General features: G+C 39.4%; 1 protein-coding gene across 8 annotated transcripts; it reads left to right on the top strand.

Annotated features, from left to right (window-relative positions):
- Nucleotides 1-53,026: 53,026 nt before the first annotated feature.
- Nucleotides 53,027-131,140, top strand: DSE (dermatan sulfate epimerase). 8 transcript variants are annotated; one of them, XM_061427504.1, is made up of 6 exons: nucleotides 53,027-53,110; nucleotides 81,613-82,081; nucleotides 117,794-118,047; nucleotides 122,145-122,384; nucleotides 125,235-125,442; nucleotides 128,468-131,140. In XM_061427504.1, the coding sequence occupies exons 2-6, from the start codon at nucleotides 81,666-81,668 to the stop codon at nucleotides 130,227-130,229; spliced, it is 2,880 nt and encodes a 959-aa protein (XP_061283488.1). In that variant the 5' UTR covers nucleotides 53,027-53,110; nucleotides 81,613-81,665; the 3' UTR covers nucleotides 130,230-131,140. The 8 variants fall into 8 exon arrangements, with proteins under 8 accessions (XP_061283488.1, XP_061283487.1, XP_061283486.1 ...); XM_061427503.1 differs by lacking the exon at nucleotides 53,027-53,110 and adding an exon at nucleotides 53,417-53,516; XM_061427502.1 differs by lacking the exon at nucleotides 53,027-53,110 and adding an exon at nucleotides 53,533-53,942.
- The last annotated feature ends 11,238 nt before the right edge of the window (nucleotides 131,141-142,378 follow it).

Raw genomic sequence — 142,378 nt, 5'->3', positions numbered from 1 at the left:
TGTTATTCTTCAGGTACTCTTTCTCTACCCTAGATATCTTACCAGAGTTCTGTGTCTTATTTCCAACTGCATGATACCTAGATCCACTTAGCACTCAAAAGCAGAACTGGTTATCCTCCTTCAACCTAGAATCAAACAGAAGGCAAAATCTTTACTTATGATCCTATCACCATCCATTGAATGGACCAAGCTAGAAGCAAACTTTAATTTCTTTACTTTTCGCACAAAATCGGCACTGAATGCTGTTGAATTTCCCATGTGGGTGCCCTTTTCACCCTCCCACTGAATCTTTATCACCTCAAGCTGTTTATGTCTCCCAAATCACCTCTCTGCCCCTTATTTTTTCATTCATTCATCTCTTTTTCACTGACCTTAGTCATTTTTCAATAATAAGGTATTTTTAACATATCATTTTCTTTAAAAACTCTCAATGCTTTTTAAAAATGCCATTATCATGAAAAAGAAGGCTGAGGAACTTTGCAGATTAAAGGACATGAAAAAGACAAGAAAATGAAATGCAATACATGCTTCCGGATTTGATTCTACAGGGTAAAATTTTTCATAGTGTAAAAGTCATTATCAGAACAGTTGACAAAATTGGAATTATATGGATTAAAATTTCTTGAATTTGAAAATTGTAATTTGGTTATAAAAGAGAATGTCTTTATTCTTGGAAAATACACACTGAACTATTAAGAGGTAAAAGGATGAACTACTCTCAATTAGTTCAGAAAAAAATGTGTGTATATACCTGTGAGTACAAAGCAAAGGAGAAAAGGAAAGATATAAACATCTGAATGCAGAGTTCCAAAGAATAGCAAGAAGGGATAAGAAAGCCTTCTTCAGCGATCAATGCAAAGAAATAGAGGAAAACAACAGAATGGGAAAGACTAGGGATCTCTTCAAGAAAATCAGAGATACCAAAGGAACATTTCATGCAATGATGGGCTCAATAAAGGACAGAAATGGTATGGGCCTAACAGAAGCAGAAGATATTAAGAAGAGATGGCAAGAATACACAGAAGAACTGTACAAAAAAGATCTTCACCACCCAGATAATCACGATGGTATAATCACTGACCTAGAGCCAGACATCCTGGAATGTGAAGTCAAGTGGGCCTTAGAAAGCATCACTATGAACAAAGCTAGTGGAGGTGATGGAATTCCAGTTGAGCTATGCCAAATCCTGAAAGATGATGCTGTGAAAGTGCTGCACTCAATATGCGAGCAAATTTGGAAAATTCAGCAGTGGCCACAGGACTGGAAAAGGTCAGTTTTCATTCCAATCCCTAAGATAGGCAATGCCAAAGAATGCTCAAACTACCACACAATTGCACTCATCTCACATGCTAGTAAAGTAATGCTCAAAATTCTCCAAGCCAGGCTTCAGCAATATGTGAAATTCCAGTTCTTCAAGCTGATTTTAGAAAAGGCAGAGGAACCAGAGATCAAATTGCCAACATCCGCTGGATCATGGAAAAAGCAAGAGAGTTCCAGAAAAACATCTATTTCTGCTTTATTGACTATGCCAAAGCCTTTGACTGTGTGGATCACAATAAACTGTGGAAAATTTTGAAAGAGATTGGAATACCAGACCACCTCACCTGCCTCTTGAGAAACCTATATGCAGGTCAGGAAGCAACAGTTAGAACTGGACATGGAACAACAGACTGGTTCCAAATAGGAAAAGGAGTACGTCAAGGCTGTATATTGTCACCCTGCTTATTTAACTTCTATGCAGTGTACATCATGAGAAACGCTGGACTGGAAGAAGCACAAGCTGGAATCAAGATTGCCGGGAGAAATCTCAATAACCTCAGATATGCAGATGACACCACCCTTATGGCAGAAAGTGAAGAGGAACTCAAAAGCCTCTTGATGAAAGTGAAAGTGGAGAGTGAAAAAGTTGGCTTAAAGCTCAACATTCAGAAAATAAAGATCATGGCATCCGGTTCCATCACTTCATGGGAAATAGATGGGGAAACAGTGGAAACAGTGTCAGACTTTATTTTGGGGGGCTCCAAAATCACTGCAGATGGTGACTGCAGCCAAGAAAGTAAAAGACACTTACTCCTTGGAAGGAAAGTTATGACCAACCTAGATAGCATATTCAAAAGCAGAGACATTACTTTGCCAACAAAGGTCCGTCTAGTCAAGGCTATGGTTTTTCCTGTGGTCATGTATGGATGTGAGAGTTGGACTGTGAAGAAGGCTGAGCGCCGAAGAATTGATGCTTTTGAACTGTGGTGTTGGAGAAGACTCTTGAGAGTGCCTTGGACTGCAAGGAGATCCAACCAGTCCATTCTGAAGGAGATCAGCCCTGGGATTTCTTTGGAGGGAATGATGCTGAAGCTGAAACTCCAGTACTTTGGCCACCTCATGCGAAGAGTTGACTCATTGGAAAAGACTTTGATGCTGGGAGGGATTGAGGGCAGGAGGAGAAGGGTACGACAGAGGATGAGATGGCTGGATGGCATCACTGACTCTATGGACATGAGTCTCAGTGAACTCCGGGAGTTGGTGATGGACAGGGAGGCCTGGCATGCTGCAATTCATGGGGTGGCAAAGAGTCGGACACGACTGAGCGACTGATCTTATCTGATCTGATCTGATATATATTTGTGTGTGTGTATACATACCCATGCATATCTATGTGTCTATATAAGAAATATATATATGTTATATATATAACATGTTATATATATAACATATATATATATATATAGAGAGAGAGAGAGAGAGAATAATGTATATGTGGCCAAATAGTAATAACTGGTAAATCTGTGTAAAGACTATACAGGAGTTCTTTGTGTTATTGCTTTCTCAAAGTTTGATGTTATTTTATCATAAAAACTTATAAAAAATCAATTTTAAATATTAAATTTAGTTGTAGTACTTTAGTCCAAACAAACTTTGTTAATAACACACACACAATTTCATCAGCTTCCTGCTACCCATACAAAGAAATTTTAAGCTTCTCAGAGTCATGCTCAGGCCTTTCTATAATCTGGTCTCAAACTACTTTTCTGCCTCACTGTTTACTATCCTATAGTTACTCCTTATTCTATCCATGATGCAGCAATCACCTTTCATTCTTCCCCCTGTGTTTTTTTTTTCCCCTGCTATTCTTTCTACAAAGTATGCCTTCACTGTTACTTCACTGGTGACCTCTCATGCCCATTCTGAGACCTCAGGGGTCAATTCTTCTGCAATGCCCTACTCCATAATCGTAGGCAGCGTTAACACAACCCTCCTCTTAGGGACTGAATGTTGTGTTCCCTAATATTCATATGTTGAAGTTCTAACCCCCAATGTGATAGTATTTTAAGGTGGGACTTTGGAGGTAAAAAGGGTAAGATGAGGTCATGAGTATGGGGCCCTCATGATGGGATTGGGGCCCTCATGATGGGATTTGTGCCCTTGTAAAAAGAGACACCAGAGAACTTGTCTCTTACTCCATCATGTGAGGATCCAGTGAGAAGGTGGACCTCTGCAAGCCTTAATCTTCTGGCACTTTGATCTTAGCTTCTCAGGTTCTAGAAGGATGAGAAATGTGTGTATGTTTGTTAAACCATGCATTCCATTATGGCAACCCAAGCAGACTAATGTATCTCCTCTGTGTATACATAGCAATTTGCCTAGAAGTAAGCTATAGCAGTTAGGACTCTGATGTACAATGAGTTGCTGATGGATTTTTCTGTCACACAAGAAAGTGAATCCTAAGGGCAGCAGGTGTGTACCTTATTTTTCTGTCCCCGAAGCAGTGCCTGACCCACTGGAGTCCAGGCTTGCTGAATGAAAGAAGCAGAATCTAAACCTGATCACTTCAGTTATTCATTAACTCTACCGTTTGAGTATGGATTCATTGTGACTTCGCTTGAAATTGTGACAGATTGATTTTAGCGTTTTACAGAGAAAGCCACAGTTTCTAATGAAGCAGAGACATTGCCGATAGCCCTGCCTTCCTGTTTCCATATCATCAGTGATGGATTCAGTAGCCTCAAGAGGATTCTTAGTAAAGAATATTTTAATTCAAAACTTATTCTGAAAAGAAACTTTCCTTCATACACTTTATATAAACATGAACTAGATAATAAAGCATGCCTAGTAGATAATAAAGCATGCCTACACTAATTAGGAGAAGGCAATGGCACCCCACTCCAGTACTCTTGCCTGGAAAATCCCAGGGACGGGGGAGCCTGGTGGGCTGCCGTCTCAGGGGTCGCACAGAGTCGGACACGACTGAAGTGACTTAGCAGCAGCAGCACACTAATTAAGAAAGTTTTTTAAAAGTGAAGTAACATTATTAGTAAATTTCTGTGAGCAATAAATAAATTATGAACATTAGGTAGTGCAAAGTTGAACAAGGATAGAACATTAATCTCTATTTGTTTCTTTTTCTCCAGCTCATTTTTTATAAAAAGACTTTCCCTACATAGTCCCCTTCCTACTCCCTCACTCAGCAGACATTTTAGCAGATATTTTACTCAAAACAAAACTGTGCAGCCTATGCTGCATATTGGAGGACATGTGCACAAGATCACTCCAAAGGGGAAGTACATATTTCCAGTTGAAAGCTGGAGAAAGGTTGTATAAATATGAACTATTTAGTCAAATTCAAACATAATTAGGAGGAAGTATTAGAAATACTGAAAAAATTGATATATTCCTAAATTCTAAGTTATCCGGTAGTAATTGCTGTCAACTCAGAGATCACTTTTGCTTGATTTCTTTGTTTTCATTTCATTCTCTACATGGCCACGAATATTCCGTGAGATCTGTAGCAATTGTAAAATCTATCAATACACTCTTTATGTTCTTTGAAAGACCATCTAGACTTATTCTGAATGTCCTGAATCACATATAATTCCAGCTCTATGTTAGCTATGTTACCTAGTGTATTAGTCAGCTTGAGCTGCTATAACAAAATACTGTAGACTGGGTCATTTTTAATAACAGATATTTATTTATCACAGTTCTTTAGGCTAAGAAGTCTAAGATCAAGGTACCCAAATATTCAGTTCTTAGTAAAGGCCTTCTTCCTGGCCTGTAATCCTTCACTCTCTCTGTTTCCTCACCTGGCCAATCCTTGATGTGTGTGCGTGGAGGGAGTGAGAGCTCTCTCTCTCACTATTTTTATGCAGGCACTAACCCACCATGAATATACCACCCTCACGACCTGATTTAAATTGAATCATGTATAAAAGGCCCCTGCTCCTAATACCATCACATTGAGAGTTAGGGCTTCCGAATGTGAACTTTAGGGGGAACACAGACATTCAGTCCACAACAGAACAGATTCATTTCCTTTGTTGGCTGGCATACAGCCCGACTGACTCCACACTGTTTGTTTGGCTGACACTGCCTGCCCCCATATTGTACATTGATAGCATTAGAAGCAAGTTGTTCCCTGGTAAGCTTTAGACTCAGAAATACTGGAGTTTTGCTTGTTTTGATCTTGGCTTAAATTTTATAAGGGATTTGTAAATCTTGTAAGTGTGTAAAGTAACATAGAACTGGATGTATCCTTTCTTGTTCTAATATATTTTGAAATGAACTATTTAAGCAGAAAATACTTCTTTATAAATGAAAGTGAAAACATTAGGAAGGTTGAACATGAAGAATAATTATCAAAATATTATGATGATAGTACAGTATAGTGAATGCAATGAGGCCTTTTTAGAGAAAAACCAGAGTCCATGGTCTTGTTTTATGACTTATTAACTATATTTTAAAACAACTTACATAAACCCATTGGGTCTCAAGTATTGACATATCTTCTTTTATTTATTTTTAATTTTTTTCTATTTCTTGAATTTTTTCCCCATGTTGCATAGTTTATAGGATCTTAGTTCCCTGACCAGGGATTGAACCTGGACCCTCAGCAGTGAAAGGACAGAGTCCTAACCACTGGACTGCTAGGGAATTCCCTCAAGTATATCTTCTATAAAATTGTGATAATAGCACCTATCTTTCTGTGGGACTATTTTGAAAATGAAACAATACATGTAAATTATGAGCTCTAGTTCCTTGAGCATAGTAGATACTCAATAAATAGTAGCTTTTATAATTAATAATTTTTAAGTCAAGGGAAGAAAATAAATTGATAGGTAATTAGCATCTCTGATTGATTATTGCTTTTATTCAAATTTTAAATTTTTTAGAACACCCTTTAGTAAATTGAACATATTAATATTATCTCATGTTTCCTGAAGTATATGTGAACCGTGAACTTCCTGATGTTCAAGCTGGTTTTAGAAAAGGCAGAGGAACCAGAGATCAAATTGCCAACATCCGCTGGATCATCGAAAAAGCAAGAGAGTTCCAGAAAAACATCTATTTCTGCTTTATTGACTATGCCAAAGCCTTTGACTGTGTGGATCACAATAAACTGTGGAAAATTCTGAAAGAGATGGGAATACCAGACCACCTGATCTGCTCTTGAGAAATTTGTATGCAGGTCAGGAAGCAACAGTTAGAACTGGACATGGAACAACAGACTGGTTCCAAGTAGGAAAGGAGTTCATCAAGGCTGCATATTATCACCCTGTTTATTTAACTTCTATACAGAGTACATCATGAGAAACGCTGGGCTGGAAGAAACACAAGCTGGAATCAAGATTGCCGGGAGAAATCTCAATAACCTCAGATATGCAGATGACACCACCCTTATGGCAGAAAGTGAAGAGGAACTAAAAAGCCTCTTGATGAAAGTGAAAGTGGAGAGTGAAGAAGTTGGCTTAAAGCTCAGCATTCAGAAAACGAAGATCATGGCATCTGGTCCCACCACTTCATGGGAAATAGATGGGGAAACAGTGGAAACAGTGTCAGACTTTATTTTCCTGGGCTCCAAAATCACTGCAGATGGTGACTGCAGCCATGAAATTAAAAGACGCTTACTCCTTGGAAGGAAAGTTATGACCAACCTAGATAGCATATCCAAAAGCAGAGACATTACTTTGCCAACAAAGGTTCGTCTAGTCAAGGCTATGGTTTTTCCTGTGGTCATGTATGGATGTGAGAGTTGGACTGTGAAGAAGGCTGAGTGCTGAAGAATTGATGCTTTTGAACTGTGGTGTTGGAGAAGACTCTTGAGAATCCCTTGGACTGCAAGGAGATCCAACCAGTCCATTCTGAAGGAGATCAGCCCTGGGATTTCTTTGGAAGGAATGATGCTGAAGCTGAAACTCCAGTACTTTGGCCACCTCATGCAAAGAGTTGACTCATTGGAAAAGACTCTGATGCTGGGAGGGATTGGGGGCAGGAGAAGAAGGGGATGACAGAGGATGAGATGGCTGGATGGCATCACTGACTGTATGGACATGAGTCTCAGTGAACTCCGGGAGTTGGTGATGGACAGGGAGGCCTGGCGTGCTGCGATTCATGGGGTCGCAAAGAGTCGGACATGACTGAGTGACTGATCTGATCTGATCTGATGTCTATGTAAGTAAATTTGAATAATCTATTGTAGTAAATGACACGTAGTAAGCACTCATAAATACTCTTTTTATTCTGTTCTCCCTCCAACCTTCACACACAAACTCTCCTTTTAGGAAACTTCTAAGATGGTCTGGAAATTAACATATACTTAATCATGATGTCATTGAGTAAGCACACACGTGCACACACACACACATTACTCCAAAATGAACGTCAATTACCTATTGATTTTCTGTTATTTCTGTGAATCCTACTCTTGCCACTTTGTGGCTTCAGATATTCATAAATGAACACTTTCATCTTTACTTAACTCCAGTATGAAAATAGCCCAATCAGTTCAGTTCAATTCAGCCACTCAGTCGTGTCCGACTCTTTTCGACCCCATGAACCGCAGCATGCCAGGTTCCCTGTCCATCACCAACTCCCAGAATCCACCCAAACCTATATCCATCAAGTCGATGAAGCCATCAAACCATCTCATCCTCTGTCGTATTGGAGGTTCAGCTTCAACATCAGTCCTTCCAATGAACACCCAGGACTGACCTCCGTTAGGATAGACTGCTTGGATTTCCTTGCAGTCCAAGGGACTCTCAAGAGTCTTCTCCAACACCACAGTTCAAAAGCATCAATTCTTCAGCACTCAGCTTTCTTCACAGTCCAACTCTCACATCCATACATGACCACTGGAAAAACCATGGCCTTGACTAGAAAGACCTTTGTTGGCAAAGTAATGTTTCTGCTTTTCAATATGCTATCTAGGTTGGTCATAACTTTCCTTCCAAGAATTAAGCGTCTTTTAATTTCATGGCTGCAATCACCATCTGCAGTGATTTTGGAGCCCAAAAAAATAAAGTCTGACACTGTTTCCACTGTTTCCCCATCTATTTCCCATGAAGTGGTGGGACCAGATGCCATGATCTTCGTTTTCTGAATGTTGAGCTTTAAGCCAACTTATTCACTCTCCTCTTTTACCTTCATCAAGAGGCTTTTTAGTTCCTCTTCACTTTCTGCCATAAGGGTGGTGTCATCTGCATATCTGAGGTTATTGAGATTTCTCCCGGCAATCTTGATTCCAGCTTGTGTTTCTTCCAGCCCAGCGTTTCCATGATGTACTCTGCATATAAGTTAAATAAGCAGGGTGACAATATACAGCCTTGACATACTCCTTTTCTTATTTGGAACCAGTCTGTTGTTCCATGTCCAGTTCTAACTGTTGCTTCCTGACCTGCATACACATTTCTCAAGAGACAGGTCAGGTGGTCTGGTATTCCCATCTTTTGAAGAATTTTCCACAGTTTATTGTGATCTACAGTCAAAGGCTTTGGCATAGTCAATAAAGCAGAAATAGATGTTTTTCTGGAACTCTCTTGCTTTTTCCATGATCCAGCAGATGTTGGCAATTTGATCTCTGGTTCCTCTGCCTTTTCTAAAAGCAGCTTGAACATCTGGAAGTTCACGGTTCACGTATTGCTGAAGCCTGGCTTGGAGAATTTTGAGCATTACTTTACTGGCGTGTGAAATGAGTGCAATTGTGTAGTAGTTTGAGCATTCTTTGGCATTGCCTATCTTTGGGATTGGAATGAAAACTGACCTTTTCCAGTCCTGTGGCCACTGCTGAGTTTTCCACATTTGCTGGCATATTGAGTGCAACACTTTCCGTGATTACCTGGGTCATGAAGATCTTTTTGTACAGTTCTTCTGTGTATTCTTGCCACCTCTTCTTAATATCTTCTGTTTCTGTTAGATCCATGCCATTTCTGTCCTTTATTGAGCCCATCTTTGCATGAAATGTTCCCTTGGCATCTCTAATTTTCTTGAAGAGATCTCTAGTCTTTCCCAGTCATGTGTATAAACAATATTCTAAATTTTGCCAACTATTATTCTATTGAATATTTATCATGGCTAGGTTTTCTGGTAGGTACTTAACATATATAGTTTCATTCATTCCCCACAAGTTCTTATAGTTAAGTACTGTTTTACAGATGAGAAAGCCAAAGCTCAAAGCCTAGATCCTGTAATTTGTAGGTGGCTTTGGAATGCTACATTCTCCAGTTGTTGCTCTTATTTTATAGGCAGCTATTTCTTATCTTTGTTTGTCCTTCTTTTCCTCCTAGCTTCTAATTATGGGAGGGTTCCAGATTTAGCCTTTGGCCTCTTTTCTCCTCTGTATATGCTCCCTCCCTAGGTTGCTTCATGTACCAAATGGCTCCAAATATATTGATGAGTCATCTGTAGGCTGAAGAATTTTTTTTTTTAAGTCACTGTCAAGGCCCTCCTATATCCAGTCATTCCCTACAATCCTCATCTGGATGTCTAATAGGTCTCTTACTCTTCACTGTGTTCTTGTTGTGTGTGTGTGCATGCTAAGTTGTTTCAGTCACGTCTGACTCTGATGCTTCCTAAGGCCCTCTTGACTTCACATTCCAGGATGTCTGGCTCTAGGTGAGTGATCACACCATCGCGATTATCTGGGTCGTGATTTTGTACAGTTCTTCTGTGTATTCTTGCCACCTCTTCTTAATATCTTCTGCTTCTGTTAGGTCTATACGATTTCTGTCCTTTATCGAGCCCATCTTTGCATGAAATGTTTCCTTGGTATCTCTAATTTTCTTGAAGAGATCTCTGGTCTTTCCCATTCTGTTGTTTTCCTCTATTTCTTTGCACTGATCACTGAGGAAGGCTTTCTTATTTCTTCTTGCTATTCTTTGGAACTCTGCATTCAAATGGGTATATCTGTCCTTTTCTCCTTTGCTTTTTTCTTCTCTTCTTTTCACAGCTATTTTTAAGGCCTCCACAGACATCCATTTTGCTTTTTTGCATTTCTTTTTCTTGGGGATGATCTTGATCCCTGTTTCTTGTACAATGCCATGAACCTCCCTCAATAGTTCATCAGGCATTCTATCATATCTAGTCCCTTAAATCTATTTCTCACTTCCACTGTATAATTGTAAGGGATTTAGGTCATACCTGAATGGTCTAGTGGATTTCCCTACTTTCTTCAATTTAAGTCTGAATTTGGCAATAAGGAGTTCATGATCTGAGCCACAGTCAGCTCCCGGGCTTGTTTTTGCTGACTGTATAGAGCTTCTCCTTCTTTGGCTTCAAAGAATATAATCAATCTGATTTCGGTGTTGACCATCTGATAGTGTCCATATGTAGAATATTCTCTTTTGTTGATGGAAGAGGTTGTTTGCTATGATCAGTGCATTCTCTTGGCAAAATGCTATTATCCTTTGTCCTGCTTCATTCTGTACTCCAAGGCCAAGTTTGCCTGTTACTCCAGGTGTTTCTTGACTTCCTCCTTTTGCTTTCCAGTCCTCTAGAATGAAAAGGACATCTTTTTTGGGTGTTAGTTCTAGAAGGGCTTGTAGGTCTTCATAGAACCATTCAGCTTCTTCAGCGTTACTGGGGCATAGACTTGGATTACCATGATATTGAATGGTTTGCCTTGGAAACCAACAGAGATCATTCTGTCGTTTTTGAGATTGCATCCAAGTACTGCATTTCAGACTCTTTTGTTGACTATGAGGGCTACTCCATTTCTTCTAAGGGATTCTTGCCCACAGTAGTAGATATAATGGCCATCTGAGTTAAATTCACCATTCAAGTCCATTTTATTTATACTATGTCTAAAATAAAATGAAACGAGTAAGTAGCAGACCTGTGCCCTGACCATGTGCCTTCCTCCTCTGGATATTTACTCATGCTGCTGCTTCCCTCGAGGATGCTCTTCAAACCTTTTCCCTCTTTCAAATAGCACTTCCCAGAGAACATATCCCAACACGCTATTTAAAACATCTTTTACAGCTTCCTCATTCATTATTCTCTTTCCTTGCTTTACTTTTCTCCATGGTAATTATCACTATCCAAGATCATATTATTTACTCATACATTTATATTGTTTTTAGATTCTTTATCTATCCTACAAGAATGTAATCACCATGATGACAGTGACCTTAACAGTCTAATTTGCTGCTGCATTGTCAGGGCCTAGAACAGTGGCTGGAGTAAGGCGGAAATAGGAAATGAGAGGGGACTTTTCTGGTGGTTTAGTGGTTAAGACTCCACATTTCCATTGCAGGGGCATGGATTTGATCCTTGGTTGGGAAACGAAATTCCACATGCCCCATGGTGCAGCCAGAAAAAAACCTTTTTTCAGAAACAAGTATAGAAAGAGGTGGAACTGAGTTCCTAAATCAGGTTCTGTTTCATTTTAGAGTATATCAACTACCACAATGTGTTATCCCTCCTTCTTAATATCTTCTATGTTAGAGCCTTAGTGTTTTCAAATTGAAAGAGACCTTGGAGATCATCTAGTCCAAGCCTTCATTTTGTGGAATAGATGAAAGTGATGTGTGGAGGTGTAGTGAATGTGGGGTTCAGGGTTGAGTTGTTCAGTCGCTCAGTCGTGAACTGCAGCATGCCAGGCTTCCCTGTCCTTCACTGTCTCCCAAACTCATGTCCATTAAGTCAGCAATGCCATCCAACCATCTCATCCTCTGGAATTCCCTTCTCTTGCCCTCAATCTTTCCCAGCACTGAGGTCTTTTCCAGTGAGTCAGTTCTTCACATCAGGCGGCCAAAGTATTAGAACTTCAGCTTTAGCAAGAGTCCTTCCAATGAATGTTCAAGATTGACTGGTTTGATCTCCTTGCTGTCCAAAGGACTTTTCAGAGTCTTCTCTAGCACCACAGTTTGAAAGCATCAATTCTTTGGTGCTCAATCTTCTTTATGGTCCATTTCTCACAATGAGAGGACAACTTTTTTTTTTCTTTTTGCTTTTATCAACTTTGGAGAGTGTAATCTATTCCTTTTTTGTTTTAACTACATAAGTACAGTTTGAAAAATATCAGTAAGATGGTAACCAGTTCAGTAACTCAGGCACAAGACCATGAGTCAGGTTTGGAAGAATGTAAGTCACCATGTGCACAGTCACTGGTCAGGGCAGCCTTCCGGAAGGAGAACACTGCTGATCCCGAAAGTACAGAAAGGATGTGATGATGAAGAGGAAGGAGCATTTCAGGAACTCAGTGAAGGAATGAGGAGTGGTTGGTGGGGGGATCCTGGTATAGGAGGGAGAATCTGAGAAGAGAAACCTGTAAGGACTTAACAGGAAATCAATTAACACTTGTAGTATGGTTTACTCTGAAAATAGAAACTGCAATGTCAATCTATAAATCTTTAGAGCCAATAATGGGGAAACTTACTCTCACATTTTTCTGGTTTATATACTTTAAACGTTTTTTCTCCTTTTTTGTAGACAGATAACGTAAGCCAAACACTAGGTATAGATTATTATGGGTTGAATTGTGTTTTTAAAAAAATGTTGATGTCCTAACCCCTAGTATCTCCAAGTGTGACTTTACTGGGAGATGAAATGTTGCAGATGTAATTGGTTAAGATGTGGTCATATGGGGGTGGGGTACGGCCCTAGGCCAGTATGACTCATGTACTTGTAAAGAGATGGCCACGTGAAGACAGAGGCAGAGACTGGAATTATCTGCCAAGGAATATCTGGGGCTACCAGAAGTTGGAAGAGGAAAGAACAGATCCTCCCTAGAGGCTTAGAGGGAGCATCAGTTCAGTTCAGTTCATTTCAGTCGCTCAGTCATATCTGACTCTTTGCGACCCCACGAATCATAGCACACCAGGCCTCCCTTTCCATCACCAGCTCCCGGAGTTTACTCAAACTCATATCCATCGAGTCAGTGATGCCATCCAGCCATCTCATCCTCTGTCGTCCCCTTCCCCTCCTGCCCCCAATCCCTCCCAGCATCAGAGTCTTTTCCAATGAGTCAACTCTTTGCATGAGGTGGCCAAAGTACTGGAGTTTCAGCTTTAGCATCAGTCCTTCCAATGAACACCCAGGACTGATCTCCTTTGGGATGGACTGGTTGGATCTCCTTGCAGTCCAAGGGACTCTCAAGGGTCTTCTCCAACACCACAGTTCAAAAACATCAATTCTTTGGTGCACAGCTTTCTTCACAGTCCAACTCTCACATCCATACATGACCACTGGAAAAACCATAGCCTTGACTAGACAGACCTTTGTTGGCAAAGTAATATCTCTGCTTTTTAATATGCTATCTAGGTTGGTCATAACTTTTCTTCCAAGGGGTAAGCGTCTTTTAATTTCATGGCTGCAATCACCATCTGCAGTGATTTTGGAGCCCCCCAAAATAAAGTCTGACACTGTTTCCCCTGTTTCCCCATCTATTTCCCATGAAGTGATGGGACCAGATGCCATGAACATAACCCTGCCAATTCTGTGATTTCGAATTGCTAGCCTCCAGTATTGTGACAATACATCTTTTCTGTACTAAGCCACCTAGTTTATCATACTTTATGTATGGCAGCCCTGGAAAAATAATATACAATTTGCACTTTTACAAACTAATTTTTAAATTAAGCCAAGCCATAGTAAACCTATAGCATTGCTTTCTAAATGGGTTTATGCAGCACTTGGTAAATTCGACTGGAACTCTCTGTCTTTGTGTTGGTTAGTAATAATGATTGCTTACAAAACACCCATAAATACATGAGCATCTTTAAATGCTTTTTGCATGTAAATCCTTTATAAGTTAATTGCAAGCAGAGTTGGAGTAATTTAAGCCACTAAATCACCAGCAGATTCAGACATAGACCTTCAGTAAACATTTTCCAGTTTAAAAGCTAAACCTTCAGTAGGCTTTCTTTTCCTTTTTCTTACTTGAAGCATTCATTTCTGTGTATAGCTGATCAAATGATTTAATTATTGTTTTCTTATAAAGCACAAATTCCAACTTTTTGGTTTTAAGCTCATGAACAGCCTGTCCTCTAGTCATTTATTATGCCTATTCTTTTAACTATTATAACAGATTTTGGACTCACTATCCTAATAATTTTGCTAACTCATATCCTGAATCAGAAAATTCATAGAGAAATTAATTATACATAAACGTAAACCCTCTTAGGCTCAGAGTAGTTTTCTCACTGTTTATATCATTTCACTTTACTTATCTTCGGATTCAAGACTCTTAGTCACTGCCTTGATGATTGCCTTTTTTCCTTTTTTTTTTTTTTTTAGTCAGTGTAATCTCTTGTACTAAAGCACGATTTACTGTTTTGTCTTTTTTCCAGTTCATGTGCTTTCACAATAAGGATAAAAGAAAATTTTGTTGTTTTATCATAAGTCATGACTCTAATGGAACAAATTAGATTTTTAAAATTATATTCTACTACATATTGCAACATGTTTAAATTGATTGCCCCTCCTTACTTTGTGTTGTTTAGCTGCTGAGTCACATCTGACTCTCTTGCGACCCAGTGGACTGTAACCTGTCAGGCTTCTCTGTCCATGGGATTTTCTAGGCAAGAATACTGTAGTGGGTTGCCATTTCTTTCTCCAGGGGATCTTCCCAATCCAGGAATCAAACTCAAGTCTTCTGGATTGACAGGCAGATTCTTTACCACTGAGCCACCAGGGAAGCCCTTCAGGTTTTTTTTTTTTTTTTAAGACTTGAGGGAACAAGTTTGAGTTTAGTTATATCATGTGGATTTTAACCTTTATAGTTATCTTGTAATGCAAACAAATATTAGTCATTCAAATAAAGGATTAGAAGAAATGTTTGGACATCTCATAGAAGTTTGGCTCAGATAAGTCATTCCAGTACATTTTCTGGGCCTCCTGTAAGCTTTCTATGTTCCGTCTGACTATAAAAATACTTTAAAATAACACTCTGGCTTAAATATATTGGGGAAATTTTCAGGTTTGCTTTATTCACAAGATAGTGCTATTTTATTTGAGAGAGGTTTTAATAATTATTATAATTTTATATTAAATGCTATAAAAATACAGTTTACTTTTACATTTTTCATACTGTTCATGGAGTCCTCAAGGCAAGAATACTGAAGAGGTTTGCTATCCCTTCTCCAGTGGACCACGTTTTGTCAGAACTTTCCACCATGACCCGTCTGTTTTGGGTGGCCCTACACGGCATGGCTCCTAGTTTCACTGAGTTAGACAAGGCTGTGGTCCATGTGATCAGATTGGTTAGTTTTCTGTGACTGTGGTTTTCAGTCTGTCTGCCCTCTGATGGAGAAGGATAAGAGGCTTATGGAAGCTTCCTGATGGGAGAGACTGACTGGGTAGAAGCTTCCTGATGGGAGAGACTGACTAGGCAGAAACTGGGTCTTGTTCTGATGGGCAGGGCCATGCTAAGTAAATCTTTAATCCAGGTTTGCTGTTGATAGGTTGGGCTGTGTTTCTTCCCTGTTATTTACCTGGGGCCAAACTATGGTGGAGGTAATCCCCGTAGTCATGTATGGATGTGAAAGTTGGACTGTGAAGAAAGCTGAGCACCAAAGAATTGATGCTTTTGAACTGTGGTGTTGGAGAAGACTCTTGAGAGTCCCTTGGACTGCAAGGAGATCCAACCAGTCCATCCTAAGGGAGATCAGTCCTGGGTGTTCATTGGAAGGACTAATGCTGAAGCTGAAACTCCAATACTTTGGCCGCCTGATACAAAGGGCTGACTCATCTGAAAAGACCCTAGTGCTGGGAAAGACTGAGGGCAGGAGGAGAAGGGATGACAGAGGATGAGATGGCTGGATGGCATCACCGCCTCAATGGACATGAGTTTGAGTAAACTCTGGGAGTTGGTGATGGACAAGGAGACCTGGCGTGCTGCAGTCCATGGGGTCGCAGAGTCGAATATGACTGAGTGACTGAACTGAACTGACTTTACATTTTTTTCCTTAGTCATTTTTTACCTAGAGTCCCTTGGACTGCAAGGAGATCCAACCAGTCCATTCTAAAGGAGATCAGCCCTGGGTGTTCTTTGGAAGGAATGATGCTAAAACTGAAACTCCAGTACTTTGGCCACCTCGTGAGAAGAGTTGACTCATTGGAAAAGAGTCTGATGCTGGGAGGGATTGGAGACAGGAGGAAAAGGGGATGACAGAGGATGAGATGGCTGGATGGCATCACCGACTCGATGGACATGAGTTTGAGTAAACTCCGGGAGCTGGTGATGGACAGGGAGGCCTGGCGTGCTGCGATTCATGGGGTCGCAGAGTCGGACACGACTGAGCGACTGAACTGAACTGAATGTAAATGTAGAACAGTAGATAGCCCCTCATAAATGAATTGGCTGGGGAGAAGGCAATGGCATCCCACTCTAGTACTCTTGCCTGGAAAATCCCGTGGACAGAGGAGCCTGGAAGGCTGCAGTCCATGGGATCGTTGAGGGTCGGACATGACTGAGCGACTTCACTTTCACTTTCCACTTTCATGCATTGGAGAAGGAAATGGCAACCCACTCCAGTGTTCTTGCCTGGAGAATCCCAGGGACGGGGAAGCCTGGTGGGCTGCCGTCTATGGGGTCGCACAGAGTCGGACACGACTGAAGTGATTTAGCAATAGCAAGAACTGGTTGGAGCTACAAACAAGGTGAGTTCCTTTAGCTCTTTATCTTTTCTATGTTCTCAGGGATGTCAAATAAAAGTTCATTTAGCAGTGTTTGCTTCTGATATATGGCACCAGTAAGTTCTCCATTCAGGTATAGGGGTCTGTGTCAAGAGACAGTTCTAGCTGCAGTTTTAGTATCTGTCTTCCAGCCCCAGACTGAAATTCTTCTAGGAGTTAAGTTGAGAGAGGTGAGATGGGGGTAGCCTGGAGCCTGATTTGCCTCATCTCTTAGTTACTTACGGGGCTTCCCTCATGGCTCAGATGATAAAGAATCTGCCTACCATGCAGGAGACTGGGGATCGATCCCTGGATTGGGAAGAATCCCTGGAGAAGGGAATGGCTGCCTGAGTTATGTAGGCAGACTCCTTCCCCTCTGTGGATATCAGTTTCCTCATTGGTAAAATAAGGAAATGGCAGGTAGCATTTGTTGAACATTTTATACCAGGCACTGTTCCTGCTGCTGCTGCTACTGCTAAGTCGCTCCAGTCATATCTGACTGTGTGTGACCCCATAGACGGCAACCCACCAGGCTCCTCTGTCCCTGGGATTTTCCATGCAAGAATACTGGAGGGGGTTGCCATTTCCTTCTCCAATGCATACATGCATGCTAAGTCGCTTCAGTCGTGTCTGACTTTGCGACCGCATGGACAGCAGCCCACCAGGCTCCTCCGTCCACAGAATTCTCTAGGCAAGAATACTGGAGTGGGTTGCCATTTCCTTCTCCAGCACTGTTCCTAGCACCTTACATTAAAAATCGGTTTAATCTTCACATACTCTCTCAATCCCCTTCCCTTGCCAAAATGTCCCTTCTCTAGAATGTAAATGTCACAGGGTAGGGATTTCCACCTGTTTTGTTCACTGGTATCCTCTAGAACCTGGTTTCCCAGGTGGCACTAGTTATAAAGAGCCCACCTGTTAATGCAAGAGACAGAGGGGTGTGGGATCCTTGGGTTGAGAAGATGCCTGGAGGAGGAAATAGCAACCCACTCCACTGTTCTTGCCTGGGGAATCCCATGAACAGAGAAGGCTGGTGGGCTACAGTCCATAGGATCACAGAGTCAGACACGACTGAAGCAACTTAGCATGCACTTCACCCTCACATTTCAGTTTAATCATGACTTCTTCTGAGTACTATCTGACTCTCCATCAAATTTCTTGCCCCTTTCATTATTTTCCATAAAACCTAATGCACTGTGTTGCAACTGGGGGAGAGAGATGGGCTCCTGCAAGTTAAGATGTTTATACAGCTTCTGTTTTGTCACAGTGTGACCCATGCTCTGATGCATATTATATAATTTTCCTCTGCCTTGCAGGAAAGACCACTACTCTCTGTTTTATAATTCTGCCACCTCAAATGCCTGACCCCTTTATAATTTGTTGTCTGACTTTCAGCATGCATTCAGTTATTTCCCTGGCCCATCACTGTAGTAACTGCAAGAGAATCCTCATCCTGAAGAAGCTCAGAAAAGATGAAAGCAGAAGCCTTAGGAACAAGCGCTGACAGAGAATAAAGGAAAATCTGAGGTAAGGGTCCCCTTCAACTCTCTCTGTGAAAGAAAATCCTTTCTGTTTGAAATATCTTAGGAGCTGCTCGGGCCAATTGTGGTGAAATCTTTTGGAAGTTACTGTGATCTTCATACCTCTTTTGATCTTGTTGATAATATTTAAGTGATGCCAGCATAGCACTGTTTGACCGTCTGCAAATTCACTGCTGTGTACTTTCATCTAAGCGCTCTGGCAGTCTAGGTGTTTTTTGGCTGATGCTGACGTGGCCAAATCATGACTCACTATAGTCACAATCTGTCTCTCTCTTGCTTGGCCAAAGAAACTGTTACATTCTCCCTTCATTTGTCAAAAGCAAAGCTATTGGGTGTTCCCTTAAATTTACTGCAGAGCTATATGGCATGAATTAAGATGAAGACTTCATGAAAGGAAAAGTAAATATATCTAAATCTAAATGGGGAAAATAGTGTGTAAGAGCAAACTGCAGCAGAAAAATTACTAGAGAAGTGAAGAAATAAATATATTTTCCTAAATCCTCTCCAGTGGAAAAAGGGAAACCCCAAATAGAAATGTAATCCTAAATAGACTGTTCAAAATGATTACAGTCAGGCAGTTAGATGTGATGATTCACATTTACTAAACTGTAGCCTTGGGATTCATGTTTGGTGTTATTTATATGACCTTCAAATATGCAGGCCTTCTATGTAGGCCTTACAACTCCAGGGAAAATAAATTGACGGGTTCTAAAGGGGATTACAGTGCAGATAGTAAGAAGAGGACAGAACAGGGAAGAGTCAGGAAAAGGTGTCTTCAGCTGGTACAGTGCCATCCTTCTCCAGAACAGACCCTGTTCTCCTCAGTTACCTGGTTACTCAGCACATCACAAAGGGTAATATGTTGGCCCTAAGGTACTAAAAGGGGTGAGGAGACTAGGATTATCTCCTAGTAGAAAATTAAAATACATATTTCATGGGTTTCTCCTTTTTTTCGATCACAAGCTGAATGAAACAAGAAAGAGGAGGGTTAAGTTAAGGGACAGGGTTAGAATAAAATTTAAGCTTCCAAATGTGATCTGGAGAGCTTATAACTGACCCTGAATTATCTAGTATGATGTTGGGGTTCCAGAAAATTGAGCAATTGAGGATGCAGCAATTGCTACAGAATTTTAGGATGATAGATTTTTTTTATATGCATCATCAGAATCTTGGACAAATGATTTTCTGGAAGAAACACAACTGGTGTCCAAGGGATAGAAATCATTGGATTACAGGATATTTAGAGGTTAGAACTTTGAAGCATTCTCAGAATACTTGACTCTAGAATGCTCTTAGTAAGTAGTTCTGATATCCAAGGGCCCATTATTGGTGTGTGCTTCCAATCTCACTGCCTGCTTCATATATTTTTTAGAAAATGCCTTATTGGGTATTTTATCTGCCTAATTTTGAGGGTAGTTGAAATCATTATGTGTGTTACTAAGAAATTATGTTCTTACACAGGAAGCTTAAAGACATGACTGTTGAAGTCAGACTCTTGATTGGCATTTTCACTACACTTCACAAGTTCATGTCTGTTCCTCCTCCTCAGAGGCCAGAACAGTACATTTAAGCCGGAAGTACAACTTGTCATCAGAGTTCAGATTCTTTCCTGCTTCCCTGTGGAGGGGTCAAGAATACAAACATCCTCAATTGCTACAGCAGAAGGGAACATTAGTCCATTAGCAGAACCAAACAGGAAGCACCAATGGGCATTTCTGCTATTTATTTTCTGACAATAAAGAAACATGTAGTTTAGTTCTTTGAACAAAATTTGTCAATAAAGCATAGAACACGTAAAAGGTGTAGTCATTTTGGTTAAAGTCTGACTGCAAAATAATTTAATGGTGTTTTTCCAGTCATTTTACTTGCTACAACTTATGCAATACTACATTCTTCAGATGTTGAAATTTTACCGTATCTTGTTATTTTTTTCTTTTTTTAAACTGTGAATCAGCAACTTACCACTTGCTGTAGCCTATTGAGAGTCACAGTATACTTCTCAAGTCTTTAATTAAATTTGCCAGGCATTTCCTCTTTAGATTAAAAAAAAATGAGCATATATTGAGCAGAATGAGTTTACCTCCCTTCAGTTTGTAATAGGGTGCTAAAAAGAACAGATAAGGCAGGAAATACTTCAAATAGTACTTCAGAGGTTTGTTTGCCTGCCAAAATTTTTAATCTTACTTTATCAGTTGGTTATCCACCTGTATTACATCAGAGTAATTCTGCTTCTCTACTGTCAGTGACAGCAGATAAGAAATTGAGGCAGTGTAGTGATTTCAACAAGTTTAATGAAGGAGCAAAAGGAAGTATAATTTGTATATTTATTAATATTTCCAGAAATAATACATCATTTTATTATTCTCATAATTGCTTGGAATCACTTAATTCTAAAAGATATGTGGCCTGCTGGAGTTAAAATGAAATAAATGTTCCTTGTCATTTCCCTCATTATTTTTTATCATCCAGCTTGTGGTGTACCAAGGATGGGGTGGTGTACCAAGGATGGGATGGTGTACCAAGGATGGGATGGTGCAAGTGGCCCACCCCTAATATAGGTAATAAGGGACTGCTTTATGTGTAGAAAATTTTAAAGAGATAAAATAAAATGACAGTAAAAAGCCAGTCTACCTTTTATTATCACTGTGTTGTGTGCTAAGTCACTTCAGTTGTGTCCAACTCTTTGCAACCCTGTGGACTGTGGTCCACCAGGCTCCTCTGTCCATGGGATTCTCCCCGCAAGAATACTGGAGTGGGTTGCCATGCCCTCCTCCAGGGGATCTTCCCAACCCAGAGATTGAACCAGAATCTGTTAAGTCTGCTGCATTATCAGGCAGGTCCTTTACCACTAGCGCCACCTGAAGCCCTTTATTATCATTATGCACTGACAATTCTAAGCAATGCCAAAGGTCCTACCCCTCTCTAAAAAAAATTTTGTAGGTCTAAGTTCTAAATAACATTTGCCATTACTGAAATTTAATAGTATAATTATAAGCTGAAAATTATCTTTTTTATGGTTACTTGCTCTTTAACAAACAGTGTAGTCTACGTGAAAATAAAACTAACTCCTCTGGACATGTACTCAGCTACATATGTTTATTTCAAGAATAAGCAGCCAAATTCTGTTTTTACAATTTCATAATTACTGTGCTATAATTGTTTATTTTGGATCTATGTTTAAACACAGGATTACATAGTACCAAAGAGGTTAGAGATATGAACTGAGCCTGAAGCACATTCAAATAATTCGTTACCACTATATGCTTTGAAGAATTTTACTGAGTATAACATAAATTTATGATGAATTTTATGGTGAAGGTATTTTAGTGGAAATTTTTCAACTGAAGAAATGTTTTAAAGCATTAGAGCTGATCCCAAAGAGCAAAGATATGGACAGTATTGCAATTTCTGGAATTTACTATGAAATGGGATTTTTATGAATCTCTGATAAACTTATCTTTATTTTAAAGCTTTCCTAGCTACTCGTGTATCTATTATGTGCAAGAAGTATTTGAAATTAAAATACATACATGTCCTTCATTCAACTATGAGTGAGGCCATACCAATTTTATTGACTATGAATATGTAAAGATCAGTTTGACAAAGTCATTGACAAATTTGCAGAAGTGAAGGCTCACAGTCAGAAACCACAGTGGGATTATTCATCGCCATGGGGACCAATATGTAAGCATTTTTCTCCATTTTCAAAAATACATCAATGTGCTTAAAAATACTAAAATTTTACTGTTTTACATTTATTAATTTTTTACTAGAACTATTATTTATGCATTTCTTTTCTGGACATGATAACTGTTGTTTGTTTTATTTCATAATTATTAGTGAAAATATTTTTGTTATATTAAGGGAGAGGTGTTAAAAATGGTTCCTTTCAGGTGTCAAATACATTAGGTGTGCTGCTAAATTCATCTTTTCATTTTAACTCAAAAGAATATAACATGTTCTTAGTTTTTTCAGTACCACAACTTTGTTTTTAAAAATTATGTCAAAAAGAAGTTCATTTTAATAAGGCAAACTTTTAATAAGAAATAGAACTACTCTTAAATGCACCTCTCATGCACCATAAATTTTGGTAATAATTACATTTCTAATAAACGTATGCTTCGTGTCTTAACTATTTTGTATAAACTTCAGTTCAGTCACTCAGTCGTGTCTGACTCTTTGTGATCCCATGGACTACAGCACGCCAGGCTTCCCTACCCATTACCAACTCCCAGAACCTACACAAACTCACGTCCATCGAGTTGGCGATGTCACCCAACCATCTAATCCTCTGTCGTCCCCTTCTCCTCCTGCCTTCAATCTTTCCCGGCATCAGGTCTTTTCCAGTGAGTCAGTTCTTCACATCAGGTAGCCTAAGTATTGGAGTTTCAGCTTCAGCATCAGTCCTTTCAATGAATATTCAGGGTTGATTTCCTTTAGGATTGACTGGTTGGATCTCCTTGCAGTCCAAGGGACTCTCAAGAGTCTTCTCCAACACCACAGTTCAAAAACCTTAGTAGAATGAAAAAAGATACAGAAAAAATATATAGCCTGTTAAATTTGACATGACGAAATAATTATGCATATTTCATAACAACTGAAAAAAGCTGAATCCCTGATTTAAAACTCTCCAATATAGGTCCAGAATTTCACTATGTAATTCTAGCAAATGTTTATTGAGTAAACATCTTTATGCATTTCAAGAAAAAAAAATTTAGGAAACACTCTTCAGTTTAATTTATGAGGTTGGCATAACCCTGAAAACATGAACAGGAAATTATGAAGAAAAAATTGGTTTATTTCAAAGGTGCATGTCTTTCTGAACTCTCATTTGTGCCACTGATCTTTGTCTGTTCTCACCCTCAAACTGCACTATCTTAATTATTGCCCTCCTCCAGAGGATCTCCCCAACCCAGGGATTGAACCCATGTCTTCCGCATTGCTGGCAATTCTTTACCAATTGAGCCACCAGGGAAGCCCTCTTAATTATTACAGACAGACAGTAAGTATTGTCAGACAATAAGTATTAATACCTAGTAGAACAAATCCTCCTCCTTTTACCCTCCTATTCAAAGAATGCCATGAACATATACATCAAAATTCTTCATTTCAGCTAACCAAATAACATGTATAAACAATAGTATGTCACAAATAAGATGGGTTTGTTGTAATTATGCAATGTTAGTTTAATATTAGAAAACTAATCAGTAGAATTTACCACATTAAAAGAATAAAAAATATCATATGACCATCTTAATAGAAAAGCAGCTGATTAAAACCATCTTTTGGCAAACTAGGAATAGAAGCAAATTCCTTTAATAGAGGAAATCTACAAGACACCAATAGACAGACACAATGGAAATAGTGAAAGCTTTTCTTCCAAGATCAGGAATAAGACAAGTATGAGAATTATCACCACTTCTGGTCAGCCTTATACGATAGTCCTAATCAGTGTAGAAGGAAAGAAAAAGAATTCAAAGAAACAAAACTGCTATTATTTGTTATGATTATGTGCATAGAAAATCCCAAAGATTCTACCAATAGATATAGAATTAAATGACTTTAACAAGATTATCTTTGTGAAGCTCATTTAATTCTAATATCTACCTGTAGATTTTTAAAATTGCAGGACTATGACAAGTAGCAATAGAAAATAGAACTGAAAAATTTATAATAGTATCAAAAATATTTAAAATCTAGGCATAGATATTGAAAAGCTGTGAGGCAAAAGCATAAAACATTCCTGAGAGACATAAAAAACAAATTAATGCAGGCTTATGTCACATTCACATATTGAAAGACCCAGCATTTTACATTTTAATTTTTCTGAAACTGAGCTTTAGGTTCAATGAAATTCCAATAAAAATCCAAGTAAGTTTATATGTGCACTTAAGTGTGTGTATATGTATATGAGAGGGAGAGAAAGAAAGGATCTTAAAAATTTTTTTAATATATATATATATATGAAAATTGAAAGGAGCAGGTACAGGTAAGACACTCTTCAAATAGGAGGATAAAAATAGGAGGATTTGTTCTACTAGGTATTAATACTTATTGTATATCTATAGTAATTAAGATAGTTTAGTATTGGGGTGAGAATAGACAAAAAGATCAGTGGCACAAATCAAAATACAAAAAGAGATGAATCTTTGCAATAAATCTGTTGTCTCTATATTCAACTGGACATAAAAGTACCAATAAAAGGAAAAGACTGATAATTGAACCATGCTAAAATTAAGAACCTCCATTTATTAAAAGACACTTTTAATTACCTGTAGTCAAGTAATTCTGCTTCTCTACTGTCAGTGACAGCAGATAAGAAATTGAAGCAGTGTAATGATTTCAACAAGTTTAATGAAGGAGCAAAAGGAAGTATAATTTGTATATTTATTAATATTTCTAGAAATAACACATCATTTTATTATTCTCATAACTGAGAAGTTTCAATTGTGTAGTGGTCAAGTTCAAGGGTAGAGGAATATATTACACATATGAGTCTTAGATCCAGCATACATATAAAGAACATGTGCAAATCAATATTTAAGACAAACTGATGAAAAACAAGCAAGAGACCAGAAAGACATTTCACAAAAATAGGATACCACAATCGCCAACAACTATAAGAAAAGGCCTTTAATTTCTTTAGCAGTCAGGCAAATGCATATTAAATTAAATTAAATGCAAATGAAAACCACAGTGATATACTACTAGAATTCCTCTAGAAAAGCTAAAATTACTGACAATCTTAAGTATGGGTAAGGTTGTGGAGCAACAAGAATCCTTATTCACTGTTAAAAATTTTTTAAAGTTGATAAATTATCCATAAAAAGAGAATGGAATTAGCATGTATATATATATTATTCATACATTCAGGTGGCAAGCACTGACTTGTGTCTCAACTGCCTTTCAGGATATGTACAGTATCTAGTTTACAAATAGGAAAATTGAGACTCAGGAAAGCCAAAGATCTTTAGCATAAGTTTACTAAGTGGAAGAGCCAGCATCTAAACCAAGTCTTTCCAACTCTCAACTCCATATTCTTTTCACTAAGACAATGCAGTTTAGAACATAACTATGATCTGTGAAAGAAGTTCAGTTCTTTACTATGTTGATCTCTATCCTAGTTGCTTTCTTTTTAAAAACTTTTTATTGGAGTGTAATTGCTTTACAATGTTGTGTTAGTCTCTACTGTACGATGAAGAAAATCAGCTGCACGTGTACATTGTCTCCTCCTTCATGATCCTCCTCCTCACCACATCCCACCCCTCTAGGTCATCACAGAGCACCAAGCTGAGCTCCTTGTGCTATATAGCAGCTTCCCACTAGCTATCTGTTTTACACATGGTAGTGTGTATATCGGAGAAGGCAATGGCACCCCGCTCCAGTACTCTTGCCTGGAAAATCCCATGGGCAGAGGAGCCTGGTGGGCTTCAGTCCATGGGGTCGTGAAGAGTCGGACACAACTGAGCGACTTGACTTTCACTTTTCACTTTCATGCATTGGAGAAGGAAATGGCAACCCACTCCAGTGTTCTTGCCTGGCAAAGCCCAAGGACAGGGGAGCCTCGTGGGCTGCCGTCAATGGGGTCGCACAGAGTCAGACACGACTGAAGCGACTTAGCAGCAGCAGCAGCAGCAGCAGCAGCAGCGTGTATATGTCAAGCCTAATCTCCCAATTCATCCCACCTTCCCTTTCCCCGCTCTGTGTCCACATGTCACATGTGGACATGTTCTCTATGTCCATGGCTCTATTCCTGCCCTGAAAATAGGTTTATCTGTACCATTTTTCTAGATTCCACATATATGGGTTAATATACAATATTTGTTTTTCTCGTTCTGACTTACTTTACTCTGCATGACAGACTCTAGGCCCATCCATTTCTCTGAAAATGACCTGATATTATCCCTTTTATGACTGAGTGATATTCCACCATATATACGTACTACATCTTATTTATCCATTCATCTGTCATTGGACATTTAGGTTGTTTCCATGCCCTGGTGATTGTAAGTAGTGTCACAATGAACAGTGGGGTACATGTGTCATTTTGAATTATGGTTTTCTCACGATATATGCCCAGCTGTGGGATTGCTGAGTCATATGGACAGGGAGTGGGAGAAAAAGGAATCCACTTGCACTGTTGATGATGATGCCAGTTGATAACAGCCACTGTGGAGAGCAGTATGCTGCTGCTGCTGCTGCTAAGTCGCTTCAGTTGTATCCGACTCTGTGCGACCCCATAGACAGCAGCCCACCAGGCTCCCCCATCCTTGGGATTCTCCAGGCAAGAACACTGGAGTGGGTTGCCATTTCCTTCAGTGCATGAAAGTGAAAAGTGAAAGTGAAGTCGCTCAGTTGTGTCTGACCTTTAGTGACCCCATGGACTGCAGCCTTCCAGGCTCCTCCATCCATGGGATTTTCCAGGCAAGAGTACTGGAGTGGGGTGCCATTGCCTTCTCCAGGAGAGTGGTATAGAGGTTCCTTAAAAAGCTAAAAATAGAACTGTCTTCTTTTAATGTATTTTTACTTAGTGAACATTATTGTACTAATTTGTTTACATGTGTCTCTTATTACTAGATTCTAATATTATAGTGGGAAAGCTCTAATCTTTGTGTTTTTATATCCCCAGCATATCACACAAATGTCTGTTAAATGAATGGATTAAACTTTTACCCTTGACACCTTGACTCACAATGGGCAAATTCCCATTTCAACTCTTTATCATTTTAACTCGTTAAAGATTGAAATGACTCCGATCTCTTCTAGGGAAATTAAAGCCAAATCGTGTTCTCAAAGATAAACAATTCTATTTCATCTTTCCATTTGAAGTTATTTGCAAACAATTCCACTTCTTGTTGCTCTGTTCATTCACACACTATCCAGATTTCACACACTGTACCCAGAGAGTGTGCTGAAAGTTTTGTTTTCTTCTCCTCTTCTGTGTGCATTTAATCATAAACATGTCTCTCAGAATTATATTCAGCATTATAATTTGCATCCCTGCTATGCATTTGCATTCATATGTCAAATTTTTGGAATCCAGGGAGAATTTTATTTCAGCTATACTTAGTAATTAAAAATAAATATCTGTTTTATAGGAGAAAAATTTTAAAATAGATACCTTTAGTATAATATCTTTAGTAAAATAGTATACCTTTAGTATGTTAACAGAAAATACATTCCTGGGAGATGATATACAAGGTACAAGATGCTACATGATGTGATAGAATTGATTTTAGCCCAAGTCTTTCTCATTTGAATGTAACAGTTATAACTTCTAAAAGTTGTGTTAAAAATAAAGATTATTTTAATACTAATCTTAAAATGCTACCTACCTGAGTGACATGTGGTCTGCTGTATTTGCTTGCAGCAAATTCTATTGGTATAATTATATTGTGCTCAAAATATCTATGTATTTTAGGCTAAGTTCCTAGTCTTTGTTGCAAAAACAGTTAATGACTGTGATACGTATAAATATTTATGACTGTAATGAGAATAGCTATGATATACTGATAATGTCTAAGTTTAGATTTTGTCTTTATTGGGTATTCCTGGTTGCTTGGTGGGTAAAGAATCTGCTTACAATGAAGACACAGGAGATGTGGTTTCGATCCCTGGGTTGGGAAAATCCCCTGGAGAAGGAAATGGCATCCTTCTCCAGTATTCTTGCCTGGGAAATCCCATGGACAGAAGGGCCTGGCGAGCTATAGTCCAGGGGGTCACAAAGAGTCAGACATGACTGAGTGACTAAACACAACACTGTTAATGTCTAAGTTTAGATTTTGTCTTTATTAATGCAATAGCCTTCGCTATAAATACTATCATCATCTCTGTTTTACAGTAAGAAAGCTGAGGCACACAATAAATATTTGTTCAGTGTCACACAGTTAATAAATGGTAGAGATGGTGCATAAATCTAAATAATCTGACCCTGCAACCCCTGCTCCCCACTGCAGTACTATGCAGTACCTCATATATATGAGGAAAGCATATATAAGAAAAGTTGCTTTGTGCAGGTTTTACTTTGCTAAATTTTTCAATAGTATCATAATTCATCATTTAAAATCAGAAATGCTCTAATTGCTGAATTAATCTGGAAGAAAATGAAAAGCAGCATTTTTATTATTATTATAGTAATAATATTTTATTATTTTATTTTATTATTTATTTTATTTTATTATTATTATATCGATTATTATAGAGAGTCTTGAGGTCAAATAAAGATTTACAAAATTGTGCTTTGATGAAATCTGTGGTTTCAGATATATCATAGAAAATGGTTTTACCTACTTCCTAATGACTGTTTGTGAACTAAAATGTCCCATGTGATTTGCTCTTTTTAGAAGTAGCTCTGAGGACATCAAATATGTTAAGTCTGCTCTGATTTATGGAGACTTTTTACTCCTGCATTCAATAACACCCATGGCAATTTGGGAGGACATAATAAAATTTGGTATAAACACGAAGATTATCTTCAGCATTTGCAGCAGAAATTTTGCACTTACATTGATCCTGTCAGGTAAGAGAAAAAAAAAAACCACAAAGGATAAACTTCATCAATTCCTTTCTGTAACAAGAGCTTTGTTTTTCTTCACATCTCTGTTCTGTGTCCTGATTAACCTTACTTTTCTGGCTCCATTTATGTTTAATTAATATGCATCCTTTCATAGCAAAACATTTAAAATTTTGATCCTATAAATTAAGAATACATTATAATTCATAAACTGAACCAAAAACTACTTTTGGCATAAGTACAGAGAGAGTGGAAACCTTAGCTAAGAAGTTTGACCCATACCCAACCGGCATCTGCAGAGTTTTGTTACCTAATTTGCAGAATTCATGTAGCTTATTCCATTCACAAAGCCGTAGAGTGACAGAAAGCTTTTTCCATTTTCCAGCAAAATAGTGTACAGGCAGCAGCATGTTATAAAACAAAGCAGCTCTTGCCAGTTAATCAAGATTCTCCAGCTTCTCCTTGTGCCTGGACCTCTGCAGCCTTGCCCAGACATCCTTGCCTAGGTCCATCTGGAACTGTAAGTTCCTCTATGGTTCCAAATAGCAAAGCTCGATACTCCAGAAATGTTTGCTCTAATCCTGATTTGTCTCACACACCCTGTGTTAGAATCTCTGTTCATCTGTATCCATTTACTAGTAATTTGCTCCTGTTCAGTAGATGAATTAATTTTTCTTGTCTATAATTGGATGACAAAGTTCAAGATAGGATCTTCCACCTCAGTCCTGTCCATCTGTTCACCATATCCCATGGCCATGTGTCCTGAACTTTTCATCTCCCATAGCTGATGTGGCTACTTCAGGCTTCCAAGAACTTACATAATGTTAAAACTTAGAACATTTACAAGTTGTCAGGGAACATGTACCCACCCACAAATAATAATCTTTTTTCTTGTTCTTTTTTTTTTTCCAAAAAATAAACTATCCTTTTTTTTTAACTTTATGATTTATTTCAGTTGAATTGAAAAACGTCTCCAAAGTTTTTTTTCAACACTGAAATTGGGACTTGGTGAAGGGAAGTGGTACAGTTCAGAAGGGAAAGTTCTGCTAAAAAACTCATATATTTTTTTTTGAGCCATGGAAACTATCATTTTGTTGTTTTAACATGGAGTGAAATGATCTGAGCTATGGCTTAGAAATATTAATCTGACTACTGTGTTTTGGATGGCTTAAAGAGAACAGAGTCATGAAAACCAGCTGTAGGATCAATCAGAGTGAGAAAGTAATGAAATCTTCCCTTAAATAGGGAAGTAGTAGTGGAAATTAATAGGAAGAAGACAGTTGTCTGTAGAATCTGGCAGGATTTAACAACTAAGTTGGGGAGAAGGAAAGTCAAAGGTAACTGAGGTTTCAGGTTGCTCACTGCCCACTCTTAGTGCTAATGCTGTTATAGAAAATGGAACAACACAAGAATGAATCCATTCTGCAGTTAGGGAGATAGTGAAATATCCAAGAAGAGGTATTGAACCAGGCAGTGGAAATACAGAATTTATGTTATAAGATTTGAAAGTCTCTACTGATAGCTGTGAAAATGGATATAATTTCTGTGTGAGAATATATAGTACAGAAAGATGAGTTGCATGGGACTTTAAGATACATTTACTGAGGAAAAAAAGGATTGATAAAAGGAAGTATGCAAGAGGAATAGTCATGAAGTTGTGAGGGGACCCATGAAAATTTGTTTGTTCAGTCCCCAAGTCATGTCCAGCTCTTTGTGACCCTATGGATGGCAGCATACCAGGCCTTCCTGTCCCTCACTATCTCCTGGAATCTGCCTAAGTTCATGTCCATTGAGTCAGTGATGCTATCCAACCATCTCATCCTCTGCTGCCCTCTTCTCCTTTTGTCTTCAGGTTTTCCCAGCTCTTCCAATGAGTCAGCTCTTTGCAGCAGGTGGCCAAGGTATTGGAGCTTCAGCTTCAGCATCAGCTTCCAGTGAATATTCAGGTTTGATTTCCTTTAGGATTGACTGGTTTGATTTTCTTGCTGTCCAAGGGACTCTCAAGAGTCTTCTTCAGCACCACAATTCAAAAGCATCCCTTCTTTGGCACTCAGCCTTCTTTACGGTCCAACTCTCACATCCGTACGTGACTACTGGTCCCATCACTTCATGGCAAATAAAAGGGGAAAAAGTAGAAGCAGTGACAGATTTTCTCTTCTTGGGCAACAAAATCACTGTGGATGATGACTGCAGCCATGAAATTAGAAGATGCTTGCTTCTTCAAAGGAAAGCTATGACAAACCTAGACAGCGTATTACAAAGCAAAGACATCACTTTGATGACAAAAGTTTGTGTAGTCAAAGCTGTGATCTTTCCAGTAGTCATGTAAGTATCCATGAGGATACACAGTCGCAAAAAAAAAACAGTGAGGAGAGCTTCTTGCAGAAGGTTTATCTACCTGGGGTTCTTGGAGTCTCTTTGATATGCGTATTAATGCTTTTAATCAAATTTGTTATATTTTCAGTTATTGTTTTTCAAATACTTTTTATGCTGTCTTCTCTTTATCCTTTTCTTGTGGAACTCCCACTACTAGGATATTGGTACATTTGATGTTGTCCCACTGGTCTCTTCAGTTTGGATAGCTTCTACTGGTCTGTCTTCAAGTTCACTGATTCTTTCTTGTGCCATCTTGAATCTGCTCTTGTGGCCTTCTAGTGAATTATGGAGAAGGAAATGGCAACCCAAGAACTCCAGTGTTCTTGCCTGGAGAATCCCAGGGATGGGGAGCCTGGTGGGCTGCCGACTATGGGACCCCACAGAGTCGGACATGACTGAAGTGACTTAGCAGCAGCAGCAGTGAATTATTTTATTTTTCAAATCAGGAATATATGCTTTGGTACTTTTTTTCTAATTTCTGTCACCCTGCTGAAAATCTCTATTTGTCGATTCATTGCTGTCATACTTTCCTTTAACTCCAGATCATAGTTTACTTCAGTGCTTTGAACTAAATAGCTGCTTTTTATAAGAAGCGTTTTGTATTTTTTGTCTGTAAAATCCAACATTTGAGGACAGTCAGACAATGTTTTTATTAACTGCTTTATTTCCTGAATATAGGTCACACATTCTTATCTCTTTGCACGTGTCATAATCATTTTCTTGAAAACTGGATGTATTAGAAATCCAGTGCTCTATCCATTGCACCACAGAGCCTGACATAACTAGATATATTAGGCAATATATCTCAATAAGTCTGGATTCTGATTTTTGTTTTCACTTCTGAAGGTTATTTTTGCTGCTGATTTTGTTTGCTTGTTTAGGAATTTGCCTGGGTTAAATTTGTGAAAATTTTTTCCTCTGCCATTTGCTTGTGCTGATGTCTCTGCTCAGTTTAAAAAATATATAAAAGTAAAGACTTCCCTGATGGTCCTGTGGCTATGACTCTATGCTCCCAATGCAGGGGGACTGGGTTCAATCCCTAGTCAGGGAACTAGATCCCACATGCTGCAACTAAGACCTTACGTGGTCAAATAAATAAGTAAATATTTAAAATATACATATAGATATAGGTTGAAATATGTGTACATTTCATAGATAGATATACATGTACATCTATATGTATCTATACATTATATATAATATCTCTATATATGTGTATATCATTTTACACAGAATTTACAGTCTTAGAAAGTAAGTTTCATTCATTTGCTAAAAGCTATTCAAATTGGCTAATACTATTGAGACTATAGTTTGTTTTTACATTGTGGCTAGTAGAACATTTGTTGTGATTGAGTATAAATTTGGGTTTTTGCCTACTTTTCTTTTAACTTCCATATAGTCAACACCATTAATAACTTTTCTAAAACAGAGATGTGAATGTTTTCTCCTTGCTGAATTCTCAGTCTCATGAATCCAGTTTTAGAACCCTGATTTTAATGGAATAGTCATCTGATTTTTAGTTTGACGGTTCCATACTCAGACCTCCTGGCATCAAGAGAGTAACCCTTCCTAGAACCATGAGAGAAAACAGTCTGTTTTGAGTATGGTAGAAGATAAAAATAAATCTGATAACTCATGTCACATTTTAAAACGTGTATTTTTTATTTAAGAAAAGTGTTAATAAGTTGGCAAACTTATTAACATTTAAATTTCTAGGAACCATTTTTATAGCTGATTATAATATGATTAAATATATTCTTATTGGCTAAATATATCACAACTACATTCTACTGTAATTTTACTATAGTAATTTTTGTTATTTATTAAAACTTCATTATTTTTACCTCCTTATGAAATAGTTGCATGTGTACTGAAATTTTTAATAATGTTCCACAAAAAGATAAAAAGAATAAGAGTTATTGACCATCTTGGATTAATTTTTCCTGAATGCAGTGTCCTCAAGTATATTCTTTTATAACCTCAGGTTTATCAATTTAATTCAAATGATCAGTCTTTGCTGACTAGTCCTCTCTGTCATCAGGTGTCCTCCAATTCTAATTCCAGACTTTAGGAACTTTTGAGTTTGTAATCAGAAAGCTCCCTGGTAAGCATGAACGAGACGAAGGTCTTGAATGTTCGTCTCAATTCTGGTAGAACCCAGAGAGTTGTCTCGAACATTTTATCATGCGTCTTTCTACTGACCACAGTTCTCCTATCCCAGAGCGCTGCTCCTTAGTTTATGAGAACTTTAAGTCCCATCATTAAACCTTTACTAATTGCATGTAACCTCTTTGGTTATAATTAGTTTCCCCTGGACTGTAACCAAAGCCCATTCTAGTCTCTATCCATCATCTGAGAAAAGTTAGAATCTCCAGACCTCAATTTTCTGTCTATAAATATGTAAAATAAAAGGGTCAAACTATATGTCTAGCTGGAATGTTTCATAAATTTTTGTGTTTATGTATTTTTGGAATCAGTATCCACATACAGTCTTGCTTAATGTTACTTTGTGTGAATTGGCTATTATTAATATATATATATCTACACATTGTCTATCTACTCGTAGCTTCCTAGGCACCACTAATTTTTTCAGGCTTTAACTTACCCTGTTACTATGTCCAGGTATCAGTTCATCTAAAATTACCAGTTAGAACCATTTCTTCTCTCAATCATAAAGAGTCCCCAAACACAGGACCTGCCCTCAAAGAATCTCTCAATATGTACTGAATTGACATGGGTCATTGATCCTCATTTCTACACTCTGCATGGAGGTAGCTGTGCTGGGAATGGTGGTTCTGAAAAGCTAAAGGACTTTAAAAATCTACAGGATCAGTGCTAGATAGGGTAGAGGCCAGTAGCTCTGAAACTGGGTAGTAGGAAATAGAGAAACAAAAAACAGGAACTTTGGGATTCTTTGAGGAGCTTTAAACCACTTTAAAACACCACAGCCCAGATGTTTGTGCTAAAGAAATAAGAAGGCCAAGGAGAAAATATTAGTCAGATCTGGGACTTCATTCATTCCAATAACATGCCTGGCAGAGAAATCACTATCCGTTTTGCAACATAACCTAGGGCAAGTCTGGGCAGGCTTTGGGAGGGCAAAAAGTTGCCTTCCACAAACTGAGCTGGCTTGCAAAGCAACCCACACACATGCCCCACACATGGAATCCTCCTTCTTTCCTTTTTCCTATCCTCTTTTCATTCGTCCTTCATCCTTCCCTCCCTCTATTCTCTTCTTCCTCCTTCTCCTCCTTCCTCCTTCCTCCTCCTTCCTCCTCCTCCTTCCTTCCTCTCCTCTTCCTCCTTCCTCTCTTCCCTCCTCCTTCTCCGCATTCTCCCTTCCTTCTTTCTCTCTCTCTGTCCTTTTTCAGAATAATCTGTGGGATTGTGGAATGTGTTTGTCAGACAAGTGCATCAGGGAAGATTAAGAATAAGACTGAGGCATGAGTCTTATGGTCATCATAAGTGCTTGAGCTTCTATAAACCTTAATCATTTATTTTATCTAAGCAGTAAAATGTTGGTCTTTACTAATTTGTAGTTCAAGTACACATATTAATAAATGTCCTTGTGTGTATGTGTGTACATGCAAGTGTATATATCTGTGGGTTTGTCTTTATATAAACACTGATGGATATTTTTCCAAATGTACTGGTGCTGACCTTTATTTTGTGTTTAAGCAGAAGGAACTTTATGTTCTACTTTTCCTCTGGAGAGATGGAAAGACTACTAAGGATGGTGGCGAGGGGCAGATGGAAGACATCTGAAGATGAGAATATCTCAGACTGAAGGCAGCCAGTCTACAAACAAATGTTGCTGTTGTTGTTACTGTTAAGTTGCTTCAGTCGTGTCCGACTCTGTGTGACCCCACTGACGGCAGCTCACCAGGCTCCCCCATCCCTGGGATTCTCCAGCCAAGAACACTGGAGGGGGCTGCCGTTTCCTTCTCCAATGCATGAAAATGAAAAGTGAAAGTGAAGTCGCTCAGTCGTGTCCGACTCTAGCGACCCCATGGACTGCAGCCTAGCAGGCTTCTCCGTCCGTGGGATTTTCCAGGCAAAAGTACTGGAGTGGGGTGCCATTGCAAACAAATGTTGAGCGGCTCAAAAGTAGATCTATCACCACAGCTGCAGCTCCATCAAGTCACCAGTTGGCAGAGCAGAATCTGGCCTCCTTTGTTTTGCAACATCAGCTCACTGTTTTGTTTTGTTTTTTAAATACATTTTAACTTGAAATTGCCCTCCATAACTGAAAGCACCCTTTGCTGTCAGGATTAGTGTTGAAATCTTCCAGCTCACTGAGCAGACAAGATAGTCCTCTCTGGAGGGTCTCTGCGGGGGTTGCTAACCATAAATCACTGCTTCCCTTAGGCCAGCTACCTCCGAACAGCACGAGCCCTCAGTTAGGTCAGTAAAAAGGTTTTAAACACTGCTCTGTAGATTGGAATAAACTGGCTGCATCTCAGATTTATCTAGTGAGATTTTTAAAGATATGATCCATGCTCAAGGAATGAGATGCGCTCAGAAATACATTTTTTTAAAAGTTCCTCTAATAATTTTGATGAATAGCCAGGCTTTGGAACCATGACTCACAGCATCGAAGAGAAATGTAACTCCTACTCCTTCCTATTTGCAAACTCCTCTAGTGTCAATAGCAGTGGTGTCCCAAACGGGAGAGAGCCGCCACCAGCAACACACGGCGCTTGTGAGCACTTGATGTCACACGGCTATTTGAGATTTCAAAGGGGTGTTGAAATAACCATATTTCGGACATACTGGGTTAAGGAAAAATTTTATAAAACCTTATTTCACCAGTTTGTTTTGATATATTTTAATGTAGCCACTACACATTTCAGATTACCTATGTGGCCAGCATTATATTTCTTCTGGACTGTCCTTATCTAGAAGGCCACAGCTACCTCAGTTCAGAAATCCTGAGTCATCAAATTCTAAAGGTGAAGGAATCTTGTAGATGACAACAAGCTTTCATTCCATGAATGAGGTTATTGGCACCCAGTTGGGTGCAGTGACTTATTCATGTCCCTCAATTGGTGGTAGAGTCAGAAAGTACCTATCTGGCTCTCCATCAAGTGTCTACTTGACTTTTCCCTCCCATGAGGCCTGTGTTTGGCTGCAGTAGCCACACTGAATATTTCAGGACTCCTCTAACTCTGGGGCACGGAAAGGCATACTAGCCTCAGCCCCTGCTGCCATCTCTGCTCACCTGATCTGTCTTCATAGCTGGTTATTGTTGTTCAGTCGCTCAGTCGTGTCCAATTCTTTGGTGCTTCCAAGTTCATTTCTAAAAAGACATATTTGGGCCTCAAGTTAATGTCTCCCCCTTTCATCATCTCACATTAATTACTGATTTTGACATCCACAGGGAGCTGTGGTTTTAGTAAGGTCTTGGTATCTTTCCAAAGCATGGCTCGGAAAAACAAAAACCATAACCAACTGAGAAAAAGAAAAAGCAGAAACAAACCCTTTCTAGCTAATTGAGAAGTGTGAAACTTTGAAATTCATTATTATGTTCCCTCCCGACATTTACTACATGTTGGTTTTCTCTAGCATCCAGAAAACAATGTTACTTCTCCAGTTCTAGTGCACTCTTCAGAAGGATCAAGTGCTGATGGGTGGTGAGCCACTCCCTAGCTTCTGCCCTTAAGCTGTAAAAACAAATTATTTTTTACATGGCATCAACATAGCCTTGCTTATATAAGACTTTTTTTTAACCCCCAAATATTTTTCCTTCTTTCTCATCTGTTAATAAACTATTTGAGAATTTTAAGTAAATAGGTAGCATCCAAAATATTTCCAGAATCCATCACCCTGCAATAGGAATATTTGCTGCTCTGAATGGTACATTCCAGGGACCCACTTTCCCAGATGATTCCAAGCCTGTTGAAGTCTACGTACGTACATGTCCCAAAATGTATGAAAACCTGTTTGTGTATGTATGTGTGTCAAAAGTCTGAAGACACAGGGAAATACCTGGCTGAAGCCTTTGCATTTGATGTATGTTCTTCTGGATTCCTTTGGTTTAAGATGAGCTGTCAAGTGCAGAATTTATAGAGTAATTAATCCAAGTCACTGATAAATTAAAATGCCCCAGGCAAATAAGACTAGGTAAATAAATCTCATTTTAGAATTTCTTAGAACTAGGTCATAAAATGCTTTCTAGTTTCAGTTCATCACTATCTAGTTGAATCCCTGCCACTGGCAGAAGGCAAGCAAGTTAAGTTCTCTTTCCCCGGTTCCAAGGCCCTATATCCAGTGCAGTAAAAATTTCTGATCATTATGCTATTTTCCTCACAAGTTACAGATGTCTTTCAGTGTTGCTGATTCTTCCTGACCATAGAAATATTCACCCTGTGAAAAGACATAAACATAATAATCAATAGATGACTGTTTAGAGATTTTACAGTATCGACACCATCTGCAACAGCAGTCTGCAGCCTATACTTGTATGTATACTGCTGCTGCCTGCTGCTAAGTTGCTTCAGTCGTGTCCGATTCTGTGCGACCCCATAAACGGCAGCCCATCAGGCTCCACCGTCCCTGGGATTCTCCAGGCAAGAACACTGGAGTGGGTTGCCATTTCCTTCTCCAATGCATGAAAGTGAAAAGTGAAAGTGAAGTTGCTCAGTCATGTCTGACTCTTAGCGACCCCATGGACTGCAGCCCACCAGGCTCCTCCGTCCATGGGCTTTCCCAGGCAAGAGTACTGGAGTGGGTTGCCAGTGCCTTCTCTGAGTATGTATACTACCATATGATTATTTATAAATGTAGGAGGTGGAAAGAGTCTTTGGCTGTCTTAACTTTGTTGAAGGAAAGAGATATTCTTTGCTGATAAAAAACCTGAGATGACATAATGAAGAAATATGGCAAGACTGGGATGTGCAGTCCTTGGAAGCCTTCTTCCCACTGGCAGGAATTGATGACTCATGATCATTCAGGTGGACCTTCTCTTTGATGAACTGATTACTTCTAAACTGTGGGAAAACTCTGGTACCTTACAGCTCTAACAATTGCTAATTTTCTTGGTGTATTTCAAAAATGCAAAATCTTCTGTTAAAAGATCTATGTGACCCTTGGAAAAGTCTTAAATGTAGTGTATTGCTTTAAAGATTAGATTGATTAGATTAGATGTTTAACGGTTAGATTTACATAGATTAGAAAGAATGCAGATGCCACTGTTTCAGTTTTATACTTCTGAGAGGTCTATATCTTTAAACTTTGAAAGTAAACATAAGCAAGATCTCTCCCCACGTAAACAGAAACCACCAGCGCAATGTTTTTAAGCTGCAAGTTGGAATCTAGTAGTGAGTTTTGAAATCTATTTAGTCAATGAAAATCTTTCTTTTTGAATGGAACAGACTAAAATAAACTGGTTTCTGAAACTTTGTTTTATACATACCTATTTTAGTATCTTTATCATGTATTGTCTACCTTGCTATTATTGATATCTATTTTCTATCATCTCCTCTATCCATATTAGTTTTTAGTTTTAAAAAAAAAAAGGTTTGAGAAAAATCTGCTCTAAAGGAACTGTTAGATTATTAGATTTTGTAACAATTCTTATGATTTTCTAGTAGACTAAATAGGGAACACTTCCTATAAGTCTGCGTATATAATGACATTCTCTTTTTATAACATCTTCCTCCCAGAACTCCATGTTGGATATTTTGGGGGAGTTTGGAGATTTGGGGTTTTTTTGTTTTTTGGTTTTTTTTGCTTTTAAAAACTGTGTGTAGAAAGACGAAAAATACTTAATGCTGAGTCTTAAAGACACTTAGATCAATTATTAGAGGCCTTTGGATCCCGGCTCAAAGCTCTCTGGGCCAGATTCAGCTCATATTCCTCCTTACTGATGCCGTCTAACAGAAGAAACAGGTGGAATCTCAACTGCTCACAGTCCTTGCCTTGGTGGGCACTGTCTGTCAATGGTGCATCAGATGAAAGAGGTTATGGAAGATCAGGGACCTATTCAAATACTGTCCTTCATGTTCATACTTCATCCATATATCAATACTTGGAGGTCAGTAGCCAGTGAACCTTGTTTAAACTTCTGAGCAATACTGACACCAAAGTAGAAACAGAAATTTAAAGTGAAAACTTTATAGTGATATGAAAAGCAGAGCATAATTTCTAAAGGAGTTGATATCATAAGAATTATTGCTTCCCTATACAGTTCTGATACTGAAGTCTTTCACTCAGACTAAAGAATCTGACACTTCTTTCATTGTCCATCCAGAATAATCGAGCTGTGATTTGTCATCTCAAAGTCTAGGCAATAGAAGTCACCTACAGAGATAGAAACCAACAATAATTTATATTTTCTTCATTTCAATTCAGTTCAGTTCAGTTGCTCAGTCATGTCAACTCTGCGACTCTTTGCTCAGGGAGCACGCCAGGCCTCCCTGTCCATCACCAACTCCTGGAGTTTACTTAAACTCATGTCTGTTGAGGTGGTGATGCCATCTAACCATCTCATCCTCTGTCATCCCCTTCTCCTCCTGCTTTCAATCTTTCCCAGCGTCAAGGTCTTTTCAAATGAGTCAGTTCTTTGCATCAGGTGGCCAAAGTATTGGAGTTTCAACTTCAGCATCAGTCCTTCCTATGAATATTCAAGACTGATTTCCTTTAGGATGGACTGGTTGGATCTCCTTGCAGTCCAAGGGACTCTCAAGAATCTTCTCCAACACCACAATTCAAAAGCACCAATTCTCTGGCACTCAGCTTTCTTTATAGTCCAACTCTCACATCCATGCATGACTACTGGAAAAACTATAGCTTTAACTAGACAGACCTTTGCTGGCAAAGTAATGTTGCTGCTTTTTAATATGCTGTTTAGGTTGGCCATAGCTTTTCTTCCAAGAAGAAAGAGTCTTTTAATTTCATGGTTGCAGTCTCCATCTGCAGTGATTTTGTAGCCCCCCAAAATAAAGTCTGTTATTGTTTCCATTGTTTCCCCATCTATTTGCCATTAAGTGATGGGACCAGATGCCATGATCTTAGTTTTCTAAATGTTGAATTTTAAGCCAACTTTTTCACTCTCCTCTTTCACTTTCATCAAGAGACTCTTTAGTTCTTCACTTTCTGCCGTAAGTGTGGTGTCATCTACATATATGAGGTTATTGATATTTCTCCCAGCAATCTTGATTCCAGCTTGTGCTTCATCCAGACCAATGTTTCTTGTGATGTACTCTGTGTATAAGTTAAATAAGCAGGGTGACAATATGCAGCCTTGACATACTCCTTTCCTGATTTGGAACCAGTCTGTTGTTCCATGTTCAGTTCTAACTGTTGGTTCCTGACCTGTATCCAGATTTCTCAAGAGGCAGGTCAGGTGCTTTATTAAAACTATTCTCCTTATTGGGGAAAGGAAGGTACAGACAGTGGTGTCAGTTCCTCGTAAAACTGGCAAATAAAACTTCTTAATATATTTCTGAACTGAGAAAAAGAACATAATAGTTCTAACTGACAATGCTTCTTTTAATAAAAACAAAGATTATATTTAATGTGATATTTTAGCAATTTTCTCACTGAAAGTGAACAGTGTATTTTACCCAGTTTCTTAGTAATGACCTAGTTTCTTAGTAATTTAATAATGACCATTATTGTCAGAATCTTATAATTTTCAGCAGTCATTGTCAGCCATACATGATCAAATTTAAATATGTCTTTTTCTCCTATTTATAACTTCGGTTTAGCTACTATATTCATATATTTTGTCTCCTATATATATTAAGACCATAAAGAAGGCTGAGCACTGAAGAACTGATGCTTTTGAACTGTGGTGTTGTAGAAGACTCTTGACAGTCCCTTGCACTGCAGGGAGATCAAACCAGTCAATCCTAAAGGAAATCAATACTGAATATTCATTGGAAGGACTGATGCTGAAGCTAAAGCTCCAAGACTTTTGGCCACCTGATGCGAAGAGCTGACTCATTAGAAAAGAAAGATTGCTGGGAAAGACTGAAGGCAGGAGGAGAAGGGAATAACAGAGGATGAGGTGGTTGGATGGCATCACCAACTCAGTGAATATGAATTTGAGCAAACTCCAGGAGATAGTGAAGGACAGTGAAGCCTGGTGTGCTGCAGTCCATGGGGTTGCAAAGAGTTGGACGCAACTGAGAGACTGAACAACAACTATATATAGTAAACACTGTTTTAATACTTAGCAAATGCAGTTTAATACTGAATTGTGACATTAGGAAGGTTTTTGGCTTTCAGAGAATGACATCTGAAGATTAAGAACGTACAAAAGTTACTACTGTTCTTTCGCACTCATAAGTAGAAACTCTGTAATAGAGATCTTTTACTTCAATAAAATTAAGAACATACAAAAGTTACTACTGTTCTTTCGCACTCATAAGTAGAAACTCTGTAATAGAGATCTTTTATTTCAATACAGTATATACAACAGGTGATGTGGTCACGTGGAAACAGCTGGGTGTTTTTCAATATTATTACAAATCAGATTGTCTAATGCTTCCTTTTGACTGCAAGTATTTGTTAATCTCAGCTCATTTGTGGTTTTAAGTGTTGGTATAGTTTGCTTTGTTTCATAAAATCGTATCTGTTGACTTGTGAGGCAAGATCTCTTAGGTTAGCATTCTCTCTGGTTGCTAGGTCATGGTCATTCTTACTGGTATCCAATAAAAGCAAAAGCAATATGGCAGTATTGCTTTCAAACAGTTATCCACCAAATTATGTTTTGATTATAAACTTGCTTACAGAGAAAGAATATTGCCATGTATCTGCATATGAAAAGAAAGTTACATCTTGACATGTTTTCTAATATTTTATTTGTAATTTCTCTTTAATGTTTTTACTTGTTGAAACATGCAGAAAATATTTGAAAGATGGTTTTTGAAGGAGTTGTAAACAAAGGTGACACCATTATCCCACTTTGATTAGAGCATGAATTTCTGAGTGGATGTACCAATTCACTGGTAATTCTCAAGTTACTTTGTGAGTATCAGTATGGATATTGAATGTATCCATATGTTTGAAAATGTTGCCCCTTTGGCCTCATCAGAACAGAATAATAATTAAATCAAGTGCTCAAATACTGTTCTTAATAAAGAAAGGCAATGCCAAAGAATGCTCAAACTACCGCACAATTGCACTCATCTCAAACGCTAGTAATGTAACACTTAAAATTCTCCAAGCCAGGCTTCAGCAATATGTGAACCGTGAACTTCCAGATGTTCAAGCTGGTTTTAGAAAAGGCAGAGGAACCAGAGATCAAATTGCCAACATCCGCTAGATCATGGAAAAAGCAAGAGAGTTCCAGTTATTGACTATGCCAAAGCCTTTGACTGTGTGGATCACAATAAACTGTGGAAAATTCTGAAAGAGATGGGCATACCAGATCACCTGACCTGCCTCTTGAGAAACCTGTGTGCAGGTCAGGAAGCAACAGTTAGAACTGGACATGGAACAACAGACTGGTTCCAAATAGGAAAAGGAGTACGTCAAGGATATATATTGTCACCCTGTTTATTTAACTTATATGCAGAGTACATCATGAGAAATATGGGCTGGAGGAAGCACAAGCTGGAATCAAGAGACACCACCCTTATGGCAGAAAGTGAAGAAAAACTAAAGAGGCTAAAGAGCCTGTTGATGAAAGTGAAATAGAATGAAAAAGCTGGCTTAAACCTCAACAATCAGAAAACGAAGATCATGGCATCCGGTCCCATCACTTGATGGGAAATAGAAGGGGAAACAGTGGAAACAGTGTCAGACTTTATTTTTCTGGGCTCCAGAATCACTGCAGATGGTGACTGCAGCCACGAAATTAAAAGGCGCTTACTCCTTGGAAGGAAAATTATGACCAACCTAGATAGCATATTCAAAAGCAGAGACATTACTTTGCCAACAAAGGTCCGTCTAGTCAAGGCTATGGTTTTTCCTGTGGTCATGTATGGATGTGAGAGTTGGACTGTGAAGAAAGCTGAGTGCCGAAGAATTGATGCTTTTGAACTGTGGTGTTGGAGAAGACTCTTGAGAGTCCGTTGGACTGCAGGGAGATCCAACCAGTCCATCCTAAAGGAGATCAGTCCTAGGTGTTCATTGGAAGGACTTATGTTGAAGCTGAAATTGCAATACTTGAGCCACCTGATGCGAAGAGCTGACTCATTGGAAAAGACCTTGATGCTGGGAAAGATTGAGGGCAGGAGGAGAAGGGGACAACAGAGGATGAGATGGTTGGATGGCATCATCAACTCGATGGACATGGGTTTGGGTGGACTCCGGGAGTTGGTGATGGACAGGGAGGCCTGGCGTGCTGCGGTTCATGGGGTCGCAAAAAGTCGGACACGACTGGGCGAATGAACTGAACTGAACTGAATACCTCTGTGGTTAGACTCAGTATTATTAGGAAGATTGTTAGTTTTGATTCATTAGTTACTTGTCCCTCTCTGATGAATTTGAAGTTTTTAAATAGTTCATGTGCTTGAACAGAAATGACAAAATATCAGTAGTGTTTTTCTACTTTTATGTGCTAACTTTTGTGCTGACAGAATTACAATTAAATACATTGGTTAGAACTCTGGTAATCTCAGATTTTTTAAAATGTCAGCTTTCTACAACTATTGTTATAAATTTGGGGGGGAAATGGCATCTGCAGGTTTTAGCCTAGAGCCATTTATATCCTGGTATCCAAAGAGATTTTAAAATTATATAAATTAATATGTTCTAATACTAAGAAATACCCTTATTTCCTTTATTTATACAGTTGAATAAACTTTTCTGAGATTTATAAAATAATCACATTATGTTTGTTTTTTAGAATTACTCCTGGTCTCCAAATTTGTAAGATTCTTTTAAAATGTCTCATAATCATCTGGCCACTACCCAAACTCTCCTTTAGTTTTGTACTGTGGAAAGATATTTGACCATCAAATAGATCTTCTGTTTTTATGAAGCATAAAGTGAAAGTGAAGTCGCTCAGTTGTGTCTGACTCTTTGTGACCCCATGGACTGTAGCCTGCCAGGCTCCTTCATCCACGGGGTTTTCCAGGCAAGAATACTGGAATGGGTTGCCATTTCCTTCTCCAGGAGATCTTCCCAACCCAGGGATCGAATCTGGGTCTCCTGCATTGCAGGTGGATTCTTTACTGTATGAGCCACCAGGGAATCCCCTATGAAAATATATGGTTCCCTATGAGGACCATGTATCTAAGAAAATGGTACTATCAAAATAGAAATTCTCACAATAATTTCAGTTTCATGTATCATATAATGAAGTAATGAAAAGAGACTAACAAACGTGTTTGTATCTGAAACTACAAAATAGAGCTATCTGATCACCCTCCTTTTGATGTATATTATCTAGATTATTAATATTATTTTACATATATGTATGTCATTGTATTAAAATCTACACTATTTTCGAACCAAAAAGATCCTTAGAGATCTTCTACACCGGAACTTCTCAGACTGGAGTCACCTGCAGAGCTTTAAAACTTTCTTAGAGTAGGCATCCTGTAACAAATCAAAATTTCTGGGATAGGGCCCCAGGCATCAAAGGTTTAAACATTCCCCAAATGATTCAATGTGCAGCCTAGTGTAAGAATAAGTGGTCGAAGCCAGTAATTCTCAAACACACTGTGCCTAAGAACCACCTGTAGAGTTTGTTAAAACATGGACTTCTGGTCCTTACTCCCAGAATCTGGGCTTGGCGCTGACATTTTAAAAAATCCCATGGTTCCCAGAGGAGAGGGGTAAGTGGGGAGGAGAGATAAATTGGAAGATTGGGATTGACATATATACACTGTACATATAAAATAGATAACCAATAAAGACTTACTGTATAGTACAGGAACTCTACTCAATGCTCTATATAGGGCTATATAGGAAAATATGCTAAATAAGAGTGGATACCCACTCCAGTGTTCTTGCCTGGAGAATCCCAGGGACGGGAGAGCCTGGTGGGCTGCTGTCTATGGGGTCACACAGAGTCGGACACGACTGAAGTGACTTAGCAGCAGCAGCAGCAGCAGCAGACATATGTATAAGAGATTCACTTTGCTATACACCAAAACTAACACAACATTGTAAATCAACTATACCTCAATAAAATAATTAAAAAAAATTTTTTTAAGTCCCAAGTTCCATGTACTGAACTGTATCCCCCACCACCTTATATATTGAAGCCCTGACCCTATATGACTATATTTGGAGATAGGACTTTTAGGAAGTAAAGTTCCATGAAGTCGTAAGTGTGGGGTGATAATCCAGTAGGACTTGTCTTAAAAGAAGAGGAAGAGAGAGAAAGTTCTGTTTCTCTCTCTACACTTGCATGCGCCATGGAAAGGCAGTGTGAGGTTATAGCAAGAAGACAGGAAGAGAGCTCTCACCAGAAACTGAATCAGCTGGCACCTTGATCTTGGACTCGCCAGTCTTCAGAACTTTGAGAAATAAATTAATGTCATTTAAGCCACCCAGTCTCTGGTATTTTGTTGTGCAGCCCAAGCTGACTAATATACCACGTAATGCTGATGCCAGCAGTCCATGGGCCACATTTTGAGTCCTGCTAGCCTAGGCTGCATTCCCCAGAACTTGTTTTAATTTGCCTGAGGGTACTGCAGAGTGTCATTTTTTAACGTTTGCTGGGTGATTCTAGTGTATAGATAGAATTGAAAACCACAGATCAAGCCCAGTTTCTTCAACTTATAGCTAAGGACACTGAGACTCAAAGACGTTGAGTGATTTTGCCCCAAGTTTTAAATGCTGAATTTTAAATTGCTGAAGTTTTCCAAATTTATAGGGGAAAAAAAGAAAATTTATTCTGGGGTCACACTGCTGGCATCTGAAAGACAGTCCTAGAACCCAGTACTCTCAGTTTCTAGTATTAACCCATTCATTTTTCCCCAAACAACATTAACATTTGTTTAATTCAGGCAGATCCACTTTCCTTTTCCATGATAATACAATCCAAGAATGTTGTAGTCTATACTCTGAGTCTGCTTAATAACAGTTGCTGTTTGTTGCAACATGCTTAATGACTAAATAGAAGGTGAGATCATACACACACACACACACACACACACACACGCACGTGTATATGGGCTTCCCTAGTGGATCAAGCAGTAGAGAATCTGCTAGTAATGCAGGTGCCATAGGAGTTGAAGCTTCGATCCCTGGCTCAGGAAGATACCCTGGAGGAGGAAATGACATCCCACTCCAGTATTCTTGCCTAGAGAATACCATGGACACAGGATCCTGGTGGGTACAGTCCATGGGGTTGCAAAAGAATCAGACATGACTAAAGTGACTTAGCAAGCACGCATACATGTATATGAATATACATGTGGTTGACCTTCACACAAGAATATTAATTTGCTCACCGTGAACAAAAACACTGGTACTGTCCTTCTTGTATAATAGCAAGAAACTTAGAAAATTGACTTGTGCAATAGAAAGATGAAAATTTAAGACTTCTGAATGCCTTAAAAATCCCAGGTATAATGTGAATAAATTACCAAGATGAGTAAAATTTTACTGAAGATTTCACCCCAATGACAAAAGTTTGGTTTGGTAGCAATTGCAAGTATGTGGTACTGAGCTTACTTTGCCTAAATCTCAGTGGAAAATTATATCATGAGTAACCTATAGCATCAAATTTAACAATGATAAATGTGCTATTTGGAGTAGACATTTGATTTTTCCCTAAAATAAAGCTTATTTCTCCTTATACATTGACATTCTGTTAGTGGAAAAAATGAATCTTGACATTTTAAAATAAATTGCCATAGTTCATGTGAAATATGAGGACCTCGAAAAAAAGAAGTTAATTGTGCTTTTTTGGTCAATGATGCAGCATGCAGAAGTGGGAGAAATGAAGCTTGGCTAGAAACCAGGAGGACTGACATCTCTTCCCATCCCTGTCAGTAATTAGCACCAGGAACTGTAACAACGACCACTTATGTTAACCTCAGTTTCTTTGTAAGATGAAAGGGTGGGTATTATTTCAAGTTTCTTTTTACCTTCATTGTATAGATCATAAGCACCTCTAAGGAATAGTGCTTTTCTGTCAAACTTTACTTGGGTTTTTAAATTTTGTTTCCATTTGTCCACAAAGAGTAAAAATGGCCACTCAAAATTTGCACCATTCTAAAATAAAAACTAACACAGAAGAAGAAACAATCTGTATTCTTTGGAGTCAGGTTAGAAAAAGATGTTGAAAAATACCATTGGATCACATCAGTTCAGTTCAGTTCAGTTCAGTCACTCAGTCGTGTCCGACTCTTTGCGACCCCATGAATCGCAGCACACCAGGCCTCCCTGTCCATCACCAACTCCCGGAGTTCACTCAAACTCAAGTCCATCGAGTCGGTGATGCCATCCAGCCATCTCATCCTCTGTCATCCCCTTCTCCTCCTGCCCCCCAATCCCTCCCAGCATCAGAGTCTTTTCCAATGAGTCAACTCTTCGCATGAGGTGGCCAAAGTACTGGAGTTTCAGCTTTAGCATCATTCCTTCCAAAGAATACCCAGGACTGATCTCCTTTAGAATGGATCACATACTTAGCTTTAATATCAGTAAACTGTTAATTATTCCTCATCTAAAAGATGCAATACATGAAAAGCAGTCACGAATTTCATTGCTTCATACAGTTAATCTCACCAGTATAAGAAAAAGCCTGAATAGCCTGGCTATTGGAATTCAGTATTTATAATACTTGGGCAGCAGAGATGTGAAATGAACATTACAATCTGAAAGCAGTTTCACTAGTTCAACCAATATTGAAATCAAGTATCACTTCCCCAAATTGCATATCCAACAAATGTATTTAGAAATAAACATATTAGTGAACTGATATAAATGAAACTGATCTTCACAATATTTTATATAATTATTAAACCAGGAGAAGCATGACAAACAAACTTATTTTTTAAATCTAATGCTTTGTTTGATTCAAGTGCCCATTACCCCTGTAGAACAGTGGTTCTCAAGCTTTCTCTACACTGGTGTCATAGGGCTTTAAACACTGAGTTATTATGCTTTGATTGGTACAGGCTACAGTCTGGCATCACAAGTTCTAAAAGCGCCCCCAACCGGGTAGTTCTAAAGTACAGCTGAGTTGGGGAACCATTGTTGCGGAGTATTGGTTCTAACTTTGGCTGCATTCTGGAACCATCTATCATCTTAAAAAGAATATGGGATGCCTGGACTTCGTCCAAGAAAGAATTAAATCAGAATTCTGAGAGTAAGTCTGAGCATTGGTGTGTTTTAGGTCCTCCCCTAAAACAAATAATTCAGTTCAGTTCAGTCGCTCAGTCCTGTCCAACTCTTTGCAACCCCATGAATCGCAGCATACCAGACCTCCCTGTCCATCACCAACTCCCGGAGTTCACTCAAACTCACGTCCATCGAGTCAATGATGCCATCCAGCCATCTCATCCTCCATCGTCCCCTTTTCCTCCTGCCCCCAATCCCTCCCAGCATCAGAGTCTTTTCCAATGAGTCAGCTCTTCACATGAGGTGGCCAAAGTACTGGAGTTTCAGCTTTAGCATCATTCCTTCCAAAGAAATCCCAGGGCTGATCTCCTTCAGAATGGACTGGTTGGATCTCCTTGCAGTCCAAGGCACTCTCAAGAGTCTTCTCCAACACCACAGTTCAAAAGCATCAATTCTTCGGCGCTCAGCTTTCTTCACAGTCCAACTCTCACATCCATACATGACTACTGGAAAAACCATAGCCTTGACTAGACAGACCTTTGTCGGCAAAGTAATGTCTCTGCTTTTGAATATGCTATCTAGGTTGGTCATAACTTTCCTTCCAAGGAGTAAGCATCTTTTAATTTCATGGCTGCAGTCACCATCTGCAGTGATTTTGGAGCCCAGAAAAATAAAGTCTGACACTGTTTCCACTGTTTCCCCATCTATTTCCCATGAAGTGTTGGGACCAGATGCCATGATCTTTGTTTTCTGAATGCTGAGCTTTAAGCCAACTTTTTCACTGTCCTCTTTCACTTTCATCAAGAGGCTTTTGAGTTCCTCTTCACTTTCTGCCAGAAGGGTGGTGTCATCTGCATATCTGAGGTTATTGATATTTCTCCCGGCAATCTTGATTCCAGCTTGGGCTTCTTCCAGTCTGGCGTTTCTCACGATGTACTCTGCATATAAGTTAAATAAGCAGGGTGACAATATACAGCCTTGACGTACTCCTTTTCCTATTTGGAACCAGTCTGTTGTTCCATGTCCAGTTCTAACTGTTGTTCCTGACCTGCATATAGGTTTCTCAAGAGGCAGGTCAGGTGAAACAAATATTAGGTGATGTTAATATTCAGCCTTAGGGTGAGTTACTATTACAGAACACTGCCTGAATATTCCCCATGGCCTCCCAAATATGTAAGTATGAAGTCCCATAAGGTTTGTCTTCCACGTTAGTGGAAACCTGGCATAAACTCAGCTACTTTCAGCAGGGCTGTGAGGGGGTGGGTGCATGAAGACAGAAGTAAGGCTATTTCTTGAAATAACAGACCATAACAGTACACGGACATTGGGCAATCATATTCCTGGACCATGAACCTGTCCTCAGAACTTTCTTAACATAACTCTTCACTAATTGTACTTCTCTAGAAAAAGCCAGAGTTTGGTAAAAAGAGAATTAAGTACTACCTGAGCACCTGAATCGCCCAAATTAAAAAGTCTCAGTAAATATTTATTTTCTAATCTTCTTAGTGATACCCACATTGCTTTACGTTCTCAAAAGCCATGTTCAGCAGCATGCTAATGCAGTGTCAGCAGTGGCAGGCATCTGAGAATGAGAACTTGAATGTTGACATGGCATACAGACTAAATTTGCAGAACACATGAAGGTGGGAGGTAGAATTATTCAATTACCTCGATGATACCTAACATGTCAAGGTAAAAGGGCCTCACTTAACATGTGATTCTATTAAATTTTATTGTGCAAAGTGCTGAAAAAACTATAATGGGAATAGGCTGGGAAGAAGTACTTTGGAGAAGACATGAAAAAGTCTTTTCTGCTTTCGAGTTTTAGTAGGTTACAACATAGGAGTCAATAGGGTGACATTGCTCCCATAATAGTTCCTAGGATTTACTTGGGAAAATACAGTAATTAGAACAAAGCCATTAAACATTTGTGTTATTTGAATGAAACCTTGAATTTCATTTTTGGGGGTCAGATTTTGAAACGAGCAATGGCAAAGTAAACCACCTTCCAAGGGCTTTCAGAAAAGAGGAGGAAAAGCTGATGGAGTTGGTAGATATCCAGGCAAACTGAAGCACTCTCCCATGGAATTAAGGCTACAAGCATCCTGGAAGACTCCAGAGGGCAGGATTACAGATCTTTTGAGTCCTACTATATGGGGGACCGTTTGCAAGAGGTAGATGTTACTCAGATTTCCAGGTCAATTTACAGCAAAACGGGGGGCAAAGGGGAATAAATGACAGTGGGTACTGTCTCCTTTGAAGATTTCTTAATCCTGGTTGCACATTCTGATCACCAGGGAAGAGATTTTAAAATGCTGATGCTTACATGTTAGCCTTAGAGATTCTGATTTATTGGTCTAGTGTGGGGTCCCCATTAAAAACTATTTTATCACATCTCCCCCGTTGCTTTAACGTTTTGGGTTGGAGAATCACTGAGTTAGATGACTACTTATGGGAAGGTTAAATAAATCAAACCAGATGCTTTTTCTAAGGTCTCTTCCAAGTTTGGGAAGGTAAGTAGAAACAACACTTACGGGTTACATACTACAGCTAGACCCTTTCACAATTAATCTTCTCTAATAGCTGAATCAATACATGTAATTCGCTTAGCACAGCATCTGGCATGTAGCAACTCTCAAATATTTGATATTCTTCAATGGAGGTATTATACCTCTGTTACAGTTAAGAAAACCAAGGCTCCGGGGTTAGCTTTCCAAGGACCCTTGTAGTAAACTGCAAATGAGGATTATCATTATTATTTATTTTTGGCTTCGCTGAGTCTTTGCTGCTGCACCTGGGCTTTCTCGTTGCTGTGAGTAGGAGGCTACTCTTCTTTGCAGTGTGCAGGCTTCTCACTGGGGTGGTTTCTCTTGCTTGCGCAGCATGGGCTTTAGAGCACCAGCTCAATAGTCAGTTGCACTGGGTAGTTGTGAAGTTCAGTTGCCCTGTGGCATCAAGGATCTTCCTGGACCAGGGATCGAACCTGTGTACCCTGCATTGGCAGGCATATTCTTAACCACTGGACCACCAGGGAAGCCGCTCAAATGAGGAGTTAAACCAGATTAAACTAGTTTTAAGTTCTAGAGCTCCTTATCTCCTCCACCATCCGCCCCTAAAACATCTGGAAGTTTATGCAAATCAGTGGTGTACTTGATTGAACATTTAATATATTTAACAAAACCACTTCCTCTTGTCCATTTTGTAAGGAATCTCTCTGCAAATGCAATTTCTGGAAAGAAAAAAAAAACAGCAGAAAAGTCGACATCCACATTTTTTTTTCTTTTTTTCTAATGTGGCCTGAGGAAATCTGTAGGTCTTGAGAGCTTCTAAGGACCGGGAAAACGGACAGAGGTGGTCCTTTAGAAGTCATAACAGCGGAGAGGCAAGGGAGTAAAGCACTCCTCTCAGGTAAAACCTCTCTAGTGCTAACGAATGGATGAAGATCTGTCACTTCTGTACCTTGTAGCTTCGGTAGTTTAATTACATGCTAATACTGATGGAGGCGAAGTTATTAGCCCTGGGATGATGGCTCTGGTCTTATCTGACACCTTTCTGAGGTCAGATTGAACCAGGCTGTGTGCGATGGCTGCTTCAAGAAAATGTAGGAAAATTCTCTAAAGACTGTGACTACTAAGGTTGCAGATCGTCCACCTGAAAAACTCGGATGACAGTCTCTCTCTCTTGTCCCCCCAGGATAGGAGATAGGGTAAATTAAATTTCTTCCTGTCAGCTGTATATTTCGAATGTTCTGTTCCTGACCCTTGACCTTTGATTGTAATCTGTTTCATTTGTAGAGTCCCCTGCTTTTGATTTACTGTATTTTGTTCGAACGGTTAAAGCGGGAACTGCTTCTAAATAGATGATTTCCTCCTTTCTCTCTGAAGAGAGTAAAAACCGAATCCGGGAGAAACGGAGTAACAATTTTGGAAAAGGCGCGGGGAGCGGGGAACAGTCTCCGGTGTAAAGTTCTCTCCACGTTTTCCTCTCCCGGAGCTGTTGTGAAGCATCCATCAGCTCCTCCCCTCGGGCCTCCAAAAGTACCCCGCGGTTGGGGCGATTCTAGAGTCGAACCCAAAGCGTGTGGGGTCCTTAGAAACTAGAGCAAGTTGAAGCCAAAGAGGCCTGGCAGGGTAGGGGTACGTGCATTCGGGCTCGAGTGGAGGGGAAGGCCGACAGCCGCGAGTCCTCGGAGAGGAGGAGGAGGGCGAGAAAGCGGGGCGGGCCGGAGGTTGGGGTCCCGCAGCGGGAAGGGGTCCCCGTTTCCCCCTCCCATCCTCGCCGCCCGGGGCTCTGGTGACGTTGCGGTTTCCTCCTCCCTCCAGCGAGCCTCAGCGCCCGCCGCGTCCCGCCCTCCTCCCCTTTCGCCCACACCCACCCGCCCGCGCCGGCCCGGCTCGCAGTAGCGCCGCCCGAGGCTGCAGCGGCGCATCCTGTGGCGCGGCGCCCACCCGCACCCATGGCGCGGCTGGCGAGCTGAGGGTTCGGCTCCGAGGGCGCCGGGGGCCCGGGCGCCTTGGAGAGAAGGGGGCCGGGAAGGGGTTCCGGAGCCTGGGCCCAAGCTGGAGAGGCGACGCCCGAGAGGACGAAACCGCGGCGGGGAGCGGTAAGCGGAGGGGCGCGCGAGTGGTGGGCAGCGGCGCGCGGCGGACGTCGCTCTGGACCCCGCGCCGCGCAACTTTCTTCCGGAGTCTCGGGCGGGTCGTCGGCCAGACTGGCCGGGAGCCGGCGGGAGGCAAGCGCAGAGCCACGTCCCCCGCCGGGCGCCGAGCGCCGAGCGCCGCGACCTGCGCGCCCGAGCCCAGCTCAACTGGGGGGCGCGCGAGGCGTGAAGCCGGAGCCGTGAGTTTCCCCGGCGGCAGGGCAGCTTTGAGTCCCTTTCCAACCCTTGGGTGCCCAGCGCAGAGCTGGGCGCACGGTAAAAACTCGGAGATCACTTTTCTGTGCGTCGGGTCCGGCCGGCCCAGCCGCGATTTCCCGGACGGCCGGGGGCTCCGGCTTCCCTCTGCCCGGTAGGTTGGCACAGTTTCGCGCCCTCCTTTCCCTCCGTCTCCCTGTTAATTGGGGTGGTGGTGATCGGGTGTGCCGATCCTGGCGCTGGCAGCCAGCCTCTGCGACTGTGGAAGCCAGGCAAGCACGTCTCGAGCCTCCCTAGACGCCGGATTCCAAAGCCGCCAGGCTCCACCGACACTTGGAGAAATTGTTGGTAAACCTCACTCCCAGGCAGCCCCTGGTGGTGGGGTGGGGGGTGGGGCGTGCTTGACTCACAGGCTGGGAAGCTCTGTGAGCAATGCCACATGGGCTCTGTCGCGGATGGAATCTAAGCTGTTTGTGACCTCAGAATTTTCTCATTTTCATCGCTCGGCTGAGGCATCAACCTCTGCTCAGGCTGGCGGGCATTGAAGGCTGAAACCGAATCGATTGCTTATAAGTAGGAGGTGAACCTCATTTACTTGGAATTCCTTAGATCAGGAAATGACACTTTTAGTTTCTAGGGATCTCCGTGTTATAGGGTTCTTTTAAACATTTTTTCATTAGTCATGCTTTAGAGAGTCATGGTTTAGTTGACATTAAATTTGAGAACGGACGTTCTCACTGAGAAATAGTTTCAAAACAATTTTTTCCCCCAGTATTTTATGTTTCACATAATAGACCTTAACCTTTCAGGAATTTCCTTTTCTTCAGTTTTTGTTTTTTTTTAATTTCGCAATAAATGATAACTTGTATGAAATGAAATAGGATATGCAATATTTTGTAGAATATTCTGACTACTTCTAAAATGAGATCCCCAAATTGTTTGCAGGATTCATGCAAGAAATTTGTATATCATGTACTACAAGGTTACCATACAGATAGTTATGTGTCCTTTTGTAAAGTGTGCAGGTAAGATGTGTTCTATAAAAATAGAGAAGAGAAAATGTGGACAAAAGGGAAATTTGCAACAGAAAACAGTATAGACCCCTTGTCACTGAAGGACTTATTAGCACCTTCCTGGGCCTGCTGGGTAGAAGGTTTTTAAAGTTCCTCTCTCTGAGGTTTGGGGCCTGGTTATGGAAAGACTGGGTAAGAAGTTAGCCACATGAAGTCAGGACCATCATAATACCTAACATTTGTGTGTCTATCTACTTTAGTATTTATAAAGTTAGTCCACAAATTAGCTAATAACATGTTTTCAGTGAGATTTGTTGACCAGTCCAATATCCCACAATGCTGCCTTGAGGGGATCTGATGGTCATCCATGAGGTTCTTAACTTCACTGAGGTTGTACTGCCCTTCCCAAGACCTCATTATAAAGGTTTCTTTTAATCTCTGAAAAAGTATTTTAAGATCATAGATGAAAATACATTCTGCAATTAAGCACTAAGATGTTTGTTTATACATTTCTTAATATTTGTAGTTGAATATTTTGGTATTTATTTCTACTTGCGTTGGATGACACTCTGTCCCATGAAAGAAATTACATGATTTCCACTCAATATTACAATTGCAACAAATGATTGGAAAGGAATAAGGAAGATACAGCATTTAGATTGAGGTTTTACTGTATCAATAATGTTTGTTTCTCAAAGGGGTAAAGAAACTAGTAAAAAATTAGCATTCTGTAGTTGCACTGTGTATTAAATATTACTTGCATGCATGCTAAATCGCTTCAGTCATACCCAACTCTTTGCAACCACATGGACTGTATCCATCCAGGCTCCTCTGTTCATGGAATTCTCTAGGCAAGAATACTGGAGTAGATGGCCATGCCCTCCTCCAGGGATCTTCCCCATGCAGGGATTGAACCCGTGTCTCTCATGTCTTCTGCATTGGTGGGGGTTCTTTACCATTAGCGCCATGTGAGAAGCCCAGATATCATTAGCATGTTTGTATATGTTCTTATCCTTTTTTCACCTTCTTCCCCCATAAATTAAAAAACCAAAACTTTTTTTATGTTAGAATATGTTTGTGGCAGGCCTTTGAGGAGATCAAGACCCTCTTGTAGAGGGAAGGTCATCATTGTAGTGGATCCTTTTATTCCGATTACTGAGAAGGGCTGGATCTTTACTATTATGAAGGAGTGGGTAAGGTGGAGATTCCATGTCCATCAATCCTTCTGAAAGAATGGCTCCAAGTAGAGGACAGGACAGTTCTTTTGACTATATTATAAAATGCCTTAGGATTTTCTCATCTTGGAATTACATTATCTTCACCCATGGTAATTTGTGGGCTTTGCAGGTGGCCCTAGTGGTAAAGAACCTGCCTGCCATTGCAGGAGACATGAGAGACATGCGTTCAGTCCCTAGGTAGGGAAGATTCCCTGGAAGAGGGCATGTCAGTCTACTCCAGTATTCTTGCCTGGAGAATGCTGTGGACAGAGGAGCCTGGTGGGCTACAGTCCATGGGGTCGCAGAGTCAGATGTGACTGAAGTGACTTAGCACGTATGCTTGTTGATTTGTAGAAAAAAAACTTGTTGGGAGTCACCAAATTACCAGTGGGTATTTGGATGACACAGTGTAATCTAAACCAAGAGTCAGTGCCTGACATGGGAATTCGGCAAGTGTATAAGTTCAGAGTACCAAAAAGAAATTACTTCCCAGTGAAATTCATCTGATGAATTAAGGGCAGAATGGAAGTAGAGTTTAAAGTCGTAGATTTCAGTGGCACTGATCCATGCTTCTATTTGATGATGGCAGTAATTAGAAATGGATGCATTTCAAAAAGTCTTACTGATTCTAATGCCCAACTCTAATATAAATTATATATTTTAAAAGTGAAACCTTGCATTAAGTAGATAATATTTTTAATTGAAGTGATTTTTCTTTAAAGAAAATCTTTCTATATATTTTAATAAATAAATGTAGTCCCAGGTTCTTACCCATCTAACTTTAGTGTTTCACAGCTCCTACTTGCATGTAGAAGAGTGGTTTGATTAGGGCATGGTGGAGAGATATTACTGAAAAGAATCATACTAGAAAAAAAGGTAGTGTTGTGGACAGGATAAAAAGGAGCCTAATAAACTCTTGCTTATGAATTCCTGTGCATTAGACAATGGAAGGAAAACAAGAGTCCCTGGTAGATCATACAGCTATGTGAATGCTTCTATTTAAAACTGCCTAGGGCTTCCCCATGGCTCAGTGGTGAAAAACCTTCCTGCAGTGCAAGAGGCACAGGAAGGGTGGGTTTGATCCCTGGGTGGGGAAGATCCCTTGGAGGAGGAAATGGCTACCCAGTCCAGTATTCTTGCCTGGAGAATCCCATGGACAAAGGAGCCTGGTAGGCTACAGTCCATGGGGTGGCAAAGAGTCAGACATGACTGAGCGTGAGCATGAGAAAGTAATTCAATATTTTTCCAAAGAATTCTAATATTTTCATTTTTTAGCCTAGCGGAAATGAAGAGTGATATAGAGCAGGTGTCTTATCCTTATTTTAGAGCTGTAGCAATGGAAATACCATGAAAAGAAGAGATTTGTCTGTCATTTACAAGTAATGACAGGGGAGCCTGGTGGGCTGCCGTCTATGGGGTCGCACAGAGTCGGACACGACTGAAGTGACTTAGCAGCAGCAGTAGCAGTGGCCTATTTTAAATTTCAGATTAACCTAAATGGCATATTTTATTCTACTTTTCTCCTTTATGATTCCACATCCATGTTATTAAAGACTCTTACGTTTCATTTTCTTACAGATCTAATTTATTATCCCATTTACTACTCATTACTGTCCATGATTTGTCAGCTCCCTGGAATGCTTGCTTATGTGTTTTTCAAGCTTCTGTAAACTGGCTGCTTTGGGGCCCTCTTCCCATAGCACGCTCCTCTCACTCTGCTTATCTCTTATCATCCTCATCAGGGTTCCATCCTGGGGCCCCTTCTGATTCCCACAGAGCCCTATGCTCATTGCTCAGCTCTCATTTGCTGGCTTCAGGTTTTTGGGTGTTTTACCAGTTGTGTTGCTTCCGTCTGCATGTCTCAGCAAGCTCCAGCATATCAAGGGTATGGATTTCAGATCCTCTGTCAGATGCCCAGAAGAGTATAAACCTGCAGGAGGCAGTGTTTAGAGAGTCTGTTAAATACCACAGAAAAGAAAAGGGAATGATTTTACTTTGGAAAAAGAAGAAATGATGGTTGCGACCATCTGTTTATTTTTTTTTTTAATTTTTAAAAATTAATTTGTTTGGAGTACAATTGCTTTTTTTAAATTAATTTTATTGGAGAATGATTGCTTTCCCACCCCCACCCCACCCTATCATGCTGCACAGCATGTGGGATCTTAGTTCCCAGACCAGGGATGGAACCTGCACCCCTTGGCTTTGGAAGCGTGCTGTCTTAACCGCTGGACCACCAGGCAAGTTCCATCTGTTTATTTCTTGAATGGAGTTCTGTCCTTAATTCCAGATAACACTATGAATTTTAGTGTGCTTTAAGATTACCACTGGATTTCCTTCTATTTGTTCCAGCTCCCTTAGGGTAGTCCATAAACATGATCTTGGTAAGTGTTGTCATCAAATGTTAGTAAACAATTTCTGAAAGAACAGAATTTCCCTCTTTAGTAATATGTAGAAGCTATAAACATCCTGGTAATAGCATGATTTGTTTGGGCATTTTATATTTGAGAATAGTTATAACCATTAGGTAAGTGTAGTCCTGTTTTTAAAAATATAACAAAACACATGTGTGTAGTTAACTCTCAGTTATGCGTATGTTGTGTATCCATTGTAGACTGCATCCATCTGCTTTGCTCTAGACAGAGAATTTGCAACTGAGTGTATGTGTGTGTCCACATGCGAAAAATATTTTTGGTATTATTTATGGAATTAACAGGGCCTCTCTACTTAATTAGTGGAAAATATTAGGATTATCATAGTAAAATTCCCTATGTGTTTAGTGTACATGATCATTCAGTAGAAATTGAGTAGGTCCACAGTCATTTAACTCCAGGACTCTTGCCTGGAAAATCCCATGGATGGAGGAGCCTGGTAGGCTGCAGTCCATGGGGTCGCTAAGAGTCAGACATGACTGAGCAACTTCACTTTCACTTTTCACTTTCATGCATTGGAGAAGGAAACGGCAGCCCACTCCAGTGTTCTTGCCTGGAGAATCCCAGGGACAGGGGAGCCTGGTGGGCTGCCGTCTATGGGGTCACACAGAGTCGGACGCGACTGAAGTGACTTAGCAGCAGCAGCACAGTCATTTAAATCTTTCCATTTGAAATATTCATTTCATATACAGATGCCATAGGGTTGTAAATTTGTTGATTAAATTAAGGTTTTTGCATTTTTCTCATGTGTAACAAACTTAGCTACTAAGCAAAAGGGATTTAATGCGTGCAGATGTTATACCACAACAAAGCTGAGTCAGCATTTCATAACTCTTAAAAAGAATTTGTAAAGGAAATGGGCTCACCAAGCTGTGGGTCTATAATATTTTTATTGATGAAGTACACAGGCAATGTACTGGCTTTACTGTTGGAGTCTAATGACTATTGTGAGAAAAATGGGGATATTTGTTAGCAATTCTTGAAGTGGGAGTTAACAGCATTAGTGTAAAATGTAGTGCTCTGCATATTGTGTTATGAACCTAGAGATTACTAATTTAAAAAAAATAGACTGGGAGCACAGTTGGTGAACCAGGGGATGCCAGTGATGTCCTAGATGAAGCGACAGTCCTCCCTAGCAGAAAGATCAAATGGATCATGGTAATTGGCTGAGGCCCATGGGCCTCTTGAACAAGTCTGTTCTGTTCCGGAAACCAAAAGTGCCCTTTTTTATCTTTGCATACATTTTACTGTCACATCCTCTTCTTCAGACTGTGTGGTCTCTACTTCTTAGGGATTGGAAATCCATGCTGAAGTCACTTTTCATTAGAATTTGCTCATCTGCATTTGTATGAGATGGATGTAGGGATCTTTGGCAGGTTGGCAGGGGAGAGGGGATTGTCATCCCTCTAAAATACCTATTATGAAAAAAAACAGGACAGAATGCAAAGGAAACAGAGGTGGCAGGGAAAAAGGAGCAGAGAAGAGCTGTGAACAGTGCTCATTTATTTCAAATAAACATATTTTAAAAAGTGAAAAAAAAGAAATAAAAGACTACAGATTAACACCTTCATTTAGAGTAGTTCTGCACCTTGGAGTATTGAAAGGGTTATTGCATTTCTAAAGTAAGCTTATATCCAGAAAGTTGCGTTAGTGACAAAGGAACTCAAGAATTGCATGATAAAAATCATCAAGTAGTTTAAAAATGTTTCATGCCAGGGTGCACTCAACACCCTGACACCGGGCAGAGTGGTAGTGAAGTCCGCCAGGCTGCAGGATAACACTGCTTACCTTCTTTACAGTTGCAACTGTCAGCTTTTCTTCTTGACACAGTGCTATTCTTGTTGTCTTGACTATATCTGAGGACAGACTCTAAGTAAAGGATTTCTGGAATTCCACAGATTCTGGTAAAGAGCTCTTCTTGGGGCCTTGGCAGTTGGATGACAGCATCCTAGGAGGCTCGCACGGGGCCGAGCTCACCAGCCCCTTGGATAATCGGGTAGGGGCCAGCTGGATTTAGGAATCACCTGCAGTGTTTACACTTCTCCCAAGGGGGAAATGGGCCTGGCAGGAAGGAAAAAGGGGCCTGAAAGGGAATGTTGAACAGCTGTTTTCCATCTTCCCTGAAGAAAAAGAAGAGGAAATCGACTTACAGCAGGCATCAAGAGGGATTTATGCTAAATACGGGGAAGTTTTTCTGAATGTTTTAACCTTTAGAATGGATTTATGAAGGAGGCCTTTGAGTTCTTCTCTGTTTAGAAAGGTTTAAGTGAGGTTGTCCAGGAGGGATGTAAGCATTTGTCTTCTGGGGTTCTAATTTTATGACTGCTGCTCATCTGGATTTGAAAATCTTGGAAATTAAAAGTGACTTAATTATGTGAAGGTAGACGATATGGTGAGTTTTAGTGTTTGAAATACAAGTTGTGTATAGTTTCTACTTAGCACTTTTATTTGTTAGAGCAAAGTATTAATATTTGCTAACTGGTTAAGTATTGATCATGCATAAGATTGCTTCAGCGTTTCATTCAGATACACATTACAGTGTCTGAAAGCCCTTCTCCCCTATGTCTAATCTATTTTCTCCTCAAACGGATCACTTTCCTCTACATTTCTTTTTTATTTTAGAAAATCTTTTTTAAAAAGGGCTTGGCAGCAGATTGTGGTGTTGCATTTGGACTTTCAGTAATATCTTTTACATTTCTCTACCCCATTTTTATGGGAGAGTGAGACTGGCAACAGTGGTCACATGAGTGTATGGGGCATTCATTAGCCATGTGGTCAAAACATAGAGGCTGCCCATGTCAGAAAGAGCTCGGAAACTTCGCTTATACTCCAGACTTCTTAACAGCAGTATTTTTGGTTAAAAAGAATGGCATGTATAGAAACAGAACGTGAGCTTTGTTTCATTTTTGTTCAGGAAAATAGACTCTAGTAGAATTAATTTGTGGTTGCAGGCCAGTGGTCGTGTTTTTTCACAGTAATAAAATTAGGCAGGACTTAAGATGTAATCATTTTAAAAGCATGTTCATACTGATGCTGCTAAAGGTGTTAGAAAGCAGACTTAGCCAATATTGGGTCAGTGGGTTTGGGGGATGCCAAGAAGAGGAGCCCAACAATGTCAATGTCTTAGGCAGCTGAAATGGAATGTTTCCACTTACTTTTACAGCCCATAGTTTTAAAGCAATTTTGAAATGTTTTTCACAGTTACCTTTCTCAGAGGAAACTGATTTCTTAGAATCACTGAAAAGCCTGCAGAGTTAACCAGTTAAAGTGTCTTTTGCTGTCTCCCTTAGATATGAGGTTGATTTCTTCTTTTTTCCTCTAATTTGAATGTAAGTCTTTCACAAGTTAGAGCATGTTGGTTCTAATGAGAACCCAGGTGAAATAGAGAGCAGAATAATAATTGATCTATTACTTTTATGCAATAGTTCAGTTTATCATTTCTTAAACTCTAGTGTAAAAATTTAAGATCCACTTCTTTTCTCTTACGGAAACCAGTATTGTTTCCGTAAGAGATCCTGTTAATCACATGCTCTGTTAGGGTTCTAAGCTTTTCAGCATGAATAGTTTTTAGATTTACTGTGACTTGCATAGAGTTATTCTAAATAAAATTCAAATTAACAAATGGTATTTGAGTATCTGCTGCAGGAACTTGAAAAATTCAGTTTCACTTCAACTTGTTAAATGTAATCTGGCAAGTTTTAGGGTAAGTTGGGCCACTTTCAATATCTCTTTCTTGGGGAAGAAATGTGTTGGCAGTATTTATACTACTAAATTGCCATAAAATGATAAATCCTGTGCCTAAAGAAGTTGAATGGAGCTAGCAGTGTTCGGGTGGTTATGTAACAGACCCTTCTTTGTGCGCTTACACCTTTTTTTCTTGTTGGTGAAGCCACTGAAGTTTGGTTCAGTGATTGCAAGTTTTAGAAAAGATAAATCTGTGTTACCAGGAATGAATGCTTTGATATATAATTTTTTCCAGTGTACTTTTGAACCTGAGAGTCAGATGAAAGAACGTTCTACTTTAGCGATAGAAATACTGAAAGGATTTAGTCATTCAGCAAGTACTTGCCAGGTACTTCATGTTTGAGGGGACGTCTGGTTGAAGCCAAAGCAGGGCAGCATGCAAAAAAGAAAAAAAAAAGAAAAAAACATGGTTTCCAGCCTTCAGGAGCTATAAAGTCTGGTTGGAGAAGGATAACTGAGTATGAAACTTTATGAGAACAATTAAGTGTTGAACAGACAAATCCTTGCAACAGGATTGCAGGAAGAAAAATGTCTGTGAAGGTTACGTGGGCGAAGAATACTCAGCAAGGAGGGGAGAATGAACTGGGCCTCAGAGGATTTTATGCCAAAAGGGGGAGGAGAGAAAGCCTTGCACGCATAGCCACCAGCTAAGCAAAGGCGCAGGAAGAGGAGTGAGCTAAGGAGTGGGGTAGCCGCCAGGTCAAGGAGAACTTCTTAGAAAAATCATGCTAATTCCCTTATCTCCTTTCATGACAGTCTCTCTCCTATCTTCTGTACCTTCTTCATGAATTCTTTCCTTGTTTTCCACAAATATTTTTGAAGGCCTGTGTTGCACATAATCATTTGTGCATGACACCATAGGGAAGACAAAGAAGATCTAAGGGGATCTAAGATCCCCGCCTCCCAGAGGCTTATACCTGAGCAGGTGTGATCTGTCTCAGAGCCCTTTTGGATTCAGAGAGGACTGAAACAATAAATGTGAGAAAAGGAGAAAACAAGTATCTTCAAGTAACTCAGTGTGCATGTTATTAGTACTGAGTGTATTAATTAGTGGGCATAGTTAAAGATAGTTATAGATAGATAGCTATAGACATTCTTCCTGATCCCTTTTTAAGACCCAGTTCAGATGCCCCTCAGTGTATCCATCCTTCTTCAACTCAGTTGGAAGTATTGATTTCTATAAATTTCAGTAGTACTTTGTAATTCTCATATAATTCTTTTTCTTTTGGCCTGTAGGATCTTAGCTCCTCAACCAGGGATCAGACCCATGCCCCCTGCAATGGCAGCTCAGAGTCCTAACTACTGGACTGTCAGGGAATTTTCTTACTTCCTTTTTCTTTAGTGGTTTGTGTAGATATTTTCTTTGTTTTACCATTTTATAAAAGGGCAGATGCACTTTCTTGGTTGGCATCATCCCTGAATTCCCAAAGAGTATTGAGCAATGCGTGTATGGGGCCATAGGGGAGGCCACTTGTGGATAGAGTTGCTAGGGAATGCTGTTGCTAGATAGTAGTGTGCTCTTTGAGAAAGATAGGAGGTTGATGTGGATCAGGTAGAGGGAACCCTCATAGAGAGTAACAGTGGGAATTGAGGATAAAATACGAGTTGTGCTCAAGCAAGGATGAGCAGTTAAGCATGAAGGGAGAGTTTGTGTGGGGAGGAAGTGAATGCTAAAGTTGAAGAGACAGGCCAGAACTAGACTGTGGAAGCTCTTGGAGGAGAAAATTGTTATTACTGCTGTGGGAAATAGAGGCTCTTGAGTAGGGAAGTGGTTATGATGATGGTGATTTATTTAATTTGGAAGGACCTTGATAGTTTACAAAGATAGTTATTTCATGGGTAATACTGTCAGACTGCATGGGTTTATATCTTGGCCCCTTCACTTTCTGTGTGACCTTGACTGGTAAAGAATCTGCCCGCAATGTGGGAGACCTGGGTTCAATCTCTGGGTTGGGAAAATCCCTTGGAGAAGGGAAAGGCTGCCCACTCCACTATTCTAGCCTGGAAAATTCCATTGACTATACAGTCCATGGGGTTGCAAAGAGTCCGACACTACTGAATGACTTTCACTTTGCTTTTCCTTACTATTCTGCTGTGTCTCGGTTTCCTCAGCTGTGAAAAGGGGACAATATTAGTATCTGTGTTACAGCATTGTGGTGAAGATTAAATGAGTTAACCCATGTGAATTACCTAGCGTAGTTCCTAGTATTTGATAAGCACTATATGTTTATTTTTTATAGCAGCCTTTGGTGTATATATAATAAAAATTACGATCCCTACTTTAGGAATGGAATGAGGCCTGGAGTGCTGCAGTCCATGGGGTTGCAAAGAGCTGGACACGACTTAGTGAACAACAATTTTAGGAATGAGAACATTGTAGGACTAGGACTGCATATAGTTTATTAGGGCTACTATAACAAAATGCCTCCACTTGAGTGGCTCACACAACAGAAATCTATTGTCTCACAGTTCTGTGAGGCTAGAAGTCCCAAATGCAAGCATCAGCAGGATCGGTTCCTTCCAAGGCCGAGAGAACCAGCTCCATGCCTTTCTCCCGGCTTCTGGTGGTTTCCGTCAGTCTTCAGTGTTCTTTGGCTTGTGGACACTTCACCCTCATCTCACGCTGCATCTTGTCATGGCATTCTCCCTGTTTATGCATTTCTGTCATCAAATTGCCCCTTTTTATAAAGATAACCATCGTATTGGATTAGGAGCCCATCCTACTCCAGTAAGACATCATCTTAACTTAATTATAATTGTTATATCTTAATTATATCTGTGGTTTATTTGGACCCTGTTTCCAACTAAGGTCATATTTTGAGGGTATTAAAACTCCAACACAGGAATTTTTGTAGGACCTAATTCAACCCATTACTAATTTCAAGTTAGATCTTTTGAGTCTACCATACTATGCCATGACATGCCTAAAGGACTGTAGAAAAGAGGAGACCTCTGTGGTTTTACATGGGAAATAAGTAATGAGCTATCCATGGCTCTCCTGTCTCCTCTTTGTCTGGACTTGCACTGTTTCCTGAACAGCAGTGGACACATTGTGCCTGGTTGGCCGTGGATATTTGTGTGCTCCCTAAGTCCTGAAAAGATCTTTTTGCCTTTCTTCTATCTTTCCAGGATGGCACTCTCCATGACTTCTTTCCATTTAGGATTAGAGATAAAGATATTAAGATAAGTTTAGGGACATTGTACTTACACCGGATAATTTCAGTTTTCTCTGTAAATTTGGATGATGTGTCACTGTCCCCAAATATAGGTGATAAAGGAAGAACTGAATACTTTTGAGAAGAGGCAAAAATCTAATGTTTCAGAATAAGGATTTTGCTGAGGAGTTAATTGAAAATGAGTAAGTGAGTAGGTATGCAGCTGTGAGGTAAGATGGAAATTAATGCCTCTGGGCTTCCCAGGTGGTGCCAATGGTAAAGAATCTGCCAGCCAGTGCAGGAGATGTAGGAGATGTGGGTCGATCCCTGGGTTGGGAAGATCCCCTGGAGAAGGGAATGGCAACCCACAGCAGTATTCTTGCCTGGTCAATCCCATGGACAGAGGAGCCTGGGGGACTACAGTCCATTGGGTTGCAAAGAGTCGGACACGACCACACATGCATGCACACAGGTTTTTAGTAGGGTTGAGTTTCCCAAGTCACTGAGACGTTGAGAACTATTCAAAAACAATAGAAATGACCCATGAAGATTAAAAAGAGTAGAGACAAATAACATTTGCAAGAGATGAACGCGCCAGGAGAGTCACCCCTGGCGAGTCACCGAGGAAACTAAGGTGGCTCCAGGAACGGAAGAGGCTGGTTCCCATCTTGCTTGTGGGTTGGGGAGAATGGCTTTCAGCCTCCATGGAGAGCACAATACAGGATGTATCACTGAAAGAGTCAAAATTACTTCACAGAATCTTTAATTTGGAGCATCTTAGGTGTCATCTCTGCCCCCTGTCCCATTTACCTCAGGAATTGACCTGGCAGATGGTCATCTAGTCTCCACATTCATGTAGGACAGGACATGAGAAGAAGGTCTAAGAAATAAAATCAGTACAAGAGGAGTTTTCTCTGGCATAGATGAAGAGAATTCCTTCAGGTTTGACTAAAAGAAATAGCTAGGTAGAATCCGGCCATGAGCAGAGATGGGGTGAAATGAGTAGGGTGGATATGAGAGGTGTATTCCTAGTTTCGGAGAAGGCAATGGCACCCCACTCCAGTACTCTTGCCTGGAAAATCCCATGGATGGAGGAGCCTGGTAGGCTGCAGTCCATGGGGTCGCTGAAAGTCAGACACGACTGAGTGACTTCACTTTCACTTTTCACTTTCATGCATTGGAGAAGGAAATGGCAACCCACTCCAGTGTTCTTGCCTGGAGAATCCCAGGGACGGGGGAGCCTGGTGGGCTGCCATCTATGGGGTCACACAGAGTCGGACACGACTGAAGTGACTTAGCATTCCTAGTTTAAGAGATACAAAGAATGGGGCTACCACTACCAGAGTAGAATGCTAAAGTCAGGAAAAAATGCAGTAAATGCACCGATATGAGGTTATAGACACCAAGTTAAATGTTCATGACCTGGAACATACAGACACAAACATTAGATATCTGGCAGTTTCAGGCTCTGAGTTGGGCTATTTCTTACTGGAAAATGTGTTTTGGCCTGTGAATCTGTCACCATCAATTCAGAAATTATTGTCTTATTCTTCACAGCATGCATGGTCTCCACTGTCTAGTAACATATCTCCGCAAAAATTGTTTCTTGACTAGTAATGTTTTATAGACCGAACTATAAAAACTGTTACAAGAAGTTTTTAGCACAAAATAATAGGAATAATGTAGGTGTGAAAGGAAGAATAATTCATTAGAAAGCACCCTTATTCTTTTGACATCTCTGCATAAAAGAAATGTTGGCAGTACAGAGGATTTTTTTAAAAAATTTCCAGTAGCATCGACATATATACACTATCATGTGTAAAATAGATAGCCAGTGGGAAGCTGCTGTATAGCACAGGGAGCTCAGCCTGGTGCCCTGTGATGACCTAGAGGAGTGGGGTGGAAGGGAGACTCAAGAGGAAAAGAATATATATATATATATAATTAATGCTCATTCACATTGTTGTAGGGCAGAAACCAACACACATTACAGAGCAATTGTCCTCCAATTTAAAATAAAATATCCAAATAATAGCAATAATAAAGCCTTTATAACAAACCATTATGTTATGATGATAATCTTTGGGAATGTGGTTAAAAGAAGGGACATGAAGGAAATTACTTTAAATTTCAAAACAGAAGATCCTCAGTGAAAGTCTTAGCCTATGCAGTCATCGTGCATGAAGCAGGCCTGGCTGGTCTGAGCTTGAGGAGAAAGGGGAGCGGCAGAATGTCTAATCCCATGCAAAAGGGGCTGAAAGTTTTGAGGTGACATTTAGGAGAAAACTCTGAGGAAACCCATGAAAACCACTCGCGGAATGCTGGGAAACAGCAGGGAATCCTCAGGGAGTGGACTGTGGTCAGAGGCAGGCCAGGCACGTTGACCAGGACATGGTGGGCTTGGGGGTACGGGAGCCAACCACAATCAAGGGTATACGTGGGGCTTTGCCTGAGTGAGGGTTGGAAGGGCACTGGGCAGAGGGCAGCTCTCAGTCAACTCTGTCATTAATAATCACACTCAGCAGTCTTCTAAGGTTCAGGCATTGTAATACATTTTACCTCCAAAAGTTATACTCAAAAGATCATTATTTGTTCTTTTTATGTAGTTGTATTTATATAGTTATCTAACTATATGTTTAGTTATCTCTGAGTATTTAGAGCTTTGCATCTTAAACACGTTTATTAAATTCATCAATTCCGTAAATATTTTCTGTTTCTTAAGTGCTGGGCATGCTTAGGTGGTGGGGATATAGCAAAAAGCAGCAAAGTGCCCTCATGGAGCTTACATTCTAGAGGGGGAAGCCAGGCACACACAAAAAATAAGTAGGTTGTATAGTAATTAGAGAGTTATAAGTGCCATGAAGGAAAATACAACCCAGAAGGGAGTTTGGGGAGTGATGGTGGTTAAACGTGGTAAGGATATAACTTAGATGAGATGGTCACATCTGGCCTCACTGAGAAAGTGACATTTGAGCAAATACTTGAAGTGAGGAAGCAAGCCATGTAGACATCTGGGGGAGGAACAAGCACACAGGCACTGGGGACAGAGCACCCACGTGTGTATGAGGATAGCAAGGAGGCCATGTGACTGGGAGGGGAAAGAGGGGGAGAGTTGTAGGAGGTGGAGACTCCACATAAAGACTTGAGAACTATTGGTGGTACCTGGGGACTTCCCAGGTAATGCAGCGGTAGGGAATCCTCCTGCCAATGGAGGAGATCCAGGAGATGCAAGTTCAGTCCCTGGGTCGGGCAGATCCCCTGTAGGAGGAAATGACAACCCACTCCAGTATTCCTGCCTGGCAAATCCCACAGTCATAGGAGCCTGGCAGACTACAATCCACGGGTTCTTGAAGAGTCAGACATGACTTGCACGACTGAGCAAGCATGCATGTTGGTACTTTGGTGCTGACTCTGAATGAGATGGGAAACCTTTGGAGGGTTTTAAACAGAGTGGTGACATAATCTGAGTTATGGTTGAACAGGTCAGCTCTGGCTCCTGTGTCAAGAATGACCACTGTAGGTGAGGGCGAAGACGGAGATTAGTTTGGAAGCTATTGCAGTGATTTGGGCAAGACATGATGTGGCTTAGGCTGTTACGGTGGTGGCGAAAGTGGCTGGATTCTGGATGTATTTTGAGAATGGAACCAACAGAATTTGCTGATGGTTTGAATATGGAGACAAAGCGGGGAAGGGAAAAAAGGGAGTTTGGGCCTGAATTTCTGGCAGGATTGATTGCCAGTAACTGAGACTGAGATGGGGAAGTCTGAGACAGCAGTGCCTGCGTCTTTGGGTTAATTACATCTCTGTATCTTTGTTCTACAAACCAAGTCTGTGGTATTCTGAGTTTTGATTATGATTCATAGGAGGACATTTGGAAAGTACTCAGGGATTTTAATGCCAAGGAACTATGATCCGTTAGACAAAAATGAGAATGAGAACAAAAGTACACATAAAAATGTTTGAGAATGTGAAGACAGCAAAAAAAAAAAAAAAAAGTAGAAGATTAAAAAATGGAAGAATGCTTAAATATAAGTAAGAGATGAAAAGGAACTGTGTATAGTGTTAAAAGCATCACTGCATACCTGCCATCCAATAAATGACATTTTAATTTTAAACAAATGAACTGAAATTGTATGTTTAGTGCCAGCAAATTACTTCCTAGAGAAAATCTTCTAAGCTTTTCCACCTAACATTATGTATTTCATTTTTAGACAATATCTAAGGCTTTTAAGTTGTTTAATCCTAAGTCCAGTATTCTGCTGTGTCCTTTACTTCAATAGCAACATCCTTGGACACAATCATATTGAGGGGTTTAAAGTAGAACAATATCAGAAGTTAAGTAAGGAGAAAGAGTTGGTGAAAAGTATCATGACATTTTCTTATGTAATGGGACAAAGTGCTATAGCAAGACTTTCAGAATTCTAACAGAAATTTCGATCATTGAACTAAAAAGGAGGTCAGGGAGTTCCCTAGGGCCACGGTTGGGCTCAGTGATTCACTAGAAGGACTCAAAAAGCTGTTACAATTGTGGTTATAGTTTAACACAGCTGAAGGATAGAGCCTGAAATCAGCGAAGAGAAAAGGTGCACGGGGTGAAGTCTGGGAGGAACCGGGCACAGGCTTCCACTGTCCTCTGCTAATGAAGTTCCACTCCTGGCACGAATCTGTGACAACCCTCACAAAGAGTTGCCAGCCAGGGGAGCTCACTTGAGCCTTGGCGGTCAGGGATTTTTATTGGGGTTCAGTCTTGGAAGCATGTAGCGCCTGCATGACTGACTGTAGCTACTCAGATTCTGGTCCCCCAGAGCAAAGACAGTTCATTGTGAATCCCATTGTTAGTATAAACTGTCCCATCTTAATAGTACCACATGGCCCAAGGCCTCAGGCACCCCAAAATCCTCTTATCACATAGAATATAATGAGAGCTCAGAACTCATCTCCCATGAACCAGACATGGGCCAGTCCTTTCTTAGAAATGTATAGGATTTGAGTTAACCCTTTCCTGCAGTGGCACCCCAGGAGAAGGCAATGGCACCCCCACTCCAGTACTCTTGCCTGGAAAATCCCATGGACAGAAGAGCCTGGAAGGCTGCAGTCCATGGGGTCTCTGAGGGTCGGACACAACTGAGCGACTTCACTTTCACTTTTCACTTTCATGCATTGGAGAAGGAAATGGCAACCCACTCCAGTACTATTGCCTGGAAAATCCCATGGATGGAGGAGCCTGGTAGGCTGAGTCCATGGGGTAGATGAGGGTCGGACACGACTGAGCAACTTCACTTTCACTTTCACTTTCCTGCATAGCTAGGTAGGGCTTTGAACATGGTATTAGTGCTTCCTAGAGTCATTATTATTAGAGGGTAAATTTATGCTATAAGGACATATTCTAAATATGCATAGTTTTAGGTAAATAGGTAAATGAATGAACCAGAGTAGATTATGTATGAGAAGTTAAATGTATTTTGTGGTACTTTGCCTGAAAAATATATAATTGTTGTCATGACTTATTCCACAGAAGTTTGCAGATACTGGGCTAGAAAAATAGAGGCATTGACCTCCAAGTATGTGGTATTGATTGGAGTCAGGAAAGAGGTAGAAAGGAGAGAGGGTAGCCTGGAAGTTGATGTTGAGGCAGAAGAATTAACTCATGCAACTCATGCAGCTACGGAAGCTGATTGTCTGCAAGCTAGAACCCGGGAAAGGTTGATGGTACAAGTTCCAGTCTAAGGGCAGGAGGAGATGATGTCCGTGCTCATCAGTAAGGCAGAGAGAAAGGGAGGGAGTGGGAGGGAAGAGGGGATTTCTCCCTTCCTCTGCCTTTTTGTTCTATTCAGATCCTCACTGAATTGAACAAGACTCACCTACATTTGAAACAGCAATCTGCTTTACTCAGTCTACCACTTCTAATGCTAATCTCTTCAGGAAACCTTTCACAGACACAACCAGAAATAACATTTCATCAAATATCTGAGCACTGTATGGCTGCAGTCAGGTTGACGTATAAAAGTAATCATCACAGGTGCTAAGAAAAGAAGTCATATAGCTCAAAAATCAAAGGAGGAGATCTGGTTACAGAATTAAAGATACTTATGTCCACAAATTCAAAGAATTACATTGCTAACTGAAAATTAATATATAATGCCATTTATGACTTCCCTGGTGGCTCAGACAGTAAAGCGTCTGCCTACAATGTGGGAGACCTGGGTTCAATCACTGGGTTGGGAAGATCTGCTGGAGAAGGAAATGGCAGCCCACTCCAGTACTATTGCTGGAAAATCCTGTGGACGGAGGAGCCTGGTAGGCTACAGTCCATGGGGTTGCAAAGAGTCGGACACGACTGAGCAACTTCACTTTCTTTCACTTTCATGGGAAGTAGAAAATGTATTTCGATCAAACATAAGATTTAAAAATTTTAAGTTCAGAAGTAAGTTTTTCATCTTTAAACTTCAAAACTGTTGTTTCTATGCTTAGGATATTTTTCTGACTGGGTGAGCACATATACAATCAGAATGGTTATCTCTCTCTCTCTATAAAATTTGGTTGCCGAAGAAATAGTATTAAATGTAGAAACTTCTTTTCTCCTCACATGTGTTCAGTTACTTGGAATGTGTAGCCTCAAAGTTATAAATGTGCCATTGAGCAGGAAGAAAGACCAACTTCTTGGCATCAAATACTTTATATTTGTCAAAATATCTGATATTTGTAGGCTTTTGAAGACTCTACAAGGTTATGAATACATGGTGCATTGTACCTGTTTTAAAAATAACCTTCTGTGAGTGATGGTTTGTGAGCACTTCCTCCTGGTGTCATAGCACGCTTTCTCTCATGGGGACTGACCTTGGTGTTCTTATTGGCAAGATGATGACAACTGCTAGCGTTTGTGGAACACTTTCTAAATCCCAGTGACCCTTTTAGTGCTTGAAGCTAATTTAAGATCACAGAAACCCTGTGAGGAATGTATTATTTTACCCATTTTACAGAGGAGGAAACAGGAACATCGCTAAGGATGTGGTGGTGCTGGGATTCAAACTCTTTAAGTCTGGCTCCCGCTTGTGCCCTCAATCACTAATCGGGTTCTGAGGTGAATGATGAGAACTAGCATTTCGGGGGAACCCTTACCAGAAAGTGTTAATTACTTTATAGGTGTTATGTCGTTTAATCTCCCAACCAGCCTGTGAGACAAATACCATTGTCCTCTTCATTTTAAATAAGGGATTTGGTTTAGCTTGTCCACAGTCACACAGTGGTGAAAAAAGCCACTCTGACCCCTGGGCCAGCCTTCTTAACTGCCTCAGCAGTCTGCCCTTATGAATCTGTGGCAGGAAGAAAATTTTTCCTTTACTTTTCATGGACATTTCCTGGTTTAAATTAACTGTTATTTGAAACTGTATGAGGTTATATTTAGCTCTTGGCTTCATTATCTTTATTCATTTTCTTTACATGCTTTATGCTTTTAGTCCGTTATGCCAGAAAATAGTGTTTTCATGTTTAAAGCTATTGCTGAGAAAGTCACAGCTAGTTTTTGAAACTCTTCTAGAAAAATCTTTGATTACGGAAAATTTTGAAAACAAAAAAGATTGCTAATTTTCTTTGGGGCCAGGTACAATAAGTTAAATAAATTGCTTTGGACTAAGGGAGAAATTTTACCTTGTAGCCTCATGCCTAATATAGTTTCTAGGTTTATAGCTGCTCAATACATAGCTGAATTAATGAATAAATACAAGAAAGTCTTACTCCCAGTATAGGTAGGGAATTGGTATTCCAATTCTGGAAAACAATACAGTGGAAAACTTAAAATACATAAGCTACCACTTTTTAAAAGATTCAGAATGCCAAAAAAGAAATACACTTAATTATACTAAGATCTGCTGAAGAAGGGATAGGCTACCCACTTCAGTATTCTTGGGCCTCCCTGGTGACTCATCTGGTAAAGAGTCCACCTGCAATGCAGGAGACCTGGGTTCGATTCCTGAGTTGGGAAGATCCCCTGGAGAAGGGAAAGGCTACCTACTCCAGTATTCTGGCCTGGAGAATTCCATGGACTGTATAGTCCATGGAGTCACAAAGAGTTGGACATGACTGAGCGACTTTCACTTTCATACTCAGCATTAGATTGTTCTGAAAATAATGTAAGAATAAAAAATTCTGAAAATAGGATTTTGTCATCCAATGTCATCATTAAGAAAATCCATTAAAACTGTAACAAGTACCAATCAGAAGATATCCAGCTGTTACACTGCTAGATAAACTAGAATTTACTTATAGCTTGTCTTAGAAAGTATAAAACCATTTCATTTTCTCTTTGAGCATTTTTGCGGGCAAAATTCAGTACTCTAGTAGTCTCATCAGTGACGTTGTAGATACTTCTCTCCCCCTACTCTCTGTCCTGTTCTCTGTTTGCCTCCATGAAAATTTTACTTCCTCTCTGCTTTCTGTAGGACAACCACTCTCTCAAAAGAAGAATCTTAATGGTTTTTAGTTTTGTAGAAATGTGTAGCAGGCAAAACTCTCCGCCTGAATTATACCGTCAGTTTGATAGCCACTAAATTACTCAAACAAAAGTCTGTGGTGCATGCGAGATGGAGATTTCAGATTTGACACCAGAAAATATGTATGACCATTTAAAAATATAATCTAGCTTAGTTCTTCTTATATAAAGAAGTTATACAGTTACTATTGTTGATGCTGCAAAGATGTGAACTTCAGAGAAAATGTGGAATGAGAAAATGTGGAATCTTTTAAACAACTCTCCTAGAGACACATGGAAATTTTCTTTGACTGTGCAGGGCTGCACTTAACTTACAGACCTAACCTAAAGTTTCTCCAGCGTTGAGTGTGAAGGGGGTGAACACCATTATTATACACAGTGTGGTTTTGCCGTGTGGGTTCAGGGTTATGATTACTCCCTCAGTAGTTTGTGTAAATTCTTGGGGTTCTGCATGTTATAATTTCATATTGTGGACTTTTGTTTGGAAATGACTTTTTGGGGAGATATATTTCATTTCACCCTTAAGTAAGGAAACAGTAAGCCATCAGTAAAAAAAAAGAACTTTCATTTTGATTAAGAGTGCTTGGTTTTTAAATTTTTCTTTTTTGGCTGAGTCCATAGGCTTTACACATCAGGGAGTATAATTTTAGGGAATGATTGTATGGTACCAAAACCATATGTTTTCTTAGCACTTGATATATTTAAGAATAATATTAGATTTATTTCACTACAAAAGTCTACCAAGGACCTATAAGGTTTTATTTTGATATTGAGGAAAAATAATTTTTAAAATTATCCTAATGATGCATTTAATAAAATTGAAATAGAAAAGCGAGGAGAACTTTAAATATATATATATTCTACTTAAAACATATGGAAACGGTGCAGTAGTATGTGTGAGACCATGGCAAGATGTTTCTCAAATGCTTGGAAATAGGTTTCTTTGAGAGTCAAACCCTAAAATAGATCAGAGAAGGAAATATATAGCTCTGCTGGGAGATATTAGTGCTCTCAGACCATTGGTTTGCCTAAAACCTGACTGGAGGCCTAAACAGGAAGGGAACTTGGGTTTCATTGGAAGCGTGAAGAAGAAGGAGCTGTAGCTGCAGACTTCTGCAAGGTCCACGTGTTTACCAGGGCATAAGGTACAATGTCAGGGGCATTCAGTTGTCTGGTTTACTAGACTGTTTTAGTCCTTCATCAATAAGGGCACCTCCAGTTCTAGTGTGGGAGGGTCAGCTATCCTTGACATATATTTGGTTGGCCAAAAAGTTTGTTCGGCTTACAAGACAACCCAAACGAACTTTTTGGCCAACACAGTATTAACTATTGGGCCTGTCCATTGGGTTGGGCAAACTAGAATGGTTACTATTGAGCTGAGCTTAGTGTGGAGGTGGTGCAGGAGGTCTGGGGAGGGGTTGGTGGTGCACGTTTACTCTTCTTTCCTAAATAACATTCAGTTCAGTTCAGTCACTCAGTCGTGTCCAACTCTTTGCGACCCCATGAATTGCAGCACGCCAGGCCTCCCTGTCCATCACCAACTCCCGGAGTTCACTCAAACTCACATCCATCAAATGAGTGATGCCATCCAGCCATCTCATCCTCTGTTGTCCCCTTCTCTTCCTGCCCCCAATCCCTCCCAGCATCAGTCTTTTCCAATGAGTCAACTCTTCGCATGAGGTGGCCAAAGTACTGGAGTTTCAGCTTTAGCATCAGTCCTTCCAAAGAACACCCAGGACCGATCTCCTTCAGAATGGACTGGTTGGATCTCCTTGCAGTCCAAGGGACTCTCAAGAGTCTTCTCCAACACTACAGTTCAAAAGCATCAATTCTTTGGCGCTCAGCCTTCTTCACAGTCCAACTCTCACATCCATACATGACCACTGGTAAAACCATAGCCTTGACTAGATGGACATTTGTTGGCAAAGTAATGTCTCTGCTTTTGAATATGCTAACTAGGTTGGTCATAAGTTTCCTTCCAAGGAGTAAGCGTCTTTTAATTTCATGGCTGCAATCACCCTATCACAATTCATTTTTTAGCATTTATTTTTAGTGGTATCCCAGGGGCATTTGTGACAGGGGCTGACAACGCAGACTCCATTCAAGTGCAGTTGTGGTGGTATTCTTGACCGTTTGAATTGCTCCAAGCCCAGGGCCCTTCCCACTGCCTTGGTTCTGATTCCTTATACACCAGGCAATTATCTAATACTTCTGCTTCCTGTGTATTTTTCTAATGAAGCCAGAAAATATTTCCCAGTCTTCTTGATCGTTGTATTTCTGAAAAATGAATGCACTGACATTTATATATGCTGAGGGAGGAGGAATTTAGTTTTATTATCATAACATCAGCTGCCATCTCCTAGGATGATCAGCTGAGATGATAATCTGAGCCAAGACCAGACCCTGGACTGAGGTGAAATCATTAACTCTGGCAATGGCAGTAGATATCCTCCGAGTACTCATGTACTCCTTCCACGATATAAACCTGTTACTAGGAAATAGCTCCCCAACCAGAGATTGTTTTTCCCAGCACTATCCCTTTCCTTCCAAAGAATACAGTAATAAGCAGTCACTTTTTGTACACCGAGAGTAATTAACTGGCCTTGGAAAGCAATCAAACTCAGTTAATAGTTCATTTAATGTTTATGCTTTTCTTTGGGGGCAAAACCCCCCAAAAAATTTTGAAAAATGTCAAGGATTATATGCTTTCCTTTCCAATGAGCGTTGAGTTTACTATGAATGATGCCTTAAAGAATCGGGAGCCTTGAGTTGTAGTTTCAGCTAAGTCTCTTAACATGTGGCATGACCTTGCCCTAGTCAGTTGACATCTCTAGTTCTCATTCTTTTACTTATGATATTTAATTTTTTTCAAATAAAATATTTTATGGGTCAGTTCAGTTCAGTTCAGTCGCTCAGTCATGTCCGACTCTTTGCGACCCCATGAATCGCAGCACGCCAGGCCTCCCTGTCCATCACCAACTCCAGGAGTTCACTCAAACTCAAGTCCATCGAGTCGGTGATGCCATCCAGCCATCTCATCCTCTGTCGTCCCCTTCTCCTCCTGCCCCCAATCCCTCCCAGCATCAGGGTCTTTTCCAGTGAGTCAACTCTTCGCGTGAGGTGGCCAAAGTACTGGAGTTTCAGCTTTAGTATCATTAGGTTAATATAATTTTGCATGTCTGAAACGTCTTCCTTTTTGTTAAAAATAACAAATATTTATGGAGCTCTTTATTTCATGTCAGGTTTTATGCTAAGTGCATTATATGACATTTATTTGCCTCAGGAAGTTGGGACCATTTTATGAATGAGAGAATGGGGGTTCTGAGAGCCGAAGTCAGTTGATCAAAACCAGTAGACAACAGAGCTGGAACTTATACACAAGTCTGCCCAACTCCACGCCCATAATGTTAATTAGTGCTGTGCTCCTTAGACTTGGCACATATTTTAAGGGGTTTTTAAATCCATCTTAATTTGGGACATGGTTTACTTTCTATAGGGTGATTTCTTACTTCCATCTTTATACTTTCTATATTTCTGAAACCAGAGGAACTGAAAGAACTTTTGTACTACTCTGTGTTTCGTTTATAAATCACCCCAGACTGTTTGGAAACCCACTTCATTTTTGAAACCCAACGTGCTGGTATAGTTTTCAATTCTGTTCCTTCTCGGTATATGCTTTCTGTGCTTTCTTTGTGTAAGGACGACAAAAATGGAAACTTTTAATGTTATTGAATGTTAAACATTTGGCTAAAGGAGAGAACTTTGGTTTACGCCTTAGGAGATTGAGGTTTATTTCTGTCTCTAGATATTTATGCTGAGATATTGTGAGAGTAACTCTTAGTACTGTTTTGCCACGTTAAGTTATTAAATATGTGAAGAGCATTTCACACAAAATCGCTGTGTATCAGCAATCGTAGTATCTGCAGTGGATTGTTGGAACCAGAATTAAAGCAAAATAACTTTAGGCTTATTGTTGCTCTGTGTGGACCTACTTAAGATAATTGGAATTCGGGCGGTTTGTTAAATCCTTTTTATGTTATTTGACTCGGCCTTAGCATAATGCCAGTTGGACGGCTGCAGATATATGTGGTGCATACAAGCAGATAAATGATTATATTTCTGTCTGAATTATCTCAACTGTACTGTATTCATTGATTAGGTCTAAAATTAGGAATGTTTTGCTCTCTGAGCTGTGTCGAGTGAGATGGAAGAATGGGAAGGAAAACTGAATTAGGAGAGAGAGTTGGTGGAAGAGAAGAGGAAAGAAAGGCTGTTGGGGGAAATGAGGCTAAAAAGCGTCATTCAGAACCATTCTGAGAACTGAATTATGAGTAAACTGTGCACTACTCATAGGCAGCCTCTGAGCAGAGCTCACGATTTTGCCATTTTGAGGGTGCCTTGCTCCTGAACTGGGCCAAGGGCAGCTTAAAGATGTAAGGGAACTGGCGGTTGTTTTGTGTTAAAGAGATGGGGAGAGTCACGGTTGGTCATTTTGGTAAACTCTTTAGCCTTTAATAACCATTGTTTCACTCAGCATTTTCAGCATCTTCCAAACTTTGGTCATTCAGGCACCACCTTCAACAGTTTTTGCCTTATCCATTTGCTTTTCTTTTAAACTTACTTTTAAACTTAAATGTATTTTAAACAGGAACTTTATGTGTCTGTTGAAATCTGGTTTGATATGATAGTTATAGCTTTTCCTAATGTGCACTGAAATAAGTACATGAAGTTAGCATAAAGCCTAGACACCAGTGTCCACCTAAAATTACCTTGAGAAATGCTCCTTTCATCTAATTCCAGCTCTTTCCTTGGCAAAGAGGGTACACAGAACACTGAGGGTAGATGGTTAAAGGGAAACCCAAAACCTGGATATAGGGGCTTTTCAATAAAAACCTAGACAGATTTAAGATGGTAGATGAGAACTAGGTCTCCCTTTGGGTTACCAGCCTAAAGACTTTAGTTAAGTTTCATTTCTTCTTTCTTTTTTTTGGTAAACTACTGAATGTTTTTTAGGCTACAGGAGTGTCTATGTATTTGTTTCCTTGCAGAAACTGTATCTCGAAAATTCTGAACTTGCTTTAGCTTCAAGTAAGGAGGAGTAAGATTTCTCCTTGCTCATTTTAGTGATAAGATCCCCTCTATCACTTCCTAAGCCCAGAAGTTCAGTGTCTGTGAACTGCCTTGTACATGCCAGGCACACACTGCTAACCCCTGTAATGCAAAAAGGAAGCTGTGGTCCCCTCTTTGGTGAGGTCTGGCATAAACAGCTGAAACAGTCCCATGTAATACAGCCATCAGCCAGATACAGGAGATGTTAACTCTTTGGGTAGATCAGCAAAGGCCTTCATAGCTGGTTGCATGTATGCCGTAAGGAGAGCAGCACAGTTTGTGCCCCTGTGAGTGTCATAGTCTTTTCTCCTCCGTCTTCGTAGATGATCGTTTAGCAGAATTTCTGTGGGCTGTACCCTGGCCCACATGTGTTCCAACAGGAATGTTTTCAATGTGTGGTAACTCAAGCCTTGCTGCCCTGACACCTCCACATGAATTCGAAGCAATAACTAGGGAACCTTCAGTAACAGTTGGCATATTGAGATGGCATCATTCCCAAAACAACATCTTAATGAGGTCTGTGCTTCAGGAGCAACGCTTCTAGTTTAAATATACTCGGGCATGTCCTATGTAACTGGAAGCCATGTGGCAGAAGTGGCTGTGATCACAGCGTGGTTCAGTCCTGCATTGGGAAGGTCTCATTGGAGCAGCTTCTCTAACCTCAGCGACTCCAGACCTGGGTAGGAGGGTGCTGTACATAAGGCAGGAGAAAGAGAATGTAACAAATCAGGGACTTCTCAGAGATTAAGACTCTGCCTTCCAATGCAGGGGGTGTGGGTTTGATCCCTGGTTGGGGAACTAAGATCCCACATGCTGCAGGGTGCAGCCAAAAATTTAAAAATACAACTTTTTTTTTCTTAGAAAAAGAGAAAGTAAGATAATAAAACATATCAGCCTTAGCCCCTTTTAGGGAATGTGTGTATAGAAGAACCCTCCTGCAAGTGCAGGAGACATGAGAGACCCAGGTTCAATCCCTGGATCGGGAATATCCCCTGGAGGAGGGCACAGCAAGCCACTTCAATATTCTTGCCTGTAGATTCCCATGGACAGAGGAGCCCGGTGGGCTACAGTCCATGGGGTCGCAAAGAGTCAGACATGACTGAAGCAACTTAGCATGTACAAAATCTGAGATATAGATTCTAGTCTTCACAGAGCTTCCAACCCATCCCTCCAAACCCCACGCCACCTGCTTACCCACCTAGAACCTGAGCTGCACATTTAAAAACCAGTAGTTCAGAGAAGATTCTCAGTTCTATCTATGTAGAGGTCAGTTAAAGGAGAAACCTCCAAGCCATCCTCACCCTGGGATGCTAATTGCTAAGTGCTAATTGCATTGATGGCCCCATCCAGTTTTAGACCTTTGGGGATTTAATAATGCAGGCTTGTTTTTTTAATTAGCGCACTTGTTCTCTTCAAGAGCAGAAAATAAACTCCAGGGTGAGGGTGGTGGGGAGTGAGCTTTCAGACCAAGCCACGTCTCTTGTGTTACCAGAGACCACACCCCTCCTCAGACATAACCACCGAAGACTTGTTTCTTTTGGCCAGCTCTCTGACCTTGAAGGATCCAGCGAGCCGCCTTGAAGATTTGGGTGCTAGACATAATACGGGTAGAGTCCAAGAGTTATTTCTATTTTATATATTTTATGTAGCTTGGCTATATTCATTTTGTATTCGTTAAAAGTTCTGTTCTTGAAGTAAGTCTAAAATACTTAACACACACACTGCCACTGACTTTTTTTATATATAGGCTAAAGCACATTCAGAAATATAAAGAATACTAGAATTTATGGCAGCATCCGCAAATGATGCTGTGTTGCATCACTTGGACACAGACCAAGTTAAGAGTATGGATTGTTCTCCACTGTGTGTTAAACCCTTGGTTTTCTTTCTTCTGAATGTGATGAGGCAGATTTTCCTTGGAAAAATGGTTTGCGTTCAGCTGGGGAGATTGATTTTTTTCCCCATCAGTTTCTCCCTTTAATAATTGAAAACTACTGTTCATTATTTACATAAAACTGTCTTTTTCTGGTCTGCTTTCCATAACCTTTCCCCTCTGAAGAATTTTAAGAATTCCCTGACTTGCCTCTGGGGGATTTTATGCCTGCTTTATCCCAGATGTGGGACATAGACCAGGCTGAGGGGTTTCTTTTTTTAATGTTCCTACTTTGAAAGACATTCTTTAACTAGTGAGCAAAGCTGCCACTGAAGAAAAGGATTTTCAAGAAAGTTAAGCAGTTTAAGAAAAGATGTGAGCTTGGTTTAAATGTCTGACTTAACTGAATGACACCAAAATCCTGAGTGCGAACTAAAAAAAGTAGACAGTAGTTTCAAATAATAATGGGAAAATGCACACGCATTCTTTCAGCCTTTTAAGTTTGGAATTGTATTTTCTGAATGAAGGCATGTCAGTCTCCAGTCCCAGCAGCCCCATGTCTGATCTTGCCTTGCATGCCTGCTGATGTCATCTTAGGGAGCGCACGGGCTTAGCAGATGTTTACCCTACTTCTGTTAGTCCTGTCCCCACCTTCTGCTGACACAAAGAGGATATTCAGCCTTACTCAAAATATTTTGTCTGCTCACATTCATATAGATGTATTGATCCTAATCCCTCATTCAGAATGGAGAATGTTAGAAGGAGGGGAGAACTTAAGAGTGCAGGAGGCTGTATTAAGACAGGATTTTCTTATTTTTTTCCTAACGTCCATTCAGATTCCCAGACATTTCACCATCAGCTTTTGGTTATTGTAGCCTTCATAGTAATGTCCAAAAATACCATAAAATTGAAACGCTTTTGTGTGATAAAATGTGAGAAGAATGCCAGCTAGGGTTTTTCTTCTCTACTCTAGCAAATATTACACCATTTTCCCAAGTCCAAAGTTCTGTTTTCCATGATGAATATATCTGATGTATCCTGTGTAATTAAATTATTAGGTTTTGGTTTCTTTCTAGTTCAAATTTTTGTTGCATTTTTGAAATATCTGAAAATTCTTAAGCTTAATTTTCATAGTACGCAAAGTGGCTGCCTACCGTATATTTCCTGCTTCACCACGGTCCCCTGGCTGACATAACCTCCTCTCCTTTTTATTCTCCTGTAGGATCTTTCGAAGATGGTTTGGCTGCCTTGGAGATTTGGAGATCTGATGCCACGATGAGGACTCACACACGGGGGGCTCCCAGTGTGTTTTTCATATGTTTGTTTTGCTTCGTGTCAGCCTGCGTCACTGACGAGAATCCAGAAGTCATGATCCCCTTCACCAATGCCAACTATGACAGCCACCCAATGCTGTACTTCTCTAGAGCGGAGGTGGCCGAGCTCCAGCTGAGGGCCGCCAGCTCCCACGAGCACATTGCCGCCCGGCTCACTGAGGCCGTGAACACCATGCTGTCCAGCCCCTTGGAGTACCTCCCTCCTTGGGATCCCAAGGAATACAGCGCCCGCTGGAATGAGATTTACGGCAACAACCTGGGGGCCTTAGCAATGTTCTGTGTGCTGTATCCTGAGAACATGGAAGCCCGAGATATGGCCAAAGACTACATGGAGAGGATGGCAGCTCAGCCTAGTTGGTAGATTTTTGTCTTTTTCTTCTTACTGTATTAACTCTGTGATTTAAGGAATGAATGCATAGGGACATGAAATCTCAGAAGCCAGATTTTCATATACTGTGTATGTGTGTGTGATTGAGGGGGAAAGATTGCTTGTTATTTATGTTGTCAGTGGCTTCTGAATGGTCTCTAGTTTCAAAGACCTAGTAACTTCCAAGTTTAAAGTTAGAAGAAAAATATTTATAGATACAATCTAACCAAAGAAAAAGTAATTTGCTGCCTTGAGTAAACAGTATCATCTTGATTGTTGAGATTTCTTTCCCCCTTGTTTAACACACTTGTATTACTATCATCAGGTCTTAGGTTCTGACTGACCCCCAAGTGATTAAAACTTTTTGCCAGCAAGAGATTTCCTCCAATTAAGATTTCTTTCCATTTTATGACAATTAGGAGCTTGAAGAGCTAAAAGTAAATGTGATAGGATTAACTGACAATTTATAAACAAGATCTTATCCAATAACCAGCAAATTGCCCAAACCTGTATGAAAACCAAAGTTGTAGTATAATTATGTGAGGAATTCTAATTATGTAATAATTTACTTTCAGAAGTTCAAAATTTGAGAACAAACTTCCTGTCACTTCTTGATTAGCTTAAATTTATTTGTTTATAATTGATGTGCCTACCTGATTCCAAAAGGTATGGGATGAATTAATTAGAGATTCTGTGGGTATTCTTATTTAAACTGTGTTTTAATCATAGTCAAGGACCAATTACATTAAAACAATTGCAAACTATATGAAATATCCTTTTAAAATTACATAGGCTGTTAATTGTCCTAGGGTTAGAAAGAGCTCATTTTTAAATGATTAGAAAAATTAGTGAATGCATTTAATGTTGTAGGGAGTTACATCTCCCATATCATATGGGTGAAGAATGGTAGCTTGCAAGCTTCCTGAATTCCGCCAATACAGTAAATAAATGTAATTCTTCCTAAATTTCTGCAATATTATAAAGAATGTTGTTTGCTTATAGAGTTTGAAGGATTTCCTGAAATTTCTTACTGAAAAAGATTATAGAAGCATTGGTATTACAGTCATATCAGAGCTTATTTTTAAGGCTTATTGTTAGGTATGTATAATCATTTTGAAGCTTACAATATTTTAGATTGAAAAGAAGCTTTTTATTTGGATTGTTTCAGAGCTGATCCATATATGCCATAGTTTCTGTTCTTGATTAACTCATTCTATTCCTGACTCCAAGAAAGAATATAAAAGATGTATGACTTCAGTTTTTATTTGCCAACCATACCTCAGTAAAGCTTGGAAAATTTTTTTAAATAATAAAACAATGATGTATGAAAATTGGATATTTGAACTATAAATTTCTGTTAGCAGATATCACAGTTACTTGACATTGTACAGTTAGTTAAAAATGGCAGCCATGTTCATAGTATTTGAGGAAAAAACCTTTTGTCTATAAAGGTAAAGTCCTTTTTGTTTTAGATAGATAAGTGAAATTTGACAGATTAAGATACTGATGAAAATGTTCCAGAGAGCCATTCTGGAACATTAATTTCACTTCATGAAAGAGTAGGTAACTGGGAAGTGCCACTTTATAATGGAGACTTTATCAGTATAAATACAATCACATTAAGAGACTTGCACAAGACCTGTGCAATTTTATTATAATAAAAAACATTCAGGCATATAAACACTAACTTAAACAAATGCTGTCATTAGAAAGGATTAAAAGAAGGAAAATAAAACTTAAAAATGATCATTTTCATAGTTTCTACAGGTTCAGAATTACTGGTTGATGTAGATGTGTAGAAATATACTAGAGGCCTGGCACTTTTTTTGTGGCAGTATTAATAAAAACAGGTATAACTCTATGCCATTATCCAGTAACCCAAAAGCCAGCCTGTGATTTAATAGAGCTGAACAGTTGATTTCTTTCTCTTGACCTCCTGGTAGATGAAGGTCAGAAATTGAGAATTTACCTTTATATCTGCTGTGTATTTCCAGAAGTTATCCTAGCATAAAAAGTCAAGCTACTGGAATATTTTTATCTTGGGAAGGACTGTTAGGAGGTGGTACTTTTAAATGGTTTTATGGAAATTACAAGTTTTAAGAGCTATCGCACCCAATCCCTAGACCCTTTTTTTTTTTTTAACTTTTTTATTTATTTATTTTTTTAAATTTTATTTTATTTTTAAACTTTACAATATTGTATTAGTTTTGCCAAATATTGAAATGAATCCGCCACAGGTATATATGTGTTCCCCATCCTGAACCCTCCTCCCTCCCCATACCATCCCTCTGGGTCGTCCCAGTGCACCAGCCCCAAGCATCCAGTATCGTGCATCGAACCTGGACTGGCAACTCGTTTCATACATGATATTATACATGTTTCAATGCCATTCTCCCACATCTTCCCCCCTCTCCCTCTCCAACAGAGTCCATAAGACTGTTCTATACATCAGTGTCTCTTTTGCTGTCTCGTACATAGGGTTATTGTTACCATCTTTCTAAATTCCATATATATGCGTTAGTATACTGTATTGGTGTTTTTCTTTCTGGCTTACTTCACTCTGTATAATAGGCTCCAGTTTCATCCACCTCATTAGAACTGATTCAAATGTATTCTTTTTAATGGCTGAGTAATACTCCATTGTGTATATGTACCACAGCTTTCTTATCCATTCATCTGATGGGCATCTAGGTTGCTTCCATGTCCTGGTTATTATAAGCAGTGCTGCGATGAACATTGGGGTACACGTGTCTCTTTCCCTTCTGGTTTCCTCAGTGTGTATGCCCAGCAGTGGGATTGCTGGATCATAAGGCAGTTCTATTTCCAGTTTTTTAAGGAATCTCCACACTGTTCTCCATAGTAGCTGTACTAGTTTGCATTCCCACCAACAGTGTAAGAGGGTTCCCTTTTCTCCACACCCTCTCCAGCATTTATTGCTTGTAGACTTTTGGATCGCAGCCATTCTGACTGGCGTGAAATGGTACCTCATAGTGGTTTTGATTTGCATTTCTCTGATAATGAGTGATGTTGAGCGTCTTTTCATGTGTTTGTTAGCCATCTGTATGTCTTCTTTGGAGAAATGTCTATTTAGTTCTTTGGCCCATTATTTGATTGGGTCATTTATTTTTCTGGAGTTGAGCTGTAGGAGTTGCTTGTATATTTTTGAGATTAGTTGTTTGTCCGTTGCTTCATTTGCTATTATTTTCTCCCATTCTGAAGGCTGCCTTTTCACCTTGCTAATAGTTTCCTTTGTTGTGCAGAAGCTTTTAAGTTTAATTAGGTCCCATTTGTTTATTTTTGCTTTTATTTCCAATATTCTGGGAGGTGGGTCATAGAGGATCCTGCTGTGATGTATGTCAGAGAGTGTTTTGCCTATGTTCTCCTCTAGGAGTTTTATAGTTTCTGGTCTTACGTTTAGATCCTTAATCCATTTTGAGTTTATTTTTGTGTATGGTGTTAGAAAGTGTTCTAGTTTCATTCTTTTACAAGTGGTTGACCAGATTTCCCAGCACCACTTGTTAAAGAGATTTAGACTCTTAAATTTTTAATAAATTGGAGTTCAATATAATCAGTCCCTTTTTGAAACTTAAAATACTGCTGAATGTTTTCGTAGTTCAACTATCTATATTTAAATCAACTAAATCGTATGTTCCTATTATGCCCAGAGAAAGTATTGTAGGTGTTGTCACTGTCTTAGAATATAGTTCACCTATATTTGGTTTCAGGGGAAAATAAAAGACTTTTATTTATAAAAGAGATCAATATTTAATACTATTTAATTTTTAAAAGCTTCCTACAATGGCTTCATCAAGCTTAATACATTTGCCATATTCCATGAAGATCCTTCCTACTCTTTATAAAAACCTATGAGTAAATTGTGTCCATTCACTTGTTCAAGTAATAAACATTAACAAACATTTATTGAGCATCTGTTTTATGTCATGTACCATATAGATGCTGGGGATTCAATGATGAAAAAACAAATAGCTCTGTACCTTTAAAATTTGCACCAAGGATAAGGGCTGCAAACACTGGGTATTTGAAACCTAAGCTAGGACTATATTCTCTGCTCAGAATTAAGTGTAAGGATCACTTAATGCGGGGAGGGGGGTGGTGGTCATTAGTTTTTATTCATGAATTACTTAAAGATTTGAGGAATAAATGAGATATTGTAAAATACTTTATTAGCACAGTTCCTGTCACACAGTAAGCCTTCTATGAATAAGAATGACAATGATAATTATTGTTACTGGTATTTACTTAGTATTTAGACCTTGTTTAGTTTATAATTTGGTGTATGTAGGCTGTAAGGAAACAGTGTTTGTTTGGGATTTATTTGGAGACTTTGCTTATCTTTGTTCAAATTGCTCTCAAAACTAGAACATCTGTTTAACGTATAATATGTTCCTTTTGGCATTGTTCCATTAAAACTTTCAGTGTTGCTCCCTTGGGCCCTTTTTGTTAGCAGATAAGAATCTGATGGTAGCACCAATTGTGACGGCTTAGGGAAAAGGAACAATGATGTGTCTTTTGTCTGGTATTAAAAAGAAGTACACCTGACATACATATGCATACAGATTTATTAATGTAGTTCATTTAATTTGAATATTTTTAAAGTAAAGAGCTAAAAGGTCACAGCTGTAGATTTACTTAACAGTCTAAGGCCATTGGAAAAGTTAAATGGAAAATATTATCTAGTTCTATACTGATCTTATGTGTTCATCTGATAAAAAGAAAGGGATCTCATAGATTGATAATGATGTTGGTGATTGAAAAACAACCACATGCAGTACTGTCATCTTTTAACATTATAATTTTGTGTGTCAGTGAGTACACAAGGATGAGACGTGTCTAAGTCCTGTATCTGCTTTTGTGGAGATGTCCATATTCTCTTTCAGAAGCTCTCTCTGCTTTGTTCTTCTACCGTTTGAATGTCATGCATTCTTCAATACATTCTCCATAACAGTAAAAGTAACAAGGTAATTGAATTGTTCTTAACTTGGTTGTAAAAATCAAATTTTAAAAGATGTTACTTTAACCTATATATAAAATGGCACATTATTTTTAGCATCACCAATAATGTCTTTGACCTTTTAAATTAAGCCTTTTTTCCTCTATAGATCTCCTCTTCCAAATGAGAGCTAGGATTTGGGTTACAGTTGGCCCTGTTTTATATAAAAGAGTGATTAGAACTTCATTTTACAACTGCTTTAAGAAATTAAATGAGCTGAGATCATAAATCTAGACCGGTAACAATAGAAAATGTGTTTCTATTACACTTAAAGTCATTTCATTTTTTTATATCATTTAATCACCAGAGCAAGTTCTATATATGTCAGTTGGCAAATGGGGAAATTCTCTTTATAAATGGTTGATTTCTGCATTCAGTCCTTACCTAATTAAAAAGGGAACACTGTTGGGTGCCAAAAAATGAAAAATTTTCCATCAGTTTTTTTTCCTCAAGAGCTTAAACTTTAAGGTGAGAAAATAATAAAAGCAGATCTTAGTCAAGATTTAAGAGATTTCTAAAGAGTCGGTTTTTGAAGTTTTGGAATAAGCACATATTGCTCAGTTTTCCTAAAATTTTCATATGTATGTATATTTTTATTTACTTATCTTTACTTTTTTCTATTGTACCTTTCTTCCCAAAGATTAAGGAAACAAAGTATAATACTCAAATAAGAACTAGCTGAGAAACAAAAGAGGAAAGGAAAAGATTAAGAATATCAGCTGGACTAGCAAGGAGGCAGTTGCTGAAATGCATCTTATGTCCGATGAGTGAATGGGCCACAGGTGGGCCCTAAATTCTTTTATTTTTTTTTTATTTTTTATTTTTGCAAATGCCAACTGGGAAGAGTGTTTATTTTAAAAGTAAAAAAAGTAGGTTCAGTTAGTTTTGAAGTATAGTGTCCCTGGGATTAAAAATAGATCCGGTACTCCAACTACTACTCTTGACTCAAGGATCAGAAAGAAATTTCTCCTGGAATTTTCATGAAAAACTCTCATGGTAGTTTCATGAACATCCTTCCAGTGCATGAGTGATGAATTGCACAGTGCTGTCTTTTTTATACTATACTAGACTAGACTGAGGGCAGGACTGGATCTGTTTTGCTCATACATACCTCTGTCATCTCCTAACAGAGTATCAGGTATATTTTTGCCCAATGAATGAGTGCTCTAGTATCCTTGGATGAAGGTTCTTCAAAGTGAAATTGACTAAAACTAGAGTGGAGGTAGAGGGGATGGACATATGGTTTAGTCCCAGGCTACTCTACTTTTCTTTCCTAGTCTAGCTTAGTCCTTCAGTAGAATTTTGCTCATGCAGAAAAGTGAGATGACGTATACCTGTCAGGTGGCCTCTCTGTACATTTTGTGTCTCAGCTGAGCTTATGATAGATGGGTTCTCTGAGCTTGGTATTACACTACTCTGCCTGTTCTTACAGTAATCTTCTATACCTAAAAACAAATAAAAAATTCACTTAAATGATCATCGGAAATCACACCACACCTGAGTCACTTAAGAAAGATATAGATAAGTTGACCATATCACACCTACTATGAAGAAATGAATGTATTGAACATAGATTTAAAATAGAATTGTAACAAAAGATTTGTTGTTCAAGCTCTACTGACATCATATAGTTATCCCATGTGCATTTCTGAGCAACGGGCTTTTCAAGGCTTTTGTCTAAACATTGTAAAGCCTGGGGAAGGGGCCAAGCATAGCAGTCCTCGGATGAGAGCTGCACTTGTATCTTGATTCTATTTTATTAGCCTTTAGCAGGTTTTTTTTTTTTTTTTTTAACTTCTATAAAACCCCAGTGTCTTTGTCTTTAAAATGTGGATTGATTCTTCCCATGCGAAAAATGTTGTCCCAAGGGTTAAATGAGGTAATGCATGTAAAGCTCTTAGCATTATGTGCCTGATACATATTTTACTAAAAAGTTTATTTTTACTATGCAGAAATAGATATGATCATGTAGCTTTATTCTTGACACACAGGACTTCATTTTACCTATTCACTCTGGAGTTGGGTTTTTGAGAAGTACTCATTTTGCATCATTTTCTTCCCTGTACAGTATTTTTGCTTACTTATCATCAGAAAATAAATCATAGAGGAAAGAAATTACTTCACTCTTGCATGGCTGCCAGTCAGCTACAGGAATTCAGAACTGGTGAGGGAAACAAAGAAAGTTGAACTTTTGGACAGAGGAGTAATTATTTTATTTGCAACAGACGGTGTATTAAATTCTTTGCTTGTGCAATGCAAACTTCTGGAGAGTGACATCTGAGGGCCCCTTTGCAAAATAAAATACAAAAAAAATAATAAAGTAAAAAAATGCCCTTGGCATATCATAGTGAACCAATCAGTTTTCTTCCTGTATGTTCCAAAATGAAGGGTGAGCACGTCACTCAGCATGGTGTGCTGGGCTTCAAATGCAGTTCCCTACAGCTGTCTCTCAGGCTTTTTACTTCTCTAAATTGCACAGTAAAGCTGGGGATCAAAGTAGGGGAGGATGTAGAGCCACAGCACCCTAAGTAAAAAGATCGGGTTTTCCTCTCATGACCTTACAGTGGTGAAGACCTGGAGGCGTAGCCCATAGTGCACCTGGAATCCATCCAAGGAAACAAATCCAGTGGACTCAACTGCAGGGTCTCTATTAACCCAGCCCCCAAGTCCCCTGGCTTTTTCTCCTTCATGCTTTCCCTCCCTTCTGCCCTTCCTCCTCCTTCCTCTTCTGCCTCTCTTTTTCTCTCTGTTCCATTCATTCAGTGATCTCAAGAAAGACACTGCTTTTACCCTGCTATAAATCCTTGCAAACAGAAGTCTGAAACTGATGACAACAAGGCTTTTTATGATGATCAGATTCTTTAATATTGACAGAAACACATTTTAGGAACCTGGCCATTGGGAATTCCTTTCTGGTATACCATTTAATAAACAGGTTTTTGCCAGCATCATTCCAGGTGAGGGCAGTGGGCAAGGACTGGTGTTGCGAGACCTGTGGCAGAAGGAAGCAGGTGAGGAATTGCTCAGGGAGAGGCCAAATCAGGTGTTAAGGTTAGCTGAGCATCTCAGTGCTGGTTTTCATACACAACAAGGAGACTTCTCCATTCAGATGAAGTGAGGTTAAAATAGTTTAATAATGCTTCTTTCTAACAACAAATGTGAGACATTTTATATCATCTCTGTTGTTGTTCAGCTGCTAAGTCATGTCTGACTCTTTGTGATCCCATGAACTGCAGCACACCAGGCTTCCCTGTCCTTCACTATCTCCTGGAGTTGGCTCAAACTCATGTCCATTGAGTCGATGGTGCCATTCAACCATCTTATCCTTTGTCTCTCCTTTCTCCTCTTGCCCTCAATCTTTCCCAGCATCAGGGTCTGTTCCAGTGAGTCAGCTCTTAGCATCAGGCAGCTAAAGTATTGGAGCTTCAGCTTCAGTATCAGTCCTTCCAGTAAATATTCAGGATTGATTTCCTTTAGAATTGACTGGTTTGATCTCCTTGCTGTTGAAGGGACTCTCAAGAGTCTTCTCCAAGCACCACAGTTTGAAAGCATCAGTTCTTTGGCGCCCAGCCTTCTTACGGTCCAACTCTCACATCTGTACATAACTACTGAAAAAACCATATCTTTGACTATATGGACCTTTGTCAGTAAAGTGATGTCTCTGCTTTTTAATATGCTGTCTAGGTTTCTCATAGCTTTTCTTGCAAGGAGCAAGCATCTTCTAATTTTATGGCTGCAGTCATAGTCTCCAGTGATTTTGGAGCCTGAGAAAAGAAAATCTGTCACTGTTTCCACTTTTTCCCCATCTATTTTCCATGAGGTGATGGGATTGGATGCCATGATCTTAGTTTTTTGACTGTTGAGTTTTAAGCCAGCTTTTTTACTTTCTTCTTTTCACCCTCATTAAGAGGCTCTTTAGTTCCTCTTTGCTTTCTGCTGTTAAGAGTGGTATCATCTGCATATCTGAGGTTGTTATTTCTCCTGGCAATCTTGATTTCAGCTTGTGATTCATCCACCCCGGCATTTCACATGATGTGCTCTGCACGTAAGTTAAATAAGCAGGATGACAATATACAGCCTTGACGTACTCCTTTCCCAATCTTGAACCAGTCCATTGTTCCATGTCCCGATCTAACTTTTGCTTCTTGTCCTGCATATGTGCGTGCTAAGTCACTTCAGTTGTGTCCAACTCTTTGCGACCCCATGGGCTGCAGCCTACGCAGCTCCTCTGTCCATGGGATATTCCAGGCAAGAATACTGAAGTGCATTGCCATGCCCTGCTCCATATGGTCTTCCCGACCCAGGGATCAAACCCAGGTCTCATGCTTTGCAGGCAGATTCTTTACCACTGAGCCACTGGGGAAGCCCTTTGTGTCTTGCATACACCTCTAAACATACCCAGTTGAAAAGAAATCTGAAGTTAGTTTTCCTGTGGGGTCTGTTTGTTGTTTGAGTGTATTGTTTGTTGTTTGAGTATAACATTCAGTATTGATGCAACCCTCAACTGTCTCCACAATGAGTAACACTCTCTCCTACCTCCTGCTCTTTTAGTGTCACTTGTTGCTTTTTTAATAAAAAAAATCACTGTGGGCTTTTAGAGTTGTCCTAGGGAGCTGTGCTTAAGGCCAGAGGAATCCTCATCCTTCTTCTGAAGGGGTTCTAAATCTGGGCTGCTCACCCCATATATACAGCAAAGATGCACATGCGGTAAGTGCCACACCATCTTTACAGTCTGGCTCTCACATTTATCTAACGTTAAACTTGCCAAGTATGTTGCTTAAATTGTATGCATTCCTTGCCCTGTATCTTGAGAGATTTGAGTTAGCAAGTGCTACATATACACACACACACACACACACACACACACATATGTATGTATGTATTCTATTTCAATATTGCTTTATAATCTTTTTTTTAAAGTTGCCTTTATTAAGTGAAATAGTTAGTACTAGTACCACTTAAGATGTAGGGCCTTGTCGACATTAAGTTCCTACTAGTAGTGTATGAAGAGATATTTACAACTACTGGAGAAGAGCAGTGACATGAGTATGTCTGTGCAGTCTTTTGTAAGGCTGGCTGGTTCTTTTTACCGTAGTTATCTTCAGAATGGCTCTTTCCTTCTTCATCTCCTTCTGCCGTATCTTTCAAGAGAGCATGTTTTAGCTGTGTTTAACACAGTCTCTTTCCTCCATCCTTCCTTTTTCATTGCAATGTCAACATGCTGGTTTAGGATAGCAGGAAAAACCATAGTCAGGAGACAGATCATTATGTTTCTCACGTAAGCCTGCAGTTTAGAAGCTTTGTGTGTGGATGGCTTTGAGGAGAGGAATCAGGCGGAGGGGAACTAGGTGGAAGCTTAGGGAGGAAGTGAAGATCACGGCTAAGCCAGAGAGAAGAGGAACAAGAAGGAATGAATTTAAGGGACATTTAAGACAGAGAATCTACAAAGAGATTGATTGGATATGGGACACTGTTCCTCAAACTATGGTTCCTTCATCAGAGTCATACAGGTGTTCTTAAAAACAGAGCTTCCCCGAACTGGCCCAGACTCAGGGAAACACGATCATTTGGAGTAGGTCAAAGAACTTCTCCTTTTAACAAGTTCCCCCTATGGTTCTAAGGTACCTACAAATTAAATAGTGAAGGGAAGGGAGGTAGAAAGCTTGGGACTTGGTTTTTGTCTTGGGCAAATGGGTGCACAGTGATGCAGACAGGAGATGGAAGGTAGAGTGGGTGTGTGGGAGAGAAAAGATAGTTCACATTTAAAAATATATATTTATTTATTTTTTGGCTGCACCGGGTCTTTATGGCCACGTGCGAGCTTTTCTCTGGTTGTGGTGAGTGGGGCTGTTCTCTAGTTGCAGTGCGTGGGCTTCTCACCGCAGTGGCCTCTCTTGTGAAGCATGGGTTCTAGGGTGTGCTGGATTCAGTAGTTGCAGCGTGTGGGCTCAGTAGCTGTGGTGCACGGGCTCAGTAGCTGTGGTGCACGGCTCAGTAGCTGTGGTGCTTAGACGCAGTTGCTCCTCGGCACGTGGGATCTTCCCAGACCAAGGATCAAACCCGTGTCCCCTGCATTGGCAGCCAAATTCCCAACCACCGAACTACCAGGGAAGTCCGTAGTTCACTTTTTTGCATGACTTTTCCCTCCACTTTAATGGTCTCACTTTGTTGGTATCACCAACTATATGGAGAGATGAATTCAAAGCCCCCTGTCCCTGTAATCATTACAAGTGCTCATAGATTCTCTTGGCAAATACTTTGGTATATATTTATTCGTATAATTTTAAAGACTTCCTGGCCATATCCGTTCATTTTTACACATTCATCACCTACCACTTTCTCTGTTCTATGGCTGCCACAGAACAGAGAAAGTGCCACACTCCTTACCTCTAGCCGTTTCTCTCCTTCCTCCCCTTTATTCAGTGCTTCACTCTCACTACCCTGAATACATTTTGCTGTTGGTGGTGGTGGTGACATTGTTGGATATGGGTGAGCTCTTCAGGAAGAATTATCTTTAGGTGGTTAAAAAAGATCAGCCTGTCATCATTCCTGTAAAACATGCCCCCATCCACAGCTTTCGGATTCTTGAAATCTTTTTATTTCCTAGAATGTTGTGATTTTAGTGTTTTAAGCTTTTCACCGGCAGGCGTTGATGTGCTTCCTCAGTGATTCACTGGGCCGTGTGCACTGACATTTTCAACTCTGCCTCAATCTGGGTGGTAATAAGTTTACAGACCAGCCCTGAGCTGACCTTTCTGCCTGCAGAGATCCAGACTCATCCACCCCTTTCCTTCCTCCTTTTCCCCAACTCGATGTAGACGTCAGGATCCTGTTTAACTTCTTCTTCCATAACATTTTCTCTAGCCCCTCATCCATCTCAGTTCTCATAGGTATTATTTTTCATGTGAACTTGTTGGTTTTACAGTAGTAACGGGGTTACTTACCTCGTTCTCTGATGAGGAGTGTGTGTCTTCAAGATGCAGCTTAAAGAAACTTCTTCGTAAAAACTGTTTGAACTCCAGTTTCTCCCCTGCCCTGGCCAGTGTAATTCAGGTGTGCCAGGGAACCCATGCAGAACTCTCACAGGATGTTTCGCCTGCACTGTAATTGTGGAGATTCTACCATTTGTCTGCCTCTGGCACATAAGCTTATTGAGAGTAGCACCATCATCATGTTTTACTTCTCTGTCCTGAGAGTGGAATATGCTATAGGGGCCACAAGGACACTAATAATAACTTAAATGGAATGAATGAATGATCATATTTTGATGAGTAGTCTAGGCTTACCATGAGTAGGAGTCCAAGACCTGTTTTCAGTTTCGAATCTGATCTGGTGCCTTGTGCACTGTGGATGGTCACACTTATTTGGCCTCACTCTCACTCTGAGGACCTGCCTGCTGTTCATCTGTAATCAGAGGTGTTGCACCTTTGGCCCACTCAGAGGCTGGTAGTGGGTATGTCAGGATTTGACATCTCTGTCTCTAGTTCCCCAGGGAGTCTCAGATTCCCTGCTCTTTGAAGCACTTCTCCTGCACCTGCTAGTCTCTCCTGCCTAATCTCTTGAGTTTTGGTGTCCATCATCTTAACTTCCACATAATATTCATGGGTACTCCTGGTCAGGTAGCCCCAATAGAATTTTGTTTTTATTTTAAAGCCACCTGCTTCAGTATTTGGACTGAATGGTAGTGATGTTAGGTGGTGGGAGTAATACTTAATTAGAATTAAGATCAAGGACCATGGTGTCAGACTTTCATGTTCTAATCCCATATGTGAACCATATGACATGGAACATGTTACTTGATATCTTCATGACTCAGTTTCCTCATCTGTAAATTGGTGATAAACATTATATAATACTTACCTCGTAGTGTTTAGAGGGTTAAATGAATTAATGAAACAGTAACTGGCATAAGGTGTTAGCTATTATTTTTATCTTTATTGCTTTGCTTTTGTGTTCTTATACTTTGATGTCAGTAAAGGTAGTTTTCATTTATAAACAAATGTATGCATATAATTCATTTTATGCAAGGTTATTGTGTACTTACTCTGTTCTAGATGTTGTACCTAGGCATTGGGATATAAAAAATTGACACAAGTTATACATCTTGCCTAGAATTGTTGATCTAAGGAAAATATGAACTAATAGACAATATTAATGCAGATGATAAGGCTGTGATTGAGAAAGTACAGTGTGCGGTGGAAGACAGAGAGGTAGTTAATACTTCAGCATGCCCAGCATTGGAGTGTTGGAAAGGCTTTCCTCCAGGGGCCTGAAGGACAAATAGGAATCAGCCAACCACCCTTATGGCAGAAAATGAAAAGGAACTTAAGAGCCTCTTGATGAAAGTGAAAGAGGAAAGTGAAAAAGTTGGCTTAAAGCTCAGCATTCAGAAAACGAAGATCATGGCATCTGGTCCCATCACTTCATGGGAAATAGATGGGGAAACAGTGGAAACAGTGTCAGACTTTATTTTTTGGGCTCCAAAATCACTGCAGATAGTGACTGCAGCCATGAAATTAAAAGACGCTTACTCCTTGGAAGGAAAGTTATGATCAACCTAGATAGCTTATTGAAAAGCAGAGACATTACTTTGCCAACAAAGGTCTGTCTAGTCAAGGCTATGGTTTTTCCAGTAGTCATGTATGGATGTGAGAGTTGGACTGTGAAGAAGGCTGAGCACCGAAGAATTGATGCTTTTGAACTGTGGTGTTGGAGAAGACTCTTGAGAGTCCCTTTGACTGCAAGGAGATCTAACCAGTCCATTCTGAAGGAGATCAGCCCTGGGATTTCTTTGGAAGGACTGATGCTAAAGCTGAAACTCCAGTACTTTGGCTACCTCATGCGAAGAGTTGACTCATTGGAAAAGACTATGATGCTGGGAGGGATTGGGGGCAGGAGGAGAAGGGGACGACAGAGGATGAGATGGCTGGATGGCATCACCCACTCGATGGACATGACTTTGAGTGAACTCTGGGAGTTGGTGATGGACAGGGAGGCCTGGTGTGCTGCGATTCATGGGGTCTCAAAGAGTCAGACACAACTGAGCAACTGAACTCGCCTGAACTGAACTGAACTGAAAGGGAAAGAGCATGTTTCAAAGTTCTAAGCAGAAGTAACTGATGTTCAGAGACTGTGACATAAGGAAGCACGGTGCTTTTGAGGAACTGAAAATTTAATGTAGGGTGGGCACAAACAAGCATCAAGGCTTAAGTGGACAGCCAGATGCTGCAAGACCTTGTCCACCATGTGAAGGAGTTTGGACTTTTTCTTACAAGAACTGTGAGGCCACTGAAGGGTTTTAACAGAGTAACAACATGGTCAGATCTGTGTGTGTGTGTGGGTGTGTGTGATTTTTTTCATTGTAAAATAAAAGTAGAACAGCATAGGAACAAATGTGTGGCTTAGTTAAGTATTTTAAAGCCTAGCCCTGGTAACCACAGCCCAGCTCCAGAAATAGAACTTTGCCAGCCACCCTGGGAAGCCCCTCATTGGCCCCCTAGTCACAGCTCCCTCTGCCTCCTACAAAGACTCCTCTGACTTCTAGGGTCATCAGTCACGCCTTATGTTTCTTTATAGTTCATTCAAGTGTGCATCCCTAGGCATAAGTTTAGTCTTGTTCATTTTTTAAAATGTTTTTTAAGTCTTTATCTGCAGTTTCCCCTCCATCCCTTTATTTTTGTTACAATTTATCTGTGGAAGAACTTGGACCCTTTGACCTGTTCAGCGTCCTGCCGTCTGGATATTGTTGACTGCAGCCTCAAGATGCAGTAGTGAGTTCCTCCACCCACAGCTGGGTGCCAAAGCTTGATCCAACTCCTGTTTTGATCACTTTAACACAAGCATAGGTGGTGGCTGTTCTCGCATCAGGAGACGCAAGCAGGCTGCCAGTTTCTCCATGGGAAGGATTTGTGTTGTAGGAAGAATCTCTGATCACACGGGAAGAGTAGATTGCAGAGGTCAAACCAGGAAGACCAGTTAGGCATTTAGTGTTTATCCAGGTGACAGCCTGGATTAGGGGTTCTGAGAAGGGAAAGAATTGATGGGTTCCAGAAAGTTCTAGGGCTTCGCATGTATGTGCTGTGTGTGCTAAGTTGCTTCAGTCAGGTCCGACTCTTTGCGACCCTATGGATGGTAGCACACCAGGCTCCTCTGTCCAGGGTATTCTCCAGGCAAGAATACTGGAGTGGGTTGCTGTGCCCTCCTCCAGATGATCTTGGGGATCAAACCCATGTCTCTTGCGTCTCCTGCATTGGCAGGCAGGTTCTTTACCACTAGCGCCACCTGGGAAGCCCCTTAGCATGTATAAGACTTGACAATTATATTTGAGGACAAGAAGGACAAGAAACGTTCTTTATGGGATGCTGAGAGGATGGTGGGACCTTTCAGTGAGATAGCAACACCTGGAACTCTTGGAGAATACTAATAGAGGGTTTGGTTTGGGATCAGCAAAGTTTGAAGAGCCTATGGGCCCAAGAGGAGATGTTGAGTTCATGTCTCTCCAGCATTATTTTTAGCTGCCTCCTGTTTGCTGGATGTATACTGTGACTTTAAAAAATGTCATTAGGGAAAAAAAATGATTTTATCCAATAAAAAATTTGCTTCTAAATACAATGGACTTAGTTTCTGTTGATGATAGGAAAATTTAGAAGGAAAGTTCAGAGCAGGTCAGATTTAATTAAAGTAGGCTTACCACAATAAATAAATGAATAACAAGAAGAAGAATGAGAAGGCAAGGTAATGTGCTAAAAGAACATTACAGCCACTTGGGTGTCCTCAAATCACTTTCTGGATGTGAAGCCAAGATGAAACATCATGCAGGCGGCACTCCAGGAGGAAAGTATCCACTTGAGTGAATCATGCTATTTTTCTGAAGTTGAGGGGAAAAAAGAAAAAAAGATTCTTGATGAGGTATGGATGGCAATTTGGGCTTCTAACTATTTAATGTGCAGCTTTTGGTTTGTTTCTGTGATTCAATTACAGGGAATTCACTCTTCTTAGAAAAAATCTAGGGAAAGGGAGAGATGAGAATAAATCCACACATACTGCTTAAATTTTACATTAACTTTAGTATCTTCCCACCCTAGACTTTGAGCCATTATTTTGAAAAACCATATGAAGTTTACTATTTTACTTTCTTTGGAGAACCTGTTGACATGGGAAGGATTTGACACTATTATTAAAGCCCGTTTGACTCTTCCGCTCTTTGCTTTTCTGTCATAGCCTGTTGCTTGGTTAAAGCATATGTGGTTACATTCAGCCTTTGGGGAGGCTAATGAGTTAATGTGCCCAGTTGTTTCTGACTGTGCGACCCCAGGGACTGGAGCTCACCGGGCCGCTCTGTCTATGGGATTATCCAGCAAGAATACTGGAGTGGATTGCCATTTCACTTTTATTTTCAGTATAACACTTTTATTTTCAGTATAACAGATAACTCTGGATCTAAAACTTGGGGATGTGTTTCGTGCCCATGGCATGTTGAAGGGGCTTACAAGTTTGGCTCATAATTTAATCTAAATTTACTTTACCCATTAATTCTGTTTTATGGCAAATAGCACATCTTCCAAATTTTTTATGATTCACAAAGAAAAATCCTAAACTGGCTTTTCCCACTTTGTTGCCAGATGACTTTTTAAGAAGGACTCTTTAAAATTGTGTCCCCAGGACATGAATAAAATAAACATTATTGGACAGGATGCTGTTCATAAGTATTATTTCATTATCTCTCTTAAAAATAAATGACTTCAAACCCAAACAGATTGAGGGGATGAGAAATGTTTTTTTGTTGCTTTTCTACATGGTGACAAATTATTTTTCGTTCTTGAATTGACTGTGTGGACCCGTTTGCTGTTTTATACCTGCCTCCATTGTATACCATCTTCTGCCCTCTTTGAACATTCTGAGCTTCTCTAGTGGTCTGGGTTCCTTTCCAGTGAACTCTCAGTGGGTTTTCCCTTTTGGCTAGCTCCAGATCCTCTGCTGGAAAGTGCTCGGGGAAACCTGGTTTTGACCTTGATCCACGCACGGAAGCCAGCCCTGAGCCTGGGTCCTCTCTGCCTACAGGAGGCATCTGATGTGGCACATTTATCCTCTAAGACAGTGACTTTCAAACCTTTTTTGACTCTGACCTATAGTAAGAAGTAAAATTGACATCATAACCCTTTATACACATAAATGTATGTAATATTACTTATGTACACTACATATGTAAATGTGTAAGTAGAACCAGGCCTAGCATTTAAGTTATGCTCTGCACTCTATTTTCTATTTCATGCCATTAAATTCCACTAAAAATAAGCTGGTCACAGCCCCTTATATTCATTCCACAATCTATTAATAGCTTGTGATTTATAATTTGAAATCTCCTTCTAACATGCTGATAGACACATTCCCTTTCAGAGAATCCCTTCTTAGTATCCCTCTTCTTGAAGATCTCCAGTGAGGGCACTGCTTCACTCTTTGAGGTGGCTTCTTTATTCCATAATTCTAGTGTTCAGAATATTTGTTCCTAAGATATATTATTAACCATCTTTTTTTCATTAGGAAACAGTGCAAGTCTGTGATTAATGATTACATTTCAGGTTTCCAGGGCTGAGTGGAATAAATTCTGCAGCACATTACTTCCAATTGGCACCTAGCATAAAATCAACCACAGTTCATTCACTGTTTTAAAAAGGCAACTTCAGCAAAACCTTGAAAAAGCATATTGTAAAAGAGAAAAATTCTGATAAAGCATAAAAAAAGTAGTGATCTTGGGTAAATATTAACCGTATTGAGGAAACCATAATAGAAAGTAAAATATTGTTTTATGTATCCTAGCACCTTAGGGTCAGCCTCATTTTGAGTTTGATATTTTGCTGCCATCAGGGCGGCAAGACTTAGCAATTTGAGTACCATTTTTGCCATTGTTAAAGTGTCCCTCACTTTTTTTTAATGTGTTTTTTTAAATTAATTTTTATTGGAGTGTAATTGCTATACAGTAGGTTCTCATTAGTTACCTATTTTATACATAATATCAATAGTGTATATATGCCAATCCCAATCTCTCAATTCATCCCACCCTCCCCTTCCCCCTTAAAGTATCTCTCTCAGTTTTTAAACTCAATGTCACAGGTAATTATTTGCCCTTTGGCATGTGGTGAAGTCAGAATGTAAGAGGATTGCTTTAAAATAAGTAGGAGTCACCACGTGTTCAGACAGCAGCGGAAGGTGGAAGATGGTGCATGCAGATGGCGGTGATGACAAGTCAGATTCTGTAAGGTCGGTGCCTTATTCTTAGGGCAGCTGTAACAAAGTACCACAGACGAGGTGGCTGAAAACAAAGAGAAGTTGATTTTCTCACAGTTCTGTGGACCAGACGTCTGCAGTCAAGGTGTCAGCAGGGTTGGTTCCTTCTGGAGATGCTGAAGAACCGTCTTATGCCACTGTCCCAGCTTCAGGTGGGCAACCCTTGGCATCCTTTGGCTTGTAGATGCGTCACTCATCATGTCTCACACATACCATCTACCATAAACACGTACGGACTTCTTGTCCCTCCAGCTTTCCAAGGTAGATATGTTGTGATTTTAATTGAATGAATATTGTGTTTGCATATTTAATTGAATAAGTATTGTGTTTGCATAATGAAGCAAAAGCTGTTGACAGCTGAGCCATATCTTATACTGTGATTACATTCAATATGTGTACAACTTTTTGTTTTCTCTAGGATTACTTATAGCCTTTTTGCTTTATTTGCTTAGTTTCCTGTGCATTTATCACCAGTTGCCAACCAGACTCTCACGCAGTTATGTAAATCTCTTAACCCATTCCAACAAGATATTTTTAATAAGGCATTCTTAACAATTCGTTTTCTTGAAGAGGAAACTGCCACAGCGTTTGACTGATTATAATCTAGATCTGCTGTATAGCTGTTGACTTACTCTTCTTTCCTCTTGTGTGGTGGATCCCCTGTGCCATGAATCTCGTGTTGTCTTCTCCTTGGTATATATCCTAATTTGGGTGGAGAAATTAAATTCTCCACTGGTTTCCAGAGGAAGTATTCATGAGAGGTAAATTTTGAAACCTTGGTTGTCTTTTTACATTGTGTATCTAATAAAAATTATTATTAAAAAATGTTTACTTATTTGACTGTACCAAGTCTTAGTCGCCGCACACGGAATCTCTTAGTTGCAGGATACAAACTCTTAGTTGTGGCATGTGGGATCTAGTTCCCTGACCAGGGATAAACCCGGCCCCCTGCATTGGGAGTGCAGCGTCTTAGCCACCAGACCACCAGGAAAGTCCCTAATAATTATTATTATATGGTTATTTTTTAATGCAGTCTTCTTTTAACTTTTATACTAGAGTTATAAGTGATTTACCCACCACTGTTACACTATTACTCTGCATTTAAGTGTATATTTACTTTTACCGTTGGATTTTATACTTTGATGTGTTTTCATGTTACTAATTGGTGTCCTTTGATTTCAGTTGGAAGAACTCCCTTTAACATTTCTTGTAAGGCCAGTTAGTAGTGATAAACTTCTTCAGCATATGTTTATCTGGAAAACTTTTCATCTTTCCTTCAATTCTGAGAGACAGGTTTACTTGGTTATTTTTGATCCACAGTTGTTGTTTTTTTCTTTCAACACTGTGAGTGTATCATCTCACTTTGTAAAACTCTGCTGATAGTATTATGGGAGTTCCCTTGTGTATAATAAGTTGCTCTTGTCTTTCTATTTTTTAAATTTAATTATGTTATGTGTCTTGCCGTGGGTCTCTTTAGAAGCATCTTTTTTGATACTCTGGGCTACCTTTATCTGGGTGTCTGTTTCTTTCCCCTCAGGCTAGGGAAGTTTTCAATCATATCTTTGCATAAACTTCTCTTTCTTCTTCCCTCTTCTTACCCCTATAATGTGTATACTGGTCTTCTTAATGGTGTCCCAAAAGTCCTTTCCCATGGACTGCAAGGAGATCCAACCAGTCCATCCTAAAGGAAATCAGTCCTGAATATTCATTGAACAGACTGATGTTGAACATGAAACCCCAATACTGTGGCCACCTGATGTGAAGAACTGACTCATTTGAAAAGACCCTAATGCTGGGAAAGATTGAAGGCAGGAGGAGAAGGGGATAACAGAGGATGAGATGGTTGGATGGCATCACTGACTTAATGGACATGAATTTGAGTAAACTCTGGGAGTTGGTGATAAACAGGGAGGCCTGGTGTGCTGCAGTCCATGGGGTCGCAAAGAGTCAGACGTGATTGAACTGAGCTGAACTGATAAATCCCTTATGCTGTCTTCACTGGGGTTTTTTGTTGTTCTTTTCCCTTTTTTCTCCTCTGACTGGATGAATTCCACTGTCCTCTCTTTAAGTTCACTGATCTTTTTTTTTTTTTTTCCCACTTAATGTAGTCTGCAGTTGAATCCTTTTGAATTTAGTTCAGTGCTATGACTACAATGCTTGGTGCTTTTTAATATTTTCTATCTCTTTTGAAGTGCTCTTTGTTCATGCATTGCTCTGCTAACTTTGAGCATGTTTATGACTGTTGTTTTGATTCTATCAGGTAATCACTCATCTCCATTTTGTTAAGATTGATTTCTAGAGATTTATCTTATTCTTTTGTTTGGAACATATTTGATTTCTAGAGATTTATCTTGTTCTTTTGTTGGGAACATATTCTCTTATTTGTTCTTTTTATATTGAATCAAATCCCAAGTGTATCATTTCATTTCAGTGTTTATTTCTGACTTATGTTTAATTTTAAACATCTGAAATATTCACATGGTTCAAAATTTACCATGTTAGGATCATATTACAAATAATGCCATGATAAATAACCTTATGCATATATGGTTTTCAGTTTGTGATATTACTGGGTCAAAATATAAAATCCATATAAAATTTGTTGCCAAACTCTACCCCATAGGATTTATACTGTTCTGCATCCCTGACAGCATTTTTAAGAGTGTTTCTATTTCTCCACAGCTTTTACTGGAGTGTTTATCATACTTGATTTTTTTTCACTGATTAGTTGTTGCAGATTTAATATAAGTGGAGATGAAAATTTTGAATGGGAGATGTTTGCCTTTTTGTTGTTGTTAACTGTCTTGTTTGTCATTTGCTCATTTTTCCAATGAGTTTTTTTTTTCTTATTTTTAGGAGCCTCTGGTATATTAGGATAAGTCTAACTGCATTTAAGATACATGATTAAAATATTTTCCCCAGTTTATTCATGTTCATTTGTGGTCTTTTTTTTCCTGTGCAAAAGGTTTTTGGGTTATTTTTGATTCATTTCATTTATAAATGGCCAAAATTGTCACTCTTTTCTTCTATTGCTCCTTGTTTTTGAATCTTAGTTGGAAAGGCTTTCCCTTCTGGTCACAAGGGAATTCATCAATGTTTTGCTTTAAGAGTTATATTTATTACTTTACATTTAGATGCCTGATTGATTTAGAATTTATTTTCTTATGTTCTGTGAGGTTTGAATTCAGTTTTCTTTTTTCTTCAAATAACTATCTAATTGTTCCAATGTAACCTGTTAAAAGGTAATTCATTTCACTGTTGATTTTGGATCACATACCTTTATCATATACCAAGTTTCCATATGTTTTTTGCATCTATTTCTGAATTTTCTGTTTTGTTCAATTGGTATGTATATCTGTTCATATGTTAGTACCACTCTGTTCTGATGAGTGAAGTTTTGAAGTGTGTTTTCTTCTCTGGCAGAGCTAGTCACCCTCCATCATTGTTATTCTCATTGACTCCCCTGGCTCTTCTTGCATGTTTAATTTTTTCTTAAAATTAAATTGTCTACTTTTGGCATTTTTTTCTCACATAATCACTGGATGCTTGCATAGTCATTGACTAAAGTGATGACATCTATGACCTGTTGAACTGAAACATTTAGAAATGTTTTACATATATAAATATAAAGCATGCTAAACATATAAAATACCAAGCTACTTTTTAAATGGCCAGAAGTCATTTTATTAAGCTTTTCTGAACAATACAGGAAAATCTGTGTTATTCTCTCCTACACCTTTTCAAGTTTCAGAAATTTCTCCATTATAACTGATTCTTTCATAATTCATTATTAGAATTTGATAGGTAAGCCTGTTTTAAACTCTACTCCTTTGAGCTCTGCCATTCTTACAGAACAGAGGTCTTGTTATCAAATTTGAATCATACTTATAGTGTTTCTCCTACTTACCTTTTTAGGCTAGGCAATAGCCCAAAGCACACTTGGCCAGCAAAAATGGATTACAATTATGAATGTTGTTTGGCTCCATTTATGTAGATTATACTTGGGATAGCATAAATTGAGTATTTGGATAGAAAGACTTTGTGTCAGTGAATTAAACATTGGAATAATGACATGGCAGTGCCATTTCCCATTTAACAACACTCTTCTATGTTTTATTTATATTAACTTGGTATGTTTTGACATTCAGACTAATTCATTTTCTCTGTAAACCATATAGAATACTTTTTAAGTAAAAAAGAATATTCTTTTTCGTTTCTGCTTTTGCATAATTGACTCCTCAGTATTCTTGAGTAGGGCCAGACTGACCTAAACTTTTTAATTTTAGAATTTAATATTTGCAATATTAAATGTGTAGCTTTAAAATGAAGTTAAATGGTAGTGCTCTATATTGAATCCAGTGATTTCACGAATATAGAAATGAAGATTGTGGAAGAAAATGGTCTTTTTTAGTTCTGAGTTGATACATCATTTTCCCCGAAGATGTCTTTCAGTTCAGTTCAGCCGTTCAGTCATGTCCGACTCTTCGCGACCCCATGAATCGCAGCACGCCAGGCCTCCCTGTCCATCACCAACTCCCGGAGTTCACTCAGACTCACGTCCATCGAGTCAGTGATGCCATCCAGCCATCTCATCCTCTGTCGTACCCTTCTCCTCCTGCCCCCAATCCCTCCCAGCATCAGAGTCTTTTCCAATGAGTCAACCCTTTGCATGAGGTGGCCAAAGTACTGGAGTTTCAGCTTCAGCATCATTTCCTCCAAAGAAATCCGAGGACTGATCTCCTTCAGAATGGACTGGTTGGATCTCCTTGCAGTCCAAGGGACTCTCAAGAGTCTTCTCCAACCCCACAGTTCAAAAGCATCAATTCTTTGGCGCTCAGCCTTCTTCACAGTCCAACTCTCACATCCATACATGACCACAGGAAAAACCATAGCCTTGACTAGACGGACCTTTGTTGGCAGAGTAATGTCTCTGCTTTTGAATATGCTATCTAGGTTGGTCATAACTTTCCTTCCAAGGAGTAAGTGTCTTCTAATTTCATGGAAGATGTCCTTGTATACAGTCAATTCTAGTTCTGTCCTTCTGCTATCCTAGCGGTTGTTCTAAAGTGGGCTTCCCAGGTGGGTCAGCAGATAAAGAATCCGCCTGCCAATGCAGGAGACACAGAAGATGCAGTTTCAATCCCTGGGTCAGGAAGATCCCCTGGGGAACTAGACACAGAGATGTCAAATCCTTCTCCAGGGGATCTTCCTGACCCAGGGGTTGAAACTGCATCTCCTGTGTCTCCTGCATTGGTAGGCGGATTCTTTATCTGCTGACCCACCTGGGAAGTCCACGCCAGTATTCTTGCCTGTCTGGCAGATGGCAGTACATAGAATTACAGAGTTGGACATGACTGAACGACTAAGTACACACACAGGGTGCAAAGTAGAAGTTCAAAAAGGAAAACTCATTGTCTATTTGTGTCTCTAGTCTTGGCTAGCTTAAGGAGTTGAAGATTCTCAGCATGCAGGTTCAAGCCCAACAGCCCCTGGACCAGCCGCCCCTGGAACAGTACATTAGGAGCCCCAGGCTCACCAGAGGTCTGCAGGGAGAAGAACTGTTTCAGGAATGTTTTGTGGTTGGAATCACATGTTCCTTGGGTGGACCCTGAAGAACCATGTAAGCACATTGTCATTTCTCATGTCTGCCCCTTTCCCCACATCTTGTACCTTCTTTCTGTCTTGAACATGGTGGGGCTTTGGAATCCTGTGTTATATTTCAGCATAAGTTCCCTTCTGCCTAGTTTAGCTCTTGGTAGGTTTGCCGACTAGCTCTTTCTTCTGGCTGGGTTCTTATGCAAAATTGGTGACTTTCTTTGTTTTTTTTTTTTTTTTGACATTTACAATTTTTAATTGAAGAGCTCACTCTTCTATGATATAATTCTCCTTTTCCTTATTGATTCATACACATCTTCATGAAAGATTCAGTGAATACTTATACATGCAAAGAACTCCAGTAGGTGCCATGAATGGTAAGATATGTCAGTCATAGATCATGTTCTTTAGGTCAAGTGGGGTTGTCCATCATTTCCAAGGTCACCTGCATGGATTGCTAGGTCCTCTGAGACTTATAGAACCTGTGTAGCCCAGACATGCTTTTTCAAAAAAATCAACTCTTCTGAAAGTATGTTCTTCTTTCTTGTATATTTAGTCATTGTCTTAATCCCTTCAACTTTCTTATTTATGGGAACTGAATGAAAGAAGACTAGATTATCTTCTTATATATATCATCATGTTTTTTGTCTATTATCATACTTTCTCAAGCAACAATAAAAATATATCTTTTGAAAATGTTAGTAAATTGAACAGATATTTGCTTATTATGATTTGGTAGACATTGTAATTTATTATTATATGGGAGGCACCATTATTACTACCATTTATAAATGTATGACTGAACCTTAGCCTATAGGATAATTCATCATTTTAAAACAACTATTGTAGCATATAAAACTTTGGCAATAAATATATCATTAAGGCTTTAGAGTGAAAATGTCTATAATTTATAGAAGTACTATTAGCCCTAAGGAGGGTCTTAAAGAAGACATATTCTTTCTCCTACCGGATTATTAATTTTGAAAAATAGAAATAAATATGTGAGAGGATATGAGAAGAGAGAGAATGAGCAAGAGTGAATGCATCCCTTATTTTAATATCAGACAAAGTAGACTTAAGTATAGAAATATTACTAAGGATAAAAAAGAATATTACATACTTATAAAGGGGTCAATTTATGTAGAAGACAAAACAATCTATATGAAAATGTATTCAATACCAGAGCATTATAATATATAAAACAAAATATGCCTATTTGAAAATTCTAACATTTTTAAACTAAATAACACAATGCTAAATAATGAATGAGTAAAAGAAATAATCACAATGGAAATTTTTAAGTATTTTGAATTGAATAAAATTAAAACATAGCATTTAATTTGCAGAATATAAATTTGCAGAATATATTTTAAGTAGTATGGTGTTCAATCTTTATGTTAGAAAAGGAAGTATAAAATCAATGATCTAAGTTTCCACCTTTTGAAACCAGAAAAAGAAGAGCAAATTAAACACTAAGGAAGCAGTAAGAAAGAAATAATAAAAAGCAAAAATCAATAAAATAGAAATTAGAAAAACAATAAAAAAAAATCAGTGAAACTTAAACCTGGATTCTGGAGATATCAATAGCCAGAAAGATTAGGGGAAAAAATAGAGAATAAAAAGGTTAGCAATATCATTATGGAAAAAAGTACCTCACAGTAAATTCTACAGACAATAAAATAAGGAAAAAAGGAGTATTTTGAACAAATTATGACAAAAATTTCACTAAATTGGCAACTGGAAGAATTCTTAAAAAACCAAAAATCACCAAAGTCCACCAAAAAAGAAATAACCTTGTAGAGCTCTAGTTATTTGAGATACTGAATCTGTAGTTAAAAGTTTTGTCTCTGCCCCTACTCCCACACACAAATTCCTGCTTGGGTGACTTCAAAAATGAATACTATCAAACATTAAATAAGAAACAAAACTGTGTGCGTGTGTGCTAAATCGCTTCAGTCTTGTGACTCTTCGCAACCCCATGGATTAAAAGCACAGTACTTCCCACCAAGAAGAAGTAAAAATTCTAGATTCAGATAGTCCTGGATTCCGTTCATGACTCATCATTTACCTTAACTATGTGATCTTCAATGAATAATTTTCCTGTCCAAATACCACTTTTACAATCCATGAAATGGGGATATTATATCTAATGTCAGTTTTGAAGATTAAATGAAATAAGTATGTAAAGGGTGTGGCACACACTACGTGCTTAATTAACATGAAGTATAAATTTCTCTTTCCTCCCAGCTATACTTAATTTTGCTTCATGTTGCAAATACCACCCCTTAGTCTCCTGATCAAACCTTTGGAATATGGACTACACGCCAGGCCAGAGTTGAGTTGAACATGCCCCTTGGGTAGCTTGCTCCTGCTCAGAGGCCCCCAGATCAAGTTTCTGTGTATTCCAGGCTTACTTGGCTCTTGTTGGCCGTTCACATTTCACAATTCTCAGGGTCCCACTGTGCTTCATAGACACGGCCAGGTTAGAAATCCACTTCCTTTGGCTAAATGTTGTAGGAATTACTTACAAAATGTAACGTATTACTGACATTTAACATTTATGGCTAGTTTTTATGTTTAACTTCACGGAAAAAAAGATGAATCACAACTGCCATTAGTCATACTTTTAAAAGCCTTGGTAACACAGGACTCTCCTAACTTACAGGAGTTTGTTTCCAAGCATACAGAGGCATTTGGTTGAAAAATGGAATGACTGTCTATCTGGTAACTGTCTTTAGGACACTTTTGAATGAATTGATTTACATTTAAAAATAGAACTGGCCTTATATTAGCGTGTTTTGTTGGTGTGACCAAGTACATGCTATAGGCAAAGGTGTGGCTTATGTGCAGTAGACATAACTTCAGTGAAGCTGGCAAATGTGAAATTGGTGCTGCTCTGCTCTGTAAAGTTATATTTGGGAATTTCTGAAGAGTTTATCACTGTATTCTACATTCAAATTCTTAATTCCTTTAAATCTTACTTCATTTTCTCTTAAATTTATATTTACATAAACATCTACTGTCTAAAATAAACCAGATTTTTAAATATGAGTCTTCTACTTTATGAATTTACTATATAAATATTTTATAGATCATAAAATTATGTAATATCTTAAAATAAAAAAAAGAAGGATTATTTTGAGTTCCGCTTTTCGGGAAGGTTTAATAAACAGTGGAACCTCATTCAGACATACCTGTGAAAACACATAAACTTACCTATACCATGAATCAATCAAATCATGACCTTCAAAATGTAGTTACATATGAAAAGCCTGGTATAAAATTGTCAAGCTGTAAAAAGTGCTCGAAAACAGAACTAATAATCAAAATATTATAAAGGGAGTTACATTATCCCATTGTTTCTAGTATTTTAAAAAATAATTTATTGATGCATTTAAATAAATATCAGTGATTTCTTGACAGTTCTGAGGTTTTTGAATATAGAACCTCTATTACTCCAAATATTCACTTTAACAGTATTTGTCAATGAAATAGTATAAAAATTTAAATGATATTATACAGAGTATTCTGCAAACATTATCGTGCCTAAGGTTAATCTTAGATATCTAAGTATTAATCTTTTCACAGATAATAATTTTCTACAGACTGTGTTTCAGACTACGTTTCTACTAAGACTATATGAAAAAGTTTTTAATATAATTATTTGATCATTTAAAACTCAAATCTATGCAAATGAAAGTAGATGCCAACATTGTTACTATGGTGACTGTTTTATCATTTCATCAAGTAGGCTGTCAAGCTTTTAAGTAATAGGCTCCTTAGAGTGCCTATTTTTGTACTCTTTACATAGTAGTTCAAATGCGTTTTTGATAATAGAAGCAATCTGTCTCCATAAAATTATCATAAAAATTCTGATTAATGAAGCTACTAATTTTGGAAAGGTTACTATGTCTCTTCCTTTTACAGTCATAACTTGATTTATGGTAACAGCACATCATGATAAATCCTATGCCTTTCCCTATCAATACTGTGTGTTCCAACCTGGGCAATTCATAGTTTCTATGTTCACATCATTCTTTTTCACATAAATTCACTTAAATTCACCTTTGGAAATATTCTAGGCAGCAGATTTTTTAAATGTTGGACTCAGAATTCTTTTACACTCTTAAAAATTAATGACACTGAACATCAAAGAGCTTTGTTTATGTGGGCTATGCCCATTAAAATTTACCATACTCGAAACTAAATCTAAGAAATTTTAAAAAATATTTATTCATTCATTTGAAAAAAAAGAAGTCAATTTCATATTAACATAGGTAACATATTTTTAGGAAAAAATAGCCAGATTTTTGGAAACAAAATATTCAGTGTGAAAGAGGTCATTGTTTTACACGGTTGCAAATCGTGAATATCTGCTTCTGTGTTCAGTTGGTTGCAATGTAGTATTTAGGTTGAAATACATGAAGAAAATCCAGCTTCATACAGACATGTGACTAAAAAGGGAGGGGTATTTGAGGAGTCTTTTCAGATAATTATGCATAGCTTTGGAGAAGGAAATGGCAATCCACTCCAGCACTCTTGCCTGGAAAATCCCATGGACAGAGGAGCCTGATAGGCTACAGTCCATGGGGTCGCAAAGAGTCGGACACGACTGAGCGACTTCACTTTCACTTTCTTTGATACCATACTAGAACTTGACATATGGTAGTTTTGTATAAGTTAGTTTTATGTGGAATCTGTATTTTATAAGTTAGTTTCAATGTGGATTCTGAAATTATGTTAGTTAATAAGCTCCTTATATATTTTAACTGGTAAAAAGTCCACTGCTATGTTTTGCAGTTAAAATGAATCTTTTATCTTTGCATGGTTTTGTAATGTCATGCCTATTTATTTGAATGTTTATTCTCTGAGTTATTCCCATCTCTGAAATGTTGACACGTTTGTATATGCATGCTAAGCTGCTTCAGTCGTGTCCAACTCTGCAACTCTGTGGACCATATCCTGCCAGGCTCATCTGTCCATGGAATTCTCCAGGCAAGAATACTGGAGTGGGTTGCCATTTCTTTCTCCAGGGGATCTTCCCAACCCAGGGATTGAACCTGCGTCTTTTACATCTCCTGCACATTTGTTATCACTGACCTCATCAGAAAAGTCTTATTAAAATATTGTTAAACTTTTAAGTTCATGGTAACAAGTTTTCCAAAATTCTTTTTTTTTTTTTTTTGATTGAAAGCTCAAATTTTGTCACTGTCAGCAAAACCTTTTCCTTGAACTGGAAGGCTTCCTTGTTTCAAGAGAACTTCCACTTAAATACCCAAGTCTAAAAAACTGAAATTTGTCAGTGAGTCATTCTTTCATGTAAAAATGATATTTCATAAAAAAACAAGGAGCTGGTTGCTCTCTCAACTCAATGCACAATTTCTTCTCCTCATGACAGTTATGTACTTTGCTACCCACAGTGCTTTATACATACTTTACATTTCATCACTCAGGATATTAGAAAGATATGTACTAAAAAGGTTGATATTTTATAAAATCAATCATTTTTACCACTTTATGAAGGATATTCTTAAATGAAACTGGGTTTATTAAAGATATTCATAAGTGTAAGTGTTTTTCTTTAAAATTTATAGTGCATGGCAGTGTGCAGAATCCTACAAGGATTACTAGAGCAGTTCACTGCTCCTACCTGGATTCTTGCTGAGGTGCCAACATTTTAACCCACTAGTGCTTCTGCATCATCAGTGTGAATATCAATATATAACATCTTTATACTATTATGTGAATAATTTTTATTCATGAATCCCCTGAAAGAGTCTCAAGAGACCCCAGGGGTTCATGGGCCTTAGTTTAAGAACAGCTGTCTAAACAGGTCAAAGTACAGCTTATAAAAAGAGGAATACAGTAAAAATTTTCCTAACTAACCTCTTAACTTCTTTAATTTTCTTAACTAACCACCGCTTAACTGAATTGCCAATGAAATTAACCTCCATGCCTTGTGTAACTGGCAGCAGCCCTCACAGATTGCTGAATGTCAAGGCTGCTGGGCCACCTTCTACTGTGTCTATTCATTTCTGTTGCCACCAGTAGGATTATGTGCTTAGCAAGTATCAGTTGTATTTGTTCTCAAATCAGTTTATGCCACTTTCACTAATACGTTGTTGTTTAGTCGTTCAGTCATGTCTGACTCTTTGCGACGCCACGGACTGCAGCACACCAGGCTACCCTGTCCTTCACCATCTCCACGAACTTGCTCAGACTCACATCCATTGGTGATGCCATCCAACCATCTCATCCTCTGTCGTCCCCTTCTCCTTCTGCCTTCAGTCTTTCCCAGCATCAGGTTATTTTCTTCCCATCAGGTGGCCAAAGTATTGGAACTTCAGCTTCAGCATCAGTGCTTCCAATGAATATTCAGGACAGATTTCTTTTAGAATGGACTGGTTTGATCTTGCAGTCCAAGGGACTCTCAAGAGTCTTCTTCAGCATCACAGTTTAAAGCATTAATTCTTTGACACTCAGCTTTCTTTATGGTCCAACTCTCAAGTCCATACATGACTACTGGAAAAACCATAGCTTTGACTAGACAGACCTTTGTTGGCAAAGCAATGTCTCTGCTTTTTCATATGCTGCCTAGGTCGGTCATAGCTTTTCTTCCAAGGAGCAAGTGTCTTTTAATTTCATGGCTGTAGTTACCGTCTGCAGTGATTTTGGAGCCCAAGAAAATAAAGTCTCTCACTGTTTCCATTGTTTCCCCATCTATTTGTAATGAAGAGACGGGACTGGACACCATGATCTTAGTTTTTTGAATGTTGAATTTAAGCCAACTTTTTCACTCTCCTCTTTCACCTTCACCAAGAAGCTCTTTATTTCCTCTTCACTCTTTGTCATACTTGGCTGTCCAGTGGCTCAGACAGTAAAGCGTCTGCCTACAATGAGGGAGACCCAGTTCGATCCCTGGGTTGGGAAGATCCCCTGGAGAAGGAAATTGCAACCCACTCCAGTACTCTTGCCTGGAAAATCCCATGGACGGAGGATCCTGGTAGGCTACAGTCCATGGGTTCGCAAAGAGTCAGACACGACTGAGCGACTTCACTTTCCTTTTTCCTTTCTCTGCCATAAGTGTGGTGTCATCTGCATATAGCTTACTGATATTTCTCACAGCAATCTTGATTCCAGCTTGTGCTTCCTCTAGCCTGACATTTCACATGATGTACTCTTCATATAACTTAAATAAGCAGGGTGACAATATAGCATTGATGTACTCTTTTTGGAATTTGGAACCAGTCCATTGTTCATGTCCAATTCTAACCATTGCTTCTTGACCTGCATTCAGGTTTCGCAGGAGGCAGTTAAGATGGTCTAGTATAAGAATTTTCCACCATTTGTTGTGATCCACACAGTCAAAGGCTTTAGTGTAGTCAGTGAAGCTGAAGTAGATGTTTTTCTGGAATTATCTTGCATTTTCTATGATCCAGTGGGATGTTGGCAATTTGATCTCTGGTTCCTTTGCCTTTTCTAAATTCAGCTTGAACATCTGGAAGTTCTTGGTTCACATATTGTTGAAGCCTAGTTTGAAGAATTTTGAGCATTACTTTGCAAGTGTGTGAAATGAGTGAATTGTGTAGTAGTGTAAACATTCTTCGGCATTGCCTTTCTTTGGGATTGGAATGAAAACTGACCCTTCCAGTCCTGTGGCCACTGCTGAGTTTTCCAAATTTGCTGGCATATTGAGTGCAGCACTTTTAACAGCATCATCTTTTAGGATTTGAAATACCTCAAATGGAATTCTGTCACCTTCACTAGCATTGTTTGTAATGATGCTTCCTAAGGCCCACTTGACTTCGAATTCTAGGATTCTGGCTCTAGGTAAGTGATTACACCATTGTGGTTATCTGGGTCATGAAGATCTTTTCTGTATAGTTCTTCTGTGTATTCTTGCCACCTCTTATTAATATCTTCTGCTTCAGTTAGGTCCATACCGCTTCTGTCCTTTATTCTGCCCATTATTGCATGAAATGTTCCATTGGTATCACTAATTTTCTTGAAAAGATCTCTAGACTTTCCCATTCTATTGTTTTCCTCTATTTCTTTGCACTGATCACTGAGGAAGGTTTCCTCTTCTCTCCTTGCTATTCTTTGGAACTCTGCATTCAGATGGGTATATCTTTCCTAATACATATAATCACTAATACATTTAATTGTACAGTTTTAATAATCTACAAATAGAATAAGTGTAAGTTAAAAAAAAAGAATGTTTCTAAATGCTTAAATGCTTTGGAATGACTTACTATAAAAAAACTTCCATCATAATTTAATATGGATGAGATTAGAAAAAGTTTAGGGAAAAACTCAAAATTCTGGAAGAATTCTATATTCCTTCACAAATATCTTTAATTTCTTCCTATATTAGAGAAACCAAGGCTGAAAATTGTGTTATTATGTGTTCTTTGCAGGGAAAAATGATGACACTGATCCATAGACCCACATTCAAAGAGAAGGCTTTTGGCTCACCTTCAAAAGATTGGTGGATATGTACATATATATATTTTAAAGTGAGATAAAATTCATAAATTAATATCTATCTTTTTTTATGATTCACCTCTTAATGTGATTCTTTAGTATAAACCGACAAACTGATGGTTAGGATGACACTGAGTAAGATAGATCTTTTACTGCCATTCATGAGCTAGAAGCAAATTTCCTTTGGTTTCCATGATAGTAAACTATACTCTCATCTGTAATTACTCTCTGTATCTGCATAAGAATTAGCAAAGAATTTAAATAATCTCTTAGAAATGTAGCTATCACAGGTCAGATTTCATAATGATATAGTGATGCATCTGATGGTACCAGGAACTTTTTTTAAAGATTTTTTTTTGTTACATAATTTAAAGTTTTTTTTTATGAAGCATTGACTTACAATGAGGAACTTAAAAAAAAATTCAGTGTACTAGTGTTTTGTTGAATTGGAAACTGCTTAGAATAAGCAGCTGTATGTGGGAGCTTGGAAATTGTTTTTTATCTATAAAAGTAAGTTGACTGGTAAGTTCATGGGTGTATCAGACATGTCAGCCTGCAGTAGGTGGTCGCAGCTCGTTGATGTCAGCTTTATCACAACTGGGCACGTGTGCTGTCATTTATAGATGACATGGTTGCAGAGACGCAGGGCTGGGGGAAAAATGCCTTGGGTTCTCTGTCCAGCTCCACGGTCACCATGAATCAGTGAAGACTGTGTTTCTAACTCCCTGGCAGTGAGCTTGCAGTGTGAGTTGTTTTCTTTCCTAGAAATAGGGAATTAATTCACCCTCCTCATAGTCTGTTTACAACCAGTACACACACTGGCAAGTGGACTGGCAGGGTGGCTTTGTCCGTGGCCAACTGGTTAAGAAGCTCATCCACTTCAGTCATGTTAGCGCCAGGCTGTATAATTAGCACAGCTAACCAAACACTGAGATTATTGTTAAATACCAAGCGATTCTTCCAAACTGCTGATTTCTTAATCATCACATATTCACTGTCAACAGTGTGACCTACAGGCTTGTTCCTTCTTTTTTTTCTTGCTTCCCCAAAAGATTTATTGACAGTTTCCTGTGTGCCAGTCACTGTTATGGGATTGGGGATCCAGCAGTGAATACAGCAGAGGAGAAAAAATAACCCTGCCTTTTAGAACTTCAGTTCTGGTAGAGGATACGTACACATAAACCTGGGCTTCCCTGGTGGCTCAGACAGTAAAGAATCTGCCTGCAATGCGGGAGACCTGGGTTCAATCCCTGGGTTGGGAAGATCCCCTGATGAAGAAAATGGCGACCCACTCCAGTATTCTTGCTGAAGAATTCCATGGACAGAGGAGCCTGGCGGGCTACAGTCCATGAAGGTCACAGAGAGTTGGACACGACTGAGCACACACGTGTCTATTGCGTGTTACTTGCTCAGTCGTGTCCAGCTCTTTGTGATCCCATGGAGTATAACCCGCCAGGTTCCTCTGTCTATAGAACTGTCCAGGCAAGAGTACTGGAGTAGGCTGCCATTTCCTTCTCCAGGGGATCTTCCCAACCCAGGGATCAAACCTACGTCTCTGGCTTCTCCTGCACTGACAGGTGTGTTCTTTACCACTGCGCCACCTGAGAAACCCACACACAGACAGACGTACTTAAATGCCAGGAGGACAAAGACATGAAGAAGGTGAATGAAATGCTGTGGGCTGAGGAGTAACACTGACAGAGTGGGCAGAGAAGGCCTCTCTAACATGATCAGGTCTTTAGTATTGGGTTGGCTGAAAGGTTCGTTCGGGGTTTTCCGTTATGGAAATGGAAATGATCCTATTGGCCAACCTGATATAAAGTCCTAGAGGAGAAACACAATCTAGAAAAAGTAGTCTCTCAGAACTTAAGTTTTCTTAATCTATGTCTGTGGGGTTTGTATGAGAGAAGTATTACATCTAAATTTTCACTGTGCCTGAAATTTTAGCGTCTCTTCTAAATCATGTATCTGGATAACCAACTATAGCAATCTGAGAACCTGTGTCTTTGTCACAGATATTTTCCTATCATACAGTTACTGTATACATCTCAAAATATTATATATATTCATCACTACTTACAAATTACCATAGTTACTATCCTAGCCATTACATTTTGAATTTTAATATCTTAATAAAGGAGCACATATATCACAGTTTTTAAAAATATCTGTACTGATCATTATATTTCAAAATAATACATTTCCTGGTACCCCTATGTATTATATGTTAGGAGTTTTAAAACATATTGAGAAAGAAGCTGAGGCTTTACTAGTTTGCCAAAAAGAGGCTCTGGCATAGAAATGTTAAGCTTTCGTTTAATCCCTAGTTGAGAGCTGTCTTCCACCTCCCACAAGTACAGTACATCCTTCATTTGTTTCCCTCTTTGAGAGATCACTCAAATACATCCTGAACAGATAGGGAGGGTTTCCTGGATCATTCTATAGAACCGTGATTGTGAAAGATCCTTTTTAGCTTCCTGTTTCCTGTAGGCCACATACTATTAATGTATTGGGTTGGCCAAAAAAGTTTATTCAGGTTTTTTTTTTGCCAACCCAATTTTGCAGAATTACATAGCAAGTCAAGCAGACATGTCTTTTTCCTTCCTAGAAAAGGACAATTTTAATACTTCACAGATTAGCTTTTAGACTTCCCTAAAAAAGTGCTTGACGATCCTTGAAATCGATGCAGTTCACTCTGAGAAAAAAATGAGATGCAGAAATCTGAGTTGCAGTCAGCTCACTTTACTCACTTACACCAGCTTTCTAGCCACTGTCCTCATCATGATGTTGACCAAGTGCATCTGCCTAGATTGAGAGGACCTAGACTATATACCATGGTACCTTCACCTGGATCAGCCTATGGGAAGTAAGATGGGATATATAAACGCTTTTAACTGTTTCAGCATGACCGTTGTAGAACAGAGCCAAGAACCCTACTGCAGGTAGAAAGGGGAGGGCGAGCACTAGTTAATGGGTTAGTCCAGAGAATTTTGCTCGGCCACTACATATTATGTACTTTCAATCCTTTGAGAATATAAATATACTCTTCTATCTCCCATCAAGAGTTAAAAAAAAACAAACCTAAAAATTAACATTTTAATATTGCCTGAAACTGGAAAGAGAAAATGTTAAGTCTGTGATTTTCACATTAGACAGTCTTTTATGCTTGTGTCTTACGTGGAGGGAAATCTGTTTTTTATGCCATTAAACCTTCTGGACTGTACCTTCACTTGTGTCCTTTGTTGTTCTGAGAAGTAGATTCTTGAAAAGTGTGCTGAGAGCTCCGAGCCGTGTGGCCCTCATTTGCATGGTCTCTTTTCCTTTATAGGTTGGTGAAAGATGCTCCTTGGGATGAAGTCCCACTTGCTCACTCCCTGGTTGGTTTTGCCACTGCCTATGACTTCTTGTACAACTACCTGAGCAAGACACAACAGGAGAAGTTTCTTGAAGTGATTGCCAATGCCTCGGGGTATATGTATGAGACTTCATACAGGAGAGGATGGGGATTTCAATACCTGCACAACCATCAGCCCACCAACTGCATGGCCTTGCTCACAGGAAGCCTGGTTCTGATGAATCAAGGTAGGTACAGCCAAGGAATGCCTTGAACTGACATCAGTCACAGTTACCACGTTGTGAGCCAAACATTTCTATAACTAGTCTAAGTACATGGTCACACTTGGCTCCTAACTAAGCCCAGACGATGATAATACTACCTCGGGCACCACGTGGAGAGTTGAGAGACCTCTCTTTCCTCATTTCTGCTTGTTACATGAGCCTGCTTATTACTTTAGTATGCTCTCTTATTGTCCCAAGTCATATCCTTACACACAGGATCAGTGGTGAATATTCCTTTTTTCAATTTTTGACAGTGAAGGCAACCAGCCTGGATAGAGTTTATAAAAGCTAAACAGGTGGTTTATTATTTGAACTGAATATTCCTTACACACAGGTTGTGTGTCAATATATTGCTTCTTTTTTTCCCCTCTAAAGACTTTAAAAGAATCTATCTAAGGACTTCCCTGGTGGTCCAGTGGTTCAGACTTTGCCTTCCAATGCAGGGCATCCTGGTTTGATCCCTAGTTGAGGAGGTAAGATCCCACACACCTCGGGGCCACAAAACCAAATATAAAACAGAGCAGTATTGTAACAGATTTAATAAAGACTGTAAAAATGGTCCACATCAAAAAAAATCTTTCAAAATAAAATCAGTTAATCTAGATCATTCAGGTCAAATTTACAGTTGACTTTTATGGACCATATAGCTGCTTTGCCTTATTGTATTATATAATTGCTAATATCACATTTTCTTTCTTTATAATTAAATTTATTTATTTTTAATTGAAGAATAATTGCTTTATAATAATTGTGTTGGTTTCTGCCATCACATTTTCTTTGTTCTTGTAATTGTGACTTAATTACAACTCCTGTTGAGAGACATCTTTAAATAACTAAATAAGGTTGTGTATAAGAAAAATGACCCTTGGTTCACAGTGAATTATTAGAATATTAAATATATACTAATAACTGGAAAATCTAAAATAGTTTTACTCAAAAAAATTTTTTTTAATTAAAAAAATTAAAAGATTTTAACTCTTGATTATTTTCCCCATAAGACTTAGTAAGCATTTTGTAGATTATCCAGCATCAGATTTTACCCAAGCCTAAGTTTCTCCCTTGTCATATCAACCATCACTTTTAATTAGGTCTTAGAGGAAAGGAAACTAAAATTAATGGAGCATATGGCATGTGCTAATCCTTGCCCATATTTTATTTAATTCTCACATCAACTATATAAGGTAGCTGGGCTTTGGACCCAATTCTAGCCAAATTCAAACTTCATTGTCTTTCCACTATATTTTGTTGCCTTTCTGAAAATAAAAATTCAGTTTATAGTAACTTAAGGAAAGCTTGACTAAGAGTGTAAATTTTTGCCCCCCACTCTCACGAATACAAACCAAATTTTAAAAGTCAAAAAGCCAGCCACGTGAACACCTACCATCAGACCATTTATAAATCCTCAGGCCTGTGGAAAGATAGCATCATGAATTGGTGGAAGGAACCCTAGAGTGAGCTGGATGGTAGTCTAGGGCCTTGGATTTTAGTCTAGTACAGTTTAATTCCCTTAGATAAATTTTTAGTTCTTTACCAGCAGGAATACAGCTTATTTCTTCATTCTCCACAGTAGATAAAATTGTTCCAGATGATAAACAGGCACCTAAAATACTGGCTCGAATTGGATCACAGTTTGTATTTGGCCTTGGCAGGAGTTTTCACAGGCATTTGTTTTCTGAGTAAAGTCATGGTTTGCTCTGGGATGCAGTCTTCCAGGGCTTTTCCACAAGCAGGGCCCACACTGATGAGAAGAGGGAGCAGAGAAAAGAGTGGAATCCCTGGTCCTTCACGTCTCTGTTAGTCATCAGGCTTACAGCCCTGGCTTTCTCAGCTGCCTCGCTCTCACTCTAGGAGCTACCTTGGGCACACTGCACCGGTAATTCCATGTGCTCAGAGCAGCCTTGTAGGTCCTGACTGTGGTAGCTTTGACAGGTATAGCTCCCACTGAATTCACATGACATTCAGCAGTGGGAGAATTAGGATTTGGTGGCTCAGTTGGTAAAGAATCCACCTACAGTGCTGGAGACCTGGATTCAATCCCTGGGTGGAGACCTCCTGGAGAAGGGAGTGCTACCCACTCCAGTATGCTTGCCTGAGGAATTCCACAGATAGAAGAGTCTGGCAGGCTACAGTCCATTTGGTGACAAAGAGTCAGACGCAACTTAAATGAACTAACACTTTCACTTTCTGTTCTGCTAACCCAGTCTGAGGCTTGGTACAGAGGGCCCACAGGATCACATGTATTCAGTTTACAAATCAAGTGGAAAGAAGACAGAAATGAAATGTTTAAATGATTACACCATACTTGTAATAAGACCAGGGAATGAGATAAAGAGTCTCATGAAGTTATGATTAAATATCAAATGAGTGTATTAAGTTTGCATTCAGCAGAACAAGTTTAGGTGATGGTTCATAGAACTTTGAAGGATAGATAGGATATGGATAAGTGAAAATAAGGAGAAATCCAGGCAAGATATATGGGTGTTGGAAAAAACACAGGGCAGAACATTAGTAACAACAATATTGGTACCTCGTATGGATAGATTTGAAACTTACAAAGGTAGACATTACCTCATCTCTCCTGGATAAAGTTTTTTAGAAGGAAAAAATAAGGAAAATCAGGTAATGAAATATGAGGAGCAGTGGAATAGCAGTCCTGATTTTAAACATCATTCACATTTGTATCTGGCTGGAGATGGAGGATACAGATGAGGAAAAGATGAAGATGATTGGGATTTAAACCCTAATAATTAGAAAATGGAAATTAAAACCTATCCAGAAGGCTGGTATGTCAGGTGTGGAGCTGGATGGGAGAAGGGACCAGTTCACAGCAGAGCCTGAGAATGGTGCTGCCCCCATGAGATGAGATCTGGGACTTACTTAGGCTGGGACTTTGGCTTTAGGCTTGGACACAGCTGGTGGTACCTGGGCCTCTGGAAGCCCCCATACCCAGCACATCTAGTAGGCCAAGGTAGAAAGTTCAGCATGGATGACCATGCACATGTCTATGGGAAAGAAATAACAAGTCTACTCACATTAGGAGACTGGGAGCTTAATTTGATCCTTAGGAGTTGTGTATTTTAAATACAAGCAAACAAAACAAACTTTAAAGACCTGGGTTCAGATCAAAGCTCTGTTCACTTTTAGTCGTATGCCAGAGGACAAGTCAACCTTTCTGTAATTTTGGAGAAATAGTGCATAATTGAGTTGTTAAAAGGATTAAGTAAGGTTATGTTTGGTGCTATGTAACTTCTTAATGCTACAAAACGTGAGGAATTGTTATTGTTGCCTAAATGCTGGTTTCACAAAAATGATAGAAAAATAGCATTTCTGAGTCAAAAGCATTTTATAAAGTATTTTAGACCTTTAACTCTCAGTTGGGGAAAATGAAAACGGTGGCAGGTGAAGAAGCACTTGAACAAAATCATGTAGCTCATTTCTGGCAGACGTGGGACTCGCAGGTGACTTTTGTCACCTTAGATCACCACTCCAGTGCTCTCTCCACCCCTCTGTGCTGCCTGGTCCGATGCTGTGACATCTAAAAGCACATAAAGGACGAGATGCTGTCTTCTAAGAACAGGATAAGTTGGAGACTGTTCATTTAGCATTTCTAGAATTTGCAGCTTATTACAGATTCTGTAAAATAATGACAACAGTTGTTGTGAAGTGGAAAACTTCAAAAATATTATCAGTTGGTGATTTAGAGAAATTGAATAAAAGCCTCAGTATACATGATCTTTTCTTGCAGGCATGAAGTATGTCAATTTGTAACCTCAGATGTGGTGTGATTTCAATTTATTAATGATTATTAAATTACTGATACTTATTTAAAGGTTTGCCTTTAATTAATAAATGACCTGTATCAAGAACTTCTTAACTTAAATTATGGGCTCATCATAAACCTGGATTAGCAAGATGCTGTTTATAACATTGATAAGTAAGAGTTTTACAAAGTGCAATTTGCATAAAATAGTTAGATAACTAAGAGGGTTTAATTTGGCCACATTTTTGTTTTTGCTTTGTTACATCCTTAGTCATTGTTTTCATGTGTTTTCATCCTTTAGGGTACCTTCAGGAAGCTTACTTATGGACCAAACAAGTTCTGACCATCATGGAGAAGTCTCTGGTCTTGCTCCGAGAGGTGACAGATGGCTCACTCTATGAAGGAGTTGCATATGGCAGCTACACCACTAGATCACTCTTCCAGTATATGTTTCTTGTTCAAAGGCACTTTGACATCAACCACTTTGGCCACCCATGGCTTAAACAACACTTTGCATTTATGTATAGAACCATTCTGCCAGGTACAGTAAAGACTTAGAAGTGAAAAAAACTTTATTATAATTTTTTCTGATTATGAAGATGGGTTAGATTAAGAAATGTGGGATTTGAGCCATATTGAGGTTAAAGGGATGTTTTTTTTAATCAAAGAATTTAAGAGTTGTATATAGCCAAGAATATTCTGGATGTTAATGTGAGGATTTCTGATTTAAATATTATAAAACGTGGAGTATAACAGATCAAATATAATTTGTAGTCCCATGGTACTTTTGTTTTTGTGTGTGTATACAAACTTGGGTACATATACAAACTCTTTTTCATGAACCTAAAAATATAAATATTTATGGTTACATGTTATTTTCCTTTATGTGTAAACCCTAGTTAATCCTATTTATTATTATTTTTTTTTAGTTTAAAATTTTTTCTTCTAAACTATACAGACATAATTCAAAATAGAGATTACACTTGGAGGTTTAGTATTCTCTTTAAATATTTTTGGGTTTGATCCATGGGTCAGGAAGATCCCTTAGAGAAGAGAATGGCTATCCACTCCAATATTCTTGCCTGGGGAATTCCATGGACAGAGGAGCCTGGTGGGCAATAGTCCATATTGAAATAAATGGTATAAAATATAGAAAGCTAACCAAAAAACGAATTTCTATGAAACCCCTAATTTCTTGTTGTTATGTTGTAAGCTTTTAAGTAAGCATTTTAAGAGAACTGGCTTTGAAGAGAGAAGCCTTTTATTCTCACTAAATTCATTTCTAGGACAGACTATAACTCTGCTTACTTCTAAACAGGAGTAAATTTTCATCAGGATGGATTTTTTCCCCAGTGAAATGCAATTTTTAATTGAGTGATTCTAGACCTACAGCAAACAATCCAGGTTTTAAATCTTTTTGCTCTGGCTATATACACGTGGATTGGATAGAACTTCCATTATTGCATTAGTTATCAAAAAAATACTACAGAGCCCTCAGAAGAACCATGTTATGATTTGGTTTAGACTCACATTCAGAACCCTATTGTTTTATTGCTTATCCTTGCACATTCAGGAGAAGCCTCTTGTTTCTTTGTTTATCTTGGTAAACACAGGCCATCTAAAGCAAAGGCCTTTAAGGGAGCCTCAAAGCTTTGTAATTTGATCTGAGATCTAATAATCCGCCACACTGGGGCTTTGACTTGCTGTGAACTGTGTATATGGCCACTTCCTAAAGTGGAAAAGACAATATAATCACCTTTAAATGGAGAATTCATGTGTTTGTTTCAGTTAGTGAAACAGCCTTTATTGAACATTGATGTGCCAGGCACTATCATAGGCAAGGGATTCAAAGAGTAATAAGACATACCATCTGCTTTTAAGATACTCACAGATTAGCAGAAGATTCAGAAAGTCACAATTTATAATAAGATTTACTTGCTGCCAAGTCACTTCAGTCGTGTCCGACTCTGCAACCCCATAGACGGCAGCCCACCAGGCTCCCCCATCCCTGGGATTCTCCAGGCAAGAACACTGGAGTGGGTTGCCATTTCCTTCTCCAATGCATGAAAGTGAAAAGTAAAGTGAAGTCGCTCAGTCGTGTCCGACTCTTCGCGACCCCATGGACTGCAGCCCACCAGGCTCCTCCGTCCATGGGATTCTCCAGGCAAGAGTACTGGAGTGGGGTGCCATTGCCTTCTCTGAGATTTACTTGGACAAGCATTTACTAATCTGGCAGGAGCAAAAACATTATCTATAAATTATGTAAATACGATCATGCAGGGATTTTTAGAAGGGATTTTGTGTTAAGTCAATCTGTTCTCAACAACATTTTTTTCCCTCTATACTATCTATTATAGTGACAATTATTCCTGTCTGAACCAGAGTTTTCTTCCATTATTCTTTTTCAAGGATGCCTGGAATATTCGGTTCTTACTTGCTTCTGTTTTTCTGACCTATTCCAATATGATCTTTACATTTTTTTCCTCTTTTCTTCAACTTCTGACAGTACATGTGGGCAGGATCTTCTCTGGGAATGGTTTTGTTTTCTTCCTACAGATACTCAGTTTCTCCTCTAACCTTCTAATTTCTACTGTTGTTGTTGTCCATTTGCTAAGTCATGTCTGACTCTTTGCGACTCCGTGGACTGCAGCAAGCCAGGATTCCCTGTCCTTCATTATCTCCTGGAGTTTGCTTAGGTTCATGTCCATTGAGTCAGTGATGCCATCCAACCATGTCATCCTCTGCCACTGTCTTCTCATTTTGCCCTCAGTCTTTCTCAGCATTGTGGTCTTTTCCCATGAGTTGGCTCATGGCATCAGGTGGCCAAAATATTGGAGCTTCAACTTCAACAGCAGTCCTTCCAGTGAATATTCAGAGTTGATTTCCTTTAGGATTATCAACTGGTTTGATCTACTTACAGTCCAAGAGACTCTCAAGAGTCTTCTCTACTTCTACTGTATTGAATGCCAAATTAAAACACTTCATGTTATTATCTTGGCCTGGGATGTGGGATGTGTTGGTGGAAAAGCTAGTGCTCATTCCAGGTTCAGGGACTCACCATGCACAAGAGGATAGATAGCCCTTGTATCCATACAAATATAATAGCATATGGCATGGACACTGGAAAATGAGGAAACTGAGCAACACGTAAGCATTCCATTACCACTGACAAGTTGCCACGTAACAAATATATACACAAGGTTTGTGGAAGACCTTTGGAAGGATTTTGATTAATTGGGGTAGAGCAAAGGGATCATGGTTCTGTTTCTTATTTTTATCCTAGAAGACAATTGATTCCAATTTGCAACAAGGATTCAGAATGATTGTTTGGGGCTTTATGGAAGTATGTAGTTTTAAATTTATCTTAATTCTGTCAAACATCTTTCCTCAGGGTTTCAAAGAACTGTGGCTATTGCAGACTCAAATTACAACTGGTTTTATGGTCCGGAAAGCCAATTAGTGTTCCTGGATAAATTTGTCATGCGTAACGGCAGTGGCAACTGGTTGGCTGACCAGATCAGAAGGAACCGTGTGGTGGAAGGTCCAGGGACGCCATCCAAAGGGCAGCGCTGGTGTACTCTTCACACGGAATTTCTCTGGTATGCTACATTGTACTGGCTTGAAAGAGAAATTGTACCCAGGGGCACCGTGTGTTAAATTTTTTTGCATTAAAAAAGAAAAACTCATCTCTTCATGCCACCTACGCACTCGCAGCTTCTGTTCAGTTCATATTGCAGTATTGAGACTCTGTTAGAAACATTTCCTTCCATTTAAGATCTAATTACTGTTTGCTGTTTTTGCTTTTCTTGTATCAGAGATATCCTTGGCTTACACTTTCATAGATACGCATGTTTTGATTTACATCATTTTTGAAATCATCTAAAGAGAAAAACCACAAAATTTAGACCTAGTTTTTCTGCTAATCACACCGAAAGAAAAAAAAGGTAGTAAAATGTTTTGTTTTGGTAAATGGAGCATTATAATCTTCTAATAGCAAAGCTGTTACTAAATTTTCAAAACTATTTAAAAGTGTTTGACAGTATTTGACAGTTTTACTTTGATAATAAAAGAACCATGTAATTTTTTTTGCCTTAATCTTTTAAGCCTAGAAAGAGCAGCCAGGGTCTCCTTTTTTAAAGTACTGCCAAATACATTGTTGGCATCCAATAAATTAAAGTTAAAATAAAAGGTACAGAGAATTGGTTAATCATTAATCCCTGATGTCTTTTCAAGCTATTGAAATTTGCATTCAACTACAAAGTAAGCTTGCATGGTTTGATTGCTTCTTTTCATTAAAAAAAAAAAATAAACAAGAGGAAGAAAAATATTAGTAGAGTGATAACTGTCAGAGTTTAACCATCATTTTTAAGAACAATCTTCACAGATGAACTACATATATTAATATGTAGCCATTCCTGACTCCATTTAGGGGTACGAAGTAATTACTTAATAGTGTCTTCTGCTGCTGCTGCTGCTGCTAAGTCGCTTCAGTCGTGTCCGACTCTGTGCGACCCCATAGACGGCAGCCCACCAGGCGCCCCCGTCCCTGGGATTCTCCAGGCAAGAAAGCTGGAGTGGGTTGCCATTTCCTTCTCCAATGCATGAACGTGAAAAGTGAAAGTGAAGTCGCTCAGTCGTGTCCGACTCTTCGCGACCCCATGGACTGCAGCCCACCAGGCTCCTCCGTCCATGGGATTTTTCCAGGCAAGAGTACTGGAGTGGGGTGCCATTGCTTTCTCCAAATAGTGTTTTCACTTACCCATAAATAAAAAACCAAGAGAATTCTATAAAGTTGCTTCTAGGAGTCAGATCAATGGTAAGTCTAACTTGGTTCAGAATGTGCCGTTATGGAAATATGAAAACTGACTAAGGGATTTCTCTGGTGGTCTTAGTGGTTGAGGAAGTAAGATCCCGCATGCCGTGTGGCCAAAAAAAAAAGAGAAAGAAATAAATGGTAAATACCTGAAAAAATGACCAAAACCTGAGAGAAGGATGACCAGTTTGCTTATATCTGGATTTGTTAAACCGTGGTAATAAAGCCAACCCTCTACTCAAAGTAGAGATTTTTGATGTCCTGAAACAAACTCCAAAACAATAGACAAAACAGCCCAAATCAAGTATCAATAAGCCAAACTGCCACAGCTGATGGATTCGCTTTAGAGCCCTAAGAGCTAGTGCAGGTCTGCCTTTCTTCCCTTGAGCAGCAGATCATGTGAACCTGTCAAGGCTATTGTCTGAAGTCACCAAAAGCAAAAAGTCATCTTCATTATTATTTTTACAGCCTTTCTGAATCAAGACCTGTGTTCTTAATCACGGGTTAATTAAGTAATGTTAATTATTGTCTTACTTTGATAATAAACCTGTATCATAAATTAAGATAAGAAATTTATTATTAAAAAAGCATGCAGATTAAAACAAAACAAAACCTTTGGATTTTTGTCTGGATTGAACAATGGGAGGAACAATCATAAATCCCCCCACTATTAGATTGTTTCCTGAATTTCATGCATTTATATTCTTAGGTATTGCATTGGCAGTAAATTTTATCTAATATGTGGAATTGGACTGTATTTAAATTTATTTTTTTAGAGGGGAGGTAAGTACCAAATTTGAATTTCAGTTTTTTGCAGAACAATACTTGCTTATCACTAAGTGATTGTGCTGTGCTGTGCTTAGACACTCAGTCGTGTTCGACGCTGTGACTCCCTGGACTGCAACATGCTAGGCTCCTCTGTCAATGGGGATTCTCCAGGCAACAATACTGGAGTGGGTTGCCATGCCTTCCTCCAGCAGGTCTTCCCAACCCAGGGATCGAACCCAGGTCTCCCACATTGCAGGCAGATTCTTTACCGACTAAACCACCATGGAAACCCAAGAATACCGGAGTGGGTAGCCTATTCCTTCTCTGGGGGATTGTCCCAACTCAGGAATCGAACCGGGATCTCCTGCATTGCAGGCAAATTCTTTTACCAGCTGAGCTACCAGAGAAGCCCACTCAAGAATTGCTAGAGTCTAAATATTTTTTTAAAGATTTTTTTTTTTTTGATGTGGCCCATTTTTAAAGTGTTTATTGAATATGTTACAGTATGGCTTCTGTTTTATGTTTTGCTTTCTTGTCACGAGGCATATGGGATCTTTGCTGTCCAACCAGGGATTGAACCTGAACCCCCTGCATAGGAAGGTGAGGTCTTAACCATTGGACCATCAGGGAAGTCCCTAGAGTCTAAATCTTAGTGTGTGGTTTCCTAGAATAGGAGCCCCTCAACTAGAGGTTTGGGTGAGCTGCTTAATTCTCTGAGCCCCAGTCTTATTTGGGTGGCAGTTCTGAAATCATTAAGTGAGGAAGGTCCATGTAGAGATGATCAGCAGCGGTCATTTCAGGCTCACACCCTTCACAGATGTAAAGGTACACTTGTCTCGCATTCACCAAGGACATTCCTCTACTCATGCTGATTGTGCATGGGTGTTTCAGAAAAGTCCATAATGCAATCTATACTGCCAGTGCTCTGGGTAGCATTTGTGTGTTGTTTCCTCTAGCCACGTTGCCATGTGGCATCACCGTTCTGATATGTCCTTTCACTTCTATCAGAAAATCACGTAATTTTTAAAAATTAATTCTTTCAGGTACGATGCCAGCTTGAAATCTGTCCCCCCTCCCGATTTCGGCACCCCGACATTGCATTATTTCGAAGACTGGGGCGTTGTGACTTACGGAAGTGCGCTGCCTGCAGAAATCAATAGATCTTTCCTTTCCTTCAAGTCAGGAAAACTTGGGGGACGTGCAATATATGACATTGTCCACAGAAACAAATACAAAGACTGGATCAAAGGCTGGAGGAATTTTAACGCAGGGCATGAACATCCTGATCAAAACTCGTTTACCTTCGCTCCCAACGGTGTGCCTTTCATTACTGAGGCTCTCTATGGGCCGAAGTACACCTTCTTCAACAATGTTTTGATGTTTTCCCCAGCTGCCTCCAAGAGCTGCTTTTCTCCCTGGGAGGGCCAGGTCACAGAAGACTGTTCATCAAAATGGTCTAAATATAAGCACGACCCAGCAGCTAGCTGTCAGGGGAGAGTGGTTGCCGCAGTGGAGAAAAATGGGGTGGTTTTCATCCGAGGAGAGGGTGTGGGTGCTTATAACCCCCAGCTTCACCTGAGGAACGTTCAGAGAAATCTGATCCTCCTGCATCCACAGCTTCTCCTCCTTGTGGATCAGATACACCTGGGAGAGGACAGCCCCCTGGAGAGGGCAGCAAGCTTCTTCCACAATGTGGATTTTCCTTTCGAGGAGACGGTGGTAGATGGGGTCCACGGAGCTCTCATCAGGCAGCGAGATGGCCTCTATAAAATGTACTGGATGGATGATACTGGCTACAGTGAGAAAGGAACCTTTGCCTCAGTGACATACCCTCGCGGCTATCCCTACAACGGGACGAACTACGTGAATGTCACCACGCACCTCCGAAGTCCTGTCACCAGGGCAGCTTACCTCTTCATAGGGCCATCCATCGATGTTCAGAGCTTCAGCATCCACGGAGATGCTCAGCAACTGGATGTGTTCGTGGCCACCAGCGAGCATGCCTACGCCACTTACCTGTGGACAGGAGAGACTGCAGGGCAGTCTGCCTTTGCCCAGGTCATTGCTGACCGGCAGAAAATTCTGTTTGACCGGAGTTCAGCCATCAGGAGCAGCGTTGTCCCGGAGGTGAAGGACTACGCTGCTCTGGTGGAACAGAACCTGCAGCATTTTAAGCCCGTGTTCCAGCTGCTGGAGAAGCAGATCCTGTCCCGCGTCCGGAACACAGCCAGCTTTAGGAAGACTGCCGAGCGCCTGCTGAGATTTTCAGATAAGAGACAGACCGAGGAGGCCATCGACAGGATTTTTGCCATATCACAGCAGCAGCAGCAGCAGCAGAGCAAGTCCAAGAAGAACCGAAGGGGAGGCAAGCGCTATAAATTTGTGGATGCTGTCCCTGATATTTTTGCACAGATTGAAGTCAATGAAAGAAAGGTTCGTCAGAAAGCTCAGATCTTAGCACAGAAAGAACTGCCTGTAGATGAAGATGAAGAAATGAAAGACCTTTTAGATTTTGCAGACATAACATACGAGAAACACAAAAACGGTGATGTGATGAACGGCCGGTTTGGCCAGGCTCGGATGGTGACAACGACTCACAGCAGAGCCCCAGCGCTGTCCGCCTCGTACACCAGACTGTTTCTGATTCTCAACATTGCTATTTTCTTTGTCATGTTGGCAATGCAACTGACTTATTTCCAGAGGGCCCAGAGTCTTCATGGCCAAAGATGTCTCTATGCAGTCCTTCTAATAGATAGCTGTATATTATTATGGTTGTATTCTTCTTGTTCCCAATCACAATGTTAGTATTGAAACTATAAGTGGCTTGATTGTTTTGTGGTCACAAGTCTATGCAAAAAGAAGAGAAAAATTCATTGCCCTAGTTTATTACTGGATTTTTTTTTTCAGATTCTTTTAACAAATTAAGGGGAAAGTACTTCCACGTAAGAAACCAGGAACATGGAGAACTCAGTATGCATAGAGGCAAAGAATTAGGAATAAGGGTAACTTGGTTGTCACACAGTGTTTCTGGAAATGTTTGTTTTGGCTGATTTAGGAATCCATATAATACTACTCTTAAAAGAAAAAAAAGTCTGGTTTTAAGTACTGTTTCTTTTTAAGAGAAAGAGATAGAATTGGATTTTATTAATATTAATTTAATGCTATTAGCACTCTCCAGATACTATTTTATGGAAAGACCCAGGCACACAATTCTGAAAAATACAGAAAGTTTTTTAATGTTGTAATCATGTTGAAAATAAATGTTGGTAGGTCCTGGTTATGATGGTGTCGACTTCCTTGGAGAAAAAATCATGTGAATAACAGTGTCTGCATATTGGGTTATTGTTCAGATAACATGGTAAAATGATGGCAAAAGGTTGTTAAAAACTTGAGATATATCTCCAGCAGAAAACATATATTAATGAATGAACATTTCCTTGATGATGTTGGTTTCTGCATACACATAATTGACTGCTTTTACACATCCATTGGTTGTTCAGTAAGTAAAACAATTACAGATAACTTAACTTCCTATTTTCCTTCTATGGACAACTGTTACAGACCCAATGACTAACTTCAAAATAAAATATTTTATATTTGACTTGATTTCGATACCAAAGAAGATGGGGAAGCTAAAATTTGAATATAATTCTCATGTTTTTTTAATAGAAAACTTTCTCTAAGTTTATTTTGCTAAATAAACATCATAATTGTGATTTTTCTGCAGTGTCTTTCTTTTTTCCATTCCATTCCATTTCCATTCCATTCAGCATGTATTCAACAGTTTTGAAATCTTTGAAGAAAACTGTTTATTTGAACTTGCGTTAATTAAGCATAAGTTGGAATAAGCAAAATAAGTTGCTTATTTTCTTTTTTGTTGTTTAAACATATTTTAAACAGTTAGACAAAAGCCAAACTCTGATATTTAGGTAATATCAAACTTTAAAAAACTATTTTTAAAGTTTTATTTAATTCGATAAGAGCAAGGGCTGCTCTCTGGTTGCAGTGTGCGGGCTTCTCATTGTGGTTGCTTCTCTTGCTGCAGAGCACAGGCTTTGGGGCACTCAGGCTTCTGTAGTTGTGGTGCACGGGCTTCGTTGCCCCAAAGCATGTGGGATCTTCCCAGACCTGGGATTGAACCACTGTCCCCTGCATGGCAAGATGTATTCTTAACCAGTGGACCACCAGGGAAGCCCTGTACCAAACTTTTAAAACATAAAATTTTTGAATTTTGATTAAGTCCTCAGGAGGTAATAGCAGTACAGAATACTGGATATGTATTCCACAGATTGATATTTCAGCATAAGAAAATGATATACTTAAAAGGAACTTGAGTGGATTGTCTTACATTTAGCATATTTTGAGTTTTCTGTATTTCTCCCTCAAAAACAGAATATGTTTGGCTCAAGTTTATAGTAATACATTCGCTGATACAAATCTAAGGTAATAATGACCACCTTTTCGTTGTACATGTCCTTTTGGTTCATGAAAATACTGATAAGTAACAGAAAACAAGAACGTGGAGAAACTTAGGAGCCCCTTTTCTCAGTTTTAATTTTGAATCTTCTTACACTAAAAAAAACCCACAAGTCTGACTTTTCACTGTGCTTTACTCATACTGGAAATCTAGAGAATGACTTCTGAGGAAGTATTTTTTTTTTTCTTTCATGGAAGAAATCTCTGGGGAGGATGTCATTACACACTGTTTGAAAGAATAATGTTTTCAAAAGAATAATGCTTCCGTTTGTCCTGCATGGATGCTGTTACGGGGTTTTAAACTTGCTTTATGTGACAGATTCTCCGTTTACTTAACCTCATTCGACATTCCTCTCTTCTACTCTTTCTCATTCAGAAAGGATGAATTGTCTGAAACGATCAAAAGCAAATTTTGAAAAAGAGGGTAAATTGCTCTTTGAGGCTACCAAGCAAACCTGATCCCAGACCCAAAAACTCAGGCATACTTTCTCATAGAGATGAAAAGTGCTTTCCTTTTGTTTTCACTAGTTTAGGGCAGGCAGTGAATTTGTCCCCATAGCATGATCCAGTGTAATACATTAGCTCACTTAAAAAGCAACTTTTAAAAATACAGTAATTGCATATCTTTAAAACAAAATTAATTACAGGATTTGTTTTCCTTCTAGTGGATCTTGTATTTATTTTAATTGAAAAGATATTTCCACAGTCAGTGACTTAAGTGGTGAAGCAAGAAAAAAAATGCTAAGACAGATCACAGCTCTTCATAACAAGACATGCTTTATATCAGAGATACTGCATAGATGGGGAAAGAGTGGAAACAGTGTCAGACTTTATCTTTTTGGGCTCCAAAATCACTGCAGATGGTGACTGCAGCCATGAAATTAAAAGACGCTTACTCCTTGGAAGGAAAGTTATGACAAACCTAGATAGCATATTCAAAAGCAGAGACATTACTTTGCCAACAAAGGTCTGTCTAGTCAAGGCTATGGTTTTTCCAATGGTCATTGGCCACCTCATGTGAAGAGTTGACTCATTGGAAAAGACTGATGCTGGGAGGGATTGGGGGCAGGAGGAGAAGGGGACGACAGAGGATGAGATGGCTGGATGGCATCACCGACTCGATGGACTTGAGTTTGAGTGAACTCCGGGAGTTGGTGATGGACAGGGAGGCCTGGTGTGCTGCGATTCATGGGGTCGCAAAGAGTCGGACACGACTGAGCGACTGAACTGGACTGGAACTGGACTGCATATTTGAATAAAACTAAAGAACTCTTTGTATCTTCCAGAAAAAGAAGCGATGTTAAATCTCTCTTGAAACTGAGTAATTAATTATGGAATCTGTTTCAGCACTGCTCACTGAAAGGAGTATTTCAGGTTTACTGGATAACATGGGAACTTTGTTCAGAGGATTGGCAGGACTTTGAGTCCTCACCCTAAAGAAAATTTGGGCATCTTGAGCCTACAGAGCTTGTCTGTGTAGTGGAAGAGGCCTGTTTCCTGGTTGGTAACTGATTAGATTCTTAACAGCCATAATGATGGATGAGACCTATTTGCTGAGAGAAGTTTTTTGAGATCCTTGTTATAACTTAATAAAGTCAACTGGAAGACATTCTTAAACTGTTTTAATAATTAGAATCTATTATGTCACCTAGAATTTGAATTTAATTCTGCCACAAAGATTTTAGTCATAGTTTTTAAGAAGTACCAACTGTTCCAAGGTTACTAGAAAATAGTTTTAACATACAGACTTTAATTTTTTAAGAAGAAAAATTTATATTACAACTTAACCTGCTTTTAAAAAAATTTTGACAGTTCACAAACCACCACAAAAGAAATGGAAATTTCCCCAAATTTTTGAGAGCAAACAAGTGATGAAATGCTTGTATTTTTGTTACTTAATAAAAAGTAAATGCATGTTGATCATTAGAAATATAAATCAAGATCAACTGGACACTTCTGAGAGTTAAAAGAGAAGCAAACAAGATTCCGAGACTGTTCTAGGCAAATTAGGACATATGGTCATCTGTGTCTTAGAGTAATTCAGGAAATAAAAGGGGCGGGAGATGTATATGAACATCTGAGTTCAGTGCTTAAAAAAGAAGGTTGAGATGATCTTGTCAACTACAAATTGCCACTTGGCATTGGCTTACCTACTTATCTGCCTCTACAAGGATTAAATAATGTGCTACTGCAGCTGCTGATTTTCAACAACCCCTGAAAGGAGTTCAGGGTGGAGAGCAGAAAAGAGGCATTCCATACTCGGAAAAAATTGGCAAGACAAGTCTTCAGATAGATATTTTCAGGAGCTGATTTTATGAACCCAATTCTTACATCTCCCCATATCTAGAAAAGCACTAAAATCCTTCGTGGTGATGACTGTTCCTCATGACTAGCTAAGCTTCATGAGAGTAGCAGAAATCTGGAAAAATATGTGCTTGATGGCAAGTATCCCCCTTCATCAAAATCACATATATACTAATCTTCCCCCCTGCCTCTTGGGAGCAGTTTCTCAGAGTTCTCTGGGGTGCCATCTCCCCGACTGTGGTCCTCACATTACCCCCAATAAAACTTAACTCACAACTCTCACATTTCACATTTTTTTAAGGTCACCAATCTAAGCCTCCAGGTGCAGAAACAAACTCAAGCAAAGGGAGGTTTTATCTACTTATTCCTGTACTTACATCACTTCTGTTGGCAAATCACTTGATTTTTTCCTCTTTAGGTTTGCATTGAGAAGAGTTCAGTTTCTGCAGCTTATTTAGCTTATTGGCGTAGGTAACTTGTTTTTCCAGCAATGTTTCAGCTAGATATGTGCTTTACACTATATAGTATTAGTGAAGTACTGACAAGTTTTCAGGAAATGACAAAGAAATCATGCATTCCAATACATGGTCTAAATATTAAAATTTCAGTCATCAATTATTTTAATAGGTTCAAACCCTATTAAGCAAGATGTGATTGCCATGCAAAAGATAAAAGTTGATGAAGTTACATTATGAGTTTCCTGTTCTTCTTGGCAGTGCAGTTTCTTTTGGGGGGTTTCCTTTCTGTTTTTGTTTTCTGTAAGTTATAAGCACACATCATTGGAAAAGTAAAATAGCACCGCTGCTGCTGCTAAGTCGCTTCAGTCGTGTCCAACTCTGTGCGACCCCATAGACGGCAGCCCACCAGGCTCCCCGTCCCTGGGATTCTCCAGGCAAGAACACTGGAGTGGGTTGCCATTTCCTTCTCCAATGCATGAAAGTGAAAAGTCAAAGTGAAGTGCTCAGTCGTGTCCGACTCTTAGCGACCCCATGGACTGAAATAGCACTAGAAGGCTTGTAGTTTTAAAAGCCTCCTGCCCTCTCCCTTTTCACTCTAGATTCCTGCTTCCTGGAAGTAACCAATTTCAGACCATCTTAGCTGTTGGGTTCATTACATCCTTGTTTGTGTTAAAGTCTAAAATTTCCTACCAATGAAAAGAGGATTTAGCTCTTTCACTCATCTCCCCTTTCTTCACACTTGTCTCACGCACCACCTTTCTTCTCACAGAGCTATCATAACTTTTGGCCCACTCTCGGGAATTTATTTTACTGACAGTATTTGTATATTAAAACTATGTAAATATGACTTAAGGGCTGGCCATGTTCTTACTTCCTTTCATATACAACTTTGTTTTTCCCAGAGTTAATGATTATTTCTTTGTTTTTTTCTTCCATTTGCCTAGTCGTCAAGCAGCGTCATTTTATCCCCAGACTTTCCAATATAAACATGCATCTTATTCTGTTCAATCACATCTAAGTCATCTGGCAGTTCTTTTTGTTCCTGGGACCATCCTTGAATGATGGTTGTTGTCAAATATTTCTCCATGATTCTGAGGATTCTCTGCACCTCTTTTCTGTGTATATCTTTTGTTTCCTGGCCCCAAGTTTCCTTTTTCTTTATTAATATCTTTTTGAGATATTAATATCTAAAAATATTATCTCAGGTAGGATAGATATGATATCTTACCTGAGATTCCTGAGAAAGGAGGCATGGGGGATAAAGTTTTGTCTCCTTCCATTTCTGAACAATTATTTATTCTCTCCTTCACTTGATTGATCACTTTGCCAACAATTTATTCTGGAAATAACTTAGAGTTGTGAAGGCATGGCTCCATGACTTTCCAATTTCTGTTGTTGCCATTGCAAAGTCTGTTACTGAGTTTTCTCTTGGACAGAAGTTTTAACTAGAGAGAAAGTCTCTCACCTCCTCCCTGGTTAGTTCAGTGGAGAGATGTTGGAGGAGGAAGTCACTTAATAGGCCTAACTGTTGTGTTCTCAAAGTCAAGTGGAAAAAGGGGCTAGAGTCTCAGTGTTCGGTAAGTAGACAAGTATTCTCTAAGCCCGTGCCTCCCCTCGGTTGTGCTGTGTCTTTAAACCACAATCCTCTTCTCAGTCCCTCTAGGGAGCCGAAGCCTCATCTTCCGCTGGCATCCAGGTGAACTCAGCCTGCTGTGATTCCATTTTCCACTCCCTTGCATTCCAACACCCACAGGCACCAATTCCTGAGCATACTTGCTCTTTTGCTGAGTGAATTGGCTTGTTTCTGTCAACTCAAATCCCATTTTCTTGTTTATATGGATTTCAGCCTCCTGTTTAGTTACCATTCACCCATCTACTCTCAGCTCCCACCGTCTTGTTCTATTCTTCATTCATTCACTCTGAAAATATTTTTGAGGACCCACTAAGTATGAGGCACTGTTCTAGTGCTTAGAATACTCCATCTGTGAGTAAAATAAAGAAACATCCTGCCTTCTTGGTGCTTACCTTCTAGGAATGGTCTGACAAATTTGCATAATTCATAAGTAAATTTTATAATCTATTAAAAGCTAATAGGTGCTGTGAGGGTAAGGGAAAGACGGGATAAGGAAATCTGAGAAGGGAAGGGTGTCATGGGTAGTCAGAATTGTCTTTCTTGACATCCTCATTCCTAGTCTCTTTTTCATTTTTAAAATCCCTTAAGTGGATTGCATAGAGTTTCGGTAGGGATTATAAATTCGTTCATATCCAGTATGTGTGACTAGAAGCCCCACATCACCTTTCAGGTGAGTTGACAATAAGAATGACAGCAACATGTGTTTATTGGGTACCTACAACCTGCCAGGTACTGTGTGAGGAAGTAGAGGTTTGGTAGAGAACAACCACAAAATAAAACATGGTCCTCAGGTAGTTGATGATATGAGTGAGTGGGTGGGTGGGAGGAGCAAAGAGCAACAATCACGACAAAAACATTCTGCCAAGTAGTGCTGAGTATTGTGGCAAACAGTCTAGATAGGAGATAATCAACTCCCTTGACTAAGTCTAGAGAGGGAATATTTAAGGCCCAGCTCATAGGCAAAACATCTGACCAAAGAAGTGCCTGTTCTGTGGGAGCGTGTTGATAAAACATGATGAATCAAGGGGCCCTGAGGATATTTGTCGGACACGACTAAGCGACTGAACTGAACTGAACTGAACTGAGGATATTTGTCTCTGAGTCTCATTTACTATAGGAGAGCAGGCTGCCTGCCTTGGCTCTGCCCCAATCACCTGTCTCACCTGACTGTCCCTTAATAAACAGAAAATTGTCCAAATTTTCCTGCCATTTCTATTTTCAGCCTGCTTGTCTAAGGAACTTCAACTAGACTGATGTGGCTGGAGTGCAGGGTGAGTAATAATATAAGGTGATGGGAAACAAGACTGAGAAGGTAAAAACAGGGCTATGGAGGATATGCTCCTTTCTTCTCTTTCCATTTAATTAAAAAAAAATAACACCAATTGGGACTTCTGTGGTGGTCCAGTGGTTGACTCCACACTTCCAACGCAGGGGGTGAGGATTTGATCTTCGGCTGATCCCACATGCCCACTGCATGGCCTAAAAATTTTTTCATTAAAAAAATTAACACCAATTGTACGAGCATTTTGAATAATCTAGGCAGTTGCATTACCTTCTAAATGAGAAAAGGTGAAGTACTTCTTCTACATGTCTAATTGGGAAGTCTTCGTTACAAAAGAATCACATGATATCAATGGTGAATCTCAAAGGAAACATCGATGATCTGGGACGGGCTTTTGAGGCTTTGGTTTAAGGCAGACTTTGAGGCACGAGCTTCTAAAAACACTTCAATCAGCCCGTCACTTTCCACATCAAACAAAATTGATTTTAGTATATATTTATGAATTATTTTCTGAGCAAGAGTTCACAGTAGTTTAGGTACCTTCTTTTCCTTTCAAAGAAGTGGTAATAGCAGGATACTGGAAATACCTTTCTGTCTGAGGGGAACATCTTGTAAATTTCCCCTACTTTCCATTTTTCCCCCATTTTTCAGCATTTATTATTTACCACTTTTAAAATTTTGTCCAGGATAAGAGACAACAGGTGAAAGAAAAGAAATTCCCATGTATTGCCTTCCTGTGAGATATTCTTGATTTCTTAGCTCCCTCACCTCACTCTTTGAGGAATTTATTTTAATGACAGAAGAATGGATCCATGACATTTGTTAGGGTTCTGAGGAGAATTCTTAGAGCCCTGTGTATTATTTAAAGCTCTGTTCTTAATACAAAAAAAAAAAATTTGAAGAGAGGAAAGTATGATTATTTTGAAAGATGAATTCACAGAACTTTTTGTCAAAAGTTGAAAATAAATTGCAATAATAATTTAAAACAGTGAAAAGAAAATTTTAAACATTGCTGTTATTGAATACTGCCCTTGAATCACACTTAAGAGACATAAAGAGATCATTAAAATTGCTACTCCATCTGTCTTCTTCGCTGGACTACACTCGGACTACACTCTCTTGCTTATTGTATATACATGGTTCTAACACAGTACCTGGCACATACATGGTACCTAGAAGATACTTGATGAATTGATTGACTGAATACATGAATGGAGCACAGAAGACTGCAGCATCCCAAGACCTTAACATACAAAGCTCCAGCTCTTACCGTGAGCTGGTATCATTAACCTCCCACACATTAGATCCTGGAGCTGTTTCAACATGGTCATCTCTGGGTTACGTGGTGGCCCTAAAAATCAATCTTCAGGACAGAGTACATGACAAAGACAGATGTGAACAAGATACACTTGCAGCTGCTCTATGGCCATTACATATATGGTGGTCCCACATGGGATTGAAAGCCCAGATGTCAAAGCACAACTTAAAATAACACACCATTAGTGTGGGATGTTGTAAACCACCAGTAATCAGCAGACTCTTGCTAAGCTTCAGCTATTATCTGTGAGAATGCCTTTTGAGTTCATGTCATTGTGCAATCTAGGGAGCGAGGCTATGCCAGCACAGCTGACTTCCTAGAGAACATAAGACAATGTGACGTGGGCACCAGGAATGTGGGCAGGCGGTGCGGCTGCGAGGGTGGGTTATTCATCTGGCTTTACAGCCACACCTACACCGTGGAGAGTCACACCTTGGCACCTCGGGGTACACCTGACTTCCTGAAAAAGGCTCTGGCAAGGGGAGGATCTTGTCTAAGTTATTGCATGTTTGCCTCTGTTTCTAAATGAGTTTCTGTGTTGCCTAGTGGATGTTTTAAGAACCTTATAGGTGATGAGAGGACCTTTGTGAATTCACTGCTGAGGAGAGGTCATTTCTTATTTAAAAAAATAATTTAGATGCCAGAGGAAGAAATCGGGAATGAAAGAGTATTTGATAGTTCTGTAAAACAAATTTTGTGGGTTTTTTTTAATAGGATATAAAGAGCCCACATGCTAGGCTTATTTTATAAAATGTGCTAAGATTCTTGAAAACGTTGCCTAGTCCATGTTTATACCACAATTATATTAAAGCATATGGATGCCAATGATGATAATAGGCAAGAACTCTGCACACATCTGCACGCTGATTCTGTAAGGACGGAAGGAAGACGCTAGCTACAGCCCCGTCTTATAAAGTAGGAAGCTAGGCCCAGAGAGGTTAAGGAATGTGACCAGAGCCATACAGCTTGCAATTTTCATGGGCTAGTGCATGAAGTTCAATATAAAACAATGTTTCACTATTTGCCGTTAATTATTTAGAATGTTCAAAGTGCCACATTGTAATTGTTTATCAATTGAGTTATCAGTATAGTTATATCAAACATATTTTGATATACGAATTTTTTACCTTTAATCTTGTGAAACTGAAAAGAGTAAGCAAATTTTTTTTGTCAAAGTAGATTTTTTAAAAAAATAAGACAGACTAAAGGACATCCCTATAATTTATTTTAAAAAATAAGTTGGTAATACTTCCACATCCAATGTCATTATTACTTCATCACTCTGCCCTCATTTTAGAAAAAAGAAAACTGGGACTCAAATCATCAAATAATAATGAAGAACATCCCCATAATTTAGAAATCACTACAACTCTGTCATAGTTCAGGACCCTGCAGGATGGTTTACAGAGAGTATAAGCTATACAATCAGCTCAAAATCAGACTTTTATGTTTTATTTCTAGTCTCATCCTGCACTCGAACTGTGAGTTATTTTTCTTCCAAAGTAGAAGAGTTTCATAAACATAAAACAAATTATTTACCAATTTTTTCACTTCCATCTTTAATTTAGTATTGTTTCCTGGATTTTTACTTTAGTCATAGATGCTTGCGGTTTTTCAGGTGGTTGAAGTCAATAAAGTCATTGTAAAACTAGTGCTTTTGGTTGGCTGGCCTCGACAAAATAAGCCACCTTTTCCTAAAGATGAAAAAGATTTGGCTGAATTAACTATTGACAATAGTTATTCTCAATAGTGGAGATATAGAAGAAGCTAAAAAATATTTCTTTCACAAACAATACATCTCTTAGACTTCCAATCCTTTGTCACACTGATTTTTTTTTAAACCCCAGTCTTATATAGAAGAAGAAAAATGGAACTTTTGTCTTCTGTTTTGACAGATTCTCAGAATTCTCTGTTTTTCACTTTTGATTAAATTTTGTCACTTCTTGATTGAGTGTTTGTATTTTTGGAGACCATGACTGTTTCTTTAAAAGGCTAGAATTGTGTGTTATAGAATGTTAGAGTTAAAAGGGACCCCAAAGATGGTATAGTCCAGCCCTCCCATTTTATTGTTGAGGAAATACCTTGCCTGGCATGTCTTCACTTTAGTGCAGGTGAGGGCACTAAATCATCATTGCTTATTTTGACTTTTCTACTGCTAGTTGGACCATCCCCAGGTTAGGGAATAAGGTTTATGATGCCATCAGTATGACTGTTGGATTGTTCTTCTCCTAAATAATCTCAAGTGAGTTATAGACTTAAATTTTTAATTATATTATTTCTTTGAATAAAGACAGCTGATAGCTTGCTTACTAAATATCTGATTCTTCCTTTTGTTCTTGTTTAGAAGAGTTAGTGAAAGTTGCTCAGTCATGTCCGACTCTTTGTGACCCCATAGACATCCATGGAATTCTCCAGGCCAGAATACTGGGGTGGGTAGCCTTTCCCTTCTCCAGGGGATCTTCCCAACCCAGGGATCAAACCCAGGTCTCCTGCATTCTTTACCAGCTGAGCCACAAGGGAAGCCCTTAGATGAGTTAAAAGTGAAGTCGCTCAGTCCTGTCCGACTCTTTGCGACCCCATGAACTGTAGCCTACCAGCTCCTCTGTCCATGGGATTTTCCAGGCAATAGTACTGGAGTGGATTGCCATTTCCTTCTCCACTTAGATGAGTTAAGTCAAGTGTAAATGCCCGTAGAGCACAATAAAACTATTATGTGGTGAATTAGCGCCCTCTAGTACAAGTCTGAGTCAGCACTGTTAAATAGTCTTTTACAAAGTGTAATTTGTGAAACTAAAATGTTCTAAACGCTGTGCCGGGTTCTTTACACTCTCTCATTTTATTTTTTAATACAAGCATTGTATGACAAAGGTTGAGACAGCTCTGTAAGGAGATAGAGTAAATATGCAACGTGGTGAGGGCTACCTCAGGTGTGAGGGGAGAGTTGTAGACAGGGAATGACTGATTTTATTAAAGGATGCAGTGATGTTTAAGAGGAGGAATTCTGGGAGTTCTCAGGTTAGTAGGGGAGACAAAACTCCGGAAGGGACTCTTGTAATAATCACATTAGTTAAGAATGATTGCAGAACTATAATATATACAGCGGGAGCAAAGAAACATTACCACTAAACTCTTGAGGTTCTGGAGGTAGTTTCAATGAAGAGGTGACATCGGGCTGAGTATTAAAGAAGAGGAGTTAGTCAGATGAAGAACTGCCAAATGCCATTTAAGGCAGCAAGTGAGAAGGCAGGGAATTAAAGAAGACCGTGACATGTAAGTACAGGAATGTTGGGGGCCAGTGCTGTCAGAAACTGAGGTACATGGGATGAAATGGGGCAGAGATGGCTGGGGCAAGACTTGGAAGAGCCTCTGTGCTAACACCGGGAGAATACAACTTGTCATCCTGACAACTGGGAGCACTGTGCGTTTTCAACTGGAAAATAACATAGTTACATTTCTTTCTTTCCCTGACTTACAAGTTGAGAA

Source organism: Bos javanicus, chromosome 9, assembly GCF_032452875.1.
Source record: "Bos javanicus breed banteng chromosome 9, ARS-OSU_banteng_1.0, whole genome shotgun sequence".
Taxonomy (NCBI): Eukaryota; Metazoa; Chordata; class Mammalia; order Artiodactyla; family Bovidae; genus Bos; species Bos javanicus.
Note: the sequence above shows the minus strand (reverse complement) of the source record. Positions and strands in the feature narration are given on the sequence as shown.

Coding starts and splice junctions, on each gene's coding strand:
- DSE (XM_061427504.1), top strand. CDS start 81,666: ATGAGGACTCACACACGGGGGGCTCCCAGTGTGTTTTTCATATGTTTG. Junction 82,082..117,793: donor ATGGCAGCTCAGCCTAGTTG/GTAGATTTTTGT, acceptor TTTCCTTTATAG/GTTGGTGAAAGATGCTCCTT. Junction 118,048..122,144: donor CCTGGTTCTGATGAATCAAG/GTAGGTACAGCC, acceptor TTCATCCTTTAG/GGTACCTTCAGGAAGCTTAC.